Source organism: Phocoena phocoena, chromosome 8, assembly GCF_963924675.1.
Source record: "Phocoena phocoena chromosome 8, mPhoPho1.1, whole genome shotgun sequence".
Taxonomy (NCBI): Eukaryota; Metazoa; Chordata; class Mammalia; order Artiodactyla; family Phocoenidae; genus Phocoena; species Phocoena phocoena.
Genome location: NC_089226.1, coordinates 17,000,857 through 17,145,035, shown reverse-complemented (window position 1 = coordinate 17,145,035; position 144,179 = coordinate 17,000,857). Strand labels below are relative to the sequence as shown.

Below are 144,179 nucleotides of genomic sequence, written 5' to 3'. Positions count from 1 at the left end.
TCAGAAGAGGATCAGAGTGCAAATTCAGAACTGGACAGAATCCAGCCATGCTCACTAGGAGGACAAGGGGAGCACTAGCGGGAAAGGTGAAGCTTGGTGGACTTTAACATCCTTGTGGGTTTAGCTCTGGGCCCACTGGGTATCTGGCTTAAGGAAGCGAGACCAATTATAGCCCCTCAACCGCAGGTGGGGTTGGGTCCCTAATGAACAACTGGGCTTGGTCAGGACAGGTTAGGGACAGGGAGGGTTTGAGTCTGCAGGTTGAAAGTTTTCAGTACCTCCAGGCGCATAGGACTGGAGACGCAGGAGCTCCCAGTGATAAGATCAGGCGCTTCGTGAATATAAACATATAAATTATGATAAACACTGTTTCCTCCCTCTTTTGGGTCAGTTGCCAGGTGTTCTAGTAGCCCTATTAATTCTATGTGGAGGATCAGTTCCTTACCAGGCTGGGATAAATTTTGCAAGGGTAAAGAAAAAGTTGAGGTCACCTAGTCCAGAAAAAAGAAGGCCAGGAAGTAGAATCTTCTCAGCCGGCAGGACTTAAACTAAACGTATTCTTATTAATAATAATGCCAGGCACTCTTCTAAACATTTTATGTGAATCAACTAATTTAATTAACTCAATAACCTCACAATACCTCTGGGAGCTCGGGTATCATCTACTACACTTTACAGATAAGGAAGCTGGCGCATAGCTGAGAGGTTAATCTTCTCACTCTGGGTCCCATAACTAGTCAGTGTTCCAACCAAGAGTCAAATCCAGACAGTCCACTCCAGACCTTCATGCTAAATGTCTACATCATACTGAACATGATGAGAAAATCATTGAGTTCTCAAGGAATGTTTCATAGAAGTGGTTTAAAAATCCTTGAAATTCTGGAGCCTGGTATTCAGTGGGACCATCCCTGTCTTGCTTTCCTCCTAGGAAGCCTTGCAAACCTCGTGAGGGATAACTGAAGATAGAGGATACCGCTGGGACAATTATTCTGATGTCTAAGAAATGAGCCTCTGAGGGGCTAGCCAAGCTGGAGGAGGGTGGCAGGGTAGGGGGTGAGCCTGGCAATGAAATCAGGGCTCCCCAGGCCACATCCTACAGTAGATCTTGGGGACATGGCAGCTTCCACTTCTGAATCGCCATCGTCTGCCTCCCTGGTTCCCAAGACACAGATGCGGCCGTTACATCTGCATTGATCGGTCAAGAGGTAAAAGTTGGTGCTGTTGCACTCATCTCTCTAAATAACAGCCTTGGACCTGTAGCACTGCCTCTATTCTTTCCAGAAACCTCTCTCCACAATGGGCCACATAATACTGACACTTATTGTGAGCTGTTTAGAGTGAATGAATGAACTGCTTGGTGCAGGCAAAGTCCTGTTTTGTAACTACCAGGCAGTTTACAGGTTTTCCCCCCAGGCCAGTCCCCTGGGCAGACAGCCTCCTGGTATAGCTTAGCTGATGGATCTTTCCTTGATCCCAATCCCTGGGTTTCCTGAACACTTATCCTCCCTCTAGCAATTTAGCCATGGATCAGCAATATCTCCCAGTCTGAGCTTCATCTGAAGGTCAGATGACTTTCCTTTGCTCTAGAGCAAACAGGCATGCAATCACGGCAAACGTAAGACTTGGGGGAGGAGTCGGTTTCTACGAGGCCATGTTGAGGAGCTGAGTCAACTGTATTGTGAGGGCTTTTGCCCAGTTGGTATTTCTTTTTATTTTGAACTTGTTCCCTGGTTAGAGGGTTGGGATGGGAGGTGTAGTGAAAGTACCTGGCTAGACCCAACCCTCATTCCTTATGAAATATATTTTCCCGTGAAACGTCATGTCTCAAAAGAGAGGCAAGATCTGCCTGGTTACTGAGAAGCCCTTTACTGAAGCCAAGGGCCAGATGTCCAAAGTGGAAAACAAGACTTACGGCCACCCACTAAAAATCTTAATAGGGTTGGAAATCTCAGGCTGTGATGGGAATCCAGATGGTCATTCTCCTTCCAAACTCCCACTTCCATTTGTCCTTTGTCTTCTTTCTTTTAGATGATAGACTCTAGCAAAGATTGAGAATGATGAGCTGGAATTAGATATCATTTGGGATGAGGATGAAGAGTTTGGTACTACCGACGTCATTTCTACTGCCAATAAAAATCAAGGGAAATCCTGTGGGATGGGAAGGGATTCATTTGTCCCTTACATGAACAAAACACTGTGGAGGAAGTGAAGAAAAGAGTTCTGAGAAGATCTACTCTGGAGGGTCCCCAATGGTAGCACCCAAAATATTCCTCTGAGTTTCTCCCTTTTGTCCCTGTCATGCCCTACACCCAGTGGTCCATTTGGGCTCAAGAAAGAAACAGAGTGAATTCTACTTCCCCTTCTTCTAAGTCCTTTATGAAAGAAAGGCTCTGCATTTCTTTTAAAGGAACTATTCTAAAACTGAAAGAAGCTAAAAGGGAAATGAAAATACAAAAATGCGTAAATGTATGCAGGCTTAAAATTCAAGTATTTGTGCAATAAATCATACTACTTATTGGGCAGGGAAGTCCAGCTTCGCTCTGCAGCCTGTTTTAGGATTCTGTCCAGAGTCCCTCTTTTCGGGTTCTAGAGCTGTTTCCCCTCTCGTTCTGGGATGAGGTCTGGAAGGCTCTTACATCTGTAAGTGGAAAAGTGAGCTGCCAGCCCCTCCCCAAGGAATAGGGCACCCCTTAACTTCCTCCAGGACCCCACTTGCATGGAGCAGATGTGAACAGTCTGGACATGCCACCTGCTAATCACAGGAAAGGGCCAAAGGGCTCTTTTTCTCCTAGAGACCCTCCACAAATTCCAGCCAAGTGTCCACAGCACTGTAAACCCCAACAAGATATAGTCCCAGCTCATGCCACTAGTTCTGTTTATTTCAGCACCTTGTCTTCTGCAGGCATCAGGTACATTGCAGACAGGGAAATTGGGTTTCAGAAATAGCACCTGTTGGAGAACGGCAGGCATCACCCCCACCCCCGCCAGCACCAAATGGTTTTAATTAACTTTGGACACTTCTGCGCCTCACACTTTATTTCGGAATGTTATTGAAAGTTGTCAGAAGTTGTCTCACTTTTTTATTTTATTATTAATGTGTAAATACGATGCCTCAGGAGTGTTACTAAAACACAGAATCTAATCCCAGGAGATTAATTTATGAACACAGCATAGGGTGAAGTTGCATCCTGGCGACTGCAAATTGATGTTGGTAAGAGCCACAAGCATCGGCCTCTCTGACCCCACAGGGATCTAGAGGGCCAAGGTGGCTGGAGGCAAGCAAGGATGAGGGGGAGAGCGGAGCTCTGCTGATTTTTGAGACCCCTCCACCCAGGACACAGGACCTTGGTTTACTCTTGGTAGGGAAGAGGAGAGTAAGGCCATCTTTCTCTCCCAATGGGGCAGTGCTCCCTGCAAGTCTGTCCCTCCATTAGCCAAGTCCGTGGGCGTTCATTGAGCTCTTATGCTACATCAATCTAAGCTCAGCTCTGTGGGAATCAAAACAAGCAAAGCGATAGTTACCGCTTGTGATGACCTTACCTTCCCCGGGGGAGCCAAACATAGGCACTTGAAACTATTGGAGAATAAAGCCAGAACATGCTCTTCGCAAGCATGGCATTGTGTGCAGATTTTTAAATGCATGGGTTAGGGAAGAGGAGAGTCCCTGTGGATCAGGTAAGTCCTCCAGGTGGGGGACTTGCTGGGGTGGGATACACCGACTGCAAGCATAAGATAGTGGAGTTAAAGATGTGTGCCCTGGGTCCTTCCTCTCCAGCGGGGAGACTTGCCTAATATCGCAGTGGTGTCTTTATTTCCACAGAGGAGCTGAGGTCAGGCAATCTGGTGGGAAGGTGGAAATAGTGCATTTATTTAGAAGCTGTGCTCTACCCAAGCTTGAGGGAGCATCTGTCTATCCTTATCCAGAATGGGTATGGTAGCACCCTGGCCCAGCATCACTGATGTGCACCTCTTGGGAGCTCTGATCACTGAGGCCAGCCCTCCGAATTTGAGGCGTGGTTCTCATTGGTGAATGCAGAGAGGCCACGCCCATAGCCAAGGGGAGGAGCTGGGGGTAGGGGGTCCAAAAGAGCAAGCTGGGATCCTGGGATGGGCAGGTGAGGGAGGGGAGCTGGGTCTTCCATCCCGGGCTCCTGATAATCTGCTGTCTTTTCAGGGGCCCGGAGCAGGTGGGGACACCGGTGTGGACGGCTGGGGTTTAGCTCCTGCCCACTCCTGAGGATGCTGGGGGTCCTCCCTCCAGTTTCCCTGTGTCCCTTTCTCCAGCTCGCCTCCCGCCTGCCCTTTGGGCTGCGGCTTGAGGCTGCGGCCCCTCCCTGCTCCTCCTGGGAGCAGGTTTGTGTGTGTGAGTGCGGGGTGGCGGGGTGCAGACCCCGGGGGAGGCCTGAGGTCGCACGTGGTTCCCCGTCCCAGATCTTAAGCGGAGGCAGAAGGCCGGGTGAAGGGAACGGGTGGGCTGGGCGGCGGAGCGTCGTCGCGAGGGCTCCGCGGGATGGGAAAGATCCCCGCGCCTCCCTCCTCCACCCGAGGCGCCGGGACGGATGCTGCGTCCGCCGAGTGCTCTTTCCCGCGGGAAGCAGCCGGGGACCGCGGCGGCGGGGGGCCTGCTCGCCCATCCGAGGGCAATAGTGTCAGCGAGCTGACACGTCCCCGGCACTGGTTGCGGGCCCCGAGCCGGCCCGAGCCGCGGCCGTTGATTAGAAGCTTGGGCGGAGCCGCCTGCTGATTCCGGAGGAACAGGTCGGCCTCTGCTCGCACTGTGTTCTCGCCGGCGCCTTTCTCCCCTTTCCTTCTGCGGCGCTTTCTCTCCCTCCCTCGGAGAGGTCCCCGGGGACGGCCGCGCCGAGGCAACCCCTTCTCGAATCCCACCCCGCGCTCTTGCCGCCTCCGTGCCCCCTCCCCCTCCCAGGGCTCCCCCAGGCCTTGCAGAGATGGGCAGGGTGTCCTCACATGGGACCCAGTGGTGAAGGGCTGGGTGAGGGGTGGGATGGGATAAGGGACGCAGCCTGGCGAAGGAGACCCTTCTCTTTCTAGAAATCCAGCCCCCAGAGAAACCAGAGGCCAGCCCTGCTCTTGAGCAAATGGTACATTTCAATGTCAGTTTCCACCCCTGCCCTGGGGCTTTGGCTCTGAGGGTGTGTGATCTCCGGGATGGGGGATGCCCAGAGTCCACGCTCCCTGTGTTCCAGAGCAGGCAGAGACAGACTCAGGGCCTCAGGACTTTGGAGAAAATGTAGAGCATGTTCCCCTCTCTCTCTCGTCTCTCTTCTCCTCTCCCCAGTCACCTGCTGGGCACCCTACTCCCCGGCATCCCCACCAGGCGTAGAATCTGTAGCACAAATCACTGGCTGGCCAGAGTGCTGACTGAGCCTGCAGGTCCCCCTTCCTTGGGGCGGGGTGTGGGGAGGGGGCTGGAGAGAGGCAGGAGGAAGGGGAATGAGGGGGTGGGAGGCTGTGCACATAGTAGGTGCCGAGAACACATACAAGGGGTCAGCCACATAGACTAGGCAGTGTCCTGGGTGCCCTGGTTGCTAGGGAAGTGAGATTCAGAGCAGCAAACCATCAGACAGACAGAGATGGTGGCCCCTGCAGCTCAGCCCTAGCAGCTGGGCTGGTGGGAGGCAGCCAGCACGTCTGAGGGCTCAGACAAGCCCAGCAACTGAAGGGCTGCTCTTTGGAGCTGCTGCCAAAGTAACCTCAGTCCAGCAGCCCCGTGCTTTGCCTTCAGTCTCAGCCCATTCGCTGGCTCTGCCCTGCAGAGGAGGCCTCCACCTCCTCCTGGGGCTGTGGATTAACCCCTAAAAACTGAGTTTTGTTTGCAGAGCTTACTCTAAAGTCGAGGGAGCCTCCGGAGCCTCCTGTTCTTGCTTCTTGTTGACTAGGGGGATCCGTGAGGTCAGATGCTGCTGGCAGTGGCTCAACCCTTGGCCCTAGACACACAGTCTGGGAGTCTTCCAGGAAATCTTTCTCACACGGCCCAGCCTGTGAGTTCTACCTTCCCCAGCCCCACAGGGCACAGTCTCCCAGGCCTTTTCCTAGAAGCACATCCCTGCCTTAGCTGGGCTGGGAGGGTACCAGCATCTCCATCTTACCGGTAGAGGCACTGCTGTTCTCAGATGTCTGCCCATAGACTGAGGATCCAGCAAACACCCTCCCTTTGATCATTACTAAAGTGGCCGATTCATACCACTGAGGTTCTGCTTGGATTCCTCGTTAGCTCTCCTGCCCCAGAGCGCTGGTCTTGCCTGACTGAGGTTGCAGGACTGACCTCCTCTCTGGCCCTTTCCCACCCTCATCGCAGGGAGCTGAGTCTGTTCCTCTTGGCTTCCTGATGCCAGTGGGGTCTGTTCTGACCAGGATGACCACCCAAAGCCACAGCCACATTATCCATCTGCCTTGGAGGGTCTCTACTGCCAGCTCCCCACTAAATATTTGGCTTCCCCCTTCCCTATGGATACCAACCTCATCCTGAATCAAGCCAAGTCCCGTCCCCCCACCATGTCACCCCCTTTCCCATTAGCTCAGTTTACATCCTATATCCTGTCAGGCTCCCTGTACCATCTTTCTGCTCCAGCTTGACAGAACAGGAATGACAGTGAGTCCTACCGCCCTTTCTCTGTTTAAATGGTTTGTGTACAACCCTCTAGCTCTCTAACCTCTCACGTGAGCAGGTACCTGCCTTTTCTGTAGCTCTGACTGTGAGGCTCTTCTTTGAGAATCTGGGGGTGATTGTGAGTGAGATCTAGGGTAACTACACCACTTAAGTGGGCAGTTTCTTTGAGCCAGATACTGTTCTAGGCACCAAGGATAATGAAGATGAAAAGATAAGGTCCTACCTGCTCCCAGAGATTTTTCTTTGTGGTGGGGAACCCGGAAATCCATCTGAGATACAATGTGAGAGAAGCTGTAACAGAGGCAGATTCTAGCAGAAGAGGGGGTTTCGGGGAACATCTTGCCTTAGAGTTCATTGGGGCCACTAGTCTCTACGAGTCTCCCCCCACGCAGATGAAATGGTCAGGGGAAGGGAAAGAAGAAGAGAATTGAGCTGGACACAGGGAGCCAGCATGGGTCTGGAAGCATCTCCTATGTGAATGGATTTCCCCTTACCTGCTTGGTGCTGTGTGGGGTATGGGAATCTTGATCTCTAGAGGCTCAGTCGCAATGGAGCTGACAGAGACTTACAGTAAGTAACTCTAATAGAAGGCAGATTGAGAAAAGTGCCATAACGGGTACAATCAATACATTACTAGTATATGGAGAAAAGGATACTTTGCTGAAAAGTTTTAGGGGAGACTCCATGGAGCTTTCCTTTATTACACATTACTATCTAATAACCCTTTTCTTGCATGTGGGGCAGGATGGTAAATTATTATTTGCAGTGGATAATTCCATATTTGGATACCTAACATCCTCCCTGCCTGTTTTTTTTTGGGTTTTTTTGGTAATGATCTTTCATGCAACTCTCAGTTCCTTGAGATAGGTAGGCCACCCTGCTTATTCTTCCCCTCCAGGTGGAGTTTCAGAGTCAAGATTAAATGGTTAAACCAGTGATCACATTCCAAGCCCGAGGTCATGGTGATTGGTTCAGGGATGACCCAACTCACCCAGTGAGTGTCCAGCTCAGGACTTAAGTGAATTGTCGAGGGGAAGAACAGCTCCTTCTCTGTTGGGCTTGAGATTGTAAGAATGCCATTCTGAAGCAGCTGCTACCATCTTGCTGCCACCAGGTCTTGCATGGCATGGAACCGGGACAGCGGAATGGGATGGTGAGAGAGAAACTCTGTCCTGGGGACAGTTCCCGAGTCACCCTCTAGATATCTGAAGCCAGGCTCAGCTCTGGACTTGTCAGTTACACCACCCAACACATTCCCTCTTTGTTTAGGTAATTTGATTGGGGATTTGATCCCTTGTAACATGTAGCCAAAAGAGTTGTAATTGATACACGTTTAGTTCTGTGCTCAACGCTTTTAATTAGAGCCTCTATTTTGATAGGTGGCAGTTACTGTTTCCATCTTTCTGATGAAGAATCTGAGGCTCAGAGAGGTCAGGACTCCAGGAGTTGGAAAGTTAATTCAAGGACAAAGATTTAAGAAGCTCAGGCAGGGCCTTAAAGGGTCCTTACTTTCAGGGAAAAAAAATTAAGTCTCAGTAAAAATGAGAAAGTTCAATCAAATGACAAGTTCCTCTTCTAGAGTCTCACCCCTTCCTTCCTGCTGTTTTTGGCATGGCTTCTGGGCCTGTCAAGGTGTGGCAAGAGGCACGACTCATTTTGTGGGTAGATATACAAATTCTGTGGGCCAGTAGATTGGTGGCTCTCTTTGCACAGCTATAGTTATTTCTGCAAGACGTCAGTGTAGGGAGACACCAGGTCACCCAAGCAGGGTGAGGGACAGGAGCACGACGATGGCGAGATGCCTGGAGTAATCATGCAGCCCGGGGAGCCTCCTGCAGGCTCGGGTGAGAGCAGGAGAGATTTCTATTTCTGCTCAACCTGCCCTGGCTGTGCCAGGGGATGCTCTGGGCAGGGGAGGGTTAATGACCAGCCTCCTTCAGAAAAGAAAAAGGCATCCAGTAACAAAACCCAACAGAACAAGGGAAGAGACGCAGTCTTCACAAGTTACCAGCCACACACCCACATCTCCCGCTACAAATGCTTTTAGCTGCATGTCGAATCTTCCCTCTAATGGCACCTCCTGTTAAACGAGATATGTCACCTGACCTGAGGAGGCTGACTTGAAAGGCAAATAGTTGGAAGTGATTCCACATGTTATTACTGAGAGCTGTTCTCACATTTCCGGCAAAAATAATGGAGCTGAGGTCTGAAGGGATGACTAATACCTCGCCATTGCTGACCCGAGGCCGGGCATTACATTGTAATCCTGGCCACTCAGTGGCCCTTCAAGCCTATTTTTCTGTGCTTGTCTTCTGGGCGCTTTCTGCTGGTGGCCCTGGTCACGTTAACCTGGGCTCCAGCCTATTGAAATGAGAAGGCTTTCATCTCCATGGGGACAGGGAAGGAAGGGTGGGGCCACCCAGAGCAGAAGTGACCAGTCCTGAGATTTGGGTTTGTCCTCTGCTTCAAGGAAGAGCTGTGTCAAACCTGTCCCAGACACATAGGAATCTGACCTGATCCTAATTTCATCCAGGATTCTATCATTGTCTTTAACAGCTTTTATGGGTGTTTTACAGGCCTTCGTATTGGGAAATTCTTTAGGTTTAACCTTAAAGGTCTCTTGTTAAAATGTTAGCCTATGTCTCCTTTTCTTTTTTCCTTCAACAGTATAGGAGAATATTAGATTTAAAACCTTAGAGAGGGAATTTAACAAGAGCCAACATTTATGGAGGGCTGGTTATGTGCCCATCACAGTGTTGGGTGCCTTAATACACAACAGATACGACCATGGCCTGGGTCACCAGTGGATGTCGGTGTATCTGTCTAATGGACATTTTTCACCCCTTGTTTCCCTTGACCTCTCAGTGATATTCCACCCTCTTGACCACTCTCTCCAGTTGAAGAACCACCTCTCTTGTTCTCTGTGATGTTGAGTTCACCCGGATTCTTTCTCTGCCATCTGCCATCTATACATTGGAGCTCCGAAAAACTTGGCCCTCATTTCTTACGATTCTAGACTCTTTCCAAAGTTGACCTTCCCCATGCATTTGGCCTCAATCATCATCCCTATGCCAATGGCTCCGTCACCTGTCTCCAATCCAGACCTCTCCTCTCCTCTCCAGAGCTGCATTTCCAATGGCATACTTGGAATCTCCACTTTGCTATCCCAAAGCTGCCTCTAACTCAACATTTTCAAAATTGAAATCCCTCTCTTCACTCTTAATCTTGGCCTCTCCCATTGTTCTCTTTCTGCAAGTTCAGAAAGTCTGGACTTCCATCCGCACAAGCTAGAAAACTGGGGGGCTCCCTGTCTCTCTGAAACCCTCAACCTGTTGATCACCGAGTCCTTGCTGATTTGACTTCCTCATTATTTCTTGGCTCTCCCTTTCCCTCGGCCATCACCTTTGGCCAAAGTGCCATCCTCTACTGCTGGTTACAGCTTCTGAACTCACCTCACACAGGCTGACCCCTCTAGTCTGTTTTCCACCCTGTGGTCCAAGAGCTCTTTTCAAAACTGTAATTTGGCCATCCTGTCCTTCTAGGTTGAAAGCCTGCATTGGTTTCCCATTGCTCCTAAAATGTAGACCAGAATCCTTACCAAGGCCCTACACAACCTGGCCGGGCTATTTCCTTGGTCTCATCGTACACTATTCTCCCCTCACTTTTCAAACCCCAGCATATGTCCTCCCCTCAGTTCCTTAATCCAATCTCCCTCTTGCCCCAGGATTCTTGCACATGCTGCTACTTTCCCCTTTGGCCAAGTTAACCTTCCACTCCAGCTCTTGACTTGCATCAAATTTCCATGACCTCTCAGATCAGATGATGTCTGTGCCATGCAGCCAGCTTTCCCCCAGTGTTTAGCATAGCTCTGGCCCCTATATTCCATTCTGTAGCGTTTGTTGGGTGACCTACCCATTCACTGTGCACTCAACCATCAGCTGTGAGTGTCACGCCTCAGGTCCTCCTGTGATGCCCCTATTTTCCTGGCTGGAAAGGGCGAAGAGGCTGTCCTCTTAGTGATCAGGCGAAAGCTCAGGCAAGTTCAGCATTTTCAGACCCTATTTGGCCCCTGGGGTGTGGGTCCCTCTAGAGTTTTCCCAGCTGCCTGAGTTCTTTCTTGAGTCTTGCAGTCTGTTCCCAACCAGTGCTTCTAGCACCCTCGATACAGATGTCCAGGACCATCCTACTGGAGTAAGAAAAACTCAAGGGGCTGGTCCGGCCTGGGGAGGGCACAGGAACGCCAGGCCACACACGGCCTTCTGCTCCTTCTATATCTGTCGCCCAGGCCTTTTGTCACCCTGGGTCTGCTGGCTGGTGGGGGCCTCAAAGGACTATGCTGGCAACCAAATTCTCCTTTTTGGCAAATTCACTACTCCTTTGTAGAATCTAAGCTGATTTATTTGTTCTCTTTAGAGCATTCACTTTCTTGTGTATAAATATTGGGCTGTGGGGTCGGAACTCGCGCTCCGCAGACAGGAGTGGTGACAGCCGCAACAGTGGTTTATTTTTAAATAAAAATTGGAAAGTTACAAGGCTCCTGAGGTTTTCTGCATTTTTATTTTTCATTCAAAAGAAGAAGAAGAAAAAACAAATAAAGGCAGGGGAGAAAAAAGGATGGGGGTGGGGGTGGGGAAATAAGGCCTGTATTTCTGCTTCCATTCTTCAGGGCTTCCTGTTTTCATCTCCTTCTCCTGCCTCCCTTCCCTGGCATTTGACATCTCTGTTAAGAAAGGGAAGGGGTGATTACTTCTAAGAAGGGAGTGGGGGATCTGTTCAAGCCAATCATTAGGCATGCAGCCCCTGAGCAAGTTGCATGCACGGTAAAATATTACCTTAATAACAAACTCGCAGAGAGCTATGTGTAAATGGTAACAGCTGCTTTTGTGATGACCGTGTTATAACTGATCACAGCCCTGGTCATTAATAATGCATTTGAACAATAACTTGATTCCAAGGAGGAGGTTCAGCGTTTCATTTTTTTCCTGGCATGCAAATTCACTCTTGCTGTTCTGTAAAGTAACTGGGCCCAAGGATTGAAGGCCCACACTGGGCCTTCAGAACCAGGGGCATTTCAGCCCATTCCTGGCTCCCAGCCAGGTAAAATGGGGCTTCCAGAACACACCCTAGTGATTCTGCTATACCCACAGTGTTAACCTTGCGGTTGGCCTACACCTTTGAAGCCTCTCCACCTCCCCTTGTTCCTAAAGTATCAGGAAACTGTCACTCTGACGGTAGCTCAAGGGTGGACACCCCATGAGATATCAGGGTCCTGGAAGTTTCCCAGCAGGTGGTGTTGATTATTCAAGGGTTACTTTTCTTTAACATGTCTGAGGTTACTGTTCTGCCTGAAAGACAGTACAGACTCTTTAGGATGTCACATGAGGAAACGTCACAGTCCAGCTCCAAACCCTTGGCCACATATCCTGCCACTCTTACTCCACACTATTCTAATTACTCCAAACTTCTCGGGGTTTCAAAAACATTCCCTTCTATTTAAGACCTTTGTACCTTGGTCTATGCTGTTATCTCTGTTCTATCTATACAACTCCTACTCATCCTTCGAGACCCTGACCAAATATTCCCCCTTTCTCTACCTCCCCAGGGCAGGGTTAGTTGTTCCATCCTCTGTAATCTTATCTATACTGTAGCATTTTGCACAACTCCGGCATTAGTCATACCAAACACTGTAATAGTTTGTTTACATGGAGGTTTTCTCCCTGAGCTTGGAGCTTATTAAGGGCAAGAAATATGTGTTAGTATCTTTTATATCTCCATTCCCTACTGCAGTGCTCAGTAATCGTTAAATATTCAATAAGTGTTGAATGAAAGAATGAAAAATCATTCAATAAATACTTTTCTCTTTTCTTATGTTTGATGATATTTTGGGGCCCTGGATCCTGAGGTGGAATCAGATACTCCTGTGAAGGCTAGTTCCTGCCCACCGAGGTGCCCCCTTGAAGCATCGTGATCCTGAGTTGGGGCAGCCCAAAAGTGTTTAGTGGTTACCAGCACCTATGGCAGTGTAGCCCGTGGGCCCAGGCATTTTCCATGCTACACAGATCATAGTCTGATACTGCCTGCCCCTCTGAAGTCAAAAGTTTCTCCTAGGAAAGGGAGAAGGAGGGATAAATTAGGAGTATGGGATTAACGAATACAAACTACTATACATAAAATAGATAAGCAGCAAGGATTTACTGTACAGCACAGAGAACTCTAGTCAATATCTTGTAATAATCTGTAATGGAATCTAGTCAATATCTGTAATGGAAAATAATCTGCAAAAATATATACGTATTACTGAATCACTTTGCTATCTACCTGAAGCTAGCACAATATTGTCATCAACTATACTTCAATTTTAAAAAAAAGTTTGTCTTATAACTGCCTTGCTCCCCGTCTCTCCACCTCTACTCTCCTACTTAAACTTTATTATGGGCCTCAATATACCAAAGAGATGCACCTTGGGTAAGTTTTCTGCACACAGACCCATAATACTCAATTCATTTAGCATGCCTTCAATACAGGGCAGACTTCTATCATGGTTTCTGGCTCCCCTTCCTGTATACTCTCCTTTCAGCCTCTGATTCTAGCCCAGAGGCTTTTCTTTGGTTTTCGTAATCATTGGGAAAGTAAGATCTTTTTTCCCTGGACCCTAAGTTCATTCCTCCATGAAGCCATCTGAACCCAACAGGAGTCCCTCTGCGCTGGAGCCTCAGAACTACAATGAATTAGGCCCTCCCTTCTCTGGGTATAAAGACCCCACAGTTAGTTCTCTGAAACTGCCCCTGTTTTAACTACTTCTTCCTGCTCTAAAAGCTTTTTCTTGCTTCTGCCTTTTATGACTATACTCTAAAACCACTCTCATCTCTTCCCGTTCTAAAACTTCATCATCCTTTCGGAATCCATGTTTTCTCTACGAGTCCTAATTTTTTACAACTCTGACCTTGGATCATCACTTACTCCATCTGTTCTTTCTGGCCCTGCTTTCCATCAGAATTGCCAATCCAAGGACTCATCCTTCAGCCCAATTTCTCTCCTCAGGTTAAAAAAAAAAAAAAAATCAGAAAGCATTTGTACATCTATAGCTTCAGGAATTTATTTTATTTATTTATAACTTGCTTTCTTACAAAAAGGATTTAAAACAGTTTGCAAAGATGCAAACGATATGGCAAGATAAAATAAACAAAAAATAGGTTTGAAAAAAGAAGAAGAAGCAAAAGTAAAGCAAGGTTAGGAGAAGGTGATGGAACCATGAGTGAGGTGCCCTGTGGCATCGTGAAGTCCCATCTACCTGCTGATGGTGGCCATGGATTTCACCATGGGTATCCCACGGTCAAAACAAGAGGGGAATGAGAACACTTAGGAAATACAGTATCCAGGAGACAAAAGTGAATCCAAGTTTCTCATGAAAACTACAAACATTTAAGGTACTAATATTAGAGTCAGATTTCTGTTCTGAGGCTTGGGCTAGGTTCTCTTAATAAAGCAGTTTGTCCACAGCGATCTTAGACTAAACACCGATGAATGTTCTTTATGCAAACTTGTTCTTATTAGAAAAGTTCAGCAAATTTTAACTTAGTAGGAATGTTGAGAGGATAGTCAAGCACCGGACTGGTGCTTGAACTCAATGATCTTGGAGCTTCCCTTCAACTTCAGTTTCTAGGTGCTCTGATGGTTACACAGCCAGGTAAGATGTGATCCCTGCCCTCAGGGAACTTACACTCTCACAGGACTGCTGCTCTCAGATCTCAATGCACAAGAATATCACTGGGATACATGCTGAAAATGTGCCCTGCCCCAGGCAAGGCACCAGAGCCTGTATTTTTAACAAGCCCCTTCCTTTGTGATTCTCATACAGATGCTTCAGGTAAGAACTATGATGATGGGGAACCAGAGCACGGGTCATCAATCCACAGTGCAAAGCATCAAATCTAAATGCTAAAAACAGGAGCCTGAAGGTTGGAGCAATCAGTCTGGCAGGTGTGCTAAGAGAAGGAGATGGTGGTCGTGTTTGAGCTGAGCTCTGAGACATGGGTAAGAGCAGACATGGGATAAGTGGGGGGCACTTCCATGCAGAGGAAATAGACTAGGCAAAAACTCAGGAGTGGAGAAGTGCAATGCTTGTTTAAGGAAAAAACAAATAGATCAGATTTACTAGAGTATAAGGTCTATGTAGAGGAAATAGTAGGGAATAAGTCCAGAAAGGTAGGTTGGGGACAAATTATGGAGGGCTTTGAATGACAGACTGATGAATGGGAGCTGTACTTAGTAGGCACTGGGGAACCATTGAAGGCTTTAGAGCCCCAGGATGACGTGATCAAAGTAGTACTTGAGGAAGATTAATTTGGTTGTAGTGTTTGGAATGAATTTGAAAATATGAAGACTGCACAGGGTTTGGTCCATAAAAGGCACCCTGTAAATGCTTGTTGAATAAAATGTTTGACTAGAGCAAAGAAAATGTCATTGCAAAAGTCTAGGTGCAAGGTGATAAAGACATTAAAGAGCTAACAATGAGAAATAAAGAGCAAGGGAAGAAGTCTGTGACATTCATAGCAGAAATTACAGACCAAGATGACCTGCTGTGCAGGGTGAAGAGAAGAAAAGAGTCATTGTTTGCTCTCAAGTTTGGAACCTGAGCTACTGGGAGACCTGTGGGTCCACTCCCTGTACCAAGAAAGTCAGAGGAGGCCCTGGATGTGGTAAAAGGTGACGAGTCTTTGAAATGGGAATGGGAATTGGAGCTTACAAGAGAGATCAGGGCTAGCAATTCTGGCCCAGGAGGAGTGGCTTCTTCAGGAACATAGGCTGGAAGGTAGAATCTAGAGCAGTGCCCACACTTCAGTGTTGGGAGAAGAAAAACGAGTCATCCTAGGAGACACAAGGATGCTCCTAGCAGTGTGGGGACTAATTTAGAGTCTGGAATTCAAGGGAGAGGGGCATTTAAAGAAGGAAGCACCGAGAACAGCGCTCTAGGCTGCAGACCAGTGTGGACCCACCGCAGCTGAAGCTGCACTTAGGGATTTAGCAATTAGGTTGTCACCACTGACCTTTGAGAGAGTAGTTTCAATGAGCGATGGGGGTGTTATTTCAGTCCCATTCATGAAGCCCGCAATTAGACTAGGGGTCCTCAATCCATATGCATCATTTTTGAAGATTTCTCTCTCTTTTTTTTGCCCTAACTCTACTTGTTCCTTCCACTGTTGGCTCCTGGCTAGACCCACTCCCTCCTCCAATTCCATAGGGCACAAGGGAGCCCTTAAGGCTATTGGCCTTTGGTAAAACCTCAACGACTGTGACATTCTATCACCCAAGCAATATAAGCGGATGCAGCCCAGAATCAGTTTCTTCTAGACCTGCTGCCTGCTGTCCTTCTGGCCCGAATCCCTTTATACTCATGGCCAAAGTTCAATGCCAACTTAAACAGCTTGTTTTATGTTTGACAGTTTATAGTTCTCCTTCTCACTATATTTATCAGGACTATTTGGTTGCAAGTAACAGAAACTCAATTTGAATTATCTTATTTTAACAAAGGGAATTTACTGGCACATGTATCTGGGGACTTTAGCTACTACTGGATTAAGGGGCTCAGGTGATGTCATCAGGATTCTTTTTCTCTGTGTCCACACTCTGCCTGTCTCTGCTTGGCTTCATTACTCCCTGCTACAGAGAGGTCTTTTCCAGGTGTCGGGGAAGGTTTCCATCTCTAGCTCCCCTTCGCCCCCAACACTCGGGCTGGAAAAAAATCCCAGGGAAGAACAATGATTGGCCAGACATGGTCTCAGGCCCATCCTTGAACCATCACTGTGCCCAAGGGCATGAGGAGCTATAATTGGCTGGACCTGGATTTCAGGCCATCTCTGCTCCTAGGGGTTAACTGCATCCCGTTAGAATCACACGACTGACATGGCAGTGAAGCAGTTTCCCAAAGGAAGGAGGAATTTCTGTAGGTGATGGTGGTGAGGGGTCAGTTCCGAACAACAGATTGTCCAGTGACACCCCATCTACTTGGCTTATGGCTTCTCTGTCACCCTGGTGAGACTGTGCCTATATGTCTCACTTTCCCATCACTGCCCCCACTAGTGGGCAGAGAACTAAAGATGAAACTGAATACCAAGGCTTCCCCCTCCTCTTCTCTCTCTGGGCTCACTTCCTGAGAGCCATCACCTACGTGGGTATGTGTCTCCTGAATTCCAGCGGCTCCAGGCTGCGGTGGCAGGGGAGGCTTAGATCAGGGTGGTGACGGGCCGGCTGAGCTGTGTGAGAGCAGAGGCCGAGCCAGCCCCGGCTGCTGAGCCAGGCAACAGGAAGGTACCATAAGCCAGGAGCCAGCTGCAGGGCAGATTGCCCACTTGCTGCCTGAATCTGCAGGAGGACTTGGTGCTTTCTGAGGGCCTGAGCTGACTTGTTCTGTGACCTGAGGCTAGACACTTAATTGCTCAGGGCGCCTTCCCCTCACTCTCCATCTGGAAGCAGAATAGTGACATGACTGAGTGGGCAGAAGCTGCGTCTTTTCAGGGCGTGTGTTGGCTTGGAGGTTGGTTCTCTGGAAACTGGCTCCCCATCCACGCTATACCCCTGAGCGTGGGTCCCCTGGGTCTGGGCCCACCAGCCTGCCTGGCAGAGAGCAGGTCTCTGAAGATCTTTGGCTTAAGGTTTTCTGATTTCAATGTCCTGAACTACCTGCTGTTGCAGCTGAGCTGGGAAATAGATAACCTTTTTCAGGCTGAGTTGGGAGTGGGCATGTAGGTTTCAAGGTGCTTAAAAACATGTGCTTTCAGGGGGCTTCCCTGGTGGCGCAGTGGTTGAGAGTCCGCCTGCTGATGCAGGGGACGAGGGTTCGTGCCCCGTTCCGGGAGGATCCCACATGCCGCGGAGTGGCTGGGTCCGTGAGCCATGGCCGCTGAGCCTGCGTGTCTGGAAACTGTGCTCCGCAACGGGAGAGGCCACAGCAGTGAGAGGCCTGCGCAAAAACAAAACAAAACAAAACAAACATGTGCTTTCAGAACCTGGGGTGTCTAGCGCCACAGAGGCCCTAAGGAGGGGCGGGGGTTTGGGGGGGTTGGCGGGTTTTTATATAACTGCTGTTCCCTCTGGTCCCCTCCTCTCCAGGTTCAGCACCAAGAACAGTGAACGTGATGCCCTTGGGGAGTGTTCTCAGAATGCCGACCCACCAGAGTGCTGGGAGGGGGAGGCAGGTAACACAGGTCGGGTTACAGTCAAGCGAAGGGGGAGGAGTTACCTGCCAATCACAGGTGTGTATCCACCTTTACCCTCTGCCCTGCCAAGCCCTGGGGCATCCTGCTCAAACTTTAGTGTGCTTTGGCAATCACCAAGAGTCGTAGAAGGAAATGCATATTCCAGGGCACCACCTCTAGAGAATATGAATCAGTAGGTCCAGTGAGGGGTTCTAGAAGCCTGCATGTTCAACAAACAGCTCAGGTGATCCTGATACCAGTGGGACCAGATTCTGAGTGAAGGAAGAGGGTAGGGCCCTGGGCCTTTCATCTGTGTTTGATTGGAGCAGCTTAACTTTTATTCGTTTTGTACATTGAGGTTCTAGGCAAGCGTGCGTTAGGACAAACAGGCTCATGATCTCAAAGAAATCTGAAAACTGCTGAACAAAAGCCGTCCAGTCACCTTGGCAACTTTAGAGTCCAGGCTTCTCAGCCTTGCGTTCAAGGCCTTCCATGACCTAATGCCTCTCAGGGAGGTTTTAGCCACAGACAGCTCAGTATTTCCCAAGCATGCTTCCTACATCCTTCCCATAGTCCTTTTCCTGCAGGAAGCCTTCCAGGACTATACTAGAAAGCCAGGGTCCCTGAGTGCCCCGAGAAGCTGGAGGGGGAGGGGCGGAGGGTGCGCCCTCTGAGCACATCCCTCCAACATGTTACCTTTTCGTGTAATTTGCCAAGGTATCATCTTGACTTAATAGGGGTCAAGAGGAAATAATGAAAGTAAGGGACGGGGAAACTAGAAGTCAAATGGCATAGAAAGCCCCTCCCTTCCCCATACCCTGCTCCTGGGTCTCTCACCCTGTACTAGGACCTCACGATGACTCTGGGTAAGGGGGAGGCAAATGTTTGCCTGATCAAACCATCAGGAAGACAGAGCAGATGGACCCCACCCCCTCAGCTTTCACCCCACTCTCCCAGGCACAGGCACCGTACACTTTCCCCCAGGAGCATGAAAATATGCTGGACTGGGCGCCGGTGAGTGAGGCTGGAGGGGCCTGCCAGCCCCAATGCTGGGAGAGCCGGGCCTCTGGATTCTGTGCCCTTTTGCTGGGGGAGGAAGCGTGAAATGGGAGCCGAGAACACAGGGTTCTCTCATCCCGAGAGCTGTCAGCCTGACCAGAGTGGGCGTTCATTTTCAGAATAAATAATCAACTCAAAAAATGTACCAAATTCATTTTCAAATTGGCTTGTCAGATACATGTTTGCCCAGGACGAGCTGGTTGAATAAAATGTATCTTGGGGAGCAAGGTGAGCCAGCCTGTCTCATTCCCTCAGGGACATCTTGTAAATAAGGGCCATTCCTGAGGCCGGAAGCAGAGAATTCCCCAGAACAGATTAAATTCTGGCTTTGTCTTAATGAATGTCAAAATTTATTACCAAAGGCGTTGTGCTCCTTGGAGTAATAGAGCATTTCACCATTTCAGCTCTCGCTGGTTGCCTTCCCAGGTACCAAATGCTACGTAATTGCTGCTCATAAAGGCAGCAAACAATATTGCCAGGGAAACTCACTTCTGGCTGTATATCTTCATCTTCGAAACCAGCTGAGTTTTGCTTTCTGTTTGGAGGGTGTCCCTGAGGGCAGGGTCCACCCAGATTTTCTGGTTTTCCTCCTTTGGCAGGGAGACTCCCAAACCCCTCTGGGGAGACGGAGGAGCTCTTCCTGGGATCAGAATGAGGGCATCAGCCAGCAAAGGCTGGAAAGGCTGAGGAGTGATGGAAGTTACACTCCCCACCACAGCTCTGAGTTGAGGGAGAGACATAGAGTCGGAAGGGCCTATGACCTTGTCCCATCAGCGCTCTTACTCTGCAAATGAGGAAACTGAGGCTCAGAGACAGGTGGTTTTTGTTAAGGTCGCACAGTTCCCAGACCAGTGCTCTTCACATTTGGCCACACGGTCTCCTGGGGATTAAACAGTGAGCTCCAAAGAACTCCCTGAACTGGCTGTTGCCTGCAAGGGTCAGTGGCTCCCAGCTGGAGACTTCCCTTGACTCCTGGTAAGTCTGGCGCCCTACTGCCAAGGGGCTCGGCTTCTTGGGGCCTTGTCCAGGCAGGTTGCTTCTTCTAGTTAATGTAAGCCTACAAGCTGCCGTCAACTGTCTTGGAGAAACCTCTGGAAACCAACTCCAGATTCTGCCCCTCAGCTGAAACTTTCCTCCGAGCAACAGTCTCACGTGGAGAATTTGTACAAGGAAAAAGAGATTAGCTTCGGCTTTTCCTAGGAGTGAATAATCCAGTTGTTTCTAGTAGGACCTCAGCTCCACTAAGGGTAGAGGCATGTGCCTCTCCAAGAAGGGGTTTGGAAGGGTCAAGGAGAGCCTGAAACGCGTGAACTCAGGACACCAGGCTGGGCCAAGTTCAGCTTCTGGATCTGCTTCCTTTCCTTTTGCCAACTTGCTAAGGACAGAGATGGCCCGGGGCAGAGACACAAAATGGGTTTTAGAGAGTGATGTCATGTTGTTCCCAGATACCAGATCGCTCTGCAGAAACTGACTGCTGTTATGGGAGTTATGTTGGAGAGAATTGTAACTTTTGACAATGGACATCTCATCTTGCACAGATGCGTCCTTTATAGAATCTGCCAGCAAGATTACAGAGACACCACGGTGTAATGGGAAGAGGAGTCAATAATTCTGGGGTTATTGATTGTAACCCGATCTATTCTACTTTTTTAATTTATATTTTATCCACTTTTTTCAACATTTTTTTTTAAACCCATACTCACAAAAGCATCTGCTGGATCAAATGCAGTTGATTACATTTTTAAAATGATGGGAGTAATTTGCTGCTCTTAGGAGAGTCTGGGGCATGGCAGTATGTGGCTAGAGGGGGAGGGAAATGCATGCAGGGAGTAGGCTGGGGGAAGAAGTAAAAAGGAGGGAGGAAGGCATGGTTAGGGGAGCGCACGGAGCAGCGCAGGGGAACACCCCCATTCCGCCCTGCTGACCCTGCACTCCCTGAAGCCAAGATCTGATGAAGACTTCATTAGACATTCAGACTTCCCACAGTTTCTGGCCCCAGTGGGGGTTAGTGCATCCCAGAGGATAAATTCTCATCTCTCAGAGCTTACTTCCTCCAGGAGATTTTTTCCTGATAAGGCAAATGGAAATACTGGTGGGTTAGGGCAGGTAAGCCCATGCACACGAACATCCATGTACATACCCTCATGCGTGCACTCATTTGCACATATATATATATATTCTTTCTCATATTCTTTTCCTTTATGATTTATCACAGAATATCGTATACAGTTCCCTGTGCTCTACAGTAGGACCTTGTTATTTAACCATCCTATACATAATAGTTTGCCTCTGTTAATCCCAAACTCCCAGTCCTTTCCTGCCCCAACCTCATGTACATCTCCATTACAAAATATTTATGTATAGCACACAGCAGACAACTTGATGTTTATGATTGTTGGATTGGACTGTATGGGGTGAGCTTGTAAGCGCTTAAAAAATGGATTATGCATTCTCAATGTCCCCAATATCCTTTTTGTCTCTAACCCACTACACAGTGTGGCATAATAAAACCAGTGGGTATTTGCTGAATAATCCTCAATGTGTTAAGTGGTCACTTGAACATTCTCTCCTTGTGGAGAAGTGACCAGGGACTTCTCCACTCATCGAAATAGGCACAATGTGACTTTGATTCAGTTTCAGTTTCTAAATCACCCTATGATTGCATTTCCATTTATTTCTCTTCCAGTTGATGAGAATCCCAGCCTAACAGAGGCAACTAGATCTGTGATCGTGAACTAGATCACAGAAGGCCCAAGTTCAGAGGCCCCTTAGAGATTGCCTCCTCCAGATCTGTCATTGTCCAGAAGAGGAAACTGGGTCCCAGAGAGATTAAAATGACCTGCCCCAAGGCCAGCAACTGGTTTGGGTTAAAATCAGGACCATTTCAGTGTATTTTCCCCATGCACAGTTGGTCTCTTTTCTTCCTCTTACTTCATTTTCTTCTATGGGCAATAGCAGGGCCTGATCACCGATGTCTCTCTCTGTACTTCTCCAAACTTGCTCACAGCTTCCTTCTCTCTCCTGTTTGCTTCTAGATGGATTAGCAAACAGCAGGGGCTTGAGGAAAGTGTAAGAGGCAGAAATGGAGCTAGATTTAGGGTCATCATTACCCATCAACTCATTTTGTGTAGGCCTGGACCACTTTTTCTCTATGCTGGGGCTGGTACTGACGTTCTGTGAGGGTGTGAGGTTTTGAGGTCAAGTAAGGAGGGAAAGAAAGAAAGATGGTCATGTCATTTTGCTTTTTGGGTGGGCAAAAATACTGCACAAGAATTCTGGATTGTGTTGCCACATCTAGGATGTGGGGGAGATTTGGGAATGGATGAGAAAGAAAGAGGGGTACATTTTTTTTCTCACTCTAAGGCTTGATTGTAATATGACACCAAGGGGACCTACAAGGATGACCATGATCCCCTGGCTGACCTTGACTTCTCATCTGTCCCTGTTAGCATGTCCCATTGCCAACTGCTCAAGCCGTTATCCAGAGACCTACACTGTCTTTTTCCTTTATCCCTGTTCTCTCTGAGATGATACCAATCACTTTGAATCAGAAGACTTGAGAATGAAACTAATCTCTTACACTTAGTAGCTATGTGATCTTGGGCATATCACTTAATTTCTCTAAATCTCAGTTATTTTACTTGTAAAGGAAGGGTAAATATGCCTATTCTCCCTACCTTACTGAGGCATTGAGAACCAACACTGATAGTCTGAATAATAACATGACATGAGTTAGACTGTGCCACATACATGTAAGAGACTTAAAAAATCAAGCTGTTTATTTTAGAGCAGTCTTAGATTTATAGAAGAAGATGGTTCAGAGAGATTTCATATAACCCACACCTAGTTACTTCTATTATTACCATCTTCTATTAGTATGGTACATTTGTTACAATTAATGGTCCAATATTGACAAATTATTATTACGAAGTCTGTAGTTTATTTGAATTTCCTTAGTTTTTACCTATGTCCTCGGTTCCAGGATCGCATTCAGATACATTACAGGTAGTTGTCATTTCTCTTTAGGTCCCTCTTGGTTGTGGCCACTTCTCAAACTTTCCTTGTTTTTGATGACCTTGACGGTTCCTTTAGAAAGGGACCCCTGATTTAGAACCCTTCCCAACAGTGTCTGGGTTACACGGGCCCCCTCTTGGCCCTGGAATAAGACTCCTGGTAGGGTTTTCTTTGAAATATAAGAAACTCTCTCCCTCCAGTCCACTGAATCTGTCTTTCTGGTCACCTGGGCCTGACACTAATGAGCTGTTAATAACATGACCATTACCTATGCAAATGAAGTAAGTCAGGCTGGGTGGGGAGGTACTGCCGGTGACAGCCCATTCCCTTCAAGTGCTAAGTAATGAATCATGTTGCTGTGGTTATTGACCACCTTAACTGAGGTGCCGCAGGAGCTGACCCCCATGGGCCCCTGGGTTCCTGGTTTATTTACACCAGCAGCCCATTTCCCAGGAGACGCTGGGCATGCAAGGGGTTAACTACCACATCGCTATATTAAGGGAGCAGTGAGGTATCAGGGACTACAAAGAAAAGAGTCTAACTCTCCATTTGGGTGCTGACTCCTGTGTGTTTTGAGAGAGTTACTCACCCTCTCTGTGTCTCAGTTTCTCTTCTGGATGCTCGTAAGTGATGGCTCTTGTCAATTTGCCTCTTCCTTGTCGGAACGTGGTCTGGGCGAGTGGTGGTGCTGATGCAGTTTTGTAGTCTGGACTGTTTTGCTCTCAATTTACCTGTTTCTGACTTGTGGGACAGGGTGATATGTTGAGATTTGTGGCCCCAGGAAAGGCTGGAGAGTATTGGAGTTGTACCAAACATGGGTGTGGAAGGGCAGGTGCTCTTGTGTGTGGCATGCTGCCCATGGCCACACATAGCCTAGTCCTCCCTATTGTAAGAAGAGGTGCAGGGGTCAAAAAAAAAAAAAAAAAACAAGAGGGAGGGAGTTTACATTTGGACAGAAGATGGAGGAAAAAGACTTCTTACTTTAATAAGCACTCCAGTTGTTTGCCGTACCAGCTATACCCTTTCCAAAATCAGGTATAAAATGACGTGTAAAGGACCCTTTAAATCTCCAAGGCAAGTGACATGCTTTGTACTTTTTCCTCCCTTATATTAAAGTGTCGCAGGCCTCAGGTGCCTGCAACTACCAATGCCAGTTTTCCGTTCCCTCTACACCCAAACCGTCAGGGCATTGGGGAGGTACGTCTTAGGGTGGCTGCTTAACTGAAAATGGTTCTCACGACTTTGGGGCCAGTCCTCAGAACACCAAGTGGCATTTGAGTCTCTAATAAATTAGAACTCTCCTCCCTGAGTTCTGAAACAATTGGGAAGGAATCAATATATCAGTTATATAGGTGGTAAAGTTGTATAGGCAAATAAGGTTTGGATCTGAGGCTTAATGAAGTTGGAACATGGGCTTTCTTTCCTTCTCTCCTGAATTGAAATTTCCTAAATAGTCATAGATAGAGAATGGAGTGACTGCTGCCCTGCCCTGGTGAGCTTATTATGTGGAGGAGACAAGAATCCTTGTGGCTTGTATGTGGGAAGAAGAGAAAAAAGTGAGTAGTGAGAGAGAGTGTACATGTCAAGAAGTAGATCAAAGCCTTACTGCCTATCCATCTCATTGGTTCCAAGTCACTGTGCAGGTATACACTAGGATGGCCTCCATGATTCCCACCTCTTCAGGCTCATGCCTTGTATGATCTCCTCCTTTTAAGAGAGAACAGGACCTGTGACTTGCTTGTGGTCAACAGAACATGACAAAGGTGAAGGGATTTTGCAGATGTAATTAAGGTTATACATCGGTGGATTGGGAGTTAATCAGAAGGAAGTAGTCCTGACTTCAATAGGCAAAATCTCTTAATAGAGGGACTGGGCTATCTCCTGAGAGAGAGATTCCCCTTGCTTGCTTGATGGAGTAAGGCACCCGTTGAAGGAAGCCCAAAGGCTGTATCTATCTGCATCATCTCCAACATCAATATAATGGTTCCACAAGGCAATAACCAAAGTCTATCTTATTCAGTACTAGATAATGTCATATGTTGACATAAACCGTCTAGTCCAGGTTGTTTTGTACCAGATTTAACCCAATTCTATCCTTCATCTCAAAGTAAAAGTCTATACTTTCCTTCTTCCAGTCTTGATACTTGACCTTTGGGGAGCCAATCATTGCATAAGAAAACAAGCACAGGGATACATCTCTCAAAAACAAACAGTAACTTTTAGGCATTTCTCTTCTGAGATTTAGATAAAGAAAAATTTTCCAATCAAATATGTAGAGAAGTGGTTAAGATAAATTACTGTAAATGTAAGAATCTTGAAGGCTTAGTTTGAAGGATCAACATTTCACGTTACCTCATAGCTCCCAGATCTTCTTCAAGCATTTTAATGTGTCCTTGCTTTAGATTTACATTGGTAAAATGTTTCTTTTGATGATTTTTTCCAAACAAAGGAGTAGTCCCCTTCCCCAAAGTTAAATTTCAGTCTCCAGTGGATTCCCTTTGACATGTGGTTAGCTAATTGGCTACTGAATGTTAGAAGAATGAATTCCAATTCTTTCTCTACCAAAGACTAGTCATATTAGCTTGAGCAGTCATTTAACCTTTCTAGAAACTTTGTTTTATCTGTAAGACAAGATGAATTACATGCTATCTTCTAGTCCTAAGGTTCTCTGCTTACCTAGGAGTTAGTAGACAAGATGTGACTGGAACAGAGATACCAGGTATAAGAAAACCTAGTGCACCGTTTACAGTAGCCAAGATGTGGAAGCAACCTAAGTGTCCGTCAACAGAAGGATGGATAACGAAGATGTGTTGTATATATACAATGGAATACTACTCAGCCATAAAAAATAATGAAATAATGCCATTTACAGCAATATGGATGGACCTAGAGATGATCATACTAAGTGAAGTGAGTCAGACAGAGAAAGACAAATATCATATATCACTTATATGTGGAATCTAAAAAAAATGATACAAATGAATTTATTTACAAAACAGACTCACAGACATAGAAAACAAATTTATGGTTACCAAAGGGGAAAGGAGGGGGAGGGATAAATTAGGAGTATGGTATTAACAGATACAAACTACTATACATAAAACAGATAAGCAACAAGGATTTACTGTCTAGCACAGGGAGCTATATTCAATACCTTGTAGTAATCCATAATGGAAAATCATTTGAAAAAAATTATATATAACAGAATCACTTTGCTGTACACCTGAAACAAAGGCAATATTGTAAATCAACTATACTTCAATAAAAATAAAAAAAAACAAAAAATTTAAAAAAGAAAACCTAGTTGCTGTCTTCAAGCTGTAATGCAGTAAGGATCCAAAGTCTCTTATGCCAGCTGTTCTGCTGACGCCTGTGGGTAACAGATCTGAATGGGGACTGACAGGCACTACTCACTGGAATGTTTGTATAGAGCAGGACCTGCCTTCATGGGTGGAGGTGCTGTGGTTTCTCTTGTTCAGTCCAATGCCTCTGAATCACCTCTATCCAGGCAGGGCTTGTCTGATTTGCAAAGAAAGGCTGGAAGACTTGGCATCTCTGTGCTAACATCAATCCTAGGTATGCATCCTCCACTCCATTCCAGCCCACTCAATTCTGCATTTGGATTGTTTCTTTGCCAGATACTGCATGTTACCTATGGGTTCTCTCTACTCTTAGGGGTGTCTGGTCTTCCTGTTTCTTTCCTGTCCTCGGGCCCTGTACTGTGTCCTTTTAGTTCCATTCGCCACTGTCTAGAACCCTCTGGACGCTGCTGCCTGGCTCATGGGGCCATTCCAGCCTCATCCAAACCTTCTACCTTCAGGCCCTGCTTTCCCAGCTGGCACTTCTTACTCTACCCTACATTGGTCCCCGGGCAGCAACTCCTAACTGGGGGCAGGTCCAGCTGTGTCAGGGCCAGAAACTGGGGGTCCAGGATGAGCTACTGTCACTCAGGGGCCTGCTTCCCAGTCCCCCTGTCATGGGCAGGGTCCCCCGGTGTCGTGTTGGCACAGGCTGGCTTACAAGGGCGCGTCCTCCCTACCTGCTTGTCCAGCTGTGTTTGCGTGTACACATGATGCCGTGCCAGACAAGCAAGTTCAGAGCCACTTAGGGGGATGATCAGATCCCTCAGTGTGTTTGTTTTAGAGTCTGTCAGGGACAGTGATATCAAATAGAGGGGTTTTTGCCCCAACCACATGCCTTGGCATCCATCCAGGTCATTAAAAGGAAACAGGTGATGGAAAGAAATGAGATGGTGGACAATTAAGAGACACATTATTTCCTCCTGTTCTCCAGTTGTTAGACTTCCAAAAGGAAGGGAGAAATTGAATGCCTACAATATGTTGAGTTCTTTACTACACTATTCCTGGTCTACCATTTCTTCTCTCCTCTATGGTACCTTCATTCACCCAAGTTATTACTAGAAATCTCAGCTTCATCCCAAACACCTCCCCTTTCTTTGCACTCCCAATAGTCATTCGTTTCCTAAATCTCATTTTTTGTCTTTATACCATGCTCATAGGGTTGTAGAAATCATTTTTATTTTATGGATAAGGAATGAAATTCAGAGACACAGAAATCTTACTGAGGTCACAGAACTAGTAGGTGGATGAGTGATGTTTTAACCTGGTTTGTCTTCCTCCACAGTCCTTGGCAATTCATTGATCGACAGACACTTAGCGACCCCTATGACGAGGATGGTGCTAGATGCTGGAGGACAAGTCATGGTCTTTACTCAGGGACCCTGTAGTCCAGGAGCAGGGGGAAATATGTCCAAAAATGTCAGAATACAGTGGAGGAATTGCGTGGCTTTGTGAGAGCACAGAGAAAAGATTGGCTAACTGCTAGAGGAAAGTCAGGAAAAACTTGGTGGAGGAGGTGACTTTGGATCTGAGTCTCGAAGGTTGGGAGAAGTTGGCCAGTTAGACTAGAAGGGAGAGAGAACGCTGTTATAGGAACAAACACGAACAAAGCCGTGGACACAAGACAGAGCATGTGAGGAAAACCACCAACTCCTCTGACTGGTGATGGCACGTGGTATCAGGTGAACTGTGAGATCACATGCCAGGTGAGGAGTCTTAGCTTTTTCCTGAAGTCTGAGAGGGAAAGAGATGCAGTCATGAAGGTGCCTTCAAAAAGAAACTGGCAGGAGAGTGCATATGTATTTGTGAAGAAACACTAAAGCCATGAAGACCAATTAAGAGGCTTTTCCCACAGGTTTCAGAAAAGGTGATAAGGGTCTGGACCAAGCAACAGCAGAGGGGATGGTGAAGAGGGGGTGGAGTTGGCAAATCATTGTGTTAGAGAATAGAACAGATTCAGAGATGAATGCGCTGGTGGGGAGACGTGAGGAAAAGGGAGGTGTTTGGGACGATCATGGAGTTTCTAATTAAATAACTTGGGTGAATGATGGTACCAATAAGTCAGATAAGGAATGGGAGAGGAAAATAATGAGGTCAATTTGGGAGATTCTGGTGGAGAGCTTCATGTGGCACTGCTGCTTTCTGAGCATAAAGACGGGGAGGAAGGATAGAGTCGGGGCAATGGTCAGAGAGACAGGGGGTTCTCCTAGGACATGGTCAGGGCCCGGGCTAATATTCCCAGCTAGCAAGGCAAGATCTGGATTGGAAGAAGCCACAGCACCATCTGCAAAGCTGTTCCTCATTCCCAGTCCTCTGGTCACGTCGACACCCCTCTCTGCTTGTCGTGAGTCAGGTGCTGACAGTCTCAATGGTGCCGGCGATCTATCAGTGAGTGGAAAAAGATAATTGACCACCATCTCACCTCGCCTCGCCTCGCCTCAGCTGATAGACAGAAACTTAACTGCTTCATTCCACCATAATTTCATATAATTCTCCATCTTTTTCTCCCCAGCTTTTACTTGGAAGTCTACACAAGTGATTGATGATTTGCTATCAAATATAAAAGAAGAAGCTAAAATATCATTGGACAGTTTAACAGCCTTTAAAATATAATGGTCTCTCTGGCTGGACATCCAGAGTAGCTGTAGAAGTCTAGAAGGTCAAGCTTTAATGAACTGGTGAGAATTAGAGGAGGAAAGTGAAAGTGATCAATGCTCAGAGCTGGCTCCACAGTCCACTGACCTTGGGGAGAGAGGAGACCTTGGGATTTATGGAACGCCCCCTGGGAGTATTCATGGATATTCATGAATATTCAGACACCACTGGGGAGGGGGGGTGGCGTGGGCCTATGATACAGACTCAGGGGTCCTGGGTCATGAGGCTGTTTGCTCTTAGTCTGGTCCTTGTTTATACTCTCACCATCATCCAGGCTTTGCGGTCTCAGCCCCCTTAGCTGGATTCCCTCCAACTGTCTGCTTCTGGGAAGGCCTGCCTCTGACCCATCCAGAGAACTCAAAAGTTCCCCTTGCCATCATTTTTTTTCCTTTGGACCCTCTGACTTGCTTGCTGTATCCCTCTTGCTTCATCCTTGGAGGTGGAGACTTGCTTTGTAGCCTTCTTTGCATGTAAGCCTCTGAACTTATCAGAGAGATGTGACAGGCAGAAGAGGGGTGGGGCGGAAGTCACTGACTGTGTGCCATGCATTCTTCCAGGCATCTCAACGCTGTGTCATTTGGTTTTCTCCAACCCTCGAGGTAGCTAATACAATGCTCACTTACAGATGAAGAAACCGTGGTTCCAAAGATGCTGTGGGTAGCTGCCATAGTGGTTCCTCAGGATCCCTGCTTCTTGGCATTCATGTCCTTGTATAAGCCCCTCCCCTGGAGTGTGGGTTGCTCCTAGCAACTTGCTTCTAACAAAGGGAATGTGGCAAAAGTGATGGGCTGTCACTTCTGAGATTAGGTTATAAAAAGACTGTCACTTCCATCTTGTTCTCCTCCTGGCTCACCCTGATGGAAGCCTGCTACCATGCTGTGAGCTGCCTGATGGGAAAGTCTACATGGCGAGGGATGGAGGGAGGCCTCCAGCAAACAGCTTGGGAGGAACTGCATCCTGGCACTAATCACATGAGTGAGCTTGGATATGTGTCCTCCTCGGTGGAGCCTCAAGAGGTCTGCAACCCCAGCTGACACCTTGATTACAGCCTGGGGAACCCTGAGCAGAGGGCCCAGCTAAGCTGTATCTAGATTCTTGACCCACAGAAACTATAAGATAATTAAAGTGTGTTGTTGGAATCCACTAAGTTTTGGAGTATTTTGTTACACAACAATAGACAAATAATGGTCAAATAACAGACAGTTAATAAATGGCACAATTCGGACTCAAACTTGGGACTGTTTGATTTTGTATTATGATCTTTTCATGACACTATATTGGTTTAAAAAATAAAGATTGACATGCGCCTACAGCTCCAGGAGGAGCTAAAATAGAGAGTTAAATTAAGTTCATTGGGCAGTGGGATCCAGATATGCAGAGGGCCAGGCTGTCATGGAGAAACCATTTATTCTGTCTTTACCTGTGGATGGACCTTCCGGGGGAGCTGCAGACTGACAGCTCTTCCCCCGAAAGCTCTTTCCCATTAGACAGATTGCACTTGGGAACATCTGCCCAGAAGCACTCCAGTTGATTTAAGCATCTTTGCTTTTAATTTTTGGTACCTTTCAGAGGAAAAGAGAAAAGTAAGTTTAGCTTCCTGAAGTGTAATTGTTTTGGGCAGTTATTTATTAATGAGAAGGAACAACATGTCAAGGAGGCTGGGTTTGGCTGTACAACTCATGTTAGCCAGGGCGCAGGTTAGAGGGAAGGTAAGCCCGCCATCAGTCTGCATTTGTCCAGCTCTGTGATCCCCTGTTAATAACTTGTGCTCTGGGCCCTGGAGGGGGGACCGCCTTTGCTCCCTCCCCAGCCGAGGGTTGCTGAGTTCCATAGGGCAAGGGAAGCACCCTCTCTGACGTGATGCTCCCAGTGGGGTTCTATGGTCCTTGGAGCTTTCTCCAAGATTCTGAAGACTCACTCTGTGTTTAAGCCCCAGGATGGGGAAGGGGTAAGGCCTTCCATTGTTGAGGATGTAGGGTGTACAGTTTTAACCTGAGTTGCCATTGAATTGTGTGAATGTTTGTATTTGCAGTCAGTGAGATTATGGGAACTTGCTTTAAGTTAACTTGTGTACAAAACAGGGGAAATTATAGAACGTACTTCACAGGATTGATAGAAGGATCAAATGTGATAATGTACGTGAAGACTTGTATGATATAAAGCACTTTGCAAATTGTGTGTGTGTGTGTGTGTGTGTGTTCCTGTGAGTTTGGTCAAGTTGGAGTTATACTCCTGGAGGAGACACAAAGGAATAAAGCGATTTATCTGATGAAACCACTTGACTAGAGATTAGATTAGTATGTGTCAGGGAGGCTTTCAGCAACGTATTTTTTTTGGCAAAAATTTCAACAAAATTTCTGCCCAATAGGAGCTTGAATTCATGGAGGCACGAGCGATTCCTTCACTGGGATGGTCTCATAGATCTCTATTGTTCTGAAATATTGTTATTAAGAATGTGTATGTATTACTTGTCAATTAAAAAAGCTAGTTAGAAGCATATCACAATGTGAACAGACTAGTCATATGCAGATTTGGTCCATATCTGTACATTCAAAATAATGTAAAGAATTAGGGTGATTCCATTTTTAATTTCGTATTACCAATTTATTATTTCTATATTTATGTGTTAACAAGGAATTAGGTATACCACCATCCTTGATATGTTGGCTTTTTGTCCTCATGCCTGCCACCTCCTTATCATCAAATGGTTAACAACTCCTCACTCAAGATAGGAAGAAGAAAGAAAAGACATCATAAGCTATATTTGTCTATTTTATCTTGGAAAGCAAAAAAAAAAAATTTTTTTCCAGAAGCCCTTGCTGAGAATTAGTCACATATCTACTCGTATTGTATGAGGACCTAAGACAGTAAATATAAGTCTTTATTTTCATCACCAATAGCAGGAAGAGGGCAAGAGAGAAGGAAGTTAGAAGTGGCTGCGTTACTTAACCAACTGGGTCTTCCACAGGGTGTCAGAGGCACCTGGTGTTAGAACAGGAAGGCGATGATCTTGGAGATGATCTGATTTAACCTCATAAAAACAGATGTGAGGCCCAGAGAGGTTATTGCCTGTCCAAAGTCACAAATTAAGTGGACAATACCTTTTGTGCTTGAAGGAGGTATAAATGAATTGTTTCCATGTTTCACATGGATTATGAGGCATTTGAGGAAAACTCCCTTATACAGAATGCCTGGAAACCTCGAGTTTCAAAACACATCTGTAGTTTCCTTTTTAGATAGTTATGTGGTTTTCTAGAATATAGAAGTAAATGAAGTTGTAGAGATAAGAGGGGAAATGGAAGCTATTGACCACTTAGGGTTGTCTTTTTGGCAGGTGGCCAGGTAGGTTTAGGGTAAGCAAGCTTATTGGCGCCCAGAAAACCGTGTGCTTCTTCACTCTATAGTCGTGTAACATTGGCACGATGTAAAGGGATTGAGGGGCCTGAGAGAATTGAGGGGGGTTAATTCAGACCCAACAGCAACTATCTGGTGTGTGCCCACACTCTGCCCAGTATCAACTTAGGTCCTGTGATGGAAAAAAATAAGTGCAATTCAATTCAATTCACTGTGACCCAACAAACATATATTGAATGTGCTTGTTCTAGGCATGATAAATATATAAAGATAAATAAATGATGCTTTCCCTCCAACTGCTCGTGAATAGAATGGACGACAACAACTCACTATAAAATACTTGCTAAAACATAACATGAATGAAAGGCAGTGAGTGTTCAGTGGACCCAACCAGAGGGGCACTTTTAATGACCATTCCAGAGCCCAGTGGAATGGAAGAGAGATTTAAATCATGATGCTGTCAAACTCTCCAGAGTAAAGAAACGGATAGACTAACCAATCTGGGGTGGTAAGTATGGAAATTTCAGAGAACACTATGGAAGTTAAGAGGAAAAAACGTCAACCAGGACTGGGCTCAGTCAAAGAAGACTTCCTGGGATTGTGGACCTTGTGTTGGACTTGGAAGATGGCACTTGAAATATACAGGAAGGGATAAGGGATCTGTGGGAAGTGAGTTTAGTTAAGGAGGCATGATATATTTTGCAGCCTTGCCTGGTCAGGAGGGCCTTGGGCAACCTCTTTTCCTACTGCCTTCAAGCTCCAAGTCACCCAGTTCCAAAGAGTTTTCTTATATGGTCCTAAGCCAAGGTATTGCTCTTGATCTTTGGGCAAAGGAGTCCATCCTTTATGTTCATTCCTAAGAGAGAGGTGGAGTGGTCAGTGGCCTCTCTGTGGAGAGGCTCAAATCCTGGGGGTTTACTGGTGGCCCACTTGAACCCTGGTTTCAAATCTGGAAAAGCACTTAAAAGACTGATTCTTACCTGCCTCACCGCAACCCCCCAACCCACAGAAGGATGGATTAGAAACCAGAAAGTTAAGGATTTTGCCAATATAGAGAAGAGGCCTGTGTCATTCCATATAACACTCCACCTCTAAAGAATTATTCAAAATGTAATGTTCATAGCTTCCTCTGTTATCTCTAGATTTCTGCTTTCAGGGCATCTCAAGATATTGAAATCTCATGAAAAGTTCTAGATAAAGAGGCAGGATGTTGAAGAATCAATAACATTTATTGGGTGCTTACTAAGTGCCAGGCACTGCTCTCAATACTTTCCACGCATAACTTACTTAACAGGGAGAAGGCCCTGTTGCTGAGACTCCTGAGCCTCCATTGACTGCAGCGTAGAAATAGTGGGCCAATAAAAACGAATGAAATCATGGCATTTGCAGGAACATGGATGATCCTAGAGATGGTCATACTAAGTGAATTAAGTTGGACAAAGACAAATACCATATGATATCTCCTATATGTGGAATCTAAAATATGACACAAACGAACCTATTTATGAAACAGAAACAGGCTCACAGACATAGAGAACAGACTTGTGGTGGGAAGGGGGAGGGCTAGTGAGGGAGGCATTGAGTGGGAGTTTAGGGTTAGATGCAAACTCTTATCTACAGGATGGATAAACAACAAGACCCTACTGTATAGCATAGGGAACTATATTCAATATCCTGTGATAAACCATAATGGAAAAGAATGTACATATATGTATAGCTGAGTCACTTTGCTGTACAGCGGAAATTAACACAACACTGTACATCAAGTGTACTTCAATAAAATAAATTAAAAAAAGAAATAGTGGGCTGGCAAAATGCAAGAAGCTATCTGTGCCAACACAACTCTTAATAATGGTCAGGAAGAGACATGACCATTGGGTGCATTTCAATGACTTTATCCATCCCACCCAACCTTTTGTTCCTTCCCCTGTGACCCTTTTGGCTTTCTTTCACATATAAGATGAAGCTTTCCTGTTCCCACTAATCATGTAGGCTACAACTTGATAAACCATCACTCATACCGACTTCATGGAAAGCTCTCCTTTGGGTAAGTGGCACTGCTTGCTGAGTTTCTGAGTAGAGCTGTCACTGGGGCCAAGGTATGGCACAGGGAAGAAGCCCAGTGTCAAGTGCAGGATGGGAGTCTCCAGAACAATGTCTGATTGTCATGATGGCCTGTTGGAGAAAAGATACCCTCACTCTGCCTAAAAAGAATCTTCTGCCTGTCTCCAGAAATCATGCAAAATAGACTCTTAAAATGAGATTAGGCTGAAGCAGGACCAATTAAAGTTGAGTCCCAGTTGCTCTATGACCACATTGAAAGCTCAGTGCCAGCAGGAAGAAAAAAAAGAAATCAATACTACATTTTCATAGTCATCAATTTTGCTTTTTGCTAAATGAAAATGTTTTTATTCTCCTTCTTGTTCCCTCCACCATCGAAGATGTTTTCTCTGCCCATGTACTGTCTTTACCTCATCCTGTTATGTTAGTTGAACTCATGCAAAGAGCTCCATGTAGAACAGTGCCATAAGTACGCTTGTCTGTAATAAGCATTTAAACAATTGCAGAGGATGCCATATCAATGCATCAAAGATTTGCTAGTACAGTAGTCCTTGCTCTGCAAGCTTTTCTGCTGCTGCAGCAGGGCCCTAACCAGGGTCTGCTCTGTGATACTATTGGCTACTCCAATTTTTGTAGAGTCGACAGAGCACTTACTCCAAACAGCTCTCAAGGCCCCAGGGGCCCATCCCAGCTCCATGCCCTGTGCCATATTGCAGCACTGTGCCTTGTAGACGGGAATCCCATAGGTGAGGCGGGCCCGTCTTGAACTCATTCATGGGCTTTGGTTGCAGAAGCAGCAAAGGGACCTCATTATAAGATGTTCTCACCTGTACAGTTACAGAAGAACTGAAAGGGTTTTGCTGAACAATGCAGTGAACTGGCTTCTGACACAGTCCCACAGTAGTGACCTTTACGAGCTCTCAACGAACTCCCATTGCTATTGGCTCCAAGACAGTCCCCATCCAGGACTTGATTCAGTGGGAAATATTTGGAAAGAAAGAAAGAAAGAAAGAATGAATGAATGAAAGAAAGAAAGAAAGAAAGGAAGGAAGGAAGGAAGGAAGAAAGAAAGAAAGAAAGAAAGAAAGAAAGAAAAAAGAAAGAAAGAAAGAAAGAAAGAAAGAAAGAAAGGAAGGAAGGAAGGAAGGAAGGAAGGAAGGAAGGAAGGAAGGAAGGAAGAAAGAAAGGAAGGAAGGAAGGAAGGAAGGAAGGAAGGAAGGAAGAAAGAAAGACAGAAAGAAAGAAAGAAAGAAAAAGAGAGAAAGGAAGAAAGGAAAATTCACATTAGAGGACACAAAAAAATACAGCTCCACGGGCTGGAAACTCATTTCCTGAGGAGCCAGGAGCACATTGCAAGCTCTCTGGGAATCTCTGAGCTCCAGGAAGCTCGACCAGTCACTTAATAAGTCATTGAGGACGTGTGGTTTAATTAACTTGCCCAAAATTCCTCCTCTCCTTTTCTCACTTTTGCTATTAATATTTTTTGATATCTGATAATGCAGTGTAGTTAATTTTTTCTGGCTTTATAATGAACACTGCCATAATGAAAAAGGTTAGCAGTGCTTCAGGCAGCTTTTAATTATCCAGCCGAGCAGGTAAAAGCACTTTATTCTTCTCTTTTTTTCCCCTTACTTAGCAATTAATGGAGGAGCTCAGTGGCACTTACTGTTCCTTTTTTGTTTTCTAATGGATGATGCTGCATGGAGCAGGGAGGCCTTCCTGTACCCCAGTTCCTACCAGGCGGGAATGTTGGAGGCTGCATGGCTGCATCTCAGGCCTGTGGTTAGTGGGATGGAAGTGCTTCTGCAGCTGGCTGAAGGTTTATCTAATTAAAAAACTGAGTTACCTAGAGTTGTTGTTACCAATTCCGTGTCTTGCATTCTTCTGCCTTTGCATCTTTGCCCAGAGACCCCCCCCCAAAGTACTTTTATAGCTCAGCTGGCTTTATGGTAGCCGTTTTCTTGGTTCTATTGAATGGGGCCATCTTCCTTCTGCTTCCCGTGCTAACAGCAGCCTTGGGATTGTTCTCCTTACTTGACTTACAGGGAAACTGAGGCCCAAAGAGGTTGTCTGCTCGGCCAAAAGCTGTTTCTTCAGTTCTGATGATGCCATCTCTGGATATGGAGAGACATATCACCAAGCTAATTATAATACTACCTTCCAGGAGGCAAGAGTTTAAAAATTATGAGAGCCACTTCCAAACCCACCAATTGATAAAGTCACAGGGAACAGATTTTTATTATGAGTGGAATTATTTGCATGATTCCTCTCTCTTTTGCAAACAGAAAACAAAAAAATATTGTTCGGGGAGTGTGTATAACACACTTTTCTATGACTTGATAAAAGCCGACTGGCCCTCAGACTGCATATGCAGATCTCTCTAGAGGGGCTGGACCAGTTTTTCTAAGAGCCCAGGGTCTTCTGAAAAGGAAGGAGTAGAGACACCATGCTCGCTAAGATGTGAAGCTGGGATGGTCTGGAGGTGCAGGAAATGGTCCTGTGCAAAGTTTGCCTGAAGGAAGAGATACTGAAAGCATAAGAAGGAAAGATACCAAGGAGTAAGGGCGCCCAGAGCTGGTGACCTGAGCTTGACCCCAAATTTCTGGGTTCCTGGAATAGGGGGTAGTTACTCTTACCTGGTGATGTGTAGGGAGGATGATGATTGGCATCTGAGAATAAACTCAAAGAGATCACTGTTAGGGAGGAGCCCTTCTAAAGATGATTTATGATGTGACACTCACCATGCAGGGGTACTTGCCTAAACGTCTCTGTCCTACAATATACCCTTGTTGATAAGCTTCAAGAAAAGGGGAGAGAAGAGGCAAATTTGTCCCATCATTTGTGCCAAACATTTGGGGCATTCTCTCCCCACCACACACCAAGTTCAGGAATTTCTGACTGGAGAAAGGTCTTACTGATGCTATTGCAATGGGACTCAAGCACTGAACTTGCAGACCTTGGTGCACTCTATGAAGGTTTGGTTGCTTGTGGCCCTGTCATGTGAGTTTAATTAAGTCCAGGTTGAAATAACTACCCGACTTACTTTGACTGCCTCTGCAAACTTTAACCGTTGCAACAGCTCCAAAGCTCACAGGTCAACAGCAGCCTGAGTTTTAGTAATTCTAGAACACTATCTTGCAGCGCAGTTTGGATACCATCATGACCTCATGTCCCTGGGACTGTGCAAGACTCATACTCGACTTTCCGCTCCACAGTGGCCACCATCATGACGATCGATGCTGGGGCAGTGACCTCACACACCAGTTCTCCTCCCCACAGCCTTTGGGAACAGGACTGGCCCAGGAGCCTGAGTGTCACAGGGGTTCTTGGGCAATCTGGGGGAGGGATGGTCATTTGAGGGGGTACACTCGCTTTTCTGTTAAGTATTCAAGTCTGTGAAGTCTTTCAAAACAATCACTTTATATTTGAAAAGCACTTTGAAATTTTCAAAACAATAGCAGCTCCGTTATCCCACCTGATTCAAATCACACTTAAAGTGTTGGGAAAATTCTTCCATTTTACAGATGAAAAAGTCAAGGCCACAGAGGTTACCTCCCTCTTTAAAGCAGGGTTTCTCAACTAGAGGTGGTTGTGTTCCCAGGGGATGTTTGAAAATGTCTGGAAACATTTTTGTCGTCATAACTGGGTGGCAGGGGGGACACGGTGCTACCGGCATCTAGTGAGTAGAGGCCAGAGATGCTGCTAAACATCCTACCGTGCACAAAACAGCCCCCCAAGACACAGAATTATCTAGTCTAAAATGTTAATAGCATGGAGGTTGAGAAACCCTGATGTAAGGACATAGTTCTAGAGGAAGAGCTGGTGATTTTTAAAATTGATGTCACACTACTATTCATGATAACACCTGCCATTTGTTGAATATTATATATTGAGCACTGTTCTAAGTCTTCACACCCATCAACTCAGTCCTCAAAACAACCCTAAGTGGGAAGGATTATTACTCTACTTTGAAATGAGGAAGCTGAGTCTCAGGAGGTCAAGCAAGTTGTCAAAGGGCCCCCAGGTAAGTTAGTGATGGGACCTGTGTCAGCTCAGTCCTGGGCTTGTCCTGTTTCCCCCTCTCTGCCTGGCTCCCTGAAACACAACTGGACAGGGAATTCTGCCTTGTCTGGCCAGCACTAAGCACAGAATGAGTAACGAGTTACTTTTTAGATGGTCAGAAGCCTCACATTCCAGGATCACCACAGAAAGCTAATTTCGAGAATCCTGCCATTTGTGACAGGATGAATGAATCTTGAGGGCCTTATGCAAAGTGAAATAAGTCAGAGAAAAACAAATACTGTAAGGTCTCTCTTATATGTGGAATCTAAAGAAACCAAACTTGGAGAAACAGAAGAGATTGGTAGTTGGCAGGGGCAAGGGTGGAGAGTAAGGTTATAAGATAAAAAAGTGTTCTAGGGATGTAATGTACAGCATGGTTACTATAGTTAATAATACTCTGTTGTATATTGGAAAGTTTCTAAGAGAGTAGATCTTGAGTTCTCATCATAAGAAAAAAATTGTAACCATATGGGGTGATGCATGTTAATTAAACTTATTGTGGTGATAATTTTCTTATACACATATCAAATCATTATGTTGTATGCCTCTGGCTAATTCAATGTAATATGTTGACTATATCTCAATAAAACTGAAAAAAAATAACCTTGTCTCCTCTGTGTTCTCTCCTGGGTATGAATTCAAGATTCAGGGAGCCCAATGGCCTCAGCAAATTCTATCCACTGACATATGCTCCTTTTCCCCCCTTATAGCTATGGAGCAATCTCTTGACATGCACACACATCATTCATTTGTTTATTCATATACTTACTCAAAAATATTTATCAAGGATTGAAGATACAAAGGGGAAATAAATACATATAGTTTTATTCCCAAGTTACTGACAGTCTGTTGGATCAGACAAGCCTAAAATATCATTATATTACAGTGTGCTTAGTTCAGTGATGGAGATGTGGTCAGGCTATCAGAGGAACACAGAAAAGGGGTCCCTAATCAGCTTCTGGGGGGGCCTGGGAGTCATGCAATATGGTATTGGAGTCTCAGAGTATGAGATGGATTAGCCAAATAGAAACAGAGAGGGGGTGGGAATATCGTGAATATACAGTCTCAAAGGCCAAGAGCTTCATGGTGAAAGAGCCTCTGGTGAAAGTGAAGTAGTCCTGTCTTATCTGAAGGCAAAGCACACAGCAGCGAGATGAAGGTGGAGGAGTAGGTGGAAGCCTGAAACAGGAGCTTGTAAATGCTAGGGAGACACTGAGGAGGGGAATGAGTTTTAATGTTCAGGTTACAACCCTTAGGGAGAGCCACCTTGTCTTTGAGATGAGACTGGGCTTAAACTCTTGTGGAAGACAGACTTGAGGGACACAAGGCTGGAAGCAGGGAGATGGGCTGGGAGGTTTTTGAAGGAGTCCAGGTCAAGAGTCTAAACCAGGGTTGGAGAAGGAGGAGATGGGTTAAAGCTATTTTGGAGTTAAAGTCAGCAGACCTAGGTGTTTAGATTTGAGAGGTACAGGAAAAAGATATGTTATGTTTGGACTTGTTGCATAAGCTATCTGGGGGACATCGGGTAGATCTCTCTGTTCAGTGGACCATTGGACAAAAATGGAATTTGTAGGGAGAGAAATGTCATGGAGATACAGATTTTGGAATCAACAGTGGAGAAGTGGGAGTTGTAACAATGGGACTCACTTGAGCAAAGTGGCCCGTGTTTCCTCCTTAATCCAATGATCTGTGACCAAAGCACTGGACAGATGTACAAACATGGCAGCTGGAGCCCACCCATAGAGATGGCAGGAGGGCATTCAAAGAAGTCATTGCAAGCAAACAAACAGCCCCAAATAAGGCAAGTGCACTTGGCAATCTAGCTTGATATACTCTGGGTAATCACCACGTAGAGGCTCAGTGGGAAGCTGCCTTTCCCCCTCCCATCATGAAGGAAATGGCTGTTCTTTGTGACACAAGGTCAACATTTTGCCAACTTTACAGTCTTTACTGGCTTAGACTTGAACTATTCTTAATCTGAATATTCACTGCAGGGCTGTGAAGCATGGGAAACTCTATCTGGAACCTAGACTCCTGTCTCAGGGTGGAAAGTCGCTGCATTTCCCACATCATTCTTCTTTCTACTATGTCGTGCCCCTTCCTAAATGGCAGAATGTGTCGGTGTATGCAGTCCATTGCACAGGCATGATTGTGAACACGCAAACACACACTTCCCCGTGTCTCCCTAATATGCACACGTTTTGAATTAGAAAAACATGCCCTTCCATATTAACACCTGGCACCTGATATAAAATAAACCCAGCCTTAGTAATTATTCGAGGACATTGCAGTAGCTCTCTCCTGACCAGTGTTGATGGCTGGTGCCAGTCACCATAACTAGGTGTGAATTAATGCAACAGCATTTGTGCTACAGAGCCTCCTGGGCTTGTGTTTAAAACACAGGGTTGTGTTTTAGAGCCGTGGATAAAGTTCATTAATAGGTGCGAGCACAGTTCTCAAGGGGCAGTTCTGCCGTATTTCCAGTCACTGTTCAGAATTCTCATTAGCCAATTACCCTGATCCCATCCTTCCAGCTCCTGTAGTAATGTGTATTTTAAAGGCCCTGATAAGACACAGCATGTTTTAAATATACCTTAATGTATTGGAAATGCACAAGCCCCCTTAAGGTTTATATATCTTAACCATTGGCCAATTTTGCAAAGTTATAAATAAATGTTACAGGCATCCGCCGCAGTAGTAGAATCAGCTGGGGATATTTAAAAGCCAGTCTAAAGTCGAACTTACCTCTAATTTGAGATATAAAGCATGGTGAGCAAAGCAGGCAGGAATATACAGATGATCTCCTGGTAATAAAATCGACAACATTGACATATGAAGTGAGATTGAGTGGGAATAGGGTTGGTGCGGGCAGCAGCTTGGTTGAACTAACAAGTAGTTATGTGCAAGTTACTGTGCCGGGCATTGTGGGGATAAAAAATGAAGAGAGGGGGCTTCCCTGGTGGCGCAGGGCCTGCCGATGCAGTGGACGCGGGTTCGCGCCCCGGTCTGGGAAGATCCCACATGCCGTGGAGCGGCTGGGCCCGTGAGCCGTGGCCGCTGAGCCTGCGCATCCGGAGCCTGTGCTCCGCAACGGGAGAGGCCACAACGGTGAGAGGCCCGCGTACCACAAAAAAAAAAAAAAAAAAAAAATGAAGAGAACCATGGTTCTGGTTGGTTTATAAACATGTGCATAGTGACGACACAAGGACACAGGTAATAATCAGAGAGGTTGAGGTGAGTGGCCCTGCAGGAAGACAAAATGCTATGGGGGCCAAATTGGGAGGGCTCAGAAATGATTTCTTTGAAGAGGTGGCAGTTGAACGGACTTTGAAAACTGGGTCCGATTTCATAGGCAGAGATTGGAAACTTGAAGTGGTGGAAGTCAGAGCATAACATAAACAGAGCTGGGAGATGGGGAAACAGGACATTTCAGCATACGGTAGACAGTTCAATTGGGTGGGAAGAAGTATTGGGTACCTGCAGGGGAGCAATGGAAAATAAGGCTGGCAGGGTGGGCAGGGGTCAAATTCTATAAGGTCTTGAATGCTAAGGTAAGGAGTTTTGAACGAATTCAATAGGAAATGGAGAGAGAATTCAAAGCTTTTAATCAGAGGAAGAATAAGGTAAGAGCTACGTTTCAGGGGGTACGAATTTGGCAGTGGGGTTTAAAAAGGACAAGAACGGAGACACATAGGAATTGAGAAGACCAGTTGGGGAGATTTTGAAACAAAACACAAGAGAGAGAAGGAAGGTGTGAATTAGGGATTCTAGCAGTGGGAGGGACTGCAGAGAAAAAAAAAAAAGTGCCTCTGAGAGATGTTAGGAAGGAAGGTGAACATGCAGGACCATGGGTAGCTGATTGGATATGATGCATGAGTACTGGGGGCCACTAATGCAGGTGGAGTGCCAAAGATGGCGCTCATGTTGTTAGCCCTGGTAACTGGTACCATGAGCTGAGCCTTGAACAGACTGTAAAGATAGACTGACTTGAGTGTGGGCATGGGTGTGGAGGATGAGTGAAAGTTTCCAGTCATGAAAGGCCTGCAACCCCAGCAAGAGCCTGAGTCCAGAGATAGATACCTGTGGGACAAGAGAAGAGATGAGACCAATAAGGGGCAGAGCGTAGAGCAAAAGGAGAAAAAGGCTAAGCACAATGCTGGAGATACCATTATTTAGGAGGTGCCCTGCCTTTTGGCCTCATTGTAGCTCCTATAAACGGTGAGCTCTTGACCAGCATTGGGAATATCTAGTCACTTTCAAGATCTGATTTTGCCATTGTCATTCCTTTGCAGGACAAGAGAAGACATGAAGCAAGGGAGCCAGAGTCTACAGAGAGGTCAAGACAAACTCCAGATTGGGAGCGGCAGGTTGTCAGGGAGGTGGTGGGTTGGGTAACAGTGGAGGAGGGAAGGGATGAAGCAACATTTCTCTCTGAGAATTCCTTCTGTGGGTCCTAGGAGTCAGTCTGAAGATACTCCCCATCCCCAGAGGAGGAGAGACATGTATTAGCTGACATAGCTGGCAAGTGAAAGAAGATTCTTGAAGATGATGGTCAGCCAGTCAGGGTTCACTCAGAGAAGTAGATCACTAAGAGGCGTGTGTGTGTGTGTGTGTGTGTGTGTGTTTGTACATGTATGCATAACATGCATTTTTGTATGCACATATGTACACACATACCCATGCATATATACACACATACATACACACATATGTATTTATATCTACACGTCTCTTTCTCTATCTTTCCATCTATTTATCTATCTACCTACCTACCTTAGTGATTTGTTACAGGAGTTGGACGTTACACAATTGTGGGAACTGCTTCGTCTTTGTAAGGCTGCTTTTATCTGATGCTGGAGCCTCACATCCACAGGAAGGCAGTTGTGAAGGGAAGAAAGATGTAATCTGGGGAGAGAAGGGCAAACTGAACCTACAAGAAAAGCTGGAACCCACAAGGATGGACTGGCTGGAATCTGTGCCAGTTCTCCCCACCTCCAATCGTGATGAAATAGGTAACATGCAGCGAAGGTGGCTCCTCTCACCATGGGGTAAAGGCCCACCCGGCCCCGTAGCCAGCTGGTGCCCAGCATCTAAGAGAGGTGAGAGCAGGCAAGCGTGTGAGCCCAAACACCTTCCACCGCAAGCTTCTGAATGTAAAAACCACCATGGCTGTGGCTTCACGTCCACCTTCCAATGCTTGCAGGAAAATCTCTCTTGTGGCTCATTCTAACCAGAAACGTACGAGGAAGGAGGTCTGAGAAATGGGGTTCATCTGGTCTAGCTGATCTGACACGTGCAGAGTCACAATGGCGGAGGAAAAAGGGAATGGCAGAGAGGAGGAAGAGGTGGGGGAGAAGGATGCGAGATGAGTAGACTAGTGATCTGGCTTCCATAGTCGTCAGGCTCAATCTGCCAGACAGTCAGACTCTGAAGTTTGACTCGAGGCTCCCTAAGGTCAGGGTCTACATCACATCTCCCTCATTCTCTTCCACAACATGTAAAGGCAGGCTGCCGAGTACCTGTTAGTCTCTAAGGACTGTACTATTTTATATGCATATGTCATTTCTTTACTATTCAGCATAACCCTAAACAGAGAGTAATATTATGCCCATTTTACAGATAGGGAAACCAAGGCTTTGGGTGGTCAAATGATGGGTTCAAGACCACACAGCTAGAAAGTGACAGAGTCTGTATTGGAACCTCAGTTAATTTGACTCCAGAGTTTCTGGTTTTAACTACTACTGGATCTAAAGCATCCTGAGTTCCCAGGAGAGTTCCTGGCACACAGTAGGATTTCAATAAATTGCAATTAAGTGAATGTGTGGATTTATGGATGAGTGATGGGCAAATGAATGGATGAGTGGACAAATGGTGGCTGGATGGATAGATGGTAGAACTAAGGTAGCTGGGAGAAGTGGAGAGTTCAGGAGAGAAACAGGCTCAGGGGAGAATTTGTATGGCACTTACAAAAGCTCATCTTTGATCAGGTAGGGGAGAGAATCAGAGGGAAATCCAGACAACTGCTGAGCCCAGCTTTCCTTTTGCCACTGAATTAATCCATAGGCTCTTCCATGAAAACCCATGCTTCCAATGGGTCATCATCTGTATTACTTACCGGGGCCCGTGTAAGCGGTGAACCAAGGATCAGGAGCCTGATTCCTAAATCTGCCTTCATAAGCAGCTTGCTGTGAACTTGAGCATCTAATTCTCCATCTGCCCCATATGCAGTGATGGTGCTCGCCAAGCCACTTCGCTGGGTTCTGTTTTTGACCCTGTACCTGAGTTCTGACTTGAAGAAAATTAGCCCATCCTTTTGCTCCTGTTACTTCAGAATGATTAGCTGTAAATGTAGGGGGTGTACCCCTTAGAAATAGGAGTAGACCCGGGGCCCTTCTAGCTTGCTTCTGGAAATGGGTTCACTCTGTTGGACAGGGCTCACCAGAGCCCTTCCTTGGCGCGGGCCTCTGCTGAGGGGGGAAGCGTTCCCTCCGAATGTGAGTTCGTCCCAGAGACAGTAACTCTGCCCTCTCTTAGACGCTTCCTGGGTATGGGAAAAGAACAGCTTCCATCCACACCCTCCTTCCTCCTTGGCAGGCTGCTATCTGCTCTCCTTGTGAGGTCTCAGGAGCCCGTGACATTATCTACTGTCTCCCAGGAGAGGCTCTGGACCACAGTTGTGAGCCCTGAGACTGATGAACATGCAGGAAGGGCTCCTGTGCCAGACAGGGAAGCTGCTGAGCTAGGATGATGGGCTGGGCTGGGCCAGCCATACAGGGCGGAGTGAGCCCGGGCCTCGGCTGGGGGAGGGGAGATTTTTCTCAGGTTCTGAGCACCCTTGGAGAGAAGCCCAGCACAGTTAGGTGGGCCCATTCACCATCCTTAGGAGTGAGGAGCTGTCATTGGTACGTCTGCATTCTCCAGCACTGTGGATTCCAGAGTCTTAGAAATTCCCCTGGCAGCTAAGCGTCCCAGTGGTGACAATTAACCTGTTCAATACTAGGTCAGCAACTTTGCAGGGAACGCTTGCTGATGCCATTCTACTGGGTGTACTGGTACTATTGACTCTGGTCCCCAGAAAGCCTGACACGTCCCTAGTGGCAGAAGAAAGCTAGGAGCAAATTCTGCCAGCATCACAGAATCCTTAGGCTGAGTGTGACATTTAGAGGTCACCTGGTCCAGCCATTTGCCTGCAGGCAGGCCTGGACATAAACCAGCCTAGACAGATGAGAATCTGTTCTCTCTCCCTGCCTTCAAAAACCTTCTCTCACAGAAGGACGTTTCATGTATACCTTTAGTACCTAATATACGTCAACCACGAGACAGTTCTTTCTGAGAGCTCATCTGTATTCTACTTGCTCCCAGTGGTTCTTTCTTTGAGTTATATCTCAGTGGAGATGGAAGGAAGAACCCTTCACATGTTGTATGCAGTAGGTGCTGGAGCTTGCTCATGTGGGCATTTCCAGAACCCACTGTGCATGTTTCTTCTAACTCTGGGTTCAGTAACATCACCTTGGTAGCTTGTGATCAGCGATGGTAAGAGTATTTACACCATGGAAATGGGCAAGCACCACGAATCAGGGCTTTCTTTTCCCCCAGAAAACCAACTGTTTAACATATACCAGCACACAACTGGTCATGGAGAGCAGTACTCCTTCATGGAACTCAGGTAACGATTCTTCTCTCTACACTTCACCTTAGTGCTGTCAAGTTATCACTTTAGTGCCTTCAGGTGAGGTTCACTCTCTGGCAGGACTATAATTTCCCAGCGAGCAGAGGCTGCGACTTGAATTCGCCCACCGCCCAGGACTTTTTCTACAGCAGCTGCACGTCAACTATACGCCAGAGGGATGAAGGACACGTATCAAATCATCAGGCTGAATGACTCTAGTTTTCATCGTCTTAGCTCTAATGCGATCCCACAGTTGGAGTCAGGTTTGCCAAGCAGGAGATATGTTTATCTCAGTTGACTTCAGAGTTATGCAATTCAATTCAAGCAGGATTTATGAGACGTCTTCTCAGTGTTCACCCGGTACTAGGCTCTGGAGCCCTGGAGGGGGGCCTGTTGGTGAGTTTCAACAACCCATCACTTCTATTCTCAAATAAATTACAATTTGGTCTGGAAGCTATGCATGCAAGCAGAGAGTGAGGGATCAATATGAATATTCTGGAAGACGTGTGCTTGAGGGATTTTGAGCGGTCATAAAACACAGTGGTAAGAACATGGGTCACTGGGGTCAGAGTGCCTGTGTTCGAACTCCAGATCACCACGTCGTAGCTGTGCGACCTTGGAAGAGCTGCTTACCAACCCACACCCTGCCCACCCCAACTCAGATTCCTCACTCTAAGGGTATGACGAAATCTAGCTCATAGAGTCGTTATCAGAGTCACTGCACTGATGTTTATAAAGCACATGGCACAGTGCCTGGGATACCGCAGGTGTAAAATATAAAGCAGTTATTGTTTTTACCGTAGGGTCTAATGGCCTCTTTTTAAAAGTGAATAAACTGAGACCCAGAAGTGTGAAAATGACTAGTCGCAACATTTTTTTTTTCTTTTGGAAATCAATAAAGATGAAGGCAAGAGATACCACCCAAAGAGGAAACCCCAGAAGAACGTGGAGAGTCACACTGCCACTGAATCCTGGAGCTGGGCTCTGATTAACGGAGCAGGCTGCATTTGGTAAATCAGGTCCCTCTATCCAGTGGGTTTAGGCTCTTGTTTCCTAAATGGGAACTTCATGCTGTTCACGCATTCAGAGATAGGATGCTGCATCAGAAAGTTAATATATAAATCTGTTGTTTACAAGGGTCTCCATGTTTTTTTTTTTTTTTAGAAAAACGACTTATAAATCATGCATATCTCAGCTAGAAACTTTTCTGGTATAAAAAAAGTTAATAAATTTATTTTAAAAATATTTTAAAAAATTAAAAATTTATAAAAAAGTTTATTAAAAAAGTTTATAAGTTTCTTCCTATAAAGCTCACATTTACAGTCCTTGCGGATCAATCAGACCTCACATGTCTAGGGTGGGAGAGCTGAGAATAAAGGGCGGGGGGCCTATGACTGGGAGTGCTGGGAGGGGTGGAGTGGAGGGTGCGGAAACCCAGGGGCGGTTTGTTCCTCAGTTCGCCTTGGACTCCTTTTATTTATTTATTTTATATTCTGTCTGGCTCTGGGAGTCCACTGATTAAAAAAGAAAGTTTCAAATCAATAAAATATGCAACAGGAGATGGATTCTGGGCTAGTTGATTAGGCAATTTCCTGTATAGCTCCCTGGGGGAACACATGGCCCTCCACACCCCGCCGGGTTCTCATCCCACATTAACCCTTGGGGTGCTGCCAGCTGACCTCACAGGGCACAGGAACCTCCTGCCCCACCCCATGTCCTTGCTGTAGTCTCCACCCAGGGTCAGCTGCTCTCTCCCACACTGGAGCCTTCCAGAGACATCCCTGCTGCTGCAGCGTCTCCAGCAGTCCCCTCCTTTCCTGTCTCTATTCCTTCAGGAAGCCACCTCCTCCAAGAAGTCCTCATTATTTAACATCTCATACTGCTGAACATATAAGGATTTATATTAGCAAATGACAACAGCATTTATCAGAGGATGAACTAATAAAGGAGAAGCTCTTTTTCTTAGGAGTCACTTCCTGCTCATAGACTCAGATGGACTGAGTCTATGTGGATGAGGTGAGACCCGGAACACTGATGTTTCTCCTGAGGGTGGGCTCCCCTCTGGCTGCCCACAGGTACCAGCAGTTCTTTCCTCTCTCTCAGGCATTAGACCTTCCAAACTCCTCATTGTCAAAAAGGGCTTTTATCTACTTCTCCCCCACCTGCCCCCTGCCCAAGCCACCCCTCTCTGAGCCACCGGCCCTGGGGAGAACACACCTCCCTCCAGAGCCCTCTCTGCACAGGCTGACTTTTTCAAGAAGGGATTTATTTCAAAGAATGTCTTCATTGAGGAATTGAAGTGGTTTCATTTTAGCTACGGGAGTGCCTCACTTAATACACTAAATAGCTTTCTGAAAAGTTGTAAGTAAAATGAAAAAAAATCCTCTTTAAAAGCACAGATAGAATTTCTATTAAAAGCAATCTTATGATAAATCCTTTCGTGAGGAATTGCTTTGGTCCTGAGCAGCAGATTTACAGTTCTATCTGCTGGACATTTCCACCTAGGTGACAACAATGCTAACAGTACTGGTAGATTGGCTGCTTGTTGTGTGCCAGGCGCATGCGTGTGTGCATGTGTATGTGCGTGTGTGTAATTTTCCCACCACAACCCTGTGATATAAGTCCTGTATTATCCCCATTTAACAGATGAAGAGACTGAGGCAAAGAGAAATTAACACAGGTAGTAAGTGATGAAGCTAAGATGAAGTTTCATGGCTCAAAGTCAAGGTGCCTGAAATCAGATTTGTCCTATTTCCGCCTTAGACTGTGTAGACCTGCCTTTTCCTTACCTGTTTGTCTAGCACAAGTCTCCCAGTTGTGGACAGGGTTAAACCTTGGAGCATAATGTTTCTCTTCCTAGTCCTTCTTTTCCTGCCTCGCCCACTCAGACAATTGTCAAGTCCGTTGATTTGACCACAATTCCACTCTTGTCACTTCCACATTCCTTTGCCCCTTCTTTTGTCCCCAGAGAAAGGACCACTCTTGTTTTCTTTTGCAGTAGCTTACCAACAAACATCCCTACCCAGTCTCCTTGTGTTGTGCCCACCCTGCCCACTGTTTGCCAGAGTGACCTGCCTAAAGCACTATGACTCCCGGGCCATGTCCCCTCCTCAAAACCACTCAGGACTCTCTGCCACAGGTGAAGCCCCACCTCCTCGCCCTGGCCTACAGGGTCCTCCAGTCTGTCCTCCGCCCTCCGTGTCTACCACTTCCTCCCGCATGCAAGCCTTGCCCTGCATGCTCCGGCCACACCTTGTTTCCACCATTCTCTTTGTTTAGGCAGTGACAGCCATCACTCCCCCTTTCTCTCATTGTTAACATTGTCCCTGGACTTCTAGAGCTAGAGAATGCTCTAGCTCTCTGGAAGACCCATTACATTCTGCCCTGAATTCTAAACTTGATCCACATTTTGTCTCTCTTTTCTAGCTCCCTGGCGGCTGCTATCTGACTTACCAATTCAACCGGTGCTTTGGGCAGAGCATGCTGTAGGTCCTGGGGATACCGAGGTGCATAAGACATGACTTGGCTCTGATGGATGAAGCATTCTGTAAGGAAGAGAGACCAAAAAGGCACTATTACAATTTCACATGTTGGTACAGAGTCAGAGGTCTTCACATGGTGTTGCAGCAAGCACAGGAAGGGAGGTTATTGTAGCCCCCGTCTCCTTTGTACCCTGTAATACAGAGCAAAATGCCTTGCGTTTAATGGGGCTGCAGGGAATGTTTATTAAATTGAATAATTCCTCAGTGACTCTTTTGTTAAAAAGGATTTTAAAATATTTGGTTGACTTAACCGAACTGAGGTATATATATATATATATCAGGTGTTCATACTTTCTATTGTGAGCTAATGAGTGATTGTTGGTATATTGTTCTGGAAATGTTCTCAAGACTGTTTCATGTGTTCCATAGGTACATTATGAACTCCTCAAGGATATCTCTATTCTAGTCATTTATTCTCCAGAGAACGGCAACAGACAGACTAAAATTCCACCCATATTCCTACATCCGAGTAAGGGGCCAGCCTCTACCCTAGACTCTCACCTAAGCATTGACCACCTTTGACTTAATTTTTCCACTTTGGAGATGGAAGGATGTAGGGACAGTTAAATCTTACTCTTTAGGACCATTCTAAAGCCAAGAGGTAGATGATGGTGTTGCTTGTTCATTGCTGATCTTGGGTAGGTCCATTAAAGCCTCCTGAACCCAGTCTCTTTATCTATAAAATAACTCCTACTCTCAAGTGTTGGTGTGAGATGTGGGTGAAACAATGTGTGTTACTTGCCTAGCGCAGCTCCTGGAATATGGTCTGCATTTAACAGATAATAGTGATTGTGGCACCAGTACTATTATTGAGTACAACCATGGTGATCACTGGGCTAGGTAGGTCTGGGGAAGACTGTGATAATTAAGACAAATTTATTTTTCATTCTCAAAAAATGTCATAGTATAGTAAGGGAGAACTAAGGATAAAGGTGATTTGAGTACAGTGTATGTGTCCCCAGATAGGGGTAAATAGAGCCAAGGGAGCACCCAGAAGGCTTTTCTGGAGGAAGTGACAGCTATGCTGAGACTTGGAGAATGGTTAAAAGTTAGCCAGTGAAGATGGGAGAGAGGGAGCAACAGGAAGATGCTCCAGACAACATTCGCTGTTTTCCAGCGAATTTCAGTGTACTTGTAGCGTGAGAAACTTAGGTTAAACTTTAGACCAGACAGAGAAAGAGTGGAATTAATGATGAAGGGAAATTAAGACATTTCTTTCTTTAGGACACTCAGCCAACTGATTGGTAGATTAGGCATGGCACTACTTTGATGCGGCAGGACCACTTGGGTAGGAAAAGGCTGAGACATGAATATTTAGTTCAGTAGTTTTCAAACTATTTTTAAAAATCCATTATAACTGTCTCTTTAAATGAAAACTTTCACAGGACAACAAAATACAAAGTAGTGATTCTCTGGAAGGAAGAGAGTGCTGTTTCCAAACTCTTGTAGAGGGGTTCCACCTGAGGCCTCCACTTACACTATGGTGGCCCTTGGGACACTTCCAATGGATCCCCTGGATTTCTAAAAGTAGAGCCTGAAGAGCCTTATTTGAAAGCCAAAGAGATGGCTGGCCAGAGAGTGATATGTTCTCCAAGTCCAAGGACCAATTCTGGCATGAAAGCCAGTGATACTTGGGTCACTGCATTGTCTTCTATTATACAAGAGCTTCCTAAAGTGTCTTCCATCCTGAGGTTATCTGTACCTTTCTAAGATGCTAAGGGAGCACCAGTGTTCTTGTTACTATGGTTGAGTAATTTTTCTCAGGGTGTGTCTTTCACCCAGTGAGAGACAAGTAGATTGTCTGGGGACACTTCCTGAAGCTCAGATCTCCTGGGAATGGACAGATGACAGCAAGAGCTCCCCTTCCTCTAACAGGAGGGGTTGGGCTTTGACTCAACTTCCCATGAGACTGGAGTCTCCCTTCCCCCAGCAGCCTGAATCCACCTTTTCACAAAGTTTCCAGGTGTGGACAGCTGGCACTCTTAGATAACTCCCTACACAGCTGGCGTTTACATGCAGTCTGCCTGGCACCTGGGTCTGGCCTGTTTATGCCGCTCCAAGGTTGCTCTGCTTGTACTATAAGTAGCATCCTTTCCTTAGAGCATAACGCCACAGTCTGATCCATGGTGCCTCGACCCACAGGAACCGCAGGTCTTCTTTTGCTGGCTTTGACTTGTAAGTTTTCCCAGTAAAAGTTGTTTCTTCATCCCCACAACGTGATATTATAATGTTTACCTTCTCCAGCCTTGACCCCACCTCTTGATTCCATTTTCTAGCCTTCCTAGTTGGAATTTCCACTAGAAACGGGGGGTGAAGATAGGGGGAGATGCAACCAGCGGGTTCTCTACTGGAGAAGTCTTCAGGGTCAGACAGAACTCCCTCTCTCTCTCTTTCTTTGACATTGTCCAGAAAGACCATTTGCCTTCCAAGAGGTCTCCTCCAGACCACCCTTTTTTGGATCAACACAACAATTTATTTGTAAACATGTTATATGTGTCAGTAATCAAGTTGACAACACTTTATACATTTCATTGTATAATATTAACATCATACAAGAAGAAAAATCCACTGTACTCTGTTACAGTTTGTGTATTTTAAAATCTTTAAATACAAATTTTATTTGAAATACTGAAAATAAAAGAGAAACAAACACAAATGGCAGGGAAAATTGGAAACAACTAAAAGAAAACCATATCCCCCCCCCCAAACAAATAAAATCATCTAATTACTTTTTTTTTATTTCTCAAAAGTTCTACCTCCAAATTGTAAACTTTATTTTATATATTTATTGATTTTTTTTACATCTTTATTGGAGTATGATTGCTTTACAATGGTGTGTTAGTTTCTGCTTTATAACAAAGTGAATCAGTTATACCTATACATATGTTCCCATATCGCTTCCCTCTTGCGTCTCCCTCCCTCCCACCCTCCCTATCCTACCCGGCCAGGCAGTCACAAAGCACCGAGCTGATCTCCCTGTGCTATGCGGCTACTTCCCACTAGCTATCTACCTTATGTTTGGTAGTGTATATATGTCAAAAGAAATCAAGGAAATCAAAGAATCATATATATATATATATATATTTAATTTTAGAATTTTATTTTATTTATTTTTTCATACAGCAGGTTCTTATTAGCTATCCATTTTATACACATCAGTGTATACATGTCAATCCCAATCTCCCAATTCATCACACCACCACCCCCACCCCTCCACCACTTTCCCCCCTTGGCGTCCATATGATTGTTCTCTACATCTGTGCCTCTATTTCTGCAAACCGGTTCATCTGTACCATTTTTCTAGGTTCCACATATATGTGTTAATATACAATATTTGTTTTTCTCTTTCTGACTTACTTCACTCGGTAGGACAGTCTCTAGATCCATCCACGTGTCTACAAATGACCCAATTTCGTTCCTTACTATGGTATGGCTGAGTAATATCCCATTGTATATATGTACCACATCTTCTTTATCCATTTGTCTGTTGATGGGCATTTAGGATGCTTTCATGACCTGGCTATTGTAAATAATGTTGCAATGAACATTGAGGTGCATGTGTCTTTTTGAAATATGGTTTTCTCTGGGTATATGCCCAGTAGTGGGATTGCTGGGTCATATGGTAATTCTATTATTAGTTTTTAAAGGAACCTCCATACTGTTCTCCCTAGTGGCTGTATCAATTTACATTCCCACCAACAGTGCAAGAGGGTTCCCTTTTCTCCACACCCTCTCCAGCATTTGTTGTTTGTAGATTTTCTGGTGATGCGCATTCTAACTGGTGTGAGGTGACACCTCGTTGTAGTTTTGATTTGCATTTCTCTAATAATTAGTGGTGTTGAGCAGCTTTACATGTGCTTCTTGGCCATTTGTATGTCTTCTTTGGAGAAATGTTTATTTAGGTCTTCTGCCCATTTTTTATTGGGTTGTTTGTTTTTTTAATATTGAGCTGCATGAGCTGTTTATATATTTTGGAGATTAATTCTTTGTCCATTGATTTGTTTGCAAATATTTTCTCCTATTCTGAGGGTTGTCTTTTCATCTTGTTTGTAGTTTCCTTTGCTTGGCAAAGCTTTTGAGTCTCATTAGGTCCCATTTGCTTATTTTTGTTTTTATTTTCGTTACTCTGGGAGGTGGATCAAAAAAGATCTTGCTGTGATTTATGTCAGAGAGTGTTCTTCCTATGTTTTCCTCTAAGAGTTTTAGTGTCCAGTCTTACATTTAGGCCTCGAATCCATTTTGATTTAATTTTTGTGTATGGTGTTAGGGAGTGTTGTAATTTCATTCTTTTACATGTAGCTGTCCAGTTTTCCCAGCACCACTTATTGAAGAGACTGTCTTTTCTCCATTGTATATCCTTGCATCCTTTGTCATAGATTAGTTGACCGTAGATGCATGGGTTTATCTCTGGCTTTCTATCCTGTTCCATTGATCTATATTTCTGTTTTTGTGCCAGTACCATATTATCTTGATTACTGTACCTTTGTAATATAGTCTGAAGTCAGGGAGTCTGATTCTTCCAGCTCCGTTTTTTTCCCTCAATACTACTTTTGATATTCGAGGTCTTTTGTGTCTCCATACAAATTTTAAGATTTTTGGTTCCAATTCTATAAAAAATGCCATTGGTAATTTGATAGGGATTGCATTGAATCTGTAGATTGCTTTGGGTAGTATAGTCCTTTTTACAATACTGATTCTTCCAATCCAAGAACATGGTATTTCTCTCCATCTGCTTGTATCATCTTTAATTTCATTCATCAGTGTCTTATAGTTTTCTGCATAGATGTCTTTTGTCTCCCTAGGTATGTATATTCCTAGGTATTTTACTCTTTTTGTTGCATTGGTAAATGGGAGTGTTTCATTAATTTCTCTTTCAGATTTTTAATCATTAGTGCATAGGAATGCAAGAGATTTCTGTGCATTAATTTTGTATCCTGCAACTTTACCAGATTCATTGATTAGCTCTAGTAGTTTTCTGGTGGCATTTTTAGGATTCTCTATGTAGAGAATCATGTCATCTGCAAACAGTGACAGTTTTACTTCTTCTTTTCCAATTTGTATTCCATTTATTTCTTTCTCTTTTCTGATTGCTGTGGCTAGGACTTCCAAAACTATGTTGAATACTAGTGGTGAGAGTGGACGTGCTTGTCTTGTTCCTGATTTTAGAGGAAATGTTTTCCATTTTTCACCATTGAGAATGATGTTTGCTGTGGGTTTGTCATATATGGCCTTTATTGTGTTGAGTCAGGTTCCCTTTGTGCCACTTTCTGGAGAGTTTTTATCATAAATGGGTTTTGAATTTTGTCAAAAGTTTTTCTGCATCTATTGAGATGATCATATGGTTTTTATTGTTCAATTTGTTAATGTGGTGTATCACATTGATTGATTTGTGTATATTGAAGAATGCTTGCAGCCCTGGGTTAAATCCCACTTGATCATGGTGTATGATCCTCTTAATGTGTTGTTGGATTCTGTTTGCTAGTATTTTGTTGAGGATTTTTGCATCTATATTCATCAGTGATATTGGTCTGTAATTTTCTCTTTCTGTAGTATCTTTGTCTGGTTTTGGTATCAGGGTGATGGTGGCCTCTTAGAATGAGTATGGGAGTTTTCCTTCCTCTGCAATTTTTTGGAAGAGTTTGAGAAGGATGGGTGTTAGCTCCTCTCTAAATGTTTGACAGAATTCACCTGTGACGCCAACTGGTCCTGGAATTTTTTTGTTGGAAGATTTTTAATCACAGTTTCAGTTTCATTACTTGTGATTGGTCTGTTCATATTTTCTACTTCTTCCTGGTTCACTCTTGGGAGGTTATACCTTTCTAAGAATTTGTCCATTTTTTCCAGGTTGCCCATTTTATTGACATAGAGATGCTTATAGTAATCTCTTGGGATGTTTTGTATTTCTGCAGTGTCTGTTGTAACTTCTCCTTTTTCATTTCTAATTTTATTGATTTGAGCCCTCTCTCTCTTTTTCTTGAGAAGTCTGGCTAATGGTTTATCAATTTTGTTTACCTTCTCAAAAAACCAGCTTTTAGTTTTATTGATCTTTGCTATTGTTTTCTTTGTTTCTATTTCATTTATTTCTGCTTTGACCTTTATGATTCCTTTCCTTCTGCTAACTTTAGGTTTTGTTTGTTCTTCTTTCTCTAGTTCCTTTAGGTGTAAGGTTATATTTTTTATTTGAGATTTTTATTGTTTCTTGAGGTAGGCTTGTATTGCTAAAAACTTCCGTCTTAGAACTGTGTTTGCTGCATCCCATAGGTTTTGCATTGTCATGTTTTGGTTGTCATTTGTCTCTAGGTATTTTCTGATTTACTCTTTGATTTCTTCAGTGATCTCTTGGTTATATAGTAATGTATTGTTTAGCCTCCATGTGTTTGTGTTGTTTACATTTTTTTCCCTGTAATTGATTTCTAATCTCATAGGGCTGTGTTCAGAAAAGATGCTTGATATGATTTCAATTTTCTTAAATTTACTGAGGCTTGATTTGTGACCCAAGATGTGATCTTTCCTGGAGAATGTTGTGTGTGCACTTGAGAAGAATGTGTAATCTGCTGTTTTTGGATGGAATGTTCTATAACTCTCAATTAAATCTATCTGGTCTATTGTGTCATTTAAAGCTTGTATTTCCTTATTCATTTTCTGTTTGGATGATGTAAGTGAGGTGTTAAAGTCCCCCACTATTATTGTGTTACTGTCAGTTTCCTCTTTTATAACTGTAAGCAGTTGGCTTATGTATTGAGGTGCTCCTATGTTGGGTGCATATAAATTTATAATTGTTATATCTTCTTGGATTGATCCTTTGATCATTATGTAGTGACTTTCCTTGTCTCTTGTAACATTATTTTAAAGTCTATTTTATCTGATATAAGCATTACTACTCCAGCTTTCTTCTGATTTTCATTTGCATGGTATATCTTTTTTCATCCCATCACTTTTAGTCTGTATATATCCCTAGGTCTAAGTGGGTCTCTTATATACAGCATATATATGGGTCTTGTTTTTGTATCCATTCAGTGAGCCTGTGTCTTTTGGTTGGAGGATTTCATCCATTCACGTTTAAGGTAATTATCAAGATGTATGTTCCTATTACCATTTTCTTAATTGTTACAGGTTTGTTTTTATAGGTCCTTTTCTTCTCTTGTTTCTCCCACCTAGAGAATTTCCTTTAGCATTTTTGTAGAGCTGGTTTGGTGTTGAGGAATTCTCTTAGCTTTTTCTTGTCTGTAAAGCTTTTGATATCTCCATTGAGTCTGAATGAGATCCTTGCCAGGTAGAGTAATCTTGGTTCCAGGTTCTTCCCTTTCCTCACTTTAAATATATCATGCCACTACCTTCTGCCTTATAGAGTTTCTGCTGAGAAATCAGCTGTTAACCTTATGGGAGTTCCCTTGTATATTATTTGTCATTTTTCCCTTGTTGCTTTTAATAATTTTTCTTTGTCTTTAATTTTTGTCAATTTGATTACTATGTGTCTCAGCATGTTTCTCCTTGAGTTTATCCTGCCTGGAACTCTCTGCACTTCCTGGACTTGGGTGGCAATTTCCTTTCCCATGTTAAGGAAATTTTCGACTCTAATCTCTTCAAATATTTTCTCAGGTCCTTTCTCTCTCTCTTTTCCTTCTGGAACCCCTGTGATGGGAATGTTGTTGAGTTTAATGTTGTCCCAGAGGTCTCTTAGGCTGTCTTCATTTCTTTTCATTCTTTTTTCTTTGTTCTGTTCCGTGGCAGTGAATTCCACCATTCTGTCTTCCAGGTCACTTATCCGTTCTTCTGCCTCAGTTATTCTGCTATTGATTCCTTCTAGAGTGTTTTTCATTTCAGTTATTGTATTGTTCATCTCTGTTTGTTTGTTCTTTAATTCTTCTAGGTCTTTGTTAAATATTTCTTGCATCTTCTCGATCTTTGCCTCCATTCTTTTTCTGAGGTCCTGGATCATCTTCACTGTTATTATTCTGAATTCTTCTTCTGAAAGGTTGCCTATCTCCACTTCATTTAGTTGTTTTTCTGGGGTTTTATCTTGTTCCTTCATCTGGTACATAACCCTCTGCCTTTTCATCTTGTCTATCTTTCTGTGAATGTGGTTTTTGTTCCACAGGCTGCAGGATTTTAGTTCTTCTTGCTTCTGCTCTCTGCCCTCTGGTGGATGAGGCTATCTAAGAGGCTTGTGCATGTTTCCTGATGGGAGGGACTGGTGGCGGTTAGAGCTGGGTGTTACTCTGGTGGGCAGAGTTCAGTAAAACTTTAATCCTCTTGTCTGCTGTTGGGTGGGGTTGGGTTCCCTCCCTGTTGGTTGTTTGGTCTGAGGTGACCCATCACTGGAGCCTAACCAGCTCTTTGGTGGGATTAATGGTGGGTTCTGGGAGGGCTCACGCCAAGGAGTACTTCCCAGAGCTTCTGTTGTCAGTGTCCTTGTCCTTACAGTGAGCCACAGCCACCCACTGCCTCTGCAGGAGACCCTCTAACACTAGCAGGTAGATCTGGTTCAGTCTCCTATGGGGTCACCACTTCTTCCCCTGCATCCCGATGTGCACACTACCTTCATGTGCCCTCCAAGAGTGGAATCTCTGTTTCCCCCAGTCCTGTTGAAGTCCTTCAATCAAATCCCACTAGCCTTCAATATCTGATTCTCTAGGAAGTCCTCCTCCCATTGCCGGACCCCAGGTTGGGAAGCCTGACGTGAGACTCTGAACCTTTACTCCAGTGGGTGGACTTCTGTGGTATAAGTGTTCTCCAGTTTGTGAGTCACCCACCCAGCAGTTATGGGATTTGATTTTATGTGATTGCGCCCCTCCCACCATCTCATTTTGGCTTCTCCTTTGTCTTTGGATGTGGGGTATCTTTTCTGGTGATTTCCAGTGTCTTCCTGTCGATGATTGTTCAGCAGTTAGTTGTGATTCCAGTGCTCCCACAAGAGGGAATGAGCACATGGCCTTCTACTCCACCATCTTCTAGGATTCCATATATTTTTTAAAAATTATTTTTTAATTAATTTATTTATTTTTGGCTGTGTTGGGTCTTCGTTTCTGTGTGTGGACTTTCTCTAGTTGTGGCGAGCGAGGGCCTCTCATTGTCATGGCATTTCTCATTGGGGAGTACAAGCTCCAGACACACAAGCTCAGTAGTTACAGCTCATGGGCCCTGTTGTTCTGCGGCATGTGGGATCTTCCCAGGGCTCAAATCCATGTCCCCTGCATTAGCAGGCAGATTCTCAATCACTGCACTATGAGAGAAAGTCCACCTCAAACGTTTTTACACCTTTCATTCAGCTCAACTGGTCAGTTCTATTATTAACCACAAATTGCTGGGGGAAAGCGCGCATGCAGTTCCCCACTACCACAAATTATGCAGTTGAGTTTCCCCCATTTGGGGAAATTGCAGGTGTCAGCACACTCGCAGTGCAATGAGTGAGCCTTGTCCTGGGTAAACCACCTTCATGATCATGGTATCTCCCCTGCCAGGTAAGTATCCATATATATTTTTAATGACATAAAGTTACATTTCTTTAGACCTACGTGAGAAGTGAAATTGTACCATATTAAATTCTATGTCCTTTTTAATATTTCTTTTTCTCTTGGTTTCTAAAGTTTGCCAACTGTTCAAGCTACATTAAGGGCAGTAAAGAAGGGAGGTCAGACCCCTTCTTGAGTGGTGTCTTCAGATAACCAGAGACTTTCGAAGAGAGGTTTCCATGGTGGAGGGGGTAGCGGTGGGCTGGAAGGAGTCTCTCTCTGACTTACCCATCACTCCTCTCAAGCACTCCTCCCCAACTATAACATTTCTCACTCTATACATATTTGGCTACTTAAGGATTTTCAGTCATAAGGTAGTCTCTGAAAAAGCAGGGGCAATATATGTTTCACCCATCACTGTACAACAGACCTAAAATAGTCCAAGGTTATTACAGTGGCCTATAAGGCCCTACCAATTTGGCCACCCCATCCCCCATCACCTCTCTGACTCCTCACTTCTACTTCACTGCCCCTTGCTTAACCTTGCTCTGCTTCAGGCTTTGACTGTCTTCTGAATATTGCAAACCTGCTGCTGTCTCAGGGTCTCTGGACTTACTGTTCCATCTGCTTTCACACACTTCCCTCTTGCAGATATCTCCAGGGTTGGCTGCCTCACTTCCTACAGGGCTTGTGTCAAATGTTACTCTTTCCACAAGGCCATTTCTGACCACCCATTTATAATTGGTACCAAGCATACTCCCTATCCCACTGACTAAATTAATTTTTCTCTAAGGCTCTTATCCACAGGAATGTTATGTATTTTACTCGTTGATTTTCTCATTTCTAGAATGCAGATTTTTGGAGGGCAGGGATTTTTGTCTGCCTTCTTCACTGTCCTACCTTTGATGTCCAGAACCGTGCCTGACACATAGTAGATGTTGAATAAATGTCTGTTGAGTGAGTGCATGAATTCTTCTGAGAATTAGAGCAGGCTCCAGGCCTCTTTTCTGTGTCTGTCTATTTTTCTGGGGTTTAAGGAACTAGATATACAAGACTTACCATGGAAGACCAGAGCTGGCATATTTATTCTTCCTCACTTTGGCTTCCTTGCATTTCTTATTAAACCACACAAATAGGCTTTATGTTTAAGAAGTGCCTTCCTTCCCAGCATCACTTAGTAGAGAAAAATATTTATTTGAGTTTGAGGTTGGCAATACATCAAAATCCAATAATCATACCCTAGTGCAAATGCACTGGAGGGTGTGAGATACATAACGTAATAATATGTAATCTGCACATCAGGATCACAAAGGCGAATCTACCATTTCATTTAATTTATTTTCTTAAAATGTGACAATCCCACATGTACTTGAAATGATGCAGGTTGGGACAAACAGAAATGTGGGAGATTTATGAGCTGTGTCAGCCTGGTCTTAGGGATTCCTCCCTGGTCCGTGCTTGGAAGACAGGGCTGAGCAATTTCACCTTTTACTGCAGCAATATCTCGTCTGCCTTCGGGAGAAAGACCTCCAACCTGTGAACGTATTAGCAGGTCTGTCTCTACCCGTGTGTGCATTTCCCACAGTGTGTGCCTCCTGGGTCTTGGGGGCCTGTTTACTGGTGTGAGCTGTTTGGAGGCTCAGTTGTGTAACTTGTATGGGAGAGAGTCTCAGCGTGGGCTGGACTTGTGCAAAATGGAGGGTGGGAGACAGTCTGGAGATTTTAAAAAGCAGTAGACTTTTAATTTTATTTATTTTAAAAAATTTTTTTGCTGTACGCGGGCCTCTCAGTGTTGTGGCCTCTCCCATTGCGGAGCACAGTCTCCGCGGCCATGGCTCACGGGCCCAGCCGTTCTGCGGCATGTGGGATCTTTCCAGACCAGGGCATGAACCCGTGTCCCCTGCATTGGCAGGTGAACTGTCAACCACTGCGCCACCAGGGAAGCCCAGAATTTTTTTTCTGAACATGGAGCAGGAGCCTGCTCAGATGAAATAACACAAAACAATTTTGAAGGCCTGTGAGCTGTGGACCCGTGGCCAGGGTTGGACATATCTGAATCTACCTAAGCTGTCCAAGGGTGTCTTCAGCCCCCAAGGGAAACTTCACCTACCTCTCTCCACTCTCCTTGATCACTCCCTCTCCCAAGGGTTCTGCTCTCTCTTCTCACTGCTCTGAGTTTGCTGTCCTCTGCCGATTGACTTTATGTTAAAGACAACAATAACCATTGTTTATCGGAAGGCTGATATTTGGCAGAAATGAACCACTCTGCAAGGCAGGTGTGAAGTCTCAGATTTGTCCAGGAGGAACCTACAACTCTAAGACGTGCCTGACACATAGTAGATGATAGTTAAATGACTAAGAAAGTCAGTATTAAACCTAGGATTTGAGTCCAGTCCTGTGTGGTTTGCTTCTATTTCACTGTTTTAGGGTCATCAGACCTTCATCCATACTATCTTTAGCCCTACATTACCAGGGCCCTGGCTCTGGGCTCCATGCTTAGAGGGGCCCAGCACTGGCTTTTCTCCTGTCCTGCTGTGTCCACATCTTTGGCACCCACAGGACATGACCCCTGGATCTCACAACCGCTTCTTCAAGACCAGGTTCTGGGTTCTCAAAGCAAGGAATGGAGCTTAGACATATGGTCTGGAGTATTCACACACATGCATGCAGGTCCTCTTGTCGCATAGGGTGGAACCAAGTGTGGGAAGGGAAGATGGGCAGTCCCAGTCAGGCTGTTTCCCTACGACCCTTGCTGCAGGGCCCACAGATGTCAGGCTTGCCATTTTCATCATCATGATGTCCTGAGTGTGTACAGCCTCTGCACCATTTTCATTGCATCCATCCATCCTTTGGTATTCACTCCAGCTCCATGAGACTGGAGGAATTTGAGGATGAGGGAGAATTCACAGGTAGCAACTACCCTCAGACCTGTCCTCCGACCCCCTCTGTGCCCTGAGCTCTCTGTCCCATGCCTGCCCTGGCCTGTCATGTTCTTTGTGGCTCTTCCTCTTTTCTAGCATCCTCCTTGCACAAACCATGAAATCAGCCTGTATCTCAGGGACAAGCTCTTTGAAGTTTGCCCCTACTAACCACCTCCAGTTTGGCTAAACTGACATATCCCCAAGGACATGGAGACCTCAGGGAGTCTTCCTCCACAAGCTGGCTGTGGATTGTCTATGATTTGCTGGTCAGATCACAGGGCAAGTTAGAAGCTGAGGGAAAAGCTGTCTGCAGTAACTAAACACCAAGCATCTTTTCATGGCTGTCTTCTCTCTGGCCATCTCCTACTGGGTCCACAGTGGCCTGGGTTCTCATGAAGCTATAGCACCTGGTTACAAGGAGATCTCCTTAATCCCAGAGCAGGCTCCTCTTGGAATGAGAGAGATTGTTCAGTGTGTGGGGAATGGAGCCTACAATCCAGGGTTTCCCCAGGGGGCCAGCCTCCCTACCTCTCTACCTGAACCTCCTACAAACTCCCCAGTTAAACTCAGCCCCAGATCAACTGGCTTCTTCCTAGACCAATCCACATACTTGGTCTCCCTCAAAATCTGTGTCTTGCTTGTACCATTTTCCTTGCTAAGAATATTCATTCCCCTTTCTCTCATTTTGTGTGAGTTTCACCCATTTTTCAAAGCCCTCGGCAGTTGGAAGTCGTGCTGTTTGAGATGTGGTTGAAGAAACTATAGCTGTTTAGTTAAGAAAAGAAAGAATTCAGAAGAAATGTGCAAAAGCCGATGTGAAAGATGAGAAGGACCGTCTTGCAGAAGAAAGGGCAGATCTAGTACTTGTGACCTCAGGAGGCAAATCAGAGCCACCAGGGTACCAATTCAAGCTCAGTGTGAGAGAGAACCTCCTGGTAGTAAGAGAAACCCAAACATGGATCATACTGCCTTGGACAGTATCAAGTCTCTGGTCAGATAATGACTATGTTCTCCAGGGGTTTGTTCCCTGGGGCTGATGAAGATGAAATTTAAGATGAAATGTAGGGTTTGTCTACATGACTCCCAAGGCCATTTTAATCCTGAGATCCAGAGTTTTCTAGTGCCACGTCCTCTGGAAGGTCTTCTTTATCTACCGCTACCTTCACAGAGAGTTATTTCTCTAGACCTCTTAGAACCAAGACCTCAAACTTTAGTTCTTATTATTAGTTACCTTGTCTACTACTAGTTACCTTATGTAGGTTAAAGACTCCTTGAACTTAGGGACTTTTTTCTGAGATAATCACTCTTCCAGAATATAGTAGGGGAGCTCAATACATGTGTCTCTTTAAGATAACTTTTTCTGATGATAAAATATAGTTCTGCTTATTAAAAAGAGTTCAAAAACTGCAAAGTATGTGGAATAATATAAAAATGGTCCATTATCCTATCATCCAGAAATAACTTCATGCATTTCCTTCCAGTCTTCAATATGTATTTATTTTTTGAAATGATGAGAACAAACTTGCAGGGGAATTTCATATTTTTCAAACTCAAAAGCAAGTGGTAACCAAAAAGCTCAGTCAGCCTTCTGGGATGGTGCAGTTTGGTCCAGCACTTTCTGCTGTTGGTGCCTCCTGAGAAGCAGGGGAAGGGACTCTCAAATCACTGTGAGCTACTGACTCTTCCAGGTGAAGTGCCCAAGAGTCCCTAGGAAGGTGTCTTTTTTTGCAGACTGTGTTTGCCTTCCAACCCTAAGATGTTCCTCATGGTCAAATGTGCTCTCCTTCTCTGCAGTTACCAGGGGGTCTCTGCAGGGAGGATTAGCCTAGCTGGAGCTGTGTGTGTGTGTGTTTTCCTTTCTCCCTAACTCACTGAGAGCTTCACAAGGCCAGGAGAGAGGCAGCTGATTATTTTTAGCCCCTTGTTCCTCAGAATGGATTGTGCATAACAAAAGAATGCTAATGCTCAGTGTCTTTATGAAAGCACTGGAGTTCATCAGCTTTGCAAAGAAGTGAAATTAAATCAAGATTTAATTGGGATATGCATGTTTTATTCATGCTACTAACCACAGGAGAAGCCAGCAAGCTGAAGGTAAAAAAGAGGGGAAAAAGTCTTTTGAAAAGTTGTTTCTCTCTGATTAAATAGAGATAGTTTCCAACTTCAAAGGCAGCAGGACTTTAGTGTATTTTAAATACTCAACTACGCTTGGCCTGGCCGGTTCTGTTGCTGGTGGGTGACAGCAACCCAGGCATGCCCTACTCCTGCCTTCATGTCCTGGCCTCCAAAGCATGTATGTGGCTCCTGGTCCTACTGTCTGTGCTTCAGTATGAGCCCTAGAAACAGCTGTCCCAGGACTCTGGAGAGAGGTGGGCACAGCTCAGGGGATCTAGAGTTATCCCTCAGCACATGAGTAGCTCCTACTGCCCACATCTGAAGAACAAATAATACTGAGGAATAGGACTTTTCTCCTTCATCAGAGACTTCTCCCCTGGAAGGAGACATGTTGAGTATCAAGCTATGTTAGGTACAAAGATAAGGCAGTCCCAGCCTGAGTCTCTTGCACCTAACAATATAGAACAAGAGATTAAAGAAAGACCCAGATAATATAGGAAAAAGAGAGAGAAAGGCTAAGTTTGCTGGAAAGGTTTCAGAAGCTCTGACAGATCAAAGGAAGGAGCAATCCAGTAGGAAGACCAAAGAGAGCTTTATGGTTGAGATGAGATTTGAGCTAAGTTAGAAGAATGTCCACAATTTCTGTGTGTACAATGGGGAGCAAGTGTTCCAAGCAGTGAAACTCTGAGTCAAGTTGCTGGAGATGGAAAGCTTGAAAGATGTTTCAGGGAAGACAAAGTGTCTGATTAGCTATGGCTTGTGGTGCATATGGTGTAGTAGCAGGAGAGTCTGGCAATATAGGTTGGGACAAGACCATGGAGAGTCTTAACCTCAGGCTGAGCAGTTTATAAAATGAGAGGATTAGCTAAAGTTTAGGCAAAAATAGCCCTTCATATTCATAAATTCGGAGGTCCATAGAATTGGAAAACATTTTCAGAATTATCTGGCCCCAGGATTTCTATGGCTAACCACCTCCTGTGACCATGGCAGACATCATTCATCCATCTTGGCACTCTTTTCTTCTGAGGTTAGAAGGAAGCTTACAGTCTTTTAGAACAAAGCAAACTAGTAGCCACTGCTAGATTCTGGCTATCTGAATTCCTTTCCTGACACTCTTGAATATATCATATCTCAAAAATATCTGCATGAAGTGGGTGGGACTGGTGCTCCTAGCTTTCCATAATAGTGGGCGAGGTTATTTGGTTCTAATTACCCATTGAGAAAAAACTACAAATCCTCTTAAAAGTATCAAATAGATAACAAGATAGTAAGGAATTACTGGGAAAATTAATTAAGGGAAAATGTGAGCAGTAAAGGCAACACAGAAGACATTTTTGCCTTAAGAGCATTGGCCAGTTTGGGGAATTTTGAACTTTTGTTTTGAAGTCCTTATAAAAAATGGGGGGTAAAAATGAAAATCCAAGATCTGTACAAGGTTTGAAGTCTAATATGTGATACATTCCACAATAAGCTGGTATAAATGTGAACCAGAAGGAATCCAGCCTGCCTACAGTTTTGCAGTCTTGTTTCACATCTTCTACATGGTCCAAGGAGCCTTAGGGCATGAACTTGGCGTAGGGTGGTCCTATACTGATATATCTATGGCACTTGAAAGAAGAAATGAAGTTTTTCTCCAAAGGAAAGCACTTGCATCCTTGGCCTCAAATATTACAAATAATTATTTTAAATATAATGGGTATCATAAAATCAAAGATAACCAAGTTACAAAGAACAAAATAAGCACGGAAAAGCAGAAACAAACAAAGCAATAGAAATATATCAACAAGGAATTTAGTATCAAAATTACCAGAGAGAAGTTATAAAACAATTATGTTTGCCCTGGGTTGCAGCTTGGATTCTCAGGGACTCAGACTCTGAGATAGATATTAGAGTTTAGAAAGTTTATTGGGGATCAACACCTGTGGGGGAAGAAAAGAAAGCAGGATTGGGCAGAGGAAGAAGTCAGACTGGGATGCAGTCTCAACAGGCCTCAGCCAACACGAGAGGAAGTTCTGAAGCTAGGATGGCTCTTCAGAGATATCCTGAATTGGAGGGAGAGATTTAGGTTGTTAAATCCCCATTGCAGCCAATCCTTAGATATGACTCACCCCTAGGAAGACCCTTTTTTCAACTAAGGTAAGGAACCTCTTTTCCACCAAGCCAAGATCCAAAGAGGTTGTCAGACAACAACATTCCCATCAGCTGAGTAAAGGGATCTCTTATTCCAAAGGGAAGTGGGCAGTGCAGCATAGCATCCATAATGCTCTGTTTGAGGAAATAAAAAGAAGTGTAAATATATATGTATGAGAAGGAAGCTATAAATATTGTCAGATTTTTTAAAAAATAGAGCTTCTGAAAATGAAAACTCCAACTATTAAAATTAGAAATCCAAAAATGAGTTTAATTGCAGATCGAACACAGCTGAAGAAGAAATTAGTAAATTGGAAGATATGCCAGAAGAAAGTAGCATATGTATGACATGAAGAGACAGAAAGCTAGAAAATGAAGAGTAGTCAAGTGATACACAGGATAGAGTGAGGAGGTCTAACATACATTTAATCAGAATACCAGGAGAGGAGAGAGAAAATAGGGCAGAAGCAATATTTGAAGAGATAGTGGCTAAGAATTTTCAGGACCAATGAGTGTCATAAATCCATAAATTCAAGAAGCCTTATAAATGTAGAAAACATGTAAACACATCATAGAACAACACAGACAAAGAGAAAATCTTAATAGAAGATTTAAAGAAATACAGGTTGTTTTCAAATGAATGAGAGGTTAATTGCTGACTTCCCAACAATAATAAAGGAAACTAGATGGCAAAGGAAGAATGTCTTAAGTATGTTGACAAAATTAATAGCTAATAAATAATTCTACATTTAGTGAAAATATCCTTTAGTAATGAGCACAAAATAAAGACATTTTAGGTAGACTAAACAGAGTTCTTATCAACAAACCCTCAGTAAAATAAATTCTAAATGATGTATTTCAGGCAGAAAAAAAATGATTCCAGATGGAAAATGTGAAATGTAGAAAGGAATCAAGAGAAAGGAAAGTTGTAAATAAGTGAGTAATCCACATGAACATTGAATATACAAAAGAATAAGTATAAAATCTTGAAGCTTAATTTTAAAAATATAGAATTAATGGAGTTAAAGTGTTATAAGATCTTTGGATTATGTGTTATGAAGATTAAGATATTCACATTTGGCTTTGATAACTTAAGCATACATCTTATATATTTTAGAATATATTGGTCATGATTCAGCACAGAAAAAGAAACAAAGTATTTCAAGCAGGAAAAAAATAAATATAAGGAATTAGGAGTTGTGTTTAAATCATTGGAAAGATTGGAGGAGTAAAATCAGAAAGGCAGTGAAATGCAGTGTCCAACTGCTGCAAAAGTTCATGTTTTCCACAACCCATACATCAGCCATCACCACTGTCAAAGAAGGAAAGGTCATTCCTTCATTCCTACTCTCCAGGTTACATATGAGTATATTCATTGGCAGAACTTACACTGCACTTCAAAATCTAGTGTTAAAGAGTTTGAGAAATTTAGTTTCAGGTTTCCAGCTCCTGGGATATAGAGACAAGCACAGAAGAAGATGGTAATAAAATATGATTACCACTAAATATTATCCAGTAGCAAAACAATAAAAATAGTGTATAATATCCAAAGAAGTAGATTTGCTACTATGTTTTATTCTAGAATAGTCATATTTTTCAGTTTTACATTAATGTATCTAATCTATTTTAAGGTTTTTTTGGTATATTAATTGGAATTCATTTTTCTGCACACAGATATCCTTTTGTTAAAAAGACTATATTTCTTCCACTGAACTGCCTTTGCCCTTTGTCAAAAATCAGTGTGTGTCTGTTTGTAATTTTTAGATTCTCCATTCTGTTCCATTGATCTGTCAGTCTATCTGATGCCAACATCACACTATCTTAATTACTGTACCTTTATATTGACTCTAAAAACAGGTAGTGTTAACTCTACTTTGCACTTCTTTTAAAAATTTATTTTAGCTATTCTACAACCTTTACATTTCAGTGTAACTTTTAGAGTCATCTTGTATATATCTACCAAAAAGAAGCCTTATGAAATTTTAAATAGAGATTGTCTTGAACCTATTTGAGGACAACTGACATTTTAACAATACTGAGCCTTTAAACCTATAAACAAGGTATATCTCTTCATTTACTTAGGTCTTTTTTTATTTCTCTTGACAATTTTTTGTAGTCTTAAATGACAGGTTTTGCATATATTCTTCCAGTTTTATACCTAATTATTTCATATTTTGATGCTATTATCTTTTAAAAATATTTCAATTTCTAATTGTTCGTTGCTAGTATATAGAAATACAGCTGACTTTTGTATATTGATCTTGCAATCTGCAATCTTGCTAAACTCCTGTATTTGTCTCAGTAACTTGTTTTTAAAGATTGCATCCCATTTTCTAGATAGACAATCATATTGTATGTGAATCATATGTGTATGTATGTTAAGACAGTTCTAATACTTCCTTACCAATCTGGATGCCTTTTATTTCTTTTTCTTGCCTTATTGCACTGGCTAGAAACTGCAACATAATGAGTAAAAGTAGTAAGTCTGGATATCCTTGTCTTGTTCTTGATCTTAGGGGGAAAAATTCAGCCTGCCATCATTGTGATATTGACTAGAGGTTTTTATAGATTCCCTTCATATGATTGAGGAAATTACTTTCCAATTGTAAGTTTGCTAAAAGTTGTTTTTTTTTAATCAAAAATGGATGTTGAATTTTGTCAAATGCTTTTTCTTCACCTGTTGAGATAATTATATGGTTATTCTCTTTCAGTTTGTTAGTATGGTGAATTTGATTCATTTTAAATGTTAAATCAACTTTAACATTGATTCATGGGATAATTCATGGGATAAACCCTATTTGGTCAAGATATACTATTGTTGATTTGGTTTTTTTAAAATGTTTATAATCATGGCATCTATGTTTATAAGGAATATTATTCTGTAGTTTTCTTGTAATGTTTTTGTCTGGATTTGTTTTCATGGTACTGCTGACTTTAGGATGAGCTGGTAAGTATTCCCTCCTGTTCAATTTTTTTGGAAGAGTTTGAATAGAATCATTCTAATGTCTTCTTTCAGTGTTTGGCAGAATTTACAGATGAAGCCATTTGGGCCTGGGGTTTTCTTTGTTGGAAGGTTTTTATTTACAAATTTAACATCTTTAACAGATACAGGGCTATTCAGGCTATTTCTTCTTGAGTGAGCTTTGCTGGCTTGTGATTTTCAAGGAGTTTTACATTATATTTAATTTATTAAATGCATTAGCATAAAATTGTTCATAATAGTTCCCTATTACCATTTTAATATCTATAGAATCTGTAGTGATATCCCTTTTCATATCTGATATTGGCAACTTGTGTGTTCTCTCTTTATTGTTCTCCTTGATCAGTTTGGTTAGAGGTTTACCAATTTTGTCATTATTAAACAATATTTATTGCTTATCATTACATTATGTATATACGTATATTTATTAAAAAATAAGCTGCTGAATTTATTGATTTTTAAAAATGTTTCTATTTCATTGATTTCTACTGGGATCTGGTCTTTATTATTTCCTTTCTTCTACTTATTTTAGGTTTTATTGGATTTTTTTCAGTCCTTTAAGGTGGAAGCTGAGTTTATGTGTTTGAGATCATTTTTTTCTAAAATAGATACTTAGTTGTATAAATTTGTCTCTAGTACTACTTTAATAATCCCACAAATTTTGATACATTGTGTTTTCATTCAGTTCAAAGTGTTTTTGATTTTGTTTTTTGGTTTCTTCCTTGACTCATAGGTTATTTAGAAGTATGTTATTTAGTTTCCTAATTTTCAGAAAATTTCCCAATATTTTTGTGGGTTTGATTTCTATTTACTTCCATTTTGGTTAGAGAATGTACTTTACATGACTTGAATCTCTTTAAATTTGTTTAGATTCATTTTAGGGGCCTGAATTTGGTCTACCTTGATAAATGTTAAATATGCATTTAGGAATAATATGTATTCTATAGTTGTTGGATGGAATATCCTATGGATATCAGTTAGGTCAAGTTGTTTGATAGTGTATTTAAGCCTTCTATATCATTGCTGATTTCCTGTTACTTGATTTTATCGAGTATTAAAAGAGGAAAAATCTCTAAGAGAAATCTCCAACTATACCTGTGGATTTGTCTATTTCTTTCCTTAGGTCTATCAACTTTTATTTCATGTATTTTAAAACTATTATTAGATGCATAAATGTTTAGAATTGTTTTATGTTATCGATAGATTTATCCCTTCATCATTATGACATAAATGTCTTTATTATTCTATTGTAATATTCTTTGCTAGGAATCTAATTGTCTGACACTAATATAAGCACTCCAGCCTTATTTTATTTTTTTATTTTTTTGGCCATGCCACACGGCAGCTTGCAGGATCTTGGTTCCACCTGGTTCAACCAGGGATTGAAACCAGGGCCGCATCAGTGAGAGCATGGAGTCCTAACCACTGGACTGCCAGGGAATTCCCAGTAGTTTTTATTTTTATATGGATTCCATTTTAATATTTATGATTAGCTTTATAATATTGTATAATTTATATTACAAAACATGCTTGCTGGATGCCTATGCTTTCTTCCTTTTTATTTTCACACACAAACACTGTATTTTATTTTTACAAGAGATAAATAAACTGACACCAAGCATTGTAAATGGATGACCACAACAAAAGCAACAATGACTGCAATTACCAAACACGAAACACACTCATACTATGTCATAATATTGACATTCAGTCCAGTAATCCTCCACTGTAACAGTTCCTTTACTTTGCAGTGAAAATTGATTTGTATATTTTTTGCCTCTGAGTCCTTGTGGGATTTTTCTTTTTTATTCAAACAGAAAGTCACAAAAATTATAATCAACCTCATCAGTTCACTCAGTCCCATGTAATTAATTTTATTTTCATCTTGATCTTGTTTTTAGCAGTTTTTTGTTACTTTTTTCACTCCAGCCTTCTTTTAACTAGTGTTAGTATAGTATGTCCTTTTCTATCATTTTAATTTTTACAAAATTTACTATCCATTCATGATGAAAAGAAAACACTTAGCAAAATAGGAATGGAGGGAAACCTCTTTGTTTTTTTTTTTTTTTTTTTTTACGGTACCCGGGCCTCTCACTGTTGTGGCCTCTCCCGTTGTGGAGCACAGGCTCCGGACGCGCAGGCTCAGCGGCCATGGCTCACGGGCCCAGCCACTCCATGGCATGTGGCATCTTCCCGGACCGGGGCACGAACCTGTGTCCCCTGCATCGGCAGGCAGACTCTCAACCACTGCGCCACCAGGGAAGCCCAAACCTCTTTGTTTTGATAAAACTTATCTACCAAAACCTATAGCAAACATCATACTTAATGGTAAAGCTCTGGATGCTTTCCTTTTGAAAGGAAGAACAAAACAATGAATTTCATTACCCCCACTTCTATCAATTCAATATTGTACTAGAGGTTTTGACCAACACACAAAAAACCTTCCTTCTCCCTTTACCACTCCCAAAAAAATGATTGAAAAGGAAAAAAAGTCATCACTTAAAAATGATATAACTGTGCACATAGAAAATCCAAAAAGATTCCATAGATAAAAATTTAAATGTAATAAGAAAATTTTAACAAGTTTGCTGGATATAAAATAAATATAAAAAATATTGTTAGAATATTTGCACCACCATATCAAGACTTACTATAAAAGATATTATAACTAGGTTGGTGTTGCATTGGTGCAGTGATAGTAAAATAGAGCAATGCCATAGAATAGCAAGCTAAGCAAGAGACTCTTGATACAGTGCAGAGGTGAGTCCTGCAGAGAATTAGATGAAAGACAGACTTTTCAAAAATGGTGCCAAGAAAATTGGATATCCATATGGGAGAAAAAGAAATTAGATATCTGCCTCACATCATACACTAAAATCAATTTCAGTGGATTAACGACCAGATTATGAAGTCAAAATTATATTGTTTTCTGGAATTTCAGGTCCAGAACAAGATACTATAGATTGACTTTTCCCTGCTCCTCTCTCTAAATATGACTAAATACCAAGAAATTATTAAACAGAGAGTGATAAAAGGACTCTGAAAGCTGGAAAGAAAAAGGCAGACTGGCCAGAGACCTCAGGATTTGAGGAATAACAATGTGGTGAGTTCCCTCCTTTTTTTTTGTTGTTGTTGTTCTTTGTTTGTTTGTTTGTTTGTTTGTTTTATATCTCTCATATATCCTTGAACTAGGCACTGGAGAAGTCTAGGACCCAGAACAACTGACAGGCATAGATAAAGACAAGAAAAAGGCCTCTCTCTCCTGCCAAAGGACCAAGAAAAGGGAAGTCCAACAGAGATCTAGTGAGAAATCTCAGTCCCTGCTCCATCACTAGAAAATCAGCAATGGCAGCAGTGAAAACACAGCCACCTCAGCCCTGGTCCACAACCAGGACCCTGGTGGGTAGTCTATTCTGCTTACGGAAGCAGCAGAAAATCCCCAGGCCATCTTGCCCCTGCTCCATAAGCCATGCTCAGTGGGTGATCTAATTCATAGGTAGCAGTGAAGCCCTAGGCTGTCTAAGCTGCCACTGCACAACTGGGGCACTGGTGGGTTATCCCATCCATTAACAGTGGCAACAGCAATGAAGACCTGTGTCTCCTTGCTTTCCACCTAGAGGCATAGGGAGACCCAGGCTAAGGGATTTTTTTTCTTCTTCTCTACCAAAGGTCTCTCAGCAGCAGGTGGCCTAAGGAAGTACCTTCTGCCACTACAGACTGTGCTAGCAGGCATTGAACAAGAGTCCCAACAGCACTAGAAGAACAAAACAGGCTGAAGTAATATAACAAGGACTCAGAAAACTAAATTTTCATTAGAACTAAAGTCACAAAAGTAAAGCAGAACCTATACGCTAAACTTAAAAAGAGTAACTTTCTGTTAAAATAGGTTTAGATGAGATCAAAAGTCCCTTAACTAAATGACCAAAATGTCCAGGATACAATAAAAAATCATTCTTTATACTAAGAACAGGAGAACCACAACTTGAAAATGAAATGACAATCAGCAGACACTAACCCTGAGATGTTGAATTATTTGACAAGAATTTTAAATCAACTCTGACAAAAATGCCCCATAATCAATTATAAATTCTCTTGAAACAAAGAAAAATATAGAAAATCTCAGTAAAGAAATAGAAGTTATAAAAAAGAACCAAACAAAAATAAACTCAAAAATACAATAACTTAAATGAAAAACTTGCTGAATGGAATCAATAGCAGAGTGGATATGACAGAGCACTGAATCCATGAACTTGAAGTCAAATCAATAGAATTTATTCAATCTGAACAATAAAGAGAAAATAGACTAAAGAAAAAAAACAGTCTCAGGGATTTATATAACAAACATCTAACATTTATATTATTGGAGTCCCAGAAGAAATAATAGCTGAAAACTTTCCAAATTGGTATGAAAGGTAAAACAACTATACCCCAATAAAAAACAAACAAAAAAACCCCCCTACAGATCCATGAAGCTGACTGAACCCCAAATAGGATAAACCAAAAGAAATATACACCAAGAAATATCACAAACTTCTAAAAACTAATAGTGAAGGAAAAAAATCTTATAAACAGCCAGAGATAGAGGACACATTATCTATTAAAAACCACCAATTTGAATGACAAAGGATGTCATAACTGAAACCATGTGGCAGACAGAAATGGCATAACATTTTTCAGTCCTTGAGAAGTGGCGGGCTTCCCTGGTGGCGCAGTGGATGAGAGTCCGCCTGCCGATGCAGGGGACACGGGTTTGTGTCCCGGTCCAGGAGGATCCCACATGCCGCGGAGCGGCTGGGCCCGTGGGCCATGGCCGCTGAGCCTGCACGTCCGGAGCCTGTGCTCTGCAATGGGAGAGGCCACAGCGGTAAGAGGCCTGCGTACCGCAAAAGAAAAAAAAAAAGAGAAGTGGCAACCCTGAATGTGGTGAATCAGACATCAAGGCTTTTTTTTTTTTTTTTTTTTTTTTGCTTTGTTTTGTTTGTAGACATAGACAAGCTTATTTTATTTTATTTTTAATTAATTTTTATTGGAGTATAGTTGATTAACACTGTTGTGTTAGTTTCTGCTGTACAGCAAAGTGAATCAGTTATACATATACATATATCCATTCTTTTTAAGATTCTTTTCCCATATAAGTAATTACAGAGTATTGAGTTCCCTGTGCTGTACAGTAGGTTCTTATTAGTTTTCTGTTTTATAGTCATACATATATGTCAATCCCAATTTCCCAATTTATCCCCCCTCACCCGCTCTTTCCCCCTTGGTAACCATAAATTTGTTTTCTACATCTGTGACTCTATTTCTGTTTTGTAAATAAGGTTATTTTTAAATTTATGAAAGGAGAAAAGCTCTATAATAGCCAAAGCAATTTTGATAAAGAAGAATTAAGTGGGGGAAATCATTTTTCCCAATGTTAAATCTTACTATATGGCTAGGGTATACAATAAATGTGATACTAGTGGAGGTATAGATATATAGATCAATGCCATACAACAGAGAACCCAGAAATAGATCCACACAAATATATCCAACACATTTTTGACAAAAGAGCCAAAACAACTAATGGAAAACAGATAACCTTTTCACTAAGTGGTACTAGAGCTATCCATAAGCATAAAATGGGCCTTGATTGTAAACCACACATCTTATGTACAAATACTAAGTCAAAATGGATCATAGGTCAAATTTTAGGAAAAAAGCATAAGAGAAAAAACTTTGGGTTCCAAGGCTAGGCAAAGAGTTCTCAGACTTGACACCAAAAGCACAATCCATAAAAGGAAAAATAATAAACTGGACTTCATCAAAATTAAAAAATTTTCTCTGCAAAAGATCCTTTTAAGTGGACAAAAAGGCAAATCAGGCTGGAAGAAAATGTTTGTAAACCACATGTCTAACAAAGAATTCGTATCTATACTGCATAATGAACTATCAAAACTCAATATTAAAAAAACAAACGATCCAATTATAAAATGGGTAGAAGACATGCATAGACATTTTATCAAAAAGCATATGCAGATGACAAATAAGCACATGATGTCCAGCTTAGTCAGCTATTAAGAAATGCAAATTAAATCTACAATGAGATAGCACCACACACCTATCAGAATAGTTAATGTAAAAAATAGCGATAACACCATATCCTGGCAAAGATGTGGAAAAACTCGTTCACCCATATATTGCTAGTTGGAATGTAAAATGGTACAACCACTCTGGAAAATAATTTGGTATTTCCTTTAATATTAAAAATGCACCCAACAGTCGCACTATATGACATTTATTCCAGAGAACTGAAAACTTATATTCACACAGAAGGTTGTACAAAAATATTTATAGCAGCTTTATTTGTAAATGCCCCAAACTAGAAACTAACCAATGTCTTTCACTAGATGAAAGGTTAAATAGGCTGTGGTACATTTACATCCTGGGTTACTACTCAGCAGTAAAAAGGAATAAAATTGATACTTCAACAACTTGGATGAACCTCAAGGAAATTATGCTGAGTTAAAAAAGTCATGGTCAAAAGGATATATGCTGCATGATTCCATTTATACAGCAGCATTACATAAATGGAGAACAGATTAGTGTTTGCCCAGAGGTAAGGACAGACAGAGAGGAGATAGCTATAGGGGTATAGCATGAAGGGAGTCTTGTGATGATGATACCGTTATGCATACTGACTGTGGTGGTGATTGTATGAAGCTACACAGGTAATAAAATTGCATAGAGTGATACAAATACACACCAATGTATGTATAAGTGCATATATATGAGTGCATGTATAGCTGGTGAAATCTGAATATGCTCTGTAGGTTGCAATGTCAATTTCCTAGTCATGATACTTTTCTCCAGTTCTACAAGATGTTAACATGGGGGGAGGCTGGGTGAAGGATGCATGTATGGAGATTCCCCATACATTTTTTTTAGCACCTCTTGTGACTCTACAATTATTTCAAAATAAAAAAGATTTTTAAAAATTATATTGTTTTTAGACAATAAAATAGAATAACCTCCTGACCTCAAAGTAGGGAAGAATTTCTTAAATGAGACGCAAAATGTACTAGATATAAAAGACATTTCCTCAGTTTTCAATCTTAAACTCCTTGTAGCATTTACTGTTATTATTTACCCTGAAATCTCATTTTGATTATTTTCTATCTTGGCTTCTATGACACTTAAACTTATTTAAATTTTCCTTTTATCTCTCAGACTGCTTTATTCATTTGTTAAGCAAGTACTGCGCACCTGTTATGTTCCAGGAACTCTTTTAGGTGTGGGATATTATAGTGAACAAAAGAGATTTTTCAAATAGATAATGTCTCTATCCTGATGGGTCTTACAGTTTAGTGCTAGCTGGTGGTTGAAAAGGCAAAAAAATGTATACATAAATAAGTAAAATATAGTAGTATGCCAATTGGTGATAAGTGTTATGAAAAAACAATAAATCATAGAAGGGGAATAAGAATGCTGGGGGGAGATAAAGTGTTCAGTTTTAAATAGGATGATTAAGGAGGTCCTCATGGAGGAGTCTTTTGAGCAGGGAATTAAAGGAGGTGAAGAATGTGCTGTGAGGTTACCTGGAGGGAGAGTGTTCAGAAAAGAGGGATGAACAAGGAGGGTGTATGCTTGGCCTGCTCAAGGACAGGCAAGGGGGCCAAGGTGTCCAGAGCAGAGTGAAGGAAAAAGTAACAGGAGATAAGGTCAGGGTGGTCATAACACCAGATCCCAATGGCCCTGTGGGCCAATGTAAGGCCTTTGCTTTTACTCTACATCAGTGGTCTTAAAGCATGGTCCTGAACCAGCAGCATCAGCTTCCCCTGGGAAAGTGTTAGAAATGCTCAACATTGCTAATTAGTAGAGAAATGCAAATCCAAACTACAATGAGGTATCACCTCACACCAGTCAGGATGGCCATCATCAAGAAGTCTACAAATAAGAAATGCTGGAGAGCATGTGGAGAAAAAGGAATCCTCCTATACTGTTGGTGGGAATGTAAATTGGTGCAGCCACTATGGAGAGCAGTATGGAGGTTCCTTAAAAAACTAAAAATAGAGCTACCATATGATATCGCATTCCCACTCTACTCAATAGTCTGTAATGACCTATATGGGAAAAGAACCTAAAAAAGAGTGGATATATGTATATGTATAACTGGTTCACTTTGCTATACAGCAGAAACTAACACAACATTGTAAATCAACTGTACTCGAATAAAAATTCATTTAAAAATAAAAGTAAAGAAAAAATAAAACCACCATGTGTGTCTGGAAGAAAAAAAAAAAAAGAATCACCCAACAGGCTTGTTACAATGCAGATTGCTGGCCCCACTTCTAGAGTTTCTAATTCAGCAGGTATAGGGAAAGGCCTGGGAATTTGCATTTCTTTTTTAAAAATTTAATTTAATTTTTAAATTGAAGTATGTGATTTACAATGTTGTGTTAGTTTCAGGTGTACAGCAAAGTAATTCAGATATATATGTATATATATATATATATATATATATATATATATATATATATATCTTTCCTTTATAGATTAGATTCTTTCCTTTATAGGTTATTATAAAATATTGAGTATAGTTCCCTGTGCTATACAATAGGTTCTTATTAGTTATCTATTTTATATATAATAGTGTGTATATGTCAATTCCAATCTCCTGATTTATCCCTCCCCCCTTTCCCCTTTGGTAACTGTAGGTTTGTTTTCTACATCTGCGACTCTATTTCTGTTTTACAAATAAGTTCATTTGTACAATATTTTTTTAGATTCCACATATAAATGATATCATACTTGTCTTTGTCTGACTTACTTCACTCATTATGACAATCTCTAAATCCATCCATGTCACTGAAAATGGCATTATTTCATTCTTTTTTTATGGCTGAGTAATATTCCATTGTATATATGTACCACAGCTTCTTTATCCATTCATCTGTCGATGGACATTTAGGTTGCTTCCATGTCCTGGCTACTGTAAATAGTGCTGCAATGAACATTGGGTGCATGTATTTTTTGAATTATGGTTTTTCTCCAGATATATTCCCAGGAGAGGGATTGCTGCATCATATGGTAGCTCTACTTTTAGTTTTTTGAGGAACCTCCATACTGTTCTCCATAGTGACTCTACCAATTTACGTTCCCCCCAACAGTATGGGAAGGTTCCCTTTTTCCACACCCTCTCCAGCATTTATTGTTTGTAGATTTTTTGACGGCCATTCTGACTGGTGTGAGATGATACTTCATTGTAGTTTTGATTCATGCAGCTCAATATAAAACAAACAAACAACCCAATCAAAAAATGGGCAGAAGGGCTTCCCTGGTGGTGCAGTGGTTGAGAGTCCGCCTGCCGATGCAGGGGACACGGGTTTGTACCCTGGTATGGGAGGATCCCACATGCCGCCAAGTGGCTGGACTCATCAGCTATGGCCGCTGAGCCTGCGCGTCCGGACCCTGTGCTCCGCAACGCACGGGAGAGTCCACAGTGGTGAGAGGTCTGCGAACCGCATTTAAAAAAAAAAAAAAAAAAAATGGGCAGAAGATCTAAAGAGACATTTCTCCAAAGAAGACATACAGATGGCCAAAAAGCACATGAAAAGATGCTCAACATCACTAACTGTTAGAGAAATGCAGAGCCTGCTGGGTGATTCTGATGCACACTAGAGTTTGAGAAACACTGCTCTAAATCATATGGACACCATCTGAGAGCCGTGAGCAGAGAACTGGCATGGTCTGATTTACCTTCTGGTTTCTAGGTTGAAAATACTTCATAGGAGTGGATCCAGGGAGGCCAGTTAGGAGGCTACTGCAAAGATCTATGGGGGAGTTGATGGCAGTTCAGTCTAGGGTCATAGTGGTGGAGATGGAGAGGGGGTTACCGTCACTGATTCCTCAAGTCTCCTTTCTCCATATGCGTTATTTTCTTTTGAGCTTGGTTACAGGGTTTCATGTGTAACTTGCACAGAAGATGCTCAGATCCATGTATTAGTGGGCACCTTGCAGAGCTCTCTATCCCCTATATTCAACTCCTTTTAGGATATTTTAAAGGAAATATCACCAAACTTTCACTTAGTGGAACTATTCTGCATGTTTTGGTATCTGCAGTACATATATTTACACTGATATATTCCCAAAGAATTAAAAAATTTTCATTTCTAGATCACACCTATGAATCAGGTCACTCTGACTCCAAAGCCCATGAAAAATATTTTGTCATCTATTGTTCCAAGAACTGAAGCCCAGGCTAGGATGAGAGGTCTGTCATTTTGCAAGGGTGGGGTTTGCTTTCCCAAACGTTGTTGGGCCGGTTCTCATGGGATCACTGCAGCCAAGGAAACTGCAAGCCTCTAGCTGGTTCGCTTGTAAATGTTGAAGGCGACAGGTGACAAGAATGAGATGAATGTTTATAAGAATTACATGCATCTCTGAGTGTTTATTTATTTGAACTTTTTGAAGTTAATCTTAGAATTTGTACCACATGTAACGTTGAACACTGATTTCAAACTTAATACAGTGTATGGAAATATTTACAGGATTTAGAGGCACTTCAGAGTCTGTCACAGGGACAGACCAATGACACAATCTGCTTATGTCTTCTGAAACCTATATTTAGTCACGGACAACTTTAGGTAACTCTTTTTAAGAGTTCAATTACTAAAATCATTATTCTTGTGCCTAAGAAGAATGAGATTGTTAATTGTGTTTACAATAAAAAAATAAAGTATGTTAATATTTGATTATAACCGTTAGGATTTGCTAGAACAGCATTTATTACATTGGGAACAACTAGTAGATTTTATTTCTCATGCCAAGTCCTATTGATTGTTATTGACTGCTTGGAGCTCTGTGAGAAGAATCCTGAGGCTGAGTTTGGTTACCGCAAGAAAGAGGGTCACGTTTGATAGGAACTGTCTGCCATTGGTGCAGGTTGTGGGTGTGGGGGTGGGGGATGGCTCCAGAGCCTCATATTGTCTGACTCTTCCACAGAAGCAAAAACAATCCACTTTATTAGGATAAATTCAACATTTCCCAACCTGGATGGAAGCTCCCCACTCCTCAACTCTCCGCTCTGAATGTGCTTGTCTTTCTCATCTTTGCATTTTTCTCATGACCCCAATGTTCATCTACTTGCTATTCTATCTAGTATAAAATTCTCTCTTTGGCTTTGAGGATCCTTATGACCTCTCTCTACTCCTCCTATGCCTATCATCCCCCTAAGGTCCTCTATGCATTCCCTTCATTCCGGTTAGCCTGGATTCCTTACTGTCACACATGGAAATATTGATAATTTGGTCTCCGAGCATTTGCTTAAACCTACCATCTTAGTCTGAAATGTCCACTCTTCTCTCTGTCTATTTAATTTCTATCCATCTTTTAAGATGTGGTACAAGTCCTTTGTAGACTGTGGAATCTTCCCTCATTACCCTGATCCCTTTCGCCTGATGCTCTAATTCTTGATTTCCTAAAAACCTGGGGTTAGTTGCAGAAAATGCAATATCCTTCCTAAAGCAAAAAATAGATGAATTATAGAAAATTGGGTAGTGCTGGAAAATTTGGAGGAGTATGCTCTAGGCTGGGCTGTTAGAAAGACTTGCAAAATACTGCAGAGTTCATCCACCCGGGAAGCTGCTCCCTAGACCCAATCAGGAAGGTTAGGAATCTGGAAAAAAAATAAAGAAAGAAAAACCCTAGAACCCTTGGTTTTAGGGACATATCATTTTGGGTAAAGTCCAGGAATCAGGGTATTACCACTATTATATCTGTTGCCTCAAGAGCCACATCAACCCTGCCAGAACACACTGGGGAAAAATGATGTCTTGTACCCAACGTCTTGGCATCCGAGAAGTGAATGACTGGATGATGGAACAGGTTGAACAAATGTCCTACCTCATGGTCATGCTTGCCAGCAGAAGACAGCAGATGCCTGTAAGGAGACCCTCCTCTACCTTCTAGATCTTGCATGAGTAGATGTGATTTCCTCTACCTAAGTCTTAAAATCCAACTGAAAGAGCCTGGGAAATGTAATTTCTGGCATTCTACCATCTAAAATAAAGGAAGGCACACCAGAAAGAGAGTGGGATGGATGTGGACAATCTGCCATATTTGCCATATAGATTACAAATTGCTGTCTTTAAACATTGCAAATCCAGTCGTTATATTTCCCTTTTTAAAACCATTCATTGCCTGTTAATAGCCTGCAGCCTGAAGCCTTAACTCCTTAGCATGGCAGATAAGGCTCTCTTCTGTGCCCAGGGGGCAAGGGCAGTACAAATGAGAGTTTATTATGGGAAGGTGGCTAGGATAGCTTTTCCAGCTTCTGGGCACTAGTGTTCTCTCCTCTGCTCTTTTGCAAAGTCATCAAAAACATGGCTTTCATTCTGATTTCACATTTTTTGAGATATGACTCTTTCGACGCCTCCCTTACTTTTATTTGAAGCTTCCCCTTCTTATGCCCCAATAGTCCCTTTCCTGCACAATTTGGATTTTACTCCCAGAAGTTTCTCCTTGGTGTAGTGCTTTGCCTTGGAAGCAAGATTTAGTTCGTTCATTCCAGGAGGTTTTAGGATCCAGACTGGTTCATCACCATCTGTCATGATTGCACTCACCCATGTTGCACAGCCAACATTGCATTGTCTCTTTGCATTCACCCACAAATTGGCTCCTGTAGAATCCCTTCCCATTTTCGGTCTCTGTTCTCAGACTGGGCCTCCACAATTCCAGCAAATACTTTTGGCATCTTGAGGTTCTCATATTCTCAGGTTCAGGAGAGTCCAATTGCCTTCCCTTCTTTCCTCCAGCACAGTTACTAATATCACATGGGTCTTATACATGTTGGTAGTTTGTGCCTACATATTGGGTGTTCATCAGAATTCCACGATTTCTCCTTTTATTGTAGATGTTTTCCATGGTTCTTTGGTTTTAATATCCCAGTTGCTAGGTCTTTTTTTTAATGGGAAAATTAAGGGAAAAAATAAAAAACATTCCATTTTTGTCACTATCTTCTTTTAAAAATATTAAGTGAATGAATAATGAATCACTGATGACTCTGAGTTCACCCCTAGTCTTGTTAGAAAAAAGGATCTTAGTGAAATTTTGATGTCATGAAGAATGATGGGTTTGCAGGGATCTCTCCAACAACCAGCCAGCACCCTCACTAAATTGACATTTTTGGCTTGTGTCCACCCAAAGTTTCCTAAGTTGGGCCAAATACAGCCTCTATCCACTCACTGCCCTTTTCCTGTGGGAAACAGATGTCACTTCTGATATACAGACTGCCAGCAAACACATGAAAGAATGCTCAACATCATTAATCATTAGAGAAATGCAAATCAAAACTACAATGAGATATCATCTCACACTGGTCAGAATGGCCATCATCAAAAAAATCTAGAAACAATAAATGCTGGAGAGGGTGTGGAGAAAAGGGAACACTCTTGCACTGTTGGTGGGAATGTAGATTGATACAGCCACTATGGAGAACAGTATGGAGGTTCCTCAAAAAACTACAAATAGAACTACCATATGACCCAGCAATCCCACTACTGGGCATATACCCTGAGAAAATCATAATTCAAAAAGAGTCATGTACCAAAATGATCATTGCAGCTCTATTTACAATAGCCAGGAGATGGAAACAACCTAAGTGTCCATCATTGGATGAATGCATAAAGAAGATGTGGCACATATATACAGTGGAATATTACTCAGCCATAAAAAGAAATGAAATTGAGTTATTTGTAGTGAGGTGGATGGACTTAGAGTCTGTCATACAGAGTGAAGTAAGTCAGAAAGAGAAAGACAAATACTGTATGCTAACACATATATATGGAATCTAAGAAAAAAAAATGTCATGAAGAGCCCAGGGGTAAGACAGGAATAAAGACACAGACCTACTAGAGAATGGACTTGAGGATATGCGGAGGGGAAAGGGTAAGCTGTGACAAAGTGAGAGAGTGGCATGGACATATATACACTACCAAACATAAAATTGATAGCTAGTGAGAAGCAGCCACATAGCATGGGGAGATCAGCTCAGTGCTTTGTGACCACCTAGAGGGGTGGGATAGGGAGGGTGGGAGGGAGGGAGACGCGAGGGGGAAGGGATATGGGAACATATGTGTGTGTGTGACTGATTCACTTTGTTATGAAGCAAAAACTAGCACACCGTTGTAAAGCAATTATACTCTAATAAAGATGTAAAAAAAATTTTTTAGGTGCTTCAGGTAGCATTACTAAGAACAGAGTCTGGGCTTTGTCATCAGTGGTGTAAGTGAATTCTATCTTTCATCTTCTTGTCACTCACTCAAGAGTTAAAATCTGGGGTAGGGGAGGTTAGGTGCAACTTACTGGCAAAGTCTAGGCTTGTTCTTGTGATTTCCTTGCTAGGAAACGGAGGATGAAACTGGTATTTTAGTGTCAGTAGTGTACGAGGTAATACTGCATAATAGGTGGTTCCTCTACAATGAGAAAGGACTTAGATGCTGTAAAGAGGAGAGAAATGCTAAATTTCTATTGCAGTCTATCCCTGTGGATGGTGAACATCATTTATTTTTCCTTAAATTTTAAAATTTACCAGGAACAATAAAAATAAATGAAGGAGGGAAAGAAGAAAGAAAGACAAGAAACTCTTTTAATAAAAGGTTCCTATCTTTCATTCAAATGAAAACACTCCTTCACCAAAGGTAGACAGCCAAGGATCTTGCAGTTCTTGCTCCAGTTTTAGGTACAGGATTTCGGTGATGTGGTTTTACTGTTGGCTCTCCAGGTTGTGAAGTTCACCACCACCCATGCACATTATATCAAATCATGACAAAAAGGAAAAGAAAGAATTACAGATAAAAGCTATGTCTATTTTTTCCAAAGCTTATTATGATACCGTAGTTAATTTTTATGACTTCCTTTCTCCATTACCCATTTCCTGTTTCTATTTACTTTAACTAGTACCTCAACTAGTTGGGATTCTTTCCTGGGTGAGGTGGTGCACATGACCCATGCCTTCGTTTATGAGGGAGGTGAGATCTTGATAATCCTGCGTGTAGAGACTTCTATGAAATTTTACCATTGCAAATGATGCTACCAGGAGGTGCCCTAGGAAACCCTCTGGATTTGTTCCTTTCTCTTCCCTCCTCCCTTTTTATAGCAGCAACTTTATTTCATCTTGATACTGAGGATTAACCATTCCATCTAACACCACAAAATCTTTTTTTTTTTTTTTTGCATGTTCTCCCAGGAGCATGAGAAACTCAAGACATCCAGGAGGCAATTATAACTTCCAATTTGATGAAATAATTTTTGTGTTTCCTCATGGACACATTTCTCCGTTGAGATGTAATGTAGCATAGTGGTTAAGGGCCTGAGCCCTGAACTTAAACTGCCTGTGTTCAAATTCCAGCTCCACCATTTACCACTTCTCTGCATTCAATTTCCTAATGTGCAAAATATGGACAATATAGTATTTTACTAATGGAGTCATTATGATGATTAAATGAAATAGTCCATGTAAATCACAGAACAATGCCTGTCACATAAGTGTTTTTAAAATATTAACTATTACCACTGAGTGCTAAACACGCAGAGCACAGTTACAAGGGAGGGAAACAAAAAAAAAAAATCAAGATCACTGTGGGCTTGCACAGTCCCTCATCACTCCACGTACATACATTTTCACACCTTCATTTCTGGACCTGAGGATTATGTTAGTGGGAGAAATAACACCATGTATTTGTTGCCTACTCAAAGGACACAACTTATTCTACACCAAGTACTCCAATCTCCCAAGATTCTCCCACAACTGGCACTGATTTTTATGAAGTCCATATTCTTGTTCTATAAGGCCATCTATTTCTGGGTGATGGGCACATGATATGACCAGTGAGTCCCATGGGTATTGATCCATTGTCTTAATTCTTTTCTGTAACAATATTAATTATTATTATTAATATTTGAATTGTTTGATAAGAAATAATAATGTGCAGACTGTCATAATGATGTATAAGTCAATACTTAGACCACAGATTACATGTTGAAAAGGAAAGAAAATCCTAATACAGAAAAACTTTCTCTTCCAAAGGGGACAAATCATTGTCCCTTCATAATGGAAGGATTCATTGTAATCAACTTCCCAACAGGAGCCTAGTTGGTCACTTTGAAGTATGATACTGTATTAGGGGCTAGGGATGTTGGTTGTTGCTTCTACAAATTGTTGAAGGTAAATTCTTAGTCTGTGTTCCTGTCAGCTCTTGGTTACATGGACCTGGTGTTCCATGTGTTAAATAGCACTCTATATTGTTTACTTATTCAGAACATAGACTGTACTCTGAAGAATAGAATCCCCAAACCAACTTTGTTAGTTCATGAAAATAATGAGCAATGTTTAATTTTCTAATGCTGCCATTAAAAGTTACTACAAATTTAGTGTCTTAAAATAACACAAATATGTAATCTCACAGTTCTGTAGGTCAGAACTCTTACATGGGTCTTATGTATCTAAAATCAAAGTGTCAGCATATCTGTGTTTCTTTCTAGAGGCTCTGAGAAAAATCTGTTTTATTGCTCATTTAAGGTGTTGATAGAATTCAATTCCTTGAGGTTGTAGGACTGAGACCCCCACTTCAATGCTGGTTGTCAGTTGAAGGCTGTTCTCAGTATTTAGAGGTCCCTGCATTCCTTAGCTTGTGCCTCCTCTATCCGTTTACAAATCCAGCAATTGTGGGTTGAGTTTCTTTCACACTTTGAATCTCTCCTGCCCCTTTGGTTGCATCCCTCAGGCTCTTCTTTTAGGAAATACTCTCTACTTTTAAGGACTTAAGTGATTTGATTGGGTCCACCAGGATACTACAGGATAATCTTCCAGGCTCAAGATCCATAGTCTTAACCACATCTGCAAAGTTCCTTTTGATAAGTAGCATAGCATAATAGGCTCCAGGGATCAGGGCATGAACATCTCTGAAGAGCCATTATTTTATCTACCGTAAGCAAGCACTATAGAAGAAAGCTAATCTGATTCTCTGCAGTAGGAAACTTTGATGATTATTCACAAGGGGCACAATATTATCATACCAATCCTCAAATGTTGATCCTTCTAACTCCCAAATCATTTGGCTAAACCATTAGCAACCACCTAGTTCCTTAATTCAGTTTATCACTCTTTCCAGGCAAAGTAGAAAAAGCGATATCTTAGTCAGGAGAATTAAGACATCTCTGAGAAAGTCATAAAGGTGTACATTTGTCCCATCAAGTGGAAGAAAATTACTTCTAGTGTCCTCCATTTGTTGGAAATTGAAGAGAAAAAAAGCATTTGTCAGATTAATAACTCCATACTCAATATTAAGGGCTGTACTGATTTGTTCTAATAGGAGACCATGAAAAGAAAAGTACCTGCAGTTAGAGTCATACATTATTAAGCTGACAATAATCCACTGCCATTTTCCAAGGTTCATCTACCCTTGGCAGGATAAACCAAAGAACCAAATGGCCCTGTGAATTGTAGTGTTTTTCAAATATTTGATGGTGACACTGATTTCTCTGATTCTCCTAAGGATGTGGTTTATGTTTTAAGTTATTTTTTTCGTAGGAAGCATAAAGTGTAGAGGCTTCCTCTTGTCCCTTTCTGCCATGATATTCCTTCCCACATTGGTAAAGGGGGCTGATAGAGGATTATTGCTGTGTATATTTATTTCATTTATTGACATGAGTTTTGATTCCTTTTGGTCCACTACCACGACTTAGGTCAAAACTCCACTTGTCACCTGTCTTGCATAAGCTTCCATTCTGGGTATTAGATCACTGTGGTGTTCTGAGTACCCAAGCAGCAGTGTTAGTTTAGACTTGATGTGCAATATATATAAAATATTTAGATATCTATCTTTTTCTGAAGGTAAACATCTGCAGCTACCTTTGGAGAAGGATAAGAGGAAGATTCTAAGTGTACACTTGGATATTTTTGCAGGATCTTTCATCAAGTGTACCCAGTCTTCTTTTCACTTACGAGTTTCTGTTCTTTTGAACTTGAGTCTAGGAAATGGGTGAAAAATCAGGACCACCATAATATGAAGTCAACCACCATAGTTGAAGTCAGGCCTCTAGTTATTCAGTAATATTCATAAAGTGGGACTTTAGTAGGTATGGCAGAAAAAGTAATGTTCATATATATTCTACCTGGTCCATCCATTTCCCTGCTCCCTTGTAGTTAAGTGCTGCCATGTGATTAGACTCTGCTCAATGGGCTGCAGAAGTAACATGTGAAACTTCTGGGCTGAAGTCCAGAAAAGCAGGTATGAGTTCTCCATGTAGTCTCTTCCCCTACCATGGAAACTATGAAATCACATCATAAGATGAAGCAAGTTTGGTCTCTAAGCCACTGCATGATCAAAAGCCCTAGAGAGTCACTCATACCTGTAGCAGGCTTTGTGTCCATGAGAAGTAAACTTTTAAGTGCTAAGCCACTGACACTTGGGGGTTATTTTATTATCAAAGCATATCCTCATTCATTGGGGAACCAGATCTTATAGTCAAAGGACCTCATGAACAATCAACCACCATGAATGATCTTGTGTGTTAGACCATTTTATTCACCATAATGATATTTCCTTCTGTTATGGTAATCAAGCTCATTCTACCTCTGTTAGTTAAGTTTCTCTATTTATTTTTATTTTTTCCATTCTGGAATCTTTGCATCACACTGAAACCAGGGAGCCCATTTTAACTGCAGCACCTTCCTCAATATCTACAGCCACCATAGTGTTTCTCAAAGATCCTCATACTTCTTTTACCAATATCTATCTCAAGGCTTCAGTGAGGAGAGATTTTTTTTTTCTGGGGTCTCCCCAGAGACTTAGGGAGAGGGTGGTTGCATTGTGATTAATTTATTTCAGACTTCTTATATACCTCCAAATTCGAAATCCTTTATCTACATTAGGTCAAAATATTTTCGGTATTTTGATTTTATTTAGTGAGGGTCAGCTCTGAACGTAGGTGTTCATTAACCAGTTATACAAACTATCACAATCCATACCAGCAAGCATACAAAAATTGGGCTTTCTAGTAAGTTCATTCAAATTGATAAATTGAGTCCAATCTAAAGCTATGTTTCCTCCAATTTGGTGAGGACCCTCTAAATTCATTCCCATACACATTCCAAAGACTTCTGCAGATATAAATAAAGTCTCATAATTCTTTGGGATAGATTCCTCTCTTCTTTGATTTGATTTATTGTTTTCTCCTTAGAGTATGCTGTGATCTAATTTAATTGTAGCTTTGGAGAAAAGAAGGGGTTGGAAGGGGTCAGAGAGGGTAGATCAAAAGGGAAATTGGCTTGTTGTTGTAGGGTAACTCTCTCATATGCGGGCACAGGAAGGTTGTTTCCAAGAACGTGGGAAGTTCAGTGACGGGTAGGGGTTCTGTACACTAAGATATCTCCTAATCCTGCCAGATATGTCTAATCCAGTGTTTCAATGTTCTCTTCTTTCCTGATCCATGGCCCAACTGAAGAGACATTACAAGTTGGTTAATTCAACAGATGTCGCAATTTGGCAATCTGCAGGGGAAAAACATAATCTTTGACAAATTTGGTTTTCACTTATCTCAATCCTAAAGATGCAACTGAAAAGATATTCTTTCATGCTGTTCATAGAGAGCCTGAGAATTTAGAAATTTAAATGCTTCATTTTCTTTAAAAAAATCATCAAATGCCAAGATAAGTAACTCCCTTATCCTGTAGTCCTTGCATTAGCAACTACAGTCTCCCAAGCTTTGCCCTCCACGAGCACTTTATTCCAGATGACTCTGGGTAATACTTTAACAATTTTGCTGCTGTATGCCATAAACTAGAATTCTATCCTGGAATAGTAATAGAACGTTCATTGCTTTCTGCTGTATCTAGGCTAGATATCCAAGCCCAGCTTTTCCATAAGTTATTGGAGACATCTTAATTACAATGTGCTTACTAGGTACCAGGCACTGTTCTGAGTGGTTGTCACACATTAACTCTTTAAGCATTAAAACAACCCAATGAGATTGTTATTACCCACAGTCAAAAATGAGGAACTGATACACATAGAGTCTAGTTCACAGAGCTTATAAGTGGCAAAGTAGGGGAATTAAATTCAGGCAGTCTGTCTCCTCCATGTTTTTAACCACTGTGCTTTATTGCCTCTCAATTTGAAAGTATATTCTTATAATTTGGTTTGCTGTCATTTTGTAAGAAATAGAAACTAATTTTTGCTATCTTAACAAAATGATGTTTTGTTAGAAGGTCGTCAGAATTGACAGAAGCAGACTAGAAGGTCAGCCTTGGATAACAAACAAGACTGAGTTGAGGTCCCTATAGTGGGCTAAGGAGAAGGAAGTGAATAACCATTCTGCAGAGGAAACAGTCTGGCCAGGACATTACTCTTGTCACTACATCTGACATCACTGCTAACTTCATGGTAGAATTCAAACCACTCCATCATCTTATTGCCACTCACTCAAGTGCCAAATTTCACAGCAGAAGCTTCTGATATGCTGAGCTTATTTACCTGCCTGTACTGTGGCTGCCAAGGAATGGAGGGAAGGGGGATTGAAAGCTTTTGGCTTCCTTAGTGAGAGAGAGATGAAGCCCAGCTTCACAATGAGACGAAATACGATGAGGAAATCTTACACATGGTAAAGAGGTTGCTTGACAGACTTCAAAATACTAACTGTTCATTATGACTTCTAAAGATCGAAAAGGATTGAGACCCTACAATCTCATTTGTGTCTGAAAACACAAGAAACCAAGGAACAGATATTTACCGGCTTTCCCAACCTCCAAATCTCTCCCAACTCCACTGTATAGTTGGATGGACTTCACTAAAGAGAGGTAAACCGACTCTCCCTGCTCCCATCCCTGAAACACAGCAAGCTAGATGCAAATTCTAGGCTCAGTCCATTTAATATGAGGCTGTATTTCCAAAAACTTTGCAAACCCAAGACACACCCTAGTCTATTCTGAGCTTGAAGCTATTTCTCACATTCCTTTGTAGTATTGGTTACCCACAGTCTCAGTAGTACCAGACCAAGCCCTAAACCACTGAACTCAGCCCATCTGGCTTTCAGATAAAATCTGGTATGGTAGAGTCAGCAACTGACCCTTAAGATGCTCTGAGCTGTCCAAGTTGTCAAAATAGGCCAACTTCCTAGGTCCCTCATACTCTCATTCCCCAACCCCAATCTTCCTGGGAGTACTGTAAAGGAAACATCAAGACATAGACTTAGGTGAGGCTGCAGATAGATATAATAGGAAATAGAACTAAGAAGGTTCTATTTTTGTTTCTTTCCACCATTACTTTAGACAAACCTTGATTAAAAGCTGTGGCTACTTGGAGCTCTGTCCAGTTGTCCTCAGGAGTAAAATCAGGGGAGCACCAAAGTTGTGCCTGTAAGGAGCTGATACAAACAGATGTGGTCTCAAACTTTGGGCTGTTGCTTCTCTACCCTTCTTTGTCTCCTCACAAGGTTGCCTTTCTCTGTGAGCAATGGTCAAAGCCCTGAACTGATTAGTTGTTTTTAGGGCGAGGAACTATTGACTGTGTTTTCCAAAACCTGGGCTCTTCACACTGTGGCTTATCTACCTCCTACCTCATAAATTCTCTGGGACTCTGGCAGCCTGGGGTCTGACTTTCCTATAAAACATCACAGGACAGATAACTAAAACACCCTTAGGGTCTAGAAACCTGCTGGTGAGAGTGTTTCAGCTTGAATATAAAATAGAGTAGACCATGAGTAAGGAGAAAGAAAAAGTAGCTCCACTTAAAAGAAAACACTTCCCAAGTTACTCCATCTCCAGAGTGGTGCCCCCCTTATTTTTGGAAAGTTTCACTATTCCTAGCCTGCCTGCTTGCCTACTCTTTACCCACATAGCCTACAAAATAACTCTGCCTGTCAACATTTGCAGTCAGTGTCCAAATGCAAATGTGAGGATTGGACTCATGGAACCTATACCAGTTTACTAAGCAAATGGACAGGGTTCTTCATTCACAAATATTAATAAATAGCCACTAGATACGTGACTAAATCCTATGATAGGAAATGAAGGTGTAAGGTGAACAAGCAGAACTGACCATAGACAAAACTGTGGTTTTGTCTATAAGGTAGCAGAAGAGACTTGATATATATTTGAGGTGTCATTGCAACCATAAAAGGATGCAATCAAAAAACAAAAGGAGGGTTAGGAAATCTATGTTATTATTGTTAACTGTAAAAAAATCAATGAACCAGTAAATAATAAAATGGACATGGTCAAAGTAAGTTGGCTACTTGAAAGGTAAAAATCAAGAAAACCAACCATATTGTAACAAATGGAAAAACTTACAGAAAAGTTGAGACTTGGTGAATAGAGTTCTATTCAGAATAAAAGAATTTACAGAAAAGAAGAGTGAAGAAAATATCAAAGAATAACAGAAGAATAGTTGCCAGAGCCAAAGAAAGACATACACCAGCAATAATATTTATTTTTACAAGTTTTCTTCTTTTTTGTCTTATGCTGATACACCTTATTCTTATTTTCTGTTTCCTTACTTATCTCTGTTTCTTCTACGGTTAGTTCTGTTTACTCCCCAAGTGTGTGTAGAATCGATTTTTAAAGGTCCACACCTGGACTTCTGGTTCCAATCAAGATGAAGTAGGTGGTATTGGAATTATACTCCTGCCATAAACAACTATAAAAACTGGACAAAAATATTTTAAAACTTTTGTTTATAGGCATTAGAGAACAACCATAGCAGAAATACAATACAGGAGGTGAGCTCATCATTTATACTCACTTTGTCCCTGAAGGCATTTTCTAAACAGAGGTTCAGAGAGCCCAAGCAGAGAGTGGTGGTCTATTTGAGCAGAAGAGACATTCATTGTTTAGAACTGCCAAGAGACTACTAATTTAAAGATTGTGTCACAGGTAAGGAGAGAACTGCGGATGAGTCCCTGAAATCTAAATAATATTTTCTTTGTTCTTTGGACAATTTCTAAACTATTCATGCACAGGGAGAGACTCTGGAAGAAGAGCTGCAGGTTGGGAGTTAAAGATTGGAATTCTGATATAAACAGAATGGAAATATCTTAGTGAACCCCATAGGCTTTCAATCAAGAGCTAAGAAAGGTAAGAAGTAAGAAATGTAAGAAGTAGCAAATGTTAAGGGTCATAGCTACATCTAAGAGTAGTACAAAACTGAGGTAAACATGCTTAACAAATACTAAAAGTAATCCTCTACAGGATAAAAGTGATCATTCAGTAATTTTTTTTCTTTTATATTTAAAGCGATTTTACCGAGGTTTAATTTACATACAATAAGGCATTTTAGCAACTCATTTTAGTTGTAAAGTTTTATGAGTTTTGACAAATGTTCACAACCATATAATCACCACTCCAAAAAAAGGTGTAGATAACTTCTATCACCCCAAATTTTCTTTGTAATTTTTTGCAGACAATGACCCCTCCTATTCTTCTGGATCCAGAAAACCACTCATCTGCTTTTCATCAGTAGATAAGTTTTTCCTGTCTTTTAATATCCTTTTGTGTCTGGTTTCTTTTGCTCAGCATAATGTTCTTGAGATCATCTATATTATTGTGTGTATTACAAGTTTGTTCCTTCTTATTACTGAATAGTGTCGCCTTATATAAATATACTACAATAATTTACTTATTTGTAGGCATTTAAGATTACTTTCATTTTCTGCTATAGTGAATAAAGCAGGTATAAACATTCATGTACAAACTCTTTGTGACATATCTTTTCATTTCTTTTATATAAATACTTAGCAGGGCAGTTTCTTGGTTATAGGGTAGGTACAGGTTTAACTAAACAAGAAACTGCCAGACTTTATCAAAATAGTTGTGTAATTTTACACTCTCACTAGCAATGTGTGGGAATTCCAGTTGTTTCACATCCTTGTCAACTCTTAGCATTGTCAGACTTTTAAATTTTAGCCACCTTAATGGATGTGGAATACTATCCTATTTGGTTTTTAATTTGGATTTCCCTGATGACTAATAATACTGAGTATGTTTCAGGTGGTATTGACTATTGTGTATCTTCCTTTGTGAAGCTCTGTTCAAATATTTTGCCCATGTTTTAAAATTGAGTTGTTTGTGAACTATTGAGTTGCAATACTTTTTTATATACTCTAGATGCAAGTTCTATGTCAGATATATGCATTGAAGATATCTCCTCCCAGTCTGTAGCTTGTCTTTTAATTTTCTTAATGTAATCTTTTGAAGAGTAGAAGTTTAAAATTTTGATGGAGTCATATTTATGATTTTTTTCTTTTATCATTTGTTTGTGTTCCATCTAAGAAACTTTTCTTCTAGAAACGTTTTCTTCTAGAGGTCTATGGTTTTAGCTTTTACACTTAGGTTCATGATCCTTTTTGAGTAAATATTTTTCATGTTGTGAGTGAAGGGATGAGATTCATTTTTATCCAAACAGATATCCAGCTTTTCCAACACCATTTGTTGAAATAATTTTCATTTCCCTATTGGATTACCTTGTTGGAAATCAACTGAACATATATTTTTTCCCAGTGAATTTTTCATGTTCCATTTGTTTTTATTTTATAATTTCAATTAGTATCATTATTATGATTAAGGTTCTTATAAATTCTTAAGCTTTTTAAATAAAAAGTGTTTTAAATTGTTTGCTAGTTCCATCATTTTTCTTATTTCTGACTCTGCTTTGTTAACTACATTTTCTCCTGATTATGAGTTGCATTATCCTGCTTCTTGTTATGTCTATTAAATTATGATTGGATGCTAGGCATTGTGAATGTTATGCTGTTGAATGACTGAGTTTTGTTATTGTCCTTAAAGAGCATCTATTTTGTGTGTGTGGGAGGGTGGTGTGGTGGGGTGGCAGCTAAATTGTTGTTTGACTTGATCCTTTTAAGGCATTTTAAAGAGTTTTGCATGTACACACCTTTAATCTACCTCCTAACAAGATATAATCATTTTGGAATCTCTACTTAATATCCTGGGTATTCAAAAAAGTTTCTCCATTATCACTGGCCAGAATTTGAATGTCTCTCAGCCTTGTATGAATTCTTGAAGTTTTTTTAGCTTATGGAAAACTAAAAGTTGTCATTTTCCCAGCATCAAGGATGATGCATAATTAGTACTCAGCTACAAAATCAACAATACCCCTATGCAGATTTCTAAAGCTCTCCTCCTGCATAGCTCTCTCCTCTACAGTACTATGCCCTGCAAATTCTGGCCACCTTGGCCTTCCAGAAATCCTGCTTATGTCTTCCCAAGTCAGCAAAACCCCATTTTATCTGCTTGAGCTTCTTTTTCTTCTTTTTTTTTTTTTTTGAAAAAAGTCTGGAAGTCTCTTCTTTGAAGAAGGCTAGGGTGAATAGAGCTTAAGAGACATATAGCACATGGGCTAAAGGTGTAGTATATATGTACTTGATTTGACAGAAGTGAGGATACATAATGAGGTGAGATATTTAAAGAAATAGCAACTGAGAACATTCTAAATCTGATGAAAGTCATTAAACTTTAGATTCAAAAAGCTCAGGCAGAATACAATTTTAAAAAAAACCTTACATATAGGCATATAATAGTCAAAATGTTGAAAATGAAAGATGAGGAGACTATCTTAAAACATTTAGAGAAAAATGGCAAAAAAAATCTACCATAACACTGATGATTTTTCAACATACGATATAAAAGCCAGAAGGCACTGGAATGACATATTTAAAGTGTTAAAATAAATAAATAGAATGGCCAACTCAGAATCATATAATCCATCAAAAATACCCTTTAAAAATATGGGCAAAGATGTTAAAAAAATATGGGCAAAATAAAGGTGTTTTAATATAAAATAAAATACTGAAATATTCATTTTCAGCAGACCCTTACTATAATAAATACTGAGGAAGAAATGAAAAACTAAAGAAAAATGTTACAGATGAAAGCCCAAAACATAAGGAAGGAATAAAGAGTACTGAAAAGACTAAATAAGTAGGTAAATGTAGATAATATTAACTTTTTAAAAGAACACATAAAAAAGTCTTGTAAGATTTAAAACGTATAAAAGTAAACTACTGGACAACAATAGCACGAAGAGAGTGAAGGGGAACCCATGGAGTTAAACTGTTGTAAGTTTATTGCATTGTTTGAAAATTAGTGTAAGTATTAATTTAAATACTCTGTAATAGATCAAAGATAAATATTAAAATCTTCAGTTTTTAAAAGAATATAAAATAACTTTAAAATCTCCATATAATAGAACAATAAAAGAAGATACAAGTAAAAAAGAAAAAAAAAGGAGAAAAATTGAAATATGGATAAACTTGATTGATTTAAAAGGGAGCAAGAAAGGAAGAATAAAAAAGAACATGTGAAACAGATAGAACACAGAAAATGAAAGACAATGCTGACTAGATCAGTAATTACATTAAGTATAATAATTTAAATAGTTACATTATAAATGCAAATCATTAAGTAGCATAATTAAAAGACAGAGCTTGTAAGAATGGATGAACAAATAATCTTCAACTCTATGCTATTTATACATGATACTCTTCATTAAAAGCCACTGAAAATTGAATATAAAAAGATAGAAAAGTATATTCTATGCAATCACTAACTCAAAGAAAGCTGATATAACTAACTATGTAAATATCAAGTCGAGTTTAAGACAAGATGTATTATAAAATTTATATGTAATATCATATGCTATATATATATATATATGTCATTTCATTTTGTAATGGTAAAAATTCCAACTCAATGGAATGGTAAAATATTGCTTAATTTGTGTGCACTCAATAACAGTTTCAAAATACATAAAGCCAAAGTTTACAGAATTAGGAAGAGGTAGATGAATACACAACCAGCTATCAGTGGGAGAGATAATGATCAACATCCTGGTAGATAAGGTACACTTCAGAGGGTAGTGCCACAGCTGGCCACAGACCAGAGGCTCCATGCCTACTATAATGCCTTGTAAGCCCCAGAATGTAGACTATATTCTGGAGAGAAGGGTTCAAAAGGAAGAAATTCAGAGTTGACTGACCTTAATTCTGAAATGACTGAGTGAACTGTAAAGTAAGATGACTAGAATTGACAAGATTATATTTTTGGTTGCCAGACAAAATGGGGAACTGAAATGCAGGTTAATCAGAATTATAGAAAATAAGAGAGTCACTATTTTTTGATTAATCCATTATGTGGCTATAAAATTAAAATCCCATATAGTTCTATAATTAAAAATGATAATTATGATACACTGACACAATGGATTACTATACAGTAGTTAAAAGAATGAAAGAGGGCGCTTCCCTGGTGGCGCAGTGGTTGAGAGTCCGCCTGCCGTTGCAGGGAACGTGGGTTCGTGCCCCGGTCCGGGAAGATCCCACATGCTGCGGAGCGGCTGGGCCTGTGAGCCATGGCTGCTGAGCTTGCGCGTCCGGAGCCTGTGCTCCACAACGGGAAAGGCCACAACAGTTAGAGGCCCATGTACTGCAAAAAAGAAAAAAAAAAAAGATCTATAGGTACTATCATAGAGAGATGTTGACAGTATAGTAAATTTTGAAAAATTTGCATAATGGTATGTATAATAGGATACCAATTATATAAAAACATATTTACACATGTATTCATGTACTTCTATGTACACACACAAACACAGGCTTTTAACAATGATTATTGCTAAGGAGAGGTATTTGAGGGGGAGGTATGCCAAAACAGGATACTTTTACTTTTTAATAATGAATTTCTGAACTGTCAGACTTTTTCTTTTTTAACAGCTAGCTAGCAACCATTACTTACACATACTTAAAAAAAAAAATAGGCAATGTGCATGACACAGAGTAGGCAGCCAATAAATGATAGCTGCTGTTGAGAGAGGGTAGCTTTTCCTGAGCTCACTATGTGTCAGGGGTTAGATAAATAACTCGCACATAAACTTTCTCCTCTAACTCTCCCCAGCTGCTAATTGCAAGAGCCAACACCAAGACTCCACCTGTCGACCCTCAGCTGATTTCTTCCTTCCATGCTTACTTCATCTTCTTCTTCAACAACATGCAAACCCCAGACTTCTGGGGCTGCTCTAACTCTGCTCCAACCAAAAGAGCCACTTTGACATGACATTGACCTATTCCAGGGCAGGAGTGGAAATCAGAGGAGTGCTGGCACTGTCTGGGGGTACAGAGGTGTGCAGGCAGCATGCCCAGTGCAATTAGAGGCAGATTAAGAAGGAAACAGTATGGGGGCCAGGTGTGATGTGTTTTGGCCGTCTTGTCTGGGATTAGTAGTAATATTTCTGCTGGTGTGATGGACACATCTGCTTTGGTTTATTCTGAGCCCTGTCAAGCTCACAGGCCTGGATTAAAGCAAAATCACGCTGAGTGAACATTGCTAATTTAGCTACTTTTTCCCCTCTCTTTTTCTTCCTCATATTCAAATTTTAATGTGAATGTTGCAAGAAGCCATTTCTTTCCAACAGGATGATTTGGGAAAGGAGCCTCCAGTTCATATGTGCTGAAGGGGAGGGGAAACGAGGAGATGTGGACCAGAATGTGCAGCCTGGGCAGTCAGGTCCATATTCAGAGGGGAAGAAGAGGAGAAAGGAAAGAGAATGGGATGGAAAGGGAGCAGAGGAAACGTGAATTTCCACGGTACTTCCTGGGATGAATAGATCTGGAACACTTCCCCATTAAAGCAACAAACAACCATCTCCTCGGACAGCTAAGCAGAAAGCCCCGTGTATATTGCACGGTTCTCTTCCACCTCCCAGAGGATCAGACTTTTCCTCTCTTTTGCCCCATCCTTGAGGCTGGCTCCCAGTTTCTTAGTCTCCTCCCTGCCGGATACATCCCTTCAAAAGAACTTCACTGCAGTGTGAGCTGCTCACAGGTGCCTCAGTTACAGGTACACCATCTCATTTCTGAAGCCCAATTCTCAACAAGTTCAGTTGCTGTACTTCACACCTAGTACATTCCTTTAGCTCAGTCTCTGGTTAACTCTGTCATTTCTTGCTGGCTGCCCAAGTTCTGCTTCTCAGTGCTGAGTCAAAGCACTCCCTTCACAGCCTCCAGAATCCTCTCTTAGAGATTCTGTCTTTTCTTAGTTTCTGCCCAGCACATATTTATCAAAGTCATGTCTTCAGGCACTTTTTGTTGGTCTAGACAAGATCTTGGGATTTCCCCTCTCTCCACCCTAGTTAGTTTTTGCTAGACAATATGCTCCTTTCTGCTGACCTTGGTATTTGATTTGCATCAATTCATTTGGCCGATTTCTCTTTGGTTTCTTATACTTTTCTCAACTTTCCGTTCCTTTTAACATCTTTGAGACAGCAGCATCTTTATTTACCAAGAAGAAACATTACAAGAAAACATATTTCTTGTTTTGAAATGTTATAGCCAGATGCAGAAATAGTAAATGAGGTCTAGAAATAAATGCCAGGATGCCAGATAAAGGGGATTAAGGTATGAACAGTCTTTAAAAGCATAATAAAATCAAGCTGAAAGTCAACATGGTGTCTTGGGACAAAGGGAGGGCATGGCAGGGATTAGGCTAAGATTAGAGCATTGAAGAAGAGACAGAGCTGATCTCAAGCTAGAAAGAGTGGGGGGAGAGGCAGGAGGCAGGGCTGTAGCCCATCTCTCCTGGAGTCAGACAGGCTTCGGGTCCTAAAGATAGTGACTGAGGGATTGAATCTCTTTTACCTTCTCCAAGGCTTGGGACATCAACAGCCTCAGACTGCTGTTTGCCTTCTCCCCAACCCTATCTAGGAGGGCAGGGACCGTTTAGTGGAGCAGCCCCTCTGACTACTGTTCCACTCCATCTTCAGCAAAACAAAATACACTTGCAAAGTGCTAAGTCAAATTCACCTTCAGAACTAGCAGAATCTGGCTAATGTGATTTCAAGCTTCCCCCTCCCTTCCCACAGAGCTCGCCACCTTCTTGCTGAAGTCTCAAATTCTTTTAACAAGGGAAAAAGTCTTTCATGCTACAATTAGGGATAAAAGACATAAAATGCAAACGCCTGGCTGAGCTCCAGTCAGAGAATAATCAATCAATCCCTGGAATATAAATTACTAATATCAGATTCTTTTCTGGTATGATAGAGGGAAGAGGGTTAAAAGAACAAGATGATATTGACACCTGAAATGGGGGTTGCCAAGGAGATGGGAGCCGAGGAGGAGGGGGCAATCCCTTCCAGGTACATAACACCTTAAGATTTGAAGAGTGTGTGTGTGTGTGTGTGTGTGTGTGTGTGTGTGTGTATGCTTTGAGTCATTACTGCTCACAGCCCTGGCAGGCAGGCATGTGTATCCTCCCCATCAAGCATAAGAGGCAACTGAGGCTCAGACCTGTCAAATCACCATTGCCAGGGCCAGAGATCTTCATTTTGTATTTGAACCTAAAGTTCTGACTGCAAGCCCAGTGATCTTTAAAATATATACCAAAACTGCAGAAAGAAACTGGCAACAAAAGAAATATCCTACCAACTTTTACAATTTTGGCTGAGACTTGTTGACTTTCAAGTGGGAAAGGACACATGAATCTGTGAGTAGAGTCATTTTAGGATGGAGCTGCCAAGGCAAGTAGCCTGCTTTGCATGATTTATGAAGACTTTTAAAAAAAGAGGAAGAGGTTGAGTGTTGATTTTGTAAAAAGCGATCTCACTTTCTGGGAATTTACTATTTGAAGTACTCCAACATTTTAATGAATTTATCCTCTCCTCACAAAACTCCATCCACCTTTTCTGCCTCACCTACCTAGGTAGTCCAGAACTTCAACTATTTCCAATTTAGTATGGATATTTATGCTTATTTTTCTTAATTTTTTTAAATTGAAGTACAACACTCATACAGAAATATGTATACAACATGAAACTATAACTCTATAAATGATCATAAAACAAACCCCTGTGAAGCCATCACCCAGATGGGGAAATAAAACACCTCTAACACCCCAGAAACCCCCATTTTACCTCCTCCTAGTTACTAGTCTCTCTCCACCCCAAAGGTTATTCTTATCCTTGCTTCAAAGATTATAGGTTGGTATTGCTTATTTTTTGGACTTTACATAAATGGAATCATACAATATATATTAGTTTGTGTTTGACTTATTCTGATGAGTATTATATATGTGAGATTAACCACTGTTATTTCATGCACTGGTAGTTTGTTTATTTTCATTGCTGGGTAGTATACCATTGTACAAATATACCTCATTCATTTACCTATTCCACCGTTGATGGAATTTGGATTCCAGTTTGAGCTATTATGAGTAATGGCACTATGAACATCCTTGTGCATGTATTTTGAAGTATATGTATATATTTCTATTGGATATACACCTGGGATTGAAACTGCTAGGTCACATGGTGTGTAAAATTTTAAGTTCAGTAGATAACACCAAGCTGTTTTCCAAGTAATTGTGCCAAAGTACAGTCCCATCAACAACGTGTGAGTGTTCCAGTTGCTCCACATCTTTGCCAACACTTGTCATTACCAATCTGTGTAGTTTTAGTTGCTCTGGTTGGTGTGTAGTAGTATTTCATTGTGGTTTTAATCTTTATTTCCTTAATTACTAATAAGGTTGATCATTTTCATATGTTAACTGGCCATTAAAATATCCTCGTATATTAAGTAATTTTCTCACCCATTTTTCTAATGATTGTCTGTCTTTTCCTTATTGATTTTTCAGGGGTCTTTATATATTTTGGATTGAGTCCTTTGTCAGGTTATGTGGATTACAAATAACTTCTCTGGCTCTGTGCATGCTATTTCCCTCTTAATAGTATCTTTTGATGAATAGAAGATCCCAAATTTAATGCAGTCCAATTTATCCATCTATTCCTTTATGTTTAGTAGTTCTGTGTTCTTTCAAATAATTCTTTTTTTCTCTCCTTGGTTCATAGAGGTAATATCTTATATTGTCATATAGAAACTTTACAGTGTTGTCTTTTACTTTTAGATCAACAAACCATCTGAAATTTATTTTTGTATGTGCTATATTGTAAAAGTCAAGTTTTATTTTGTTCTATATGAATATCCAAGAGTCCCAACACCATTATAGAAAAGACTGACCTATCCCTTTATTCTACAATGTCAGACCCAATGCTCATATATGCATAGTAATTTCTGGACTCTCTTCTGTTCCATTGTTCTATTTGTCTATCTTTGTGCTAATGTCACACTGCCTTAATTATTGTAGCTTAATGATATGTTCTACATTTTTGTTCTTTGTCAGGAATGTCTTAGCATCTTGAACTTTGCACTTCCATATGAATTTTAGAATAAGGTTTTCAATTTCAAAAAGAAAACAGGAAATTAGGGAAAATTCATTGGCATTCTGATTAGGATTACATTGACTATATAGCTAAACTTGGAGATAATTAATATCATTGCACTATTTAGTTTTTAATCCTTGAAAATTGTATATATCTCATTGAACTTAGATCTTTTTTCCAATAAAGTTTTATAGGGGCTTTTTGGTATTTTTTGTTGTTGCTGTTTTGTTGTTGTTGATGGTGGTATGTGTACATGTAGAAGTCTATCATATCTTTCATTAGATTTATTCCTAGGTATTTTGTTTGCTGATGCTATTATGAATGTCTTACAATTATCTAAAAAATAATTTATACTCTAACTCTTTGTTCATATTATACAAGCATATACTTGAATTTTGTATACTAACCTTGTATCTAGCCACCTTGCTAAATAATTTTAAAATTCTGATTATGTATCTGTATATTCTTTTGGATTTTCTATGTACAAAATGAACTTATATGCAAATGTTATAGTTTTAGTTATCTCTTTATCATTATGACCTTTTTTTGCTCATTACATTGGCTGGAATTTCTAGTACAATTTTGAACGGAGGTAAATTCTTGCTTTATTTCCCTCTTCAAAGGCTTCAAAGGGAAGTCTTCAACATTTCCCATTAAGAATGATGTTTGCTATTTTTTATAGTTACCTTCTTCATAAAATAATTGCATTCTATTTCTATTTTGCTTAGAGCTTTTATTGTCAATATGTGTTAGATTTTATTAATTGTCCTTCCTGCTTCTATTGAGATCATATTAAATTTCTTCTTTATTCTGTTATTATTGTCAACTAGATTGTTTTCACATATTAAACCAACTTTGCATTTTTATAGTAAATATTCCTGGGTCTTAATGGTCTCCTTTTCATATATTCCTGAATTCTGTTTGATGATCCTGTTTAGGATTTTTGTATCTCAGTTTGTGAGTCAGATTGATTTAGACTTCCCTTCTTGTAATATCCTTGTCAGTTTTTGCTATCAAGGTTTGCTAACACCTTAAATGAATGGGGGAGTATTCCATCTTTTCAAAGACTCTGAAAAAGTTTTTGTAAAATTTTTGCTATCTCTTCTTTAATTTTGGTAGATTTCAGAAGCCACCTAGGCCTGAAGCATATGTGTGTGTGTGTGTGTGTGTGTGTGTGTAAATGCTTTTTAACTATAGATTTGACTTCTGATTAGATGTGGACATATTCATATTCTCTCTTTCTTTTTGTATTAGTTTTAATAAGCTGGGTTTCTTAGGAATATATCCATTACTGCTATAGTTTCAAATGTATTGGTATAAAGTTTTTATATTAGCTTCATGTTTTTAGTCCTGTAGAATCTGTAACAATATCACCTTTTCATTCCTAATATCAGATACTGTTTTTGTATCAGAAGAAGTGGATTTTTTTCAGATCCTGGGCCTTAATAGATGAAGAAATGTTCACCTTTATGTTACTAATCCCAGCACCTAGTTCTGACCTCCGACCATCATCTTTAGATGCCAACTCCAGGCTAACAAGGTAGAGGGAGTCTTCCTAAATTCTACAGGCCATCATCAACAATTCCTTATTTCTGCAACTCTAGTACTTTTAGAAGAAAATTTATTAGAGTATAATACACATACACAAAAGTGTACATATCACACAACTTAATGAATTCTGAGAAACACATCTGTATAAACGTTTATACATCTATATAATCAACACAAATATTAAAAAATAAAATATTATTAGCATCCAGAAGCCCTTTCCATGCTTCCTGCTAATTATACCACGTACAAAGGTAACAACCATACAGACGTTAAACAGCATAGATTGGTTTTGCCTTTGTTTAAATATCTGTTGTCTTTTGCTCAAAATTGTGTCTTTGAGAATTATTCCTATTGTTGCATATAGTAGTAGAATGTTCATTCTCTTTGCTGTATAATATTGTGCTAATGTACCATAATTTATTTATCTATTTTACTGTTGATGGATATTGGGATACTTTCCAGATTGGTATCATTGTTCTACTATGAACACTCTTGTACATATCTTTTGGTGAACATATGCATACATTTTTCTTGGTTCTATACTTAGGAGTGGAATTGCTAAGTCATATGGTTTGCATATGTTCCACAATAGTGTAAATACCATACTCCCAAAAAGTTTTAAAAAGTGATTCTATGAATTTACTCATTACTAACAATGGATAAGAATTACATTTCTTCTGCATCCATGCCAACACTTGATTTTCCATCTTCTTCATTTTACCATTTGGCTGCATGTCTAGTGATATTGCATTGTGATTTTTTTTTTTTTTTTTTTTTTTGCATGGTGATTTTTAAGTGGAGTTCTCCTGATGCCTAATTAGGTCAAGCATCTTTTTGTATGTCTATTGGCTACTTGGAGATCTTCTTTTGTGTCTATTCAAATATTTTGCTCATTTTTCTATTGGCTTAATATTTATTTTTATCATGAAAATAATGTTATGTTCATGATAGAATTTTTTTAAATATGAAAGACAATATTTATTATTTTTAAAACAATATTTATTATTAAAGAACAACAAACATACCAAATGGAAAAATGCTAAGGCCATTTCCTTTAAAATTAGATGCAGAAGAGGATACATACTATTTGGTTTTGTTTTGTTTTGTTTGAATTTTGTTTTATTTATTTTTTTATAAGCAGGTCCTTATTAGTTATCCATTTCATACATATTAGTGAATATATGTCAATCCTAATCTCCCAGTTCATCCCACCACCACTACTTCCCCCACCACTTTCCCACCTTGGTGTCCATACGTTTGTTCTCTACATCTGTGTCTCAATTTCTGCCCTGCAAACCGGTTCATCTGTACCATTTTTTAGGTTAACATATATGCGTTAATATACGATATTTCTTTTTCTCTTTCTGACTTACTTTACTCTGTATGACAGACTCTAGATCCATCCATGTCTCTACAAATGACCCAATTTCGTTCCTTTTTATGGCTGAGTAATATTCCATTGTATACATGTAGGACATCTTCTTTATCCATTTGTCTGTCGATGAGCATTTAGGTTGCTTCCATGACATGGCTATTGTAAATAGTGCTGCAACGAATACTGGGGTGCATGTGACTTTTTGAAATATGGTTGTCTCTAGGTATATGCCCAGTAGTGGGATTGCTGGATCATATGGTAATTCTATTTTTAGTTTTTTGAGGAACCTCCATATTGTTCTCCATAGTGACTGTATCGATTTACATTCCCACCAACAGTGCCAGAGGGTTCACTTTGCTCCACACCCTCGCCAGCATTTGTTGTTTGTAGATTTTCTGGTGATGCCCATTTTAACTGGTATGAGGTGATACCTCATTGTAGTTTCGATTTGCATTTCTCTAATAATTAGTGATGTTGAGCAGCTTTTCATGTGCTTCTTGGCCATCTGTATGTCTTCTTTGGAGAAATGTATATTTATGTTGTCTGCCCATTTGTTTATTTGGTTGTTTGTTTTTTTAAACATTGAGCTGCATGAGCTGTTTATATATTTTGGAGATTAATCCTTTGTCCATTGATTTGTTTGCAAATATTTTCTTCCATTCTGAGGGTTGTCTTTTGGTCTTGTTTGTAGTTTCCTTTGCTTGGCAAAAGCTTTTACATTTCATTAGGTCCCATTTATTTATTTTTATTTTCTTTACTCTAGGAGGTGGACCAAATAAGATCCTGCTATGATTTATGTCAGAGAGTGTTCTTCCTATATTTGCCTCTAAGAGTTTTATAGTGTCCAGTCTTACATTTAAGTCTCTAATCCATTTTGAGTTTATTTTTGTGTATAGTGTTAGGGAGTGTTCTAATTTCATTCTTTTACATGTAGCTGTCTGCTTTTCCCAGCACCACTTATTGAAGAGACTGTCTTTTCTCCATTTTATATTTTTGCCTGCTTTGTCATAGATAAGTTGAGCATACGTGCATGGGTTTATCTCTGGGCTTTCTATCCTGTTCCATATTCCTGTTTTTGTGCCAGTACCATACTGTCTTAATTACTGTACCTTTGTAGTATAGTCTGAAGTCAGGGAGTCTGATTCTTCAAGCTCCATTTTTTTCCCCTCAAGACTGCTTTGGCTATTCAGTGTCTTTTGTGTCACCATAAAAATTTTAAGGTTTTTTTGTTCTAGTTCTGTAAAAAATGCCATTGGTAATTTGATAGGGATTGCATTGAATCTGTAGATTGCTTTGGGTAGTATAGACATTTTCACAATATTGAGTCTTCCAATCCAGAAACATGGTATATCTCTCCATCTGTTTGTAACATCTTTAATTTCTTTCATCAGTGTCTTATAGTTTTCTGCATATAGGTCTTTTGTCTCCCTAGGTAGGTTTAATTGTAGGTATTTTATTCTTTTTGTTGCAATGGTAAACGGGAGTGTTTCCTTCATTTTTCTTTCAGATTTTTCATCATTAGTGTATAGGAATGCAAGAGATTTCTGTGCATTAATTTTGTATCCTGCAACTTTACCAAATTCATTGGTTAGTTCTAGTAGTTTTCTGGTGGCATCTTTAGGATTCTCTATGTAGAGTATCATGTCATCTGCAAACAGTGACAGTTTTACTTGTTTTCCAATTTTTATTCTTTTTATGTCTTTTTCTTCTCTGACTGCTGTGGCTAGGATTTCCATAACTATGTTGAATAATAGTAGTGAGAGTGGACATCCTTGTCTTGTTCCTGATCTTAGAAGAAATGCTTTCAGTTTTTCACCATTGTGAATGATGTTTGCTGTGGGTTTGTTGCATATGGCCTTTATTATGTGGAGGTAGGTTCCCTCTATGCTCACTTTATGGAGAGTTTTAATCGTAAATGGGTGTTGAATTTTATCAAAACCTTTTTCTGCATCTATTGAGATGATCATATGTTTTTTCTTCTTTAGTTTGTTAATATGGTGTATCACATTGACTGATTTGTGTATATTGAAGAATCCTTGCATCCCTGGGATAAATCCCACTTGATCATGATGTATGATCCTTTTAATGTGCTGTTGGATTCTGTTTGTTAGTATTTTGTTGAGGATTTTTGCATCTATATTCATCAGTGATATTAGTCTGTAATTTTCTCTTTTTGTAGTATCTTTGCCTGGTTTTGGTATCAGGGTGATAGTGGCCTCATAGAATGAGTTTGGGTGTATCGTTTCTCTGCAATTTTTTGGAAGAGTTTGAGAAGGATGGGTGTTAGCTCCTCTCTAAATGTTTGACAGAATTCACCTGTGACACCATCTGGTCCTGGACTTCTGTTTGTTGGAAGATTTTAAATCCCAGTTTCAATTTCATTACTTGTGATTGGTCTGTTCATATTTTCTATTTCTTCCTGGTTCAGTCTTGGAAGGTTATATCTTTCTAAGAATTTGTCCATTTCTTCAAGGTTGTCCATTTCTTCAAGGTTGTCCATTTCATTGGCATAGAGGTGCTTGCTGTAGTCTCTTAGGATGTTTTGTATTTCTGTGGTGTCTGTTGTAACTTCTCCATTTTCCTTTCTAATTTTATTGATTTGAGTCCTCTCCCTCTTTTTCTTGATGAGTATGGCTGATGGTATATCAATTTGTTTATCTTCTCAAAGAATCAGCTTTTAGTTTTATTAATCTTTGTTATTGTTTTCTTTGTTTCTATTTCATTTATTTCTGCTTTGACCTTTATGATTCCTTTCCTTCTGCTAACTCTGGGTTTTGTTTGTTCTTCTGTCTCTAGTTCCTTTAGGTGTAAGGTTAGATTTTTTATTTGAGATTTTTCTTGTTTCTTGAGGTAGGCTTGTATTCCTATAAACTTCCCTCTTAGTACTGCTTTTGCTGCATCCCATAGGTTTTGCACTGTCATGTTTCGGTTGTCATTTGTCTCTAGGTATTTTCTGATTTACTCTTTGATTTCTTCAGTGATCTCTTGGTTATTTAGTAATGTATTGTTTAGCTTCCATGTGTTTGTGTTGTTTACTTTTCTTTCCCTGTAATTGATTTCTAATCTCATAGAGCTGTGTTCAGAAAAGATACTTGTTATGATTTCAATTTTCTTAAATTTACTGAGGCTTGATTTGTGATCCAAGATGTGATCTATCCTGGAAAATGTTGTGTGCCCACTTGAGAAGAAAGTGTAATCTGATGTTTTTGGATGGAATGTTCTATAACTCTCAATTAAATCTATCTGGTCTATTGTGTCATTTAAAGCTTGTGTTTCATTATTCATTTTCTCTTTGGATGATGTAAGTGAGGTGTTAAAGTCCCCCAATATTATTGTGTTACTGTTGATGTCCTCTTTTATAGCTGTTAGCAGTTGCCTTATGTATTGTGGTGCTCCTTTGTGGGGTGCATATATATTTATAATTGTGATATCTTCTTCTTGGATCAATCCCTTGATCATTATGTAGTGTCCTTCCTTGTCTCTTGTAATATTCTTTATTTTGAAGTCTATTTTATCTGATATGAGTATTGCTACTCCAGCTTTCTCTTGATTTCCATTGGCATGGAATATCTTTTTCCATCCCCTCGCTTTCAGTCTGTATGTGTCCCTAGGTCTGAAGTGGATCTCTTGTAGACAGCATATATATGGGTCTTGTTTTTTTTTTATCCATTCAGCAAGCCTGTGTCTTTTGGTTGGAGCATTTAATCCATTTATGTTTAAGGTATTTATCCATATATATGTTCCTATTACTATTTTCTTTATTTCAATGGATTTGTTTTTGTAGGTCCTTTACTTCTCTTGTGTTTCCCACTTAGAGAAGTTCCTTTAGCATTTTTTGTAGAGGTGGTTTGATGGTGCTGAATTCTCTTAGCTTTTGCTTGTCTGTAAAGATTTTGATTTCTTGGGCAAATCTGAATGAGATCCTTTCTGGGTAGAGTAATTTTTGTTGTAGATTCTTCCCTTTCATCACTTTAAATACATCATGCCACTCCCTTCTGGCTTGTAGAGTTTCTGCTGAGAAATCAGCTGTTAACCTTATTAGAGTTCCCTTGTATATTATTGGTCATTTTTCCCTTGTTGCTTTCAATAATTTTTTTTGTCTTTAATTTTTGTCAATTTGATTACTATGTGTCTCGGCATATTTCTCCTTGGGTTTACCCTCCCTGGGACTCTCTGCACTTCCTGGACTTGGGTGGCTATTTCTTTTCCCATGTTAGGGAATCTTTTGACTCTAATCTCTTCAAATATTTTCTCAGGTCCTTTCTCTCTCTCTTATCCTTCTGGGACCCCTATAATGTGAATGTTGTTGAGTTTAATGTTGTCCCAGAGGTCTCTTAGTCTGTCTTAATTTCTTTTTTCTTTATTCAGTTCCACAGCAGTGAATTCCACCATTCTGTCTTCCAGGTCACTTATCCGTTCTTCTGCCTCAGTTATTCTGCTATTGATTCCTTTTAGTGTATTTTTCATTTCAGTTATTGTATTGTTCATCTCTGTTTGTTTTTTCTTTAATTCTTCCAGGTGTTTTTTCTTTAATTCTACTAGGTCTTTGTTAAACATTTATTGTGTCTTCTCAATCTTTGCCTCCAGTCTTTTTCTAATGTCCTGGATCATCTTAACTATCATTATTCCGAATTCTTTTTCTGGAAGTTTGCTTATCTCCACTTCATTTAGTTGTTTTTCTGGGGTTTTATCTTGTTCCTTCATCTGGTACATAGCCCTCTGTCTTTTCGTCTTGTCTATCTTTCTGTGAATGTGGTTTGTGTTCCACAGGCTGCAGGACTGTAGTTCTTCTTGCTTCTGACATCTGCCCTCTGGTGGATGAGGCTATCTACGAGGCTTGTGCAAGTTTCCTGATGGGAAGAACTGGTGGCGGTTAGAGTTCGGTGTTGCTCTGGTGGGCAGAGTTCAGTAAAACTTTAATTCACTTGTCTGCTGATGGGTGGGGCTGGGTTCCCTCTCTGTTGGTTGTTTGGCCTGAGGTGACCCAACACTGGCACCTACCTAGCTCTTTGGACGGACTGTGAGAAGGCTCATGCCAAGGAGTACTTCCCAGAACTTCTGCTGCCAGTGTCCTTGTCCTTGTCCTCATGGTGAGCCATAGCCACCCACTGCCTCTGCAGGAGACCCTCCAACACTAGCAGGTACATCTGGTTCAGACTCCTATGGGGTCACCGCTCCTTCCCCTGCATCCTGATGCGCACACTAGTTTGCATGTACCCTCCAAGTCTCTGTCTCCCTCAGTCCTGTCGAAATCCTGCAGTCAAATCCTGCTAGCTTTCAAAGTCTGATTCTCTAGGAATTCCTCCTCCCGTTGCCAGACCCCTAAGTTGGGAAGCCTGACGTGGTGCTCAGAACCTTCACTCCAGTGGGTAGACTTCTGTGGTATAAGTGTTCTCCGGTCTGTGAGTCAGCCACCCAGCAGTTATGGGATTTGATTTTATTGTGATCATGCTCCTCCTACCATCTCACTGTGACTTCTCCTTTGTCTTTAGATGTGGGGTATTTTTTGGTGAGTTCCAGTGTCTTCCTGTCAATGATTGTTCAGCAGTTAGTTGTGATTCCGATGATTTCACAAGAGGGAGTCTGTTCATGATAGAAAATTTGACAAACACAGAAGAGTATATAAACAACATATTGATGATAAGAACCTATGATTCCATTAATATTTAAATAACCAGATATTTATAATTCTACCACATTATATCATTTAATATGGTATAGATGTAAAATAGTTATAAAATAATATAGTCATGTTTATACTGTTAAAAACAATTACATTGACTCCTATTTTATTTAAGGTCCTCCAAAACACACACATTAGAAATGAAGGGAGGTACTTTTTTCTCTCATTCTTAAGAGGGTTGAGGATATTAGCCCCTTGGCCTCATTGCTAATCAGAGGGGCATCACTAGCTGTTCACAGGGTCAAATGTATTCTTGGCATCGCTGGAATCTGAAGAAGGCACAGTTGGGGATCATTTGTGTCAAATTTGTTCCCTCTCTGTGTTCATGGCATCACCACTTTCCCTCTTTCCTGAGCCAGACACCAAAGTCAACGCCTACTCCTTTGTTTCACAAAGCTAAATTTTTGCTAAGTCCAAAACCTCTTCTTCCCCAGAGCCAGTTCCTTAATTTGAGCCTTATCTGTCATCTGAATTATTTCTTCCCACTTGACTGATTTTCTTGCCTCTATTCTTACCCTACTGTCTACCTCCCAGCCCAGTCCAGGCCATTCTTCAGCAGCCTTTCTAAAATGCAAATGTAACCATGTCACTTCCCTGCTTATACCATCTAAGAGGCTTCCCAATGCCCTCAGATAAGGTCCAACATCTTTATATTGATTACTTGGAAGCTTCTAATCTGGTTCTTTCTTTCTTTAGCCTCAGCTCCTGCCACTGACAGATCATAGACGTCTATGCTTCAGAGCCTTTGTTTAAAGCCTGCTTGAAATGCCCTCCCCTGGTTTCTCTGCCTTGGAGAAATCTTGTGCACTTTTTCAAGGCCTGGGTTAAGTGCCATCTGAGCTCCTAAACAGGACTAATCTGCCCTCTCCCAGTTTGTTGTATAAATCACTCTGCCCACTGAATTGCTATAGTATCTTTGCCACCTTCTCCACACAATGCATTTCTCAAATCTTTATCTCTTGCATTTCAAGCGCTTGGCACGAGGTCTGTTATATAATAGATGCTTAATAAACATTGAAAAAATGCCCAAGGGAATTAAACAAAGATAAAAAGAAAAGGAAACTAACATTTGTTAAGAATTTGCCAGGTACTAGACACTTTACTTATGCTCTCTCTTTTAAACTTTCCAACAGTACTATGAATTAGGTGGTCTCATGCCCATTTTTATGACTGAGGAGACTAAGGCACAGAGAAATTTAATCATTTGCTCAAGGTTACACAGTTAATACATGGCAGAGCCAAGATTTAAATCTAAGTCTGGAAACAAACCTGGTTGTTTACCCTTAGATTATTGTAATAATGTTATTAATCATTATCATCTTGATGATTGTACTAAGAAAATGATCAGAGCACTTTACATGTGTACCTCGATGGTTTGTTCACAAAGCACTTTCCCTTCCATTATTGTTATCAAGTCCCATCACAAACAGTTGAAGTCTGTAGAATTAGACTCCAACTCTAACTAATGAAGACAGTGAAGTTTGAGGATTTAAAGCGCCTCACCTAAGGTCAAAGTCTTAGCAAGCAGCGCAGCTGGAACTGAAATCCAGGTCTTCCAGCTCTAAGTCCAGTGGGGGCTGACGAGGAGGACAGAATCCCAGAGGAATAAGTGCTTTGAAATAATACGCTGGCAGACATCCTTTCCGTTCCCCTTGCAAATCTGCTGGAGCCATAGCGGCTTCTAGGAGGTGGAAAAACAAAATCACAGGCTGAAGCTTTCCACCATTTCGGGAGGGTGGGGAATTCTTTACATGAGAGCCATTGTCTGACTTGGCAAGAAAAAAAAAATGTTAATAAAAAGAAGAGAAACCAGTACATATAAACATTTTAAAAACTGCACGGAGCCCAGACCAGTATAGCAAGAAAAAAAGCTCTCTTGGGCCACTGCCCTGTGTGAACCATCCCCCGGTAACCCCCTGTAGGCACTGCCCACAAGGCCTGTCTAGGGAATCTCTAATCTCCGTGAAGAAAAGGATAAAACAACATCAATTCTCTAGGACCCTCATTATTCAAACAGTTCCAGAAGCAGTGAGAGGACACCGGTGACTTTGGGAGAAGCACAATCTTATCTCCAGGGTGAATAAGACCACTTGTTGTTTATGTCCAGGAAAGCAGGGCAGCACAAAAAGAACGGGGAGAACTGGAGGAGAAGGGTGCCAAAAGCTAGCAGCCGATCTAAAAATCCTCTGCAGAAACAATGGCTCCTCCTGGGATGAGCTGCAGCCCCTTCAGAAAACAAAAGCTCTTGCGGAGGAAATTGGTCTTTTGTGGTTCTGGCAAAAAGTAACAGACAGAGCTCGCCTGGCCTGACCCTCTCCCTTCAAGCAAAGGAGATGCAGAACTTGTCGGGAAGTGGGGACACTTTGGCAAGGCTCCCTAACTTCCATCTGATCTTCCAGCTTCCTGGCTCCTCCACAGAGACCTCCACTCTTTTCCCACTGAGACCCCAGGATGTCCTGGTTACTCGCTGCTCAGTGCCCTTTCAGTGTCCCTCTGTAGTCTGTGGTCTGTCCCTTTCTTGTTCCAGCCAAAACCAAACGCTACTGTTGGGCCTAGAGCTCCCTGAAGTTTTTCTGACAATTTCTGAGCTTGAGCTAAAAATATAAACTGGCCTGGGACTTTACTTGAGCCCATTTGGCCCTTCTCACCCGGCCAGTAAAAGCCCCTACATTTCAAAGGAAGCACAGGTGGACATGGAATGGGCTGCTAGCCAGCAGCCGTCCCTCCTCCTGGACCACCCAGGGTCCCTCAGGTGGCCCCAAGTTCTCCCTTGTCCCCTGAGACCTGACCCGGGGGCGCCCTTTAAGCTGACTCTGCAGAGTTGTTTTTTTATGAGAGTTCCCAAATTTTTATTTAGGTGGGACTTGGGAAAGGTCCTTTGTTTAGAAGAGGGTCCCGAAGACCTTGTCTTGAGATGATGCTTGCAGAGCAAGGGAGTGGTTTTTATTTAGATTGCAGGTCTAATTTGGGAGATGGCTGGAGGATGGAGGCCACCAGAGGCTTTCCGAGCTACCCCTCTGCAGTTGTTTCTATTAATGACCACATCAGTGGCAGGGAGGGGAAACCACACCCAGGAGCAGAGCAGAGTTCATTCTACCCACAGACTGGGGGAGGCGGGGGATGGGAGGGAAGCCAGGCCATTCCTAAGGCTTCCATTGGGAAGGGCTCAGGCATCTCCAGTGTGAGATGATCTGTGATGCCCTGGGCCAGCCTTGGAGAAGGGAGAGAGAATCATTTCCTGGAGGAGCTGCTGAGGCTCCTTCTTCACCTAGGAATGTGGAGGAGAAGCCACGATGGGCACTGTTGCTGGGCACACAGGACAGTGACCGGACTGAATCGACCAGTGTTTGTTGGTAATAATAACCAGCTTGCATCTCATTCTTTGGAGCTAACAAAGTGCTTCCTCACATCTTATAAAGTTCTTCCATTAAGAATGTGAGGTAGTAAGAATATTAATCAAAGCTGTCTCTTACTGAGCACCTACTATGTGAAGGGTAATGTTCAGTGCTTACAAAGCAGGGGTGTTTAGCATACAGGGTTACAGACCCCCAACAGAGCTAGAATGGACTTCAAGTCTCCATGATGTGTTGAAATTCCAGGAACAATTTTGCATTTAAGCATGACTGAGCTTGTTTCGTTAGTGAAAGGCCATGACTTCCATCCAGTTCTTAAAGGCATTTAGGAATGATAAATGTTCAGAACCACTGCTTTAGAAACAGGATTTCAGGTTCTGTATTGGTTTGATACCAGGGTCAGTCCCCCTTCTGGCAGATTTAGAAATCTTATTTCTGTTCTCACATTGTACTTTGCACATGCCTTCGATGGAACAATTATAAATGTTTATTGTATTTTAAAGGGCTCTTTTTGAATCCCCCCTTACTTTTATTCACTAGATTACAAACTCTTTGAAGACAGGCATTGTGTCTTATTCACAATTTCATCTCTGGTGCCTAAAGTAAGTTCAGGTACTTAGTAGATGCTCAATAAGACTTTGGTGCGTGAAATTAACACAATATTGTAAATCAACTATAATTGAATAACATTTTTAAAAAATTTGGTGCATGAGTGAATGAACGAATATAAAGGCCCCTGGTAGTGAAACTGCTCTTGTTTAACTATGTGAATGTGTAAGAGAGTGCAGTGTGGGCGGGGGAGAGTTGGTCCCCTCAGACATGGCAGTGGAGGGTGTGTGTGTGTGGAATGACTCGGGGCCAGTTTGCAGGAAAGCAGAGGCTGCCTGTGTGTTGGGCACAGAGCCAAGGGAAGCTGTGAGCTCGCATCCTGGTGGCACTCAGATTTGGCTCTGGACCGGAACATCTCAAGCGCACCTCTCCCTGCCAGCACCCCTGTGCCTTCACTTTCCCCAGCATCTATTAACAATAAAAGTCCCCATGGTTTATAATTACCAGTTTGACAAGTTTAGGAGTTCTCTGTTAATTATTATAATTAGCTCTCACTCAGTGCGACTTCAGTAGTTTAACAACAATATTAACAACGGGAGGACGACGATCAGGAATTGACTACAAAGAATTGACTGGAAAGACTTCCTTCTGCTGTCAGGGAAATATTAATGAAGGCAGAACCTGCACAGCAGCTCCCCTCTGTCTGCCTTAACTCAGTGATTGGGCCTAAATCTGCCTTGGGGAATTGAAAACAACGGTTGTGGCCACTGCTTGCAAACCTCAAGTTTAAAATTAACCAGGGAAGAAAGAAGAAGCCACTGAACTGGCAGCTGTGGGCTCCTCCTTGACCAGAAATTGAGCAGAAGCAGCAGCCAGGGAGGAAAGCATGAACCAAAGCTGTCAGCCGTGGCTCCAGCCCAGGTTGGTAAGGCGTATAGACATGCACGAGGTATTAAGAGCAGGAAGAAGGAGGGCAGGGCTGGGTCATCCCTGGGGGCAGCCAGCCCATCCTGAAACTGCGATGCTTAGGGTCACTTTTTCTGCCCATCTCTCAATGCTATTTGTTACCATGACTATCCCCTGAGTTATGACCTTCAGCCTCTCTCACCTGGATGTTACTGGACTTAACTGGTCTCCACACCATTTTCCAAATCTGCTTCAAATTCACAGACCTGCCAGACTACCCATCCTGAAGGATGGCTTTGGTGGCCTCAACTTCTCACCTCCAAAGTCTTCGATTGGTTCTAATTGCTCACCAAATACAGCCCAGAGTCTTCATTTTGGCACCAGAGTCTACTCAGTATGGGTCCAACTTGTATTTCCATTACTGTCTTCTAATCATTCTCTTAGTCCTTCACTCAAACAATAAACACCCACCAAGCACCCACTTGATATCAGACGGTGTTTCAGATGCTACAGCCTCAGCAGCCAACAAGACAGATGAGTCCTTGCCTCCATGGCCTTTTAACTCTAGGGGAGGACATCAGAAAATGAACTCATGCACTAATAAATAGTATCATTGAAGGAGATGATAAGTCCTCCATTGTCATCGTAACCCAACATTCCAATCAGAGGAACGGCAGGTGCAGCATCCTTGGTCAGGGACAGCTTAACACATGGGAATACAGCAGGAGGGCCAGAGGATGGGGCATGTGAACAGAGCAATGGGCAGCCATCAGAGAGGTTGGCAGGTCCACATCATGAGGACCTGGGGAACCATGGAAGGAATTTGGTCTTTATTTCTCATGTGGAAAGAAACCTCTGGAAGTTTTAAGCATTCTTCTCCTTTGAGTATGATGGGGTCCTGCTGAGCTGAGTGCCCCAGCTTCTGTGGTCTCCTGCCAGGTGTGGCTTCTCTAACAGGGGCCCTTGGTCGTATGAGGATAATGCACCTTCAAGTTTATTTCCCTTTGACCAATCCTCAGCTCTTTAATAATAAACTTCTTTGTTCTAATGGGTGTGAATGGACGACTTTGGCTTGGCTCACCTGCTTACCTGGCCTCAGGATTTCAGATTGGACTTCAGGGCTGCTCCACATGTCTTCACTCTGGAGCCAGCTGTATGGCAGCTTCCCAGGATATGCTCTTCTTCCTGTGGGTCACAGCACACGAGGGTGGGCACACCAGGTCTCCCCAGTTGCTTTAAAGCCACGCTCCCATCTCATTTGCTAACATTCCATTGGCCAGAGCAAGTCATGTGCCCAAGCCCAGCTCAATGCACCTTTCCTCGGTGGGGTTACTGCACAGGATAAAATAGGATGTATAATCCTATTAAAGGGGAATGAGACTCGGAGTCAATAACTCAACCTACCACATTCCCATCTACTTGCATTTCTGCAGACGTCTTGAAAACTTTGTCTAAAGTTATTCTTTTGGGGGGGAATTTTACCAGTGGGGAGTACTCTGGATCTCAGGGAAGGCATTTTATGCCCCTCAAAACCTTTCTTGGGCAGCCACAGATGAGCAGAGCAGTATCTGCTTGGCAGTAAAGCAGGAAGGATGGAAACTAACATTTATTCAGACTCTATCATAGGCCAGGTGTGATGATAGCCCTTTGGGAATATCCCCTTTAGGTTAAACAGATGCTTTTCTACTTGCTGTTTTACAGCTTCCTCCTACCATGCTACAATGACCAACAAGAAACAGAAAAAGAAGAAATCCATGGAGACAGAGACCAGGAGAGTAGGATGGTGGAGCAAAGAATGAGAGATGTCAACAATTCTTTGGTAAATGGAAAGCAGGCTGGAGTGTTGATGATTCAGCAGACTGAAGGAGCTGAAATCTGACAGCCTACAGAGGGAGTCTGCAGATGGGGCCAGTCCCTGGAAGTCTTCAGCCATTGGGACTACCGGGGCCCTGGAGGCATGGATCTGGAGTGAGGCACATGCAGGGAGATGGGTTAAAGAGCGTTTAGACCCCCAGATCTTCTCCATCCTGTGCAGCCAAATGACTACTCCTAGCCAACCTGGCAGGAAAGTTTTCTTCCTAGAGAAATTCAGTGAGGGAAGGTCTGTATTTAGGGACATCAGGCAAAGGTGAAGGTAAGGAGATGCAGTGGGACAAAAGATAGTGGATGAAACTACACTATGAACTCCTCCAGTGGCCACTCCTCTTCTCTACTCCCTCAACTCTGCTGAGAGATAGAAGTGTTGTTCTCTGGGGAAGAATATCCCCAGAGAAAAATCCTGCGGACACTGACATTTGAGAATCCCAAAGACATGAGCCCTGTCCTACAGACTAGTGGACCCAATAGTTGACAAGCCTTCATGCATAGAATTTCTAGTCAGCTTTTAGCGCCTCATCCTAAAGGATCACCAAGGATTACCAGACACTTGGGGAAAGCATAAAAGCAGTGTCCAAACTATCAGGGAAGGAAATTCAGAGGAAAAGAAAACAACACAGCGAGCAGAAGAAAATCATGAGGGAAAAAAAAATCCCCATCAGATCTGTGGAGAGGTAAGAGAAGATTGCCTTAGACAAACAAGAACAAGTTACTATTTTTTTTTAAAGGAACAATGAGATAACAGAAAAGAACTCTTGAAAGATAAAGCTATAGTGACCAAAAAAAAAAAAAAAAAAAAAAAAAATCAGGGGAAGATTTATGAAATAAGGGAGAGTGTACCTCCCAGAAAGTGAAAGCAAAAGACAGAGGGAAGTGAAATGGAAGGGAAAAGACAAACATAATTGAAGTAAGTGAGTGGGTTTTATTGAATCATTAGAATAACTGTGTAAGGTACGTGTAATTTCTTCTATTTTACTGAAGAGAAACGGAGACTCCAGGGAGCTTCAGTAGTCTTCCCAAGATCACACATAGTGAAATGGCAGAGCTGGAATGGAACCCATGTCTTAGGACTCCAAAGCCACTTGCGTCTGCTCAGCTGTGCCCTGAGAAGAGCAGACTCAGCAGAGGTTGACTAGAGGCGTAGAGGGGGAGGGAGCTGAGAAGGCAGTTTTATTGGAAGGCACCATATTTTTACCTGTGGTAACTCTAAGGTCCATGCTTTTCAAAATCTTTTAGTGATGATATATAAGAGAGACATCATGCACAGTGTACAGGGCATCAAAATAGGGTTCTTCTCTCTTCTAATCTGCAACTGATTTAAAATTCCAGTAATTCTTAGTCCTGGGATTTTATCTGATAAAATTATGAGTGTTCAAAACACAGAGTCATCCTTTAATCAAACTTAGTGGGGCATTTTCATAAAGTGACAGTGGGATCGAGGAGACGGTTATACATCAGACTTTTCATTCAGGTGGATTAGGCCATGGCATATATTTTGACTCAGGGGAAAATGTAGTGTCAGAGGAAACATAACCAATAACAACTGGGCCTGGCAGATCTTCTGATTAATGGGCCCCAGCTCAGCTGCTGGTCACGGACAGTGGAAGGAGACAGGAGCCCCCAGCAGACCTGTCTCCTGTTTTCTGGGAGAAAAGAGAATAGAAGAGAAAACTTAGGAGACTGTGGCTTCTTGTGGATCAAATGAGGCCTGATGACATAGATGGTGTGAGGTTCTACAGCCCATAGAAATTACCACTCTTTTGCCTTCTTCCTTCCCTATTTCCTTCTTCTTTCCCTATTTCTTTCCTTCTTTCCTTCCCTCCTCCCTCCCTCTTCCCCTGCCTCCTTCCTTAAAGGAGACAGAAGATAGAGGTCAACACAATCACCTTGATTATTGATACAGATTAGTTTGAGGACATGACTTAAATAGATGACAACAGCAGGCTTCCAGACACTGACTTAAAATAGACAGACATGGTCATGGGCCTCAGGAGAGCTGTCTGGCAGACTGCATCAACCCCTCCCCAAGTCAGTTCCTGGGGCAGAGGCTTTATCCACCCATCCTGTCTAGGGAAGAGTGGGTGAAGAATGGAGGAGACATGCTGTGCTAATCAATGTTCCTCCCAATAGAAGGAAGCCTACAATACCTTTGCAGGGGATGTGGAAGAGCACTGGGGTTTTAGTTTTCTTTTTACTCCCTTCCTGGGGTACGTTTTGATAAATACTTGGCAACTCCAAAATGATTAATTTCTATTTCTTCCTACTAGTAGCTGGGAATCTTGTAGATATCACTATGTCACCCCCGGCGATTTGCTCTATCATCTTGGGTTTCAGCTGGCCTGTCTGGGAGTCAGGCATAGCTCCAGCTCCCTTGTTCACTTTCCAGGGTTGCTGTGGGGATCAAAATGCAACACTGCTGTGAAAAAGAATCATAAGCACTTAATAATGCAGAGGATTGTTCCAGTGTTGCCCAATATGATGACTGTTCACTGCTCCAGACCTTCTCCTCCACAGCCCTGTCCACAGTTACCTCTTCCACATATATGCCTCCTGTTTCTGGTCCACAGAGACACTCAGGAGAACACCTTCTCCCCCAACCTATGGCCACAGGCCAGGCATCCTCTGTTCTCCACTCTTCCCCTGCTTTAAGTGCCTTATGCTTTTGGCAACAGGCAGCAACCTGCCCAGCTACAACCAAAAGGGAAAGAAAGAAAGAAAGAAAGACAGAAAGAAAGGGAGATTAAAAACACACACACACAAAAACATATTCTACACCTCTTGCTCAGAAATGGTACAACCACGGAGGTCTTAAGACAGAGAGATTAACTTTCTCCAAAAGCCAGCGCACCTGGGAATACACAGCGAGACACAATAGGCTAAGCAAATATTAGACAATATCCCTTTTCTGCATGGCCCACTTTGTTGGAGATGAATGGATTGACTTCTCAAACACTCTCAGGGTGAACCAGCCAGCCTGGCTTCAAGATCAACATCGCTTGTCTTTCTTTCCTTCCCACCCCTCCCGCCTATTCTAATTTCTAAAGCAAATGTGTACAAAATATTTATCTAAAATAGAGGCACTCAGAAAAACAAGCTGTGCAGAGTTAGTGATCTGCAGCCATTGCCTGCCTGACATGGAGACCCTGGTCCCTATTCCTCTGTGGGCTGTTACCCGTCTTGGCTCCAAACTGAGCTTGCAATGTGGGAACACCTGGGCAAGGCTTGTGGCACTGCTCTGGCTCCAAGATGATGCTATCTGGAGCCCTTGACTCCTCCAGGCAGAGCTGGGGTGGAAGGGGCTGGGTAAGGATCTGCAGATTCAGGATGGCAGAGAGCACAGAGGCTTGCACTCTCTCAAGAAAGAGCATCATGGATTTACGTTGAATGTGAGAAAACATTTTCCAGTGGATACTGGTTGAATCTGAAATAATGTGAAATGTGAAGGCTGTAGAATGACTTCCTGAGGTCCAGTAGGAGCAAGTGGAGGGCAAGGGTCACAGGTCAGAGATGGTGCCTACATATGAAGGCAAGGTTGTCTTGAGGCAGGAATACATCCATTGTGACCTTTAGATGTCCCTGTCTGCTGGAACCAGATCATAAGAAGCCAGCTCTAGATGGTACCTTGAGGTCATGGTGCTTTATCAACAGTTGAGGAAATGAAACTTAGAGAAGTGAAGGGACTTTTCTGGTGTCACATAGCAATGAAGTGGTGGGGCTGAGATTGCCTGCCTGGCTGAGTCCTAATCTCCTGTGCCTTCTCCACCTGGGCTCAGCTCTCTCTGAGCACCATGGACAGGCTGGTCCTGCCCTGAACAGACTGATCCTCTGGGTCAGGAACTACCTTTCTCTAACTTGGAGTATCCCTATAGCTCGAAAACCTTGACTGATGCATCACCAGCAGCCTGACATCACACTATGTGTTGTACATTTCCCCATGTGCTGAGGTGCTAGCCTCTTCCATATAGGCTCTTTCTGCCTCAATCCTGGTCTTTCGTGGTCCCAGCTTCTTTACTTTCCCCACTGCCTAAGGCAAAGGTCCCAGCATGCCTTTCTGATGAGTCTGTTTGCATTAGGACAAAAATGGGTGGAAGCAGGATTTTCTCATGGCTCCAGGCCCCATAGGACAGTGGACATTAGGATGTGACATTCTCATTTTTCTGGCAAGAGGAAGAGGGATTTTCATCTTCTCTCTGGAAGAGGAAATGACAGGAAAGCCACAGCAGCCAGGGCTGGAAGACAGACTGCGGTTTCTCATCATTAGAAAAATTAAAGTATACAGACAGAAATGTGGTTTTGCTTCATAACTGTATCCTGTCAACTAAATATTTCATTTAGATCTAATGCCTGAGCCAAATGAGAATCTCGAGCAAAACTGCACTATTAGAATACACTTAATTATTGATTCAGCCAGGCAAAAAATAAAAAATAAAGAAACCGGGTGGTACTCTAATTCCTCTTATCAAGCATCTCAAGTGCTAATATGCACTCGAACAGCTGCTATTATCCTAGGGAGCCCACTGCCTTCAGCTACAAAATGTACAACTTTACACCAGCCACAAGAAGCCAGATGGAAGGCAACAATGGAAAAACATCCTTTTTTTCCAGCCTCAATTCCTCACTCAGGGAGGGGTGGGGGCAGAGGTCCAATAGTCAGCATGAAGAGGGGAGCCTCCCCCTACGCTTCTTTCTGACCTCCTGTCTCATATGTCTAGAAGATACCAGATTATTTCAGTGGTTTCCAACCTGGAAATTTTGGACATGCCCAAAATATCATTCCTGTGAATGTCCTCTATTTCTTCACTTCTTTAAAAATAATAAAGACAGTCCCTCCCATAAGGAAGCTTGCACAAGTCTCTTACATAGCCTCATCCACCAGAGGGCCAACAGTGGAAACAAGAAGAACTACAATTCTGCAGCCTGTGGAATGAAAACCACAATCACAGAGAGACAGACAAAAAGAAAAGGCAGAGGACTATGTCCCAGAGGAAGAAACAAGATAAAACTCCAGAAAATGAACTAAATGAAGTGGAGATAGGCAACCTTCCAAAAAGAGAATTCAGAATAATGATAGTGAAGATGATCCAGGACCTCAGAAAAAGAATGGAGGTAAAGATCGAGAAGATGCAAGAAATGTTTAACAAAGACCTACAAGAATTAAAGAACAAACAGACTTGAATGGTACAATAACTGAAATGAAAAATACACTAGAAGGAATCAATAGCACAATAACTGAAGCAGAAGAACAGATAAGTGACCTGGAAGACAGATGGTGGAAATCACTGCCATGGAATGGAATAAAGAAAAAAGAATGAAAAGAAAGGAAAACAACCTAAGAGACCTCTGGGACAACATTAAATGCACCAGCATTCACAATATAGGGGTCACAGAAGGAGGAGAGAGAGAGAAAGGACCTGAGAAAATATTTGAAGAGATTATAGTCAAAAGCTTCCCTAACATGGGAAAGGAAATAGCCACCCAAGTCCAGGAAGCACAGAGAGTCCCAGGCAGGATAAACCCAATAAGAAACATGCCGAGACACATAGTAATCAAATTGACAAAAATTAAAGAAAAAGAAAAATTATTAAAAGCAACAAGGGAAAAATGACAAATAATACACAAGGGGACTCCCATAAGGTTAGCAGCTGATTTCTCAGCAGAAACTCTGCAAATCAGAAGGGAGTGGTATGATATATTTAAAGTAATGAAAAGGAAGAAACTTCAAGCAAGAATACTCTACCTGGCAAGAATCTCATTCAGATTCAATAGAGAAATCAAAAGCTTTACAGAGAAGCAAAAGCTAAGAGAATTCAACACCACAAAACCAGATCTACAAAAAATGCTAAAGGAACTGCTCTAAGTGGGAAACACAAGAGAAGAAAAGGACCTCCAAAAACAAACCCAAAATAATTGAGAAAATGGTAATAGGAACATACATATTGATAATTACCTGAAATGTGAATGGATTAAATGCTCCAACCAAAAGACACAGACTTGCTGAATGGATATAGAAACAAGACTCATATATATGCTGTCTATAAGAGATCCACTGCCAATCCAGGGACATATACAGACTGAAAGTGAGGGGATGGAAAATGAAATGAAAAAGGAAATCAAAAGAAATCTGGAGTAACAATACTCATATCAGATAAAAAAGACTTTAAAATAAAGAATGTTACAAGTGACAAAAAGGACACTGTATAATGATCAAGGGATCAATCCCAGAAAAACATATAACAATTATAAATATATGCACAACACATAGGAGCACCCCAATACATAAGGCAATGCTAACATCTATAAAATGGGAACTCCACAGTAACACAATAATAGTGGGGGCTTTAATACCTCACTCACACCAATGGACAGACCATCCAGACAGAAAATAAACAAAGAAATACAAGCTTTAAATGACACAATAGATTAGGTAGATTTAACTGATATATAGGACAATCCAACCAAAAACAGCAGATTACACTTTCTTCTCAAGTTCACACAGAACATTCTCCAGGATAGATCACATCTAGCCTTGGTAAATGTAAGAAAATTGAACTTGTATCAAGCATCTTTTCTGACCACAATGCTATGAGATTAGGAACAAATTTCAGGGGAAAAAACATAAAAAACACAAACACATGGAGAGTAAACAATATACTACTAAATAACCAAGAGATCACTGAAGAAATCAAAGAGGAAATCAAAAAATATCTAGAGACAAATGACAATGAAAACATGACAATCCAAAACCTATGGGATGCAGCAAAAGCAGTTCTAAGAGGGAAGTTTATAGCAATACAAGCCTACCTCAAGAAACAATAAAAATCTCAAATAAAAAGTCTAACCTTACACCTAAAGGAACTAGAGAAAGAAGAACAAACAAAACCCAAAGTCAGTAGAAGGAAAGAAATCATAAAGATCAGGGAAGAAATAAATGAAATAGAAACAAAGAAAACAACAGCAAAGATCAATACAACTAAAAACTGGTTCTTTGAGAAAATAAACAAAATTGATAAACCTTTAGCCAGACTCATCAAGAAAAAGAGGGAGAGGACTCATTTCAATAAAATTAGATCACAGCTTACCCTTCCCCCTTCCCATATCCTCAGGTCCATTGTCTAGTAAGTCTGTGAGTGGCATGGACATATATACACTACCAAATGTAAAATAGATAGCTAGTGGGAAGCAGCTGCATAGCACGGGGAGATCAGCTCGGTGCTTTGTGACCACCTAGAGGGGTGGGATAGGGAGGGTGGGAGGGAGGGAGATGCAAAAGGGAAGAGATATGGGGACATATGTATATGTTTAACTGATTCACTTTGTTATAAAGCAGAAACAAACACACCATTGTAAAGCAATTATACTCCAATAAAGATGTTAAAAAATAAATAAAAATAATAAAATTAGAAATGAAAAAGGAGAAGTTACAATGGACACTGCAGAAATACAAAGCATCATAAGCGGCTACTGCAAGCAACTCTATGCCAATAAAATGGACAACCTGGAAGAAATGGACAAATTCTTAGAAAGGTATAACCTTCCAGGACTGAATCAGGAAGAAATAGAAAATATGAACAGACCAATCACAAGTAATGAAATTGAAACTGTGATTAAAAATCTTCCAACAAACAAAAGTCCAGGACCAGATGGCTTCACAGGTGAATTCTATCAAACATTTAGAGAAGAGCTAATATGCATCCTTTTCAAACTCTTCCAAAAAATTGCAGAGGAAGAACAACTCCCAAACTCATTCTACGAGGCCACCATCACCCCGATACCAAAACCAGACAAAGATACTATAGAAAGAGAAAATTACAGACCAATATCACTGATGAATATTGATGCAAAAATCCTCAAAAAAATACTAGCAAATAGGATCCAACAACACATTAAAAGGATCATACACCATGATCAAGTGGGATTTATCCCAGGGATGCAAGGATTCCTTAGTATACTCAAATCAATCACTGTGATACACCATATTAACAAACTGAAGAATAAAAACCATATGATCATCTCAATAGATGCAGAAGATATTTTGAAAATATTCAACACCAATTTATGATAAAAACCTTCCAGAAAGTGGACATAGAGGGAACTAACCTCAACATAATAAAGGCCATATATGACAAATCCACAGCAAACATCATTCTCAATGGTGAAAAACTGAAAGCATTTCCTCTAAGACCCGGAACAAGACAAGGATATCCACTCTTGCCACTATTATTCAACATAGTTATGGAATTCCTAGCCACGGCAGTCAGAGAAGAAAAAGGAATAAAAGGAATCCAAATTGGAAAAGAAGAAGTGAAAGTGTTACTGTTTGCAGATGACATGGTACTACACATAGATAATCTGAAAGATGCCCCCAGAAACTACTAGAGCTAATCAATGAATTTGGTAAAGTTGCATGATACAAAATTAATGCACAGAAACCTCTTGCATTCCTATACATTAACAATGAAAAATCAGGAAGAGAAAGAGAAAAATCAGAAAGGAAACAAACCCATTCACCGTCGCAAAAAAAAGAATAAAATACCTAGGAATAAACCTACCTAAGGAGGTAAAAGACCTGTATGCAGAAAACTATGACACTGATGAAAGAAATCAAAGATGACACAAATAGATGGAGAGGTATACCATGTTCTTGGATTGGAAGAATCAATATTGTGAAAATGACTCTACTACCCAAAGCAATCTACAGATTCAATGCAATCCCTATCAAATTACCAATGACATTTTTTACAGAACTAGAACAAAAAATCTTAAAATTTGTATGGAGACACAAAAGACCTTGAATAGCCTCAGCACTCTTGAGAAAGAAAAAAGGAGCTGGAGGACTCAGAGTCCTTGACTTCAGACTATACTACAAAGCTACAGTAATCAAGACAGTATAGTACTGGCACAAAAACAGAAATATAGATCAATGGAACAGGATAGAAAGCTCAGAGAGAAACACACGCACCTGTTGTCAACTAATCTATGATAAAGGAGGCAAGGATATACATTGGAGAAAAGACAGTCTCTTCAATAAGTGGTGCTGGAAAACTGGACAGCTTCATGTAAAAGAATGAAATTGGAACACTCCCTAACACCATACACAAAAATAAACTCAAAATGGATTAAAGACCTAAATGTAAGACTGGAAACTGTAAAACTCTTAGAGGAAAACATAAGAAGAACACTCTTAGACATAAATCACAACAATAGCTTTTTTGACTCACCTCTTAGGGTAATGGAAATAAAAACAAAAATAAGCAAATGGGACCTAATGAAACTTAAAAGCTATTGCAAAGCAAAGGAAACTATAAACAAGACAAAAAGACAACCCTTAGAACTGGAGAAAATATTTGCAAATGAAGCAATGGACAAAGGATTAATCTCCAAAATATATCAACAGATCATGCAGCTCAATATCAAGATAACAAACAACCCAATCCAAAAATGGGCAGAAGATCTAAATTGACATTTCTCCAAAGAAGACATACAGATGACCAAGAGGCATATGAAAAGCTGCTCAACACCACTAATTATTAGAGAAATGCAAATCAAAACTACAATGAGGTATCACCTCACACTGGTTAGAATGGACATCATCAGAAAATCTACAAACAAGAAATGCTGGAGAGGGTGTGGAAAACAGGGAACCTTCCTGCGCTGTTGGTGAGAATGTAAATTGATACAGCCACTAGGGAGAACAGTATGGAGATTCCTTAAAAAACTATAAATAGAACTACCATATGACCCAGCAATCCCACTACTGGGCATATACCCTGAGAAAACCATAATTCAAAAAGACACATGCACCGCAATGTTCATTGCGGCACTATTTACAATAGCCAGGTCATGGAAGTAACCTAAATATCCATCAACAGATGAATGGGTAAAGAAGATGTGGTACATATATACAGTGGAATATTACTCAGCTATAAAAATGAATGAAGTTGGGTCATTTGTAGAGACGTGGATGGACCTAGAGACGGTCATACAGAGTGAAGTAAGTCAGAAAGAGAAAAACCAATATTGTATATTAACACATATGTGTGCAATCTAGAAAAATCACACTTTTTTGCTCTATTTTCTTAATGAGTGTCTTCCCTTTGGTGTGTACTCCAAGATACCATTTCTCTTTCCTGTTGTCTCTTGTTTTCCTTTGAGTTCTTTATATGTGGAGTCCAGACTGGACAGTGTCTAAAGGGAGACTGCCAGTGATATGGCTGCTGTGAGCCTGGGAGGCCCACTGTCCAGGTGCTGACAAACTTTATCACACAGTCTTGTGGAGGAGAGAAGAGGCCTGGGGAGGTCTAGGCAACAGCATTCTGCATTTCAGAAGGACTGGCATGCAAGGACCCAGCTTTTCTTGGGAAATCCCCACCTCCTGTCACCAGCAGAGTCTGTGATCACTGGTCTTGCCCTGACACTCACTTTGGCTGCCTGGGGGAGTGATGCAGCTTCTTTGTGTGTTAATGTAAAAGAAAATGCCCATGGAGGCCTGAGGGATACACAAAGCAACCGACAGTTTGTGGTGTTAAGAAAACAACATTGGAGAGACAGAGGATGGAAAAAAGGAAATCGATGGCTTGTGAAGACTGGGCAGAGCAATTAGGCCTGGGAGCCTGGCTCTTGCTTGTGGCTGGTGGGTTACTGTGAGTTGTGGCTGGATTTGTGTTCTTTTATGGCTCCTGAAAGACAGTGTGCTTCTGAACCCCCTCTCATTTCCAAACCATGAGGAAACTATGGAGGCAGTTAGGGTTCTTATGGGAGTGAGGTCGATTGCAAAAATGGCTGCATTTTTTGCCCTCCTGCATCCATACCTTTTGCAACGTGACTTTGCAATTCCTTCTATCAGTTTTCCTATACCTTAAATCTAGACTGAACTTTTTCTAAACTTGTTTGCCAATAAAATGCAGCAGAAGTGACAGAACCCAAGACCTTTTGTGTGCCTCTGCTCTCCTGTGAAGAAGGCATTGCCAAGTGAAAAGCCTGAGCTAGGCTGCTAGATGATGGGAGATACATGGCCCTGGCACTCAATTTCCACAGCCAATAGTCAAGCACCAGACACAGGAGTTAGGCATCCTGGACGAGCCATCTCCCAGCCTACCCACCAGCTGACCACAATCACATGAGTGAACCCAGTCAAGATCAGCCAAGCCTCGCCCAAATCAGCAGAACTACCCAGTGGACTTACGGATTTGTGAGCAATAATAAAGGTTTATTGTTTTAAGTCATTGTGTTTGCGGTGGTGTGCTATGTAGCAAGAGTGAACTGATGCAGGGATTGAAAGGGTGAAGGGGAGAGGTATTGTCTTCTAGATCCTAAAATGAGTCTTGTTCTTAATGATACACAGGTATCTCCAAGATGTGGACTCCTCTTACATCTTTGGCTGTACTTCTTGCTACTAATATACCCCTCAACACTTGCCTGGCTCCTCCCTCCCCCATACGCATCCCTCTAGCCTTTCTGAGCTCCTTGTAACACTTTGAACTCTGGTTTGAATTCTACTCTTCCCCCTTCCTGATACATTGTCCCGTTTCTCACCTACTTTCCCTTTGCCTGGCTGAGTCCTTCAGAAGGAGTATGATGGAGTGCTTCAGAGGACTGAGTTCTAGAGTCAGACAGTCTATAGTGCCAGCTCTGCCTCTCAGCACTTGTAGGACGTTAGGATGGGAAACTTCCGGACCCTTAACTTCTGCAACTCTAACAGTCAAATCATACCATCTCGTGCACAGGTTTACTAGGAACCTTAACTAAAATAAGATATGTAAAGCACTTAGCATAGTCCCTACACTCAATAAATAAGGCTATATTCAACAAATACTCTCTGACAGTCATCTCTGTGTCTGATGCTTCACTAGCCTCGATGGACATGAAAAATAAAGCTGTAGTCAGAGCAACTGGTGGGTAAAGACACGTTTTATATATTTCTCTTGTATGTACCATCTCAGGCCAGGAGGTACCCATTGGGGTTTATCCTGAGTGTTGCATCCAAGTATCTAAAAACTTGGTCTTTGAAGGCACTGGTGACCCTGAGCCAGAGAAGAAAGAGGTATCTCTTTCCAGGAGAGACAATCATCTGTGGGGCAGCTCATTCAGTCACATCCCAGGTTTTCCTAGGAGATTTCCCCACCATCCAAAAACCAGTGAGGTCTGACCTTGCAAGATGGGATGAGCTCCCAGCCCAGAGCAGTGTGACTGCAGCTGAAGATGGGCCCATTCATAACCAGGCACAGACAGACCCGTTAGCAACATTGCTGCAGGCAGGCTATTACTTACAATACAGTTACTGTCGCTTAACGAAAATGGATGGGACGCAGTGTTTGGGAGAAGAGCCCTGATTCTGACCAAGAGGAAAATAAGTTACAGCAGTAGTGGGCTGGTCTAGGGAATCTCAGGGGGCAGGGACAGGAGTTGCTATTGAAGTCAGTTCCCCCTTACTCAATGTAATTGTTTTCCTTTTTTGGTAAATGTCCAAGATTAAAGCTCCCAGGGAAGGATCTGATGTGGGATTCAATCTTTGCTTAGGGAAAAGTGGACTGGGCTGCAGTGAAAGTGAGAATTATACAAGAGAAAGAGCACCAGGGATTAGACAGAGTGGTGGCATGGGGGAGGGGGTAATATGAGCTGTAACTGGAAATTTCTCTAAGTCCTCTTGTCCACAAAGCTAGTCTATTTCTGCCACCTTAAGGGTCTGCTCTGCAGTCTTCAAAGTTCAGAAAATCCCTCCCTAAAAGCCACCAAAAGCAACCTTGGGTGTCTGCTGAGATTTTTTAAACTGTCAAGTTCTAAACCCAAACATGATTTCCCTTATGGAGTTCTTTTGGCCATGGGGATCACCTAAAAGTTCTAGAAAGATACAAGTAGATAAATTTTCCATTCTCCCCCAACCTTGTCCTCTTTGTAGGTTCCTTGGAGATCATCAGGAACGTCAAAGGCACAAGAAAATATATGCGAACTCTTGCTCCTTAGAAATATTTTGTGGCCAATCCCTGGATAGGGTACCCAAGTGGACCCTAAAACTCCAGTGACTTTTTTGAGTCCCACCTCCACAGTGAAATCTTCCATGAACTACCTTGACCCAGTTTGTTTCTTTTGTACTTGCTAAGGAGGTGGAAGTTATGGAGCTTAAGAGTGTAGGCCTGGGTGAGACAAATGGGCTCCAACCCACAGACTGAAACCTTTGATCTGTGTAAGCTTACTTACCCCCTTTAGGCTTTGGATACTCCCTATTAAATGGATTAATCATAGTGTGTTCTTCACAGACTGGTTATGATTATTGAGAAAATGTATATAAAGTACTTAGCACCGTGTGCACTCAAGAAAGAGTGTTATTTTTCTTTATTTCTTTATTTTCAGAATTAGGAAGCATCTGACAACTCTGTTCCAGGAGTCAAGTGATGGAAATTTTAGCTCCAGCTTCATCACTAAAGAGCAGGGTGACCTTGGATGGGTCATTTAATCTCTCAATTTTTAAACTTATAAAAGTGAGATGATCATTTCCCAGATTTGTTATGAGGATCAAAAGACAAAATGGATGGGGAAGTGATTTGAAAGGTATTGAGAAGGAGGATATTAAAAATTGGAAGGAATCTGCTGAGAGATTACCTAGCCCAACCTTCTACCACTCATCAAGACTCAGCATGGAAGCTTCAATAATGGAAATATCACTCTTGAGCAACATGGTTTCATTGGTGGAAAATGCATGGGTTTTAAAAAATTAATTTTAAAGTTTTGTTTAATATTATGGAGTATCAATTTTTTTTTTTTTGTGGTACGTGGGCCTCTCACTGTTGTGGCCTCTCCCGTTGCAGAGCACAGGCTTCGGACGCGCAGGCTCAGCAGCCATGGCTCACAGGCCTAGCTGCTCCGCAGTACGTGGGATCTTCGCGGACTGGGGCAAGATCCCGTGTCCCCTGCATCGGCAGGCGGACTCTCAACCACTGTGCCCCCAGGGAAGCCCTGAAGTATCAATTTTTGGGCCAGCCACTATGATTTCTCTGAGGGCATATCAATGAACAAGGTATATATGGTGCCCACTTTCATGGAGCATACACATGGTGCAGTTTTAGGAAGATCTTCTATTCACTGAAGTTAATTGGGTTTCCTGTAACTTCCAACCATTGATTAGTCCTGCCTTATCAATCAGTAATCACCACCAGCTCCCCAAACATACACACACACACACACACCAAGGCTTCTCAGTTTCAGCTTTCTTCAACTGTTCCTAATGAGATATATGAGTTAGGATGAGCAAAGTGTCCTCCTTCTCTTTCTTTCATCACCCAGAGATTAGAGTGATAAGAAATTGGCATATGGTTCCAGAGTTATTTTTTCCAAAGAAATAATATAATAGTTAGAGTAACACTCGCTGCTGTTACAAATAAGCCCCCAAATCTGGCTTAGCAGAATAGACATTTGTTTTCTCATTCACCTAACAGTTTAATTCTGGAAGGCCTTGCCGATGGTAATTAGGGTCCAAGGTCCTTAAGTATTGTCTCTAATTACACCTAGGGCCTTGGAACCCTCTGCATTTGTCTGGTGGATTGGAAAAGACATTGGAGGATGTATACCCACTTCTTAAGCTTCATGACTTGGAGGTGTTGCCTATCACTTCTGCTCACATTCCAGTGACAAGAATTTGTGTCATATGGCCCTTCCTAGCTTCAAGAGAGGCTAAGAAATTATAACCCTTACTTTGGGCAACTATTTGCCAGCATCAAATCTCCAGTACAGAAGCTAGTTATCTCTGCCATAAATAGGACCAAATTTATGTCAGTAAGAGTAATATGTTTTGAGGGCTAAGTGGGTGGTCTTTGGAAGGAAACTGTCATTGTTATGAACTTATGTTTAATTTGAGGACCTTCTCCAAGCCTTCTTCCACCAAATTTTCGGCATGGGGTTTATCTTTCTCTCCACATTGTGGAGACAGTAGAAACTGAGCAGAGCAGAATGTCTAAGGCAGCAGAACTTGAAAGCCAAGAATGAACTGGAGACTGGCCCTTTTTTAGTCTAGCCTCCAGAATAGGCATGTGGGACAGAAACATCAGTTCAGGGAGGAGTTAAAGGGCAAGGACTATGAGAAAGAAGATAAGTGAAGAGGTGAATGCAGAGGAGTTATAACACCTCTGAAGGCTTAGGTCCCCACCCCTCTGTGTGGTGCTAGGGACCAAGTAAGTCTAAAGAATGCTCTACTTACCTTTTCCTCTCTACTTTTCCCATTTCTTCTCTATGGCTTTGGGGAAGATTATTTAAACCTTTAACAAAAGAACTGTTTAAATGTCTATGGGATCCAGTGTATATTTTATTAAGAAAAGTAGGCTAAGTGATATTCAGAATGGGTAAAGGGTAGCCTTACTCTTTGGTCTTATGGTAAGTATCAGCCCACACACTCAGTTTGAAATAATCAGAAGTGAGGAATAACCACCAGCAGATAACTACTTAGCTAGAGAGATATAAAGCCAGTTTTCTCCATGCTTATCTCCCCAAAGCAATCACCATAGATAGATTCTGAAAGCCATGAGAGTTTCAAGCCCATTATATTCTGACCACCTTCTTGTTGATGCTTGCTATTATTTCAAAGATGGCATTGGAACGGAGCACAATTACCTTGATGTGTATGGACAGTTCAGTGCACAGTAGGTTGGGATTATTAACTCTATTACTCAGGGCACTGCATTTCTATTAATGTTACATTAGTGTTGTTGAAAGTCATGTACTGTACTAGTACATAATGAGCTTACCATTCACTAATCTCCCATGACTTTGTTTTACATGAATTTCTGGGAAACTAAGCCTTCTCTCATTGCACAAATAGTTTTGGATCTAAGGGTGGGATATTAAATGTAGCGCTGATAAATTTCATCTTGTGTATTCTAACCCAGGCTTCTAGTCTGCCTTTTGAATCTAGATTTTGTCACCCAGAGTTATTATCTATCCCTCCCAGTTGAGAACCATGTACAACTTTGATAAGCAAGCTTCCTGTGTGATTTAGACGGACTTTGTGATGGTCAAGTTTCAGCAGATCTCTGTTCTTCACAGAGTGTTGTTTAAATGAGCTTGCATTCCTTTGCATATATTATTTGATAAAAGGAAAATTAGTGTGCCAAATTCAAGTCAACTTATGGAAGACTTGCAGACAGAGTTTGACTCTATTTTACTTTTTGTATTTCTCCTGAAAGGTGGAAAGGAATATTAAAAAAAAACCTTTTTGGTGTTGGTTGACATTTTTTGTTCTTGTTTGAAAGCTAATAGATGTCTCATGGCATATTAACTTTCCAATATCCAAAGCAAAACCCTTATTATCCCACTTAAGTCAGTTCCTCCCCTAGTCTGCCCCATCTCAGAAAATAATTCCAGTCTTCCAGTTGCCCAGGCTGTAAAACTTTGGCATAATCTTTGACTCTTCTTTCGTTTTCCCACCCCAAATTCAAGTCAATGACAAATCATTCTGGCTCAATCTTTAGAAGATATCTAGGACCTGATGACTTTTCATCACGCCACTGCTACCACCCTGTCCAAGCTGTGGTGATCTTTTGCCTGGTTACTGCATTAGCCTCTTCACTTGTACCCTATTTCCATCCTTGCTCAATTATAATCAATTCCTCACTCAACAGCAAAAGTGATCCTTTAGAAAAAGAGTCATATCATGGCACTCCTTTTCTTGAAGCCTTCCAATGGCTCCCAGGTCACTCAGAATAAAGTCCAAGTGACCTGCAATGGTCTACAGCATCCTAAATGATCAGGGACCTCTGATGTCTGACAGCCCTCTCCCAGTGCTCCTCTTGCTCACTACTCTTCAGCCACAGCTCTGGTTGTTCCTTTCCAGGCAAGAGCCTTTTCTTCTGGTGTTTCCCTGCTGGAATGCTCCTTTCCTAGTTATCTGCATTGTTCACTCCCTTACTTCCTTCAGGTCTTCTTATGTTACCTTATCACAAAGGCCTTCTCTGATCAACCCATATAAAATAGCATATACCCTCTGCCCCACACACTTATGTATTGATTTTTAATTTACTTAATTTTTTTGCCCTACACATTTATTTTTCCTCCTTATTCTATTTTTTTATACCATTTAGCACTATCTGGCATAGTATATATTGATTTCTGGTTCATTGTCTATCTCCTCCCACTAGAATATAAACTCCATGTGGACAAGAGCTTGGTTTAGTTCACTGCTGCACTCCAGTACCTAGAACATGCCTAGCACATAGAAAGCTCCCAATAAGTATTTGTGGAACAAATGAGCAGATGACACTGGAAGAGACTTAAAGTCATCTCTGTGGTCTCAGTATCCCCAGCTATAATATATGTTCACTGGATTTCAAACTCTGTCCACCTTTCCAAGCTAGGGAACTCTTCCTTTAAGTGCATTCTTTTTTTTTTTTTTTTTTTTGCCGTACGCGGGCCTCTCACTGTTGCGGCCTCTCCCGTTGCGGAGCACAGGCTCTGGACGCGCAGGCTCAGCGGCCATGGCTCACGGGCCCAGCCGTTCCGCAGCACGTGGGATCTTCCCGGACCGGGGCACGAACCCGCGTCCCCTGCATCGGCAGGCGGACTCTCAACCACTGTGCCACCAGGGAAGCCCCTAAGTGCATTCCTAAGCAGAAATCAAAGAGACAATTTCAACCAGAAAAACTTCACTTTTAATTATATTAATTAATTACATTAAAATGAGTTCCATGTGACCCAGCAATTCCACTTCTGGGTATATAACTGGAAAAAATGAAAGCACTAATTCAGAAAGATACACACACCCCAATGTTCATAGCAGCACTATTACAATAGCCAAGCAACCCAAGTGCCCATCAATAGATGATTAGATAGAGAAGACGTAATATATATATGTATATGTACACACACACACACACACACACACACACACACACACACAATGGAATATTACTCAGCCATATAAAAGAATGAAATTCTGCCATTTGCAGCAAAGTGAATGAACATAGAGAATATTATGCTTAAATAAGTCAGATAAAGACAAATACTGTAAGATATCACTTACATGTGGAATATGAAAAATAATACAAATGACTATATATGCAAAACAGAGGCAGACTCATGTTAGGAAACAAAATTGTGGTTACCAAAGGAAAGGGGGGAGCGGGGAGGGACAAACTAGGAGTATGAGATTAACAGATATAAACTACTAGTATAAAAAAGAAAAGCAACCAGTACATACTGTATAGCACAGGGAATTATAGCTATTATCTTGTAATAACTTATAATGGAGTATATAATCTGCAAAATTACTGAATTGCTATGTTATATACATGAAAATAATATAATATTGTAAATCAACTATGCTTCAATAAAAAAAAAATAGAGTTATTCTGGTTGAAATGAAGCTAGAAAGTCAAAGACACCCCCATGCACCCTGTTCACTGTGTACGCTCCAAAGTTTTCTCAGAGAGAAAGTTTGAAAAACCACAAAACCAAAATATCCTATAACTCCATCACTATGGTGACTGTGAGTTAGCAGAATTCATTACTAAGAATAATTGTGGTGTTTTATCATTTATAGTTTTTTAAAGGGGAAGTAATTCTTTTTAAAACTTTATTTGAACTTAGTTCTCCCTTCTTACCCCCCTCCCACCAACACTGGAGTTGGGGGGTGGGGGATGGACTGTATGTCTGAAGGTCCTGCTTCAGGATGAAGATTGTATGAGCAGCTAGTGCTGCCATAATGGGTGCTCCCAACTGAGATAGGATGAAGGAGCTGTGGAATTTAGGGAGAGGGGAGACTTAGACTTCTAATGTGACTCAACCCATTGCTGAAATGGAGGAAGATCATGTCTTCAAAGTTAAATGCAGATTCAATTAGAAATTTTACTGAAATTTCAAATTACAACCATTTTCCCCCTTAAACGAAAGAATTATATGGCGTCGCAGAGAAACTGACAGGTAATTTGGGAAACTAAAGGTTCCTTGGACTCTGTAGTTAATGGAGAGTTTAGCACCAATTCTTGTGTAATTTGCACTTCTGAGAAGCAGAATTATTATAAAGTCAGACATCTCCAGCACTTTCAACTCTTGGATCTGCCGGGCTCTAAGATGACCAGGAACGTAGAAGGGCTGAGGTCAGAGGTTGCCATTTCAATATCTGAGGCTGCCCGGCTCCCCCAAACTGGCATTTGAACTGAAGAGTTGAAAATTGGAGGTGACATTCAGAAGTCTCTGAAAATTATAACACTGACTTCCTCCTTGAAAAGCTTATCTGAATCCTAGCTTATCCTTTGATGAGGTTACTGAAAAAGCACTCTGCTCTGAGCTCTTGAAAGATAACAGTCAGCGCAAGTGAGGCCCGGCTGTATCCCTTGGGGGAAAACAGTGGCAGATGTAATAAGCTGGGGACACTAATTAAATGGTCTGGGCAAATTTCTGGGGATGAGGGAGTCTGCCCCTTAAACCTTTCTCCTTAGGCTCCTCCAGGGAGTGATGCCCTGAGTGCTTGGGAGCCCCGTTAAAAGAGGTGGCCCCTCACTGCTGCCCAGGAAAAAGGCATTTGTGCCTAAAGTGGAGTCGCTCAGGAGAGCATGGCTTTCCCCCTGCTCCTCAGGTGGCTGCTCTGCTTGTCTTTGCCAAACAAGGATGAGAGGAAAATGAAGAGCTTCGGCACCAAAGACACCTCCTTCCCCAGGCATCATTAAAGCCACAGCGGTCCTGACAACAAAACCACTGCCAATGTTAGGATCAGTGCTCCTGACTCCTCATAGAATGCAACTAGAATCATCCCTGATTACTGTCCCTGTGCTGGTCTATCCCTTTTCTGAACTCCACACTGCTTAGGGTCTCACGTGTTTATTTTGGCCCTTCTCATGATTATTTAAATGTTTGCTCGTGGATACCAAGCCTTTCCAGCTAGGTGGTAAGCTCCATGAAAGCAGGGGCCATGTTTTACATTTCTACTGCTCCCAAAGCTCCTTGTACATTGCTGAGTACAAAATAGGTGCTCATTAAGTAACTTTGTTAGTTCGGCAAGTATTTAGTGAGTGTATTCTTTCCATAAGACATCATGTGGTAAGTAGAAGTCCTCTGGGCCATGGTCCTGCCTCCTCTGCTTCTTACTGGCTGTGTGACCTTGAATAAATGAGTTCATCCTTGTAACCTCAGTTTCTTTACCTGTCATGAGGGGATAGAAAAGCTAGCCTTGACTATTGTATTAGTGTCGATGTTGTAAAGATTAAAGGATTAAATTAATGCCTTTAGTTGCTGGTTCATGTTATGGTTTTTGTTTATAAGCACATAGGATTTAGATTATACTTTCAGACACATCTCTGGGACTCAGTTTTTAATAATATTTACAATAATTTATAATTTTAAAATTTATTCAATAAATATGCAATGAGTATCCACTCTGTGCATAATATTACATTACTATTAGGAATAAAAGGCTGAATCTAAGCCATGGCCCATGCCCTGCGATCTTATCCTTCAGTGAGAGTGATAAGGTTGGAAGAGAACTAACAGATGAAATAAATGCTTCTTTATGTAAGGGATGATATATATTCTATGATATATACATGTAAATAATAAATATATGTCATAATTATTATTATGCACTGTATTCGACTTGCATTAATTCTGCAGCTGTATACCTATATAATTCCAAAGTGTCAAATAAACTATAAAAAATGTGTCTTCTTACCTTGTAAAACACAAATCAACTTGATTTGTAGGTTATTTTTTAATATTAAAAAAGCAATCATTTTGGGAAGAAACAGAAGCACCTTCTTTATCTACCATGTGAGAATCTATATGGGAAAAAGATGGTTTTAGGAGACTCACAGCCAAGTTCACAGGTAAAGGGGTCAGCGGACAGTTCAAGCGACACCCCAGACCCTACTCCAATCCTGAAACAGAACCACTGGTGACTGGGAAGGGTTGCATCGGATGAACCACCAAACATTTGTCCATAGAAGACTCCATGCTAAGGAAGGGAGTCGGGAACCAGAGACACCAGGCGAGCCTGTTCTGGAACAAAGACTCCTCCGAGCTGAGTCCACATTGAGCAGTAAATAATCATTGCCTTTGCAAACAGTGTGTTCTTTCCCAGCCAAAGAGTAATCTTCCTGTGTGCACAGTGTAGAAAGGACAGTTGGTCCCAGGGTGATCTTTCCGGCCATGGTCTCACACACAGATAACAGTTATTGTCAGTTCTACTATTCTCTAAAATAAATGACAGATAAATACCAATCTGGATAGCACACACATAGATGCACGAACTTCATAAAGTCCTTAGGGAATATAAGCATTTAATAGCCCAGGTCATAGGTATGGTAGGAAGAATCTGTAAGTAGTGTTTTTAAACAAATGAACTAAAGCTTGTGGCACCTGTATTATTCATTCACATTGCATAAATTTTGATTTCCTTATGTTATCAATCTGTTCTCCCCTGAAATGCCTAGAAGAGTGTCTAGAAATAGGAAACATCAACAAATTAATTTTACAATATTGTACCTGTGTCTCAAAAACAACTAAATGAGTAATGAAATATTCAGGCTATCTTATTCTGTTAAACATCAATCAGCTGCATTGGTCATTTGTTTTCCTTTCATTAGAAGGTTGGTTCATGAGAGCAGATTTTTTTCTGTTTTGCCCACTGATGTGTTCTGAGTGTCTACAACAGTGTTTGGCATACAGTAGGTGCTCAATAAATATTTACTTGGTGAATGATTGAGTGAATAAACATTTATTGAATGAGTAAATTGATTTCAAGTCATTGTGGACAAGTAAGGCAGCTCATGTACTAGTTGAACTGAAAGGCACATTAGCTATGCAAGGAGATTTCATTTCTTTATTCATTTATTCTCTATTTACTTATTCACTCGTTCAAGAAGCAGCTCTTTAGCATTGCTTATGTTCAAGAGACTGTGATGGGAGACACAAAGATGGACCAGAAACATTTACCACCATTAGAGAAGTTATAATTATGTTTGTGTCAGGAAAAGAGGCATAACCAAATACAGCAATTGGAAAAGGGTTGAATTAGCAAGATAACCTCTCAAGTTTCTTATTCTGAGATTCCATGATTCCATGCGTTAAGTGCTGATTTCAGATAGTTTCTATGATACATACAACCTGAAGTTACTGAGATTTAAAATTTAGACACTTGCCTTTTAAAGACAAGAGTTTTATGAAAAATGTGCATTTTAAGTGAATTGCTATCGAAAGCTAGATGACCATTGGGTTGTTCTGGGTTCTGAGTGCCTCCAGATCATGGGGTCAGATGCTACCTTCTGCATTTTTTCTTCTTCAATGTATAACAGGTTTAATACATTCTTATTTACAAAGTAAAAACTGTATTTCACATTTTTTCATCTTCAATGTACAGGAAGTTTAACACATTAGTGTTCATGAAATAAAAACTTGAAATTTTTCTTGTGCTTCTGCCTTATCACTAAGCTTGAATGACCAGAAGAGTACAATACTTAAGGAAACTGCTTTATGGATTTAACCATGCAGTTTGTGGGGCCATGAATGATGGATAAATGTTTGTAGCAAAAGTACCATATCTTTAAAAATTGTTGCTTATTAAAGTCTACAAAGTTGAACTGTAAGACACACACACACACACAAAACCCCACAACTTTTCTCAAAATAGCCTAGAATACAGGAAATGCTTTATGCAACTACAGAGATACTAACCAGTTCTATGGCTAATATTAAAAACTGAACAATCCATTTAAACCTTACTCATACTATTTCTACACACAAAGGTCCAATGGGCAACCCAAATCCAGGATGGCCTTGGCCCCAGCAAGTAGCCATCCTGCAGGCCACCTTCTGATGCACCTTACCTCGTCTGAGTCACCATGGTTCTTCTGCTAAGACATAGAAGGGGTGTGTAAAAGTCACAGCCAGGCTAAACTTGAGGAGGCTGACAGTAAACTTGAAAGCCCGTAGAAGTTACCTTTACCAGAATAATTCCTTTCTTTCATTTGCATGGACCTTAGTTTCCAAAACTCTTTTCTCATACATTATCTCATTGGCTTTAAAAACTTCTTAATTTTATTTTTATTCCTTTATTGAGGTATAGTTGATTTACAATATAATATAAGTTTCAGGTGTACAACATAGTGATTCACAATTTTTAAAGATTATACTCTATTTTTACTTAATATAAAATATTGGCTGTATTCCCTGTGTTGTAAAATATATCCTGTAGCTTATTTATTTATACATGGTAGTTTGTAACTCTTGATCTCTTAGCCCTATCTTTGTCCCTCTCTGCTTCCCTTTCCCCACAGGTAGCCACTAGTTTGTTCTCTGTATCTGTGAGTCTGCTTCTTTTTTGTTATATTTGCTAGTTTGTTTTACTTTTAGATTCCCACAAATAAGTGGTAACATATAGTATTTGTCTTTCTCTTTATCATTTATTTCACTAAAACGTAATACCCTCCAAGTCCATCCATATTGTTGCAAATGACAAACATTCATTCCTTCTTATGGCTGAGTAATATTTCATTATATATTTGTATACATACATATATCACATATTTCTTATCCATTCATCTCTTGATGGATACTTAGGCTGTTTCCATATCTTGGCTATTGTAAATAATGCTGCAATGAATATAGGGGTGCATGTATCTTTTTGAACTACTGTTTTTGTTGTCTTTGGGTAAATAGCCAGAAGTGGAATTCCTGCTTCATATAGTAGCTCTGTTTCTAGTTTATTAAGGAACCTCCCTACTGTTTTCAGTAGTGGCTGAACCAATTTACATTTCCACCAACAGTATACAAGGGTTCCTTTTTCCCCCATCGTCACCGACATGTCTTTTTTAGAGTACATTATTTTTCTCCACCCATTTTATTGAAAAGACCACTGAGTCTCATTTGCTCAAGGCAACATGATTAATCAGCAGTAGAAATGGAGTCTACTTTTCCCTCGACACTGTGAAGACTACTGTCTTGGATACTATGAGTCTGTGGGAGGATATAGAGTCCTTTCTCTCTGCACAGAGTGAGGTTTTCTCTGCCCAAACCTGGGGCTATAAAATCATGCAGTCCCCATGCCCCAAAACCCTCCTCGGTGCCAGCACCAGACAACATTTCTCCTGATCACTAGTGTGACATGGACCCACCCCAATGGTCCAGTTAGCTGACAGCTAGAGGAGAGGTGCTCCATCTTTTATGCTTGTCAACTCCATGAATGGATTAAGGTATCAAGAGAAGACAGCATCAGGGAGACTTTGGGCCACAGCCAGGACCAAAGACATACCTTGAAGGAGCAGATGGGGTTGGAAGATAAGCTCTCCTCTTCAGTTATCTAGAGGGATGGCAGGGGCAGCATTTCTGCCCCAAATCATGCCAGGATGAGCTACTTTGGGGTACCCAGGTCTACTTGTGCCATTTATCTTTTGAAGCCACCACTATGAAGGGCCACCTTGAAGCACATTGAGGGCATATGCAGTGGAGTCAGAAATCCCGGATTCAAATTCCACTTCTACCTTTCGTATTGTATGTGACCTTGGGCAGCACACCAGAAGGTATCTGTAAAACGGAGATAAAGTGATACACCTGTATACATCACTGGCTTTTAAAGAGGATAAAAGAAAACAGAATTTCTGAAAATTCATTGCAAACATTTATATTCTGTACAAACATGAGTATTTCCCCTGAGGCAAAAGGGAACCGTGAGTTGTCCTCAACTAACCCCTCCCCTTTCCCACAGGCACTAGTGTCCCCACCATAGCCATTGCCCAGAATATGGACAGGAGCTCAGCTAGGTTACTGCTGAGAGCAGCACTTTAGGCTTTTCAATGCTGGTTCAAAACCCGAGGGATGGATAGAACTAGGACCAATAGGTCCAAATTACAGGGAGACAGATTTTGTCTTCATGTTATTATAATAATAACAATCAATATATATTGGCCCTTCATAAGTTCCTCTGCTAAGTTCTTTGCCTATATAAACTTATTTAATATGTTAAACAAGGTTGCAGTCAATCATTCAATAAATAATAAACACGTACAATGTATCAGGTTCTGAAATAGGAACAAAGCCACAGAGGTGAAAAAATACAGATTCGGTCCTTGAGAAGCTCATGGTCTTGTGGGGAGACAAATATACTAATATAATGTGATAAAAGATATAATAGGAATACATGAAAATAAAGTCGGGGGGATGGAAGACCCAGGTTTGGAAAGAGATGTCAAACAGGGTCAAAGGAGATGACCCCTTTTGAAGGACACATTTGTGACCAAGGCTAGACCTGCTCATACGTGTGACATTGTCAGAAAGTTGCTTCTCAAATCATCAGTAGGAAAATAATACTGCTCTGTATCATGTGGGCTAAATTAGCTGCTCCAGGGGCCAGATAATGACACAAATATGATTGCACAAAGTGAGATATTATAACGTATTTCATAAGCTGTGGCGGTCTTTTTGCAGCTCATGAAAAACAAGATAATGTCCATAAAAATAAGATATTATGGCAAAATTGGTATTAATTACTAGGAGGCAAAGTGCACTGCTTGAGGCTGTAAAACTTTTAATATTCCAGAAGAAAGCAGTTCAAGTAACAGGCTAACCACGATCGCTTAATCGCTTGGCAACTTCCCAGCCTATCTTAGTGAACAACAGAGCAGAGGCAGCAGAATCAGCCCCAAACAAACAGCCCCATGAAGCGTTGCTAATTTGGCTGAGATGACTGAGAGGGGTGAGGAGGGCTGAGAGCAGAAAAGTGCCCTCCTTGCAATTTACCTTCTTACTACTGATGGACTGGGCTCAGCAGAAAGCCACTGGGTTGGCCTCCGTGGGGCTTTTGAGATGCAGTGGGCCACTGGTTCCTTAAGATGGGCTTTTCCTGTTGCTGGTGATACAGATGAACTATGTGGGTCCCTGGTGGGGCCGGAAATTTTATCCTCTTCCCTGTCTTCACCTCCTTTCAGGCCATAAACGCACACACACCCCACACACATGCACAAACATACACATGTGTGCACATTTGTGCACACACTCGCTCTCAGGGCACGGCACTCCTACCTTATTAAGGTCAGGATCTCACTGCTTCTATTCCCACACTTGGAATGTGAGACCAATTTAGCGACAGCCTCTCATGTGCCATAAACGAAAGAGAAACATATGTACATGCAGCGATAAAACAGATCTGAAACGACATCCCTGCTGCCTGTTGGGTGGCAGCTGAAATCAGACATCTTAATGTATGGTATTATGGGAATTGCCCACATTAAGATAAAATATCTGGATTTAAGTAACTATCTCTTGTTCTGAATTAATTTGGAGACTGAACACAAAAAACAAAGGCAAGTGAGGCTGGGCTAAATAATTTATTTCATAGTCACTGTGCCCGCTGCCATTCTCGAGGTGGCACTGTGCAGGAGTGCCCACAGGAGCAGGGCTGCTTCATCCCTGAGTCTCAAGCACTTGGCAGAAGTCCCAGGACACAGTAGGTCCTTTACAAATATTTGCTGAGTGAGTGATGGGGCACAGCAAGTCTTTTCTCAACCACCAAGTACATTCCATTCCTGCTTCCCATTTCCTGTCCCTGGACAGTTTACATCCGTACAAACCTCTACTTCCCTCACCTGGTTGGAACCTATACTGCAGAACCATCGCATTAGCCAGTGGCAGGAAGATTCCTTCACTTCAGGGCTTTTGCAAGACTCAGTTGCGTCGGAGGTATTTCTAGTGGCTAGGAGTCCCTTTTCTGGCAGGGTTCTTTGTGGGCTAAATATGCAGGTCTGAAGAGGAAGACTGAGGAGGTTTTGTAAGCTGGTGTGGGGTCAGCAAGTACAAGAATTTCCAAGGATTCTCTCTGTTGGTTGGCAAAGGGCTTCAGTCTCCTGGGCTGGCAATCTGGCACTGCTCCTCCAGGCTTCAGAACGGACCCAGAACCACCTCCAACCTTGTAGATGTTGACGCTTGCATCATTTGCCCCCATGCTCCTGGCTGCCTTAGATTTCCTTGGGAAAGACAGGTAGCTGGTTTCCATTCCTGAGCAATGTTTCTTCAGCCTCACTATCTCCACCATGCTTACTTAGGCCAGAAAAAGAGAATTTGTGGTTAAGATGCAGTGTATCTTTTTTTTTGCTGTACGTGGGCCTCTCACCGCCGCGACCCCTCCCGCTGCAGAGCACAGGCTCCGGACGCGCAGGCTCAGTGGCCATGGCTCATGGGCCCAGACGCTCCACTGTATGTGGGATCTTCCCGGACTGGGGCACGCGCGCGTGTCCCCTGCATCGGCAGGCGGACTCTCAACCACTGCGCCACCAGGGAAGCCCTAGATGTAGTGTATCTTGAATGGCTCAAGTGATTGCTTTTTCCAGGGTGGGCAAGTCCATGGAGATTTGAAGATCTGAGCTGAGATTGCCCTTTGAATCTTTTTAACAGGTATTCATGACATCTACTGGGGGTCTGGTACTATGTGAGGTGTTGGGGGTGGCGTGGGAGCAGGGACCAAAAAACCAAAAGAAAT

The 144,179-nt window shown here is 41.6% G+C and overlaps 1 non-coding gene across 1 annotated transcript; it reads right to left on the bottom strand.

Annotated features, from left to right (window-relative positions):
- Nucleotides 1-58,906: 58,906 nt before the first annotated feature.
- Nucleotides 58,907-59,070, bottom strand: LOC136127719 (U1 spliceosomal RNA). Its single transcript, XR_010656173.1, has one exon. It is a non-coding gene; the product is annotated as a U1 spliceosomal RNA (small nuclear RNA).
- Nucleotides 59,071-144,179: the final 85,109 nt, after the last annotated feature.